At 41.9% G+C, this 123,806-nt stretch overlaps 3 protein-coding genes across 5 annotated transcripts in view; 2 read left to right on the top strand and 1 right to left on the bottom strand.

Annotated features, from left to right (window-relative positions):
- Nucleotides 1-2,225: 2,225 nt before the first annotated feature.
- Nucleotides 2,226-71,271, top strand: LOC137654633 (uncharacterized protein F21D5.5-like). The gene is made up of 11 exons (XM_068388435.1): nt 2,226-2,428; nt 31,448-31,578; nt 31,695-31,943; nt 32,308-32,476; nt 38,116-38,264; nt 48,256-48,418; nt 55,889-55,998; nt 56,509-56,652; nt 65,308-65,451; nt 66,274-66,335; nt 70,947-71,271. Exons 1-11 carry the CDS (start codon nt 2,296-2,298, stop codon nt 71,068-71,070), a joined length of 1,578 nt encoding a protein of 525 aa, XP_068244536.1. The 5' UTR covers nt 2,226-2,295; the 3' UTR covers nt 71,071-71,271.
- LOC137654635 (longitudinals lacking protein, isoforms H/M/V-like) lies at nt 71,039-96,289 on the bottom strand. Of its 2 annotated transcripts, none has more exons than XM_068388437.1 (5): nt 96,231-96,289; nt 92,803-92,900; nt 80,733-81,689; nt 77,202-77,381; nt 71,039-76,515 (listed from the first exon to the last, which is right to left on the bottom strand). In XM_068388437.1, exons 2-5 carry the CDS (start codon nt 92,881-92,883, stop codon nt 76,204-76,206), a joined length of 1,530 nt encoding a protein of 509 aa, XP_068244538.1. In that variant the 5' UTR covers nt 92,884-92,900; nt 96,231-96,289; the 3' UTR covers nt 71,039-76,203. The 2 variants fall into 2 exon arrangements, with proteins under 2 accessions (XP_068244538.1, XP_068244537.1); XM_068388436.1 differs by lacking the exon at nt 96,231-96,289 and adding an exon at nt 96,011-96,177.
- A 9,703-nt stretch (nt 96,290-105,992) lies between these two features.
- LOC137654632 (uncharacterized) overlaps nt 105,993-123,806 on the top strand; it is a 137,929-nt gene continuing 120,115 nt past the window's right edge. For both annotated transcript variants that reach the window (XM_068388433.1, XM_068388432.1), the window contains exons 1-3: nt 105,993-106,105; nt 117,152-117,290; nt 117,475-117,607. In XM_068388433.1, coding sequence (XP_068244534.1) covers nt 117,210-117,290; nt 117,475-117,607 — 214 coding nt within the window. In that variant the 5' untranslated portion in view covers nt 105,993-106,105; nt 117,152-117,209. The remainder of the gene's footprint in view (nt 106,106-117,151; nt 117,291-117,474; nt 117,608-123,806) is intronic.

Genomic DNA, 123,806 nt, shown 5'->3' with positions numbered 1-123,806 from the left:
AATTTGCATACTTGTTTCCGCCTTTCGCTACCAGCCTTGAAACTCGGGTGGAATTCTTCTTGCTAATTAAGGTTCAAGCTGGTCAGAAGCCTAAGGTAATTAGATTTGGGAAATTTGGGAGGGTAACCTCATTAAAATGCCGGTTGCATTACGAAAAACTTTTATCAAGACTGTGTATTACAAAAACTTATCAGGTAGTCAACTTTCTGTAGAAATATAAAGTTCTACTAAATGTGTTAGTCTGAACATTTCATGGTTCACAAAAAAAAAAAAAAAAAAAAAAAAAAAAATGAAACGGTTTTCTGATTCGTATATTTGATAGAGTAGGTTATTTTATTGATAAGGAGACATTTTGATGATTTTTTTCTCGTATACATTCCAGGACCAGTGTCTATGGATACTGAAATACAAAATATGTACTCTAAATCTTTCACACACACATATACACACACCATAACACGCACGCACACACACACACCATACCATGCACGCGCGCACGCGCACACACACACTCATACAAATACTGTATATATATATATATATATATATATATATATATATATATATATATATATATATATATATATATATATATATATATATATATATATATATATATATATATATATATATATATATATATATAGGTGTATATGAGCGTGTATTTTGGAAGAATAATCTGACGTTCCATAAAACTTTCAATCAGTGAATTCTCACAATTTATTGAATTTTAAATAGTTTACTTTTGAATGTTAATACTGTCAGACCGTCATTGCAAACGGGTGTCCATAAAGTCTGGGCAGATGTGTAAAAAATAGGTAAAACATAAAACGGTCAATTTCTAATCTTCATTTTTATTTAAATAACATCTTCTATGTGTTTTCTATCAATTACACCAGATATATTAATGAATTTTACAAAATTTTCATGAACTTCATGCAATATAATTTCCTTACCCTCAATTTTGACACATTTTTTCCTAATTCACAGAGTCAAGTTCTTTAACTTATTTTTACTGAGTACACTTCCTCCTATAGCATAACCCAGAGAAGGAATTAAAAGGACTAACATCAGGTGGACGAGGAGACCACTCCATATGAACACGTCTTCCAATTCAATATGGGAAATTTATATTAGTTCACTGTAAATAAAACATATATCTAATTATCCTATGTGTCCAGACTTTATGGACACCCTGTATAATAATATTTGCAAGGGGAGTGAATATTAAAAGTTGTCATTCCATTCATATCCATTTGCGTATGATTTTCAATTTATTTTTATTGAGGCTCGTTTGACCACGGATAATCTCTTGTTCGCATTTTTCTTTTGTTGAGATTAGCTACTTTTATTTTGAGTTTTGCTGTGTCGATTACCAGCAGCATTACGGACTACATTTTGTGGTTTTGCTTATATCGAATATGAATGTGGCTAACATGAAACTGCATTATCGACTCTGACTGTTCGCTCGAGAGCACACATGTTTTTACAGCTCGGTGACATCCCAAGTATGTGACGGCTTAAAAAGGTAAGTCTATGCTGATATTTATCTGATTTTGGAAACGTATAAACATATCGCAAGGCACATTGCTCCTCGACTGGTTGTTTGGTTAGATATGTCCTTGAAGCAGCACTCACTAGTCATGGAAATGAGAAGTTTGGCGTCGACACTTGAATTCTGATACGTTTATTCAAGTTATTTCTAATTAATTTAAGTGAAATTTTAGTAGGACTTTATTTCATAAGCTTTCTTATATATGTTTCCTATAGATGCTATTACTCATCTCGCAAAACACCATTACAGACAATAGATATAAGTGGATATTGAATTATTTCTGAGACAAACATCAATCGCAATGAAAACTCTAAGTTTTAGTTTTATTGCTCTCTACTTTGAAATACGTTAGAATTACCATGTCATCAGCTTTAGCAATCTAAAGTAGTCTTTTAAATTTCTCTTTCTAATCACGGTACGTCATATCTAACAAGTTATATTTTTTTCAACATATCCAGGTAGTTTCGTTTACTTCATAAGATTTTAGTAGATATCAATATTTAGGCCAATATGAAATAATATAAGTAAAATAAAATCTAAATTACTTATCATATTGTTATCTATAAAAAAGTTTTTCAAATATATACAATAAAGGCTTCTTTCATCAATACCAACATTTTAATCAATACTGAACTACACCTCCTGTTTGTTTACATATTCTATAATTCGTATCACAGGTTACAAGTTGTCCCGTGGCAATTTAACGTAGCTTATCGTAAATATTTTGTTGAAAGGTTGTCATGGCTCAAAAATGCGTTCTACGATGTTTAAAAAATCTTCATCCACCCATTGTACTATCAAGTGGGCGAAACTGTATCATTGGTCGCTCAAGAGAAACTAAAATAAAAGATAAGCGATGTTCCAAGAGTCAAGGTATGGGTATGATGTAAATGAAACAAGGCCAAAATGAATTATTATTCTTTGTTTTAAAAGCTAGTGCCCTTTTATTTTAGTAGATCCTGTCATACTTTAACAAAATCAAGTACAAACATTTTGTATTTACGAGAATATTGTCAACCAAGCCCTTTGGCCGGAAACGGCCTGTCACCACAACAGATTGCACCACCTTTGCCCAGATACAAACAAGTCATCGCTTGGTTATACAGAATGTCAATACATGACACATAAAACAGAATTACTTTTCCTCCCCTTTCAACTCTGTAGTGGCATGTATTTTTAAGTTTAGTTTCAAGGGGAGTATTTCCAGGTAGGTCAGGCCGTTGCTTTAGTTGTAGTTTGGTCCTTCGAATTTTGGTATTGGTGCGTAAGAGTACAGTAGTAGGAGATTGCAACTTGCACATTTAAGTAGAGCTCTTCAAACCCCTTTTTGGTATGTATGCAGATTGTTGGGTCACCAGGCTAACACTTGCATAGAAAAGCGGAAACCTTCCTGCTGTATCCGTCGTCACCCACTCTTAATTAAGTGTATTTTCTAGTATGTTGGTTTGTCAAACAAATGCTAATTATTCACTTTCTGCTCTTCCCTCTGCTGTGGTTTGCTTTGCTCTCAATTTAACATTATCTCATAGGTACTCTCTTCTGGAAATCAGTACATGTTGCGCTACTTGTGTTAGCCTTGAGGGCAAGGGTACGTATGTAGATCATTAGATTACCAAGCCTACCGCTCTTATAGAAAATTTGAATACTTCCTATTCGTATCCGGTTTTATAATAGTTATGGACGGAAATATCTTTTCTACAAAAAACAGCTATTTCTTATAGAAAAACATGTTTTCTTAAAAAATAAAACTTATTTTCACTGCAAATAAAAACTTATATATCTAAAAACTAATAATTCAGTCAAGGCACATTGTTTACTACAGGAAAAACAATTTTTTTTTTTTCAAAAGGTTGTTCCGTCCTTAACTATAATTTTACCCTGTATCCATCGTCACACAGACTAATATGTGTATGCAAGTATATGGTGGTCTATGGACTAACACTAATTATTCACTTACTGATCTTTGCTCCACTGTGGCACATCGCTCAAAAATAAACATTATCTCATTGCTCCTTTGTACTGGCAAGTGGTCCATGTTGCATTATGTGCATTTGATAGTTACGGTAACCATTTAGACCATTATTTTGTTGATATTTTTATCTTTCAGATGAGTAAAAAACACCTATATACAGTATATTTATACTTGTATATTGACTGGAGATTGTTATAAATATGGTCACTTGCTGAAATCAATAATTTTCAATATTAAACTTACCCGATAATCATGTAGCTGTCAACTCCGTTGCCCGACAGAATTCTATGGAGGGATACGCCAGCTATCACAATACTAGAAGGGGGTGTATTTACCAGCGCCACCTGTGGCCAGGTACTCAAGTACTTCTTGTTGACACCTCCTCAATTATTCCTCTGTCGTGCTTCCGGCAAGACGTTCTGGGATACGCTTATGTTCTTGGAGTATTTTCACGACTTTGGTGAAGTATTTCTCTTTGATTTCGGCTGTCGCTTTACTGGAAACTTCTATATTAGCTTAGTTAGCTTTTGGAATTAATTTGATTAATTATGGTGACGAAGAGAGTATGAACTCTCGTTCACCTTTTAATGGCCGACCCTTCCCTTAGACGGAAGTGTTGGTGTCTAAGAGAGTATAGACTCTCTTTCTTAATTTTGCTTAACAAAAGTTATAGATTTATTTTATATCTCTCCGCCTCTTATAGGCCTCTTCGATTAACTTCCTTTTATTATAAACTTATTAAAATTAATTTTTATATTTGTTTATATTCGACCTTCCTAATAGTAGGCGGTCTTTTCTTGGTACCGAAGTTAATTAACATTGAGCCCGTCATTTCGGTTTTACCTGTTAACATATTATGCTATTTCCGCCACAGAGTTTGAAAGAATTTCTTTGATAGTCTCGTACTGTTTTCAAAGTTGAACTAACGTTTTGTTTTGTCTCTGCAGTTGTTGACGTTCAGAACGTTCAACTTGCACTCTATCGTTACGATAGAGAAAGAATGTTCACGGTTTCACGTTGCAGTAAGAGTAACCGTGTCTAGCGTTTTGTTCATTCTTTCTTAACTTAATGGTTTTGATCCTAATAAAGGAACTTTTCAGTTTTTTCCTTTAACAATAATATGTTTTAACGATATATATGATTGGGCTCTTCTCTCAGGTTCTAAGTCAAGAGAGAGAGAGAGAGAGAGAGATAGAGACGGAGGGAGAAAGAGGATAAACGTTTCATTCAAGCCTGCCAGGCGTACGAGTAACGTCGTTATCGTTTTTGCTCTTCTCCCTAGTCTCTTTAGGGGAAGAAACTAAACGTTTCTAGAGTGATCTAGTGTTTAGTCTCTTTCCAGCCACTGAATTATCTTTCATTAGATTTTTCTGTTACATTGTAATTCTGTTTTCGCAATTACTAACTTTTGAGAAAGGATAGAATTGCGTGTTTCAGGTACAAACCACTTAAAGTTTCGAGTTCAGTGAAATAAGTGCAAACAGAAATCAAAGTGATAAGTGATTAGCGCAAAGTATGTCAGTGTTGTGCTTGAGGGTACTTTTGTGCGCGCCAGTCGTCCTCCCAGTCCGGGACCTCTTGCAAGCTCCCAAGCCCAGGGGAGAAGCAATGTCGAAGGGCAGAAGGGTTCAGCAGGCCTTGATCGGCGCACAGAAGTATCCTCGGTGGTTGTGGGCGTGTCTTACCGAGACCGTCACTCCCACCCGCAGACGATTGAGCCCTTATTTTACTCGTCTGCAGAAGAAATTTAGGGGAGAAAACGCTGGTCTCGGGTCTCATGACCTTTTAAACGTAAAGTCCAGACCTATGCCAGACGTTCGAAGTTAGAGTTCACAGTCATTGGGTTAGCTCTGACTCTCCTCAGTCATCAGTTGAATGCACTCCGCCTAAGAGGAGTAAGGTTCTGCCACAACAGAGCTCGACTGTTAAGGCTTTACCTCAGCCTACTGTAGTTTCTGCCGACCCCAAGTGGACTCTACTACAGTCCATGCAAGCACTGCTTTCGGACTTGATGCGTGAGTGTCGGGCTGAGAGTGTTGCGCCTCCGCCTCCGCCTACACTCCCTCCGCCTATGCTCGCTCCGCCTGATCGCAGTACCACCTGCCAGGCGTACGATGTTGTGGACTCTACTACTGTCCATGCAAGCACAGCTTTCGGACTTGATGCGTGAGTGTCGGGCTGAGAGTGTTGCTCCTCCGCCTCCGCCTACACTCCCTCCGCCTACACTCGCTCCGCCTGATCGCAGTACCACCTGCCAGGCGTACGATGTTGTGGACTCTACTACAGTCCATGCAAGCACAGCTTTCGGACTTGATGCGTGAGTGTCGGGCTGAGAGTGTTGCTCCTCCGCCTCCGCCTACACTCCCTCCGCCTACGCTCGCTCCGCCTGATCGCAGTACCACCTGCCAGGCGTACGATGTTGAGCCACGTGCTGAGTTTGCTGTTCCCAGTGGTGTTCAGCCTCCGCCTTCCTTAAGGCAACCTTTACAATGGGATCAGGAGGATTATACCTCTCTTCCTCCGCCTCCACTTGCTGCTCCACCACTGATGCAACACTCGGTTGAGGTACAACAACCTCTCCCGTCCATGAGTCAGTCTCCTCAGCTCTCGCTGCAGCGAGCTCAACCCTCCACAAGGCAAGCACCACAACACCTTAGCCTTGCGCCTCAGGAGCCTCAGCTTGCGAGACATTTACCTTGTTCTGCGCAGCCTCTTCCTCATCGCGCTCCGCTCACACCACAGGAACTGGAACTTGCTACTCCACTTCCGCCAACCGCTCAGCAAGCGCAACCCTTGGGTTCAACCACTCATGCTAGGAGTCAGCCTCCTCCACCCATGCGCCTTCCTTCTGCTTGTCTTTTATTCAGCCTTTGCTGACTGAGCCTCAGGTGTTCCCTCAACAGAGTCTTGAAGAGGAAACCACAACTATTGTTGTTCCAGCTCGTTCTGACTCTGCTGTTCAGCATACCTTACCTCCATTTTCAAACCATGGCAAAAATATGAATCATGAGTTATGAATGTAAGGTAAACATTATGTTGATTTTTTCAACCCCATGCAAGCATGCATAAAGCACTCTAGCACTGGTCATGGAATTTCTGAGAAATGTTAAACGCCATGCACACGCTCTGCTTTCCTTACAGCAGGCTCTGCTTACAGCAGGCTCTGCTTACTACATGCTCAGCATACAGCATGCTCTGCATTCAGCATGCTCTACATACATGCTCTGCATACAGCATGCTCTGCATTCAGCATGCTCTGCATACAACATGCTCTACATACAGCATGCTCTGCATACAGCATACTCTGCATACATCATGCTCTGCATACCTTACCGCATGCTTCTCAGTCACACATCTTGGGTTGTTGCCAACTCACTAGACTGTCAAGCAGTTTCATAACGTTGCCTTCTAGTCTGCTGCTTTTGCACCAGTGAACCCTCACTCAGAGAACTTAGCTTTTCTAGGATAAGGTCCCTGTAGATGAGAAAGTTCTTTTCTCCCTCCTTCTGATATTCCCTTGAGGACTCTGTCATTTGGAGGGAGCCTTTAGCTGCATAACCTCTTATGGACTTTTATTTAAGCATAACATGCTTCCAGGGAAGGTTATGGTTCCACTTCAGTCGCTAATCCCGTCTGTTACCACACCTGCTCCCTTAGACCTTGAGCTGTGTTGCATGACATGCAGTCCAAGCTTAGTCCTTGTTAGAGGATTTTTTGTTTACGGAGTCAATGTGTCACGGGGAAGACGTTCAACAACCAACAGAAGTGACTTGTTGTGACGCAGTGCAGCAACCTCAGCAACCCGTTAAGGAGTTGTCTGTACGACCCAGACAGTCTAGACAGATTCGGGTTGTCACTGTACTTCCTCGCTTGCCCATGATTGACAGTTCACAGACTGTGCAGCAGTATCATGATCTTGTGTCCGGCTCCGTCAGACGACTGGCTTTTAAGAGCTCCCACAAGTCGTCGCTGTCTGGAGATTTTCAAATGGACTATGGATCTGACCAAGGAACTGAGCCTCCTGGTCAATTTTGAGGAGTCTCAGCTCGTTCCATCCCAGACCATTGTCTCCTTGGGTATGGATCTTCAGAGTCGAGCTTTTCGGACTTTTCCGTCGGCCCCAAGGATCTTCCAAGCCCTAGAATGCATCCAGAGCATGCTGAGAAGGAACCGATGCTCAGTCAGGTAGTGGATGAGTCTAACAGGGACACTTTCATCGCTGGCCCTGTTCATCGTGTTAGGGAGACTCCACCTCCCCTCCCTTCAGTATCATCTAGCTGCTCACTGGATAAAGGACATGACGCTAGAGACGGTCTCAGTTCCTGTTTCCGAAGAGAGGAGGTCTTCTCTCGCGTGGTGTAAGAACAGCTTTCTTCTCAAGGAAGGCTACCTTTGGCTGTTCAGAAACACGACCGCCGTCTCCTCTCGGACGCATCAGACACGGGCTGGGGTGCGACTTTGGACGGACAAGAATGCTCGGGAACATGGAATCAGGAGCAAAGGACACTTCACATCATTTGCAAGAAGTTGTTGGCGGTTATTCTGGCCTTGATAAACTTCAAGTCCCTCCAGCTTAACAAAGTGGTGGAGGTGGACTCTGACAACACCACAGCCCTGGCTTACATCTTCAAGCAGGGAGGGACTCTTTCGTGGAAGTTGTTCTAGATCGCAAGGGACCTACTCATCTGGTCTAAAGATCGAAAGCTAACTGGTAACGAGGTTCATTCAGGGCGGTATGAATGTCATGGCAGATCACCTCAGACGGAAGGGTCAGGTCATCCCCACAGAGTGGACCCTTCTCAAGAATGTTTGCAACAGACTTTGGGCCCTGTGGGGTCAGCCAACCATAGATCTGTTCACTACCTCGATAACCTAGAGACTCCTGTTGTATTGTTCTCCGATTCCAGACCCAGCAGCAGTTCACGTGGATGCTTTTCTGCTGGATTGGTTCCATCTCGACCTGTATGCATTCCCGCCGTTCAAGATTGTCAACAGAGTACTTCAGAAGTTCTCCTCTCACTAAGGGACACGGCTGACGTTGGTTGGCTCCGCTCTGGTCCGCGAGAGAATGGTTCTTAGAGGTACTGCAATGGCTGGTCGACTTTCCCAGGACTCTTCCTCTAGGAGTGAACCTTCTAAGTCTACCTCACGTAAAGAAGGTACACCCAATCCTCCACGCTCTTCGTCTGACTGCCTTCAGACTTTCGAAAGACTCTCAAGAGCTAGGGGCTTTTCGAAGGAGGCAGCCAGAGCGATTGCCAAAGCAAGGAGAACATCCACTCTCAGAATCTATCAGTCTCAAGGGGAAGTCTTCCGTAGCTGGTACAAGACCAATGCAGTTTCCTCAACCAGTACCACTGTAACCCAGATTGCTGACTTCCTGTTATATCTAAGGAAAGTAAGATCCCTTTCAGCTCCTACGATCAAGGGTTACAGAAGTATGTTGGCAGCGGTTTTCCGCCACAGAGGCTTGGATCTTTCCACCAACAAAGATCTACAGGACCTCCCTAGGTCTTTTGAGACCTCAAAGGAACGTCGGTTGTCCACTCCAGGCTGGAATCTAGACGTGGTCCTAAGGTTCCTTATGTCATCAAGATTTGAACCTCTCCAATCAGCCTCTTTTTAGGACCTCACATTAAAAACTCTTTTCCTCGTGTGCTTGACAACAGCTAAAAGAGTAAGTGAGATCCACGCCTTCAGCAGGATCATTGTTTTCACATCTGAAACGGCTACATGTTCCTTGCAGCTCGGTTTTTGCTAAACGAGCTTCCTTCACGTCCTTGGCCTAAGTCGTTCGAGATCCCAAGCCTGTCCAACTTGGTGGGGAATGATCTGAAAAGAGTACTTTGCCCAGTTAGAGCTCTTAGGTACTATCTACAAAGGTCTTAACCTTTACAAGGACAATCAGAAGCCTTATAGTGTGCTATCAAGAAACCTTCTTTTCCAAGTTCTAAGAACTCAGTTTCTTACTATTCAGGCTTCTGATTAGAGAAACACATTCTCGTCTGAAGGAAGAAGACCTTGCTTTGCTGAAGGTAAGGACACATGAAGTGGGAGCTGTGGCTACTTCAGTGGCCTTCAAACAGAACCATTCTCTGCAGAGTGTTATGGATGCAACCTATTGGAGAAGCAAGTCAGTGTTCGCATCATTCTATCTCAAAGATGTCCAGTCTCTTTACGAGTACTGCTACACCCTGGGACCATTCGTAGCAACGAATGCAGTAGTAGGCGAGGGCTCAGCCACTACATTCCCATAATCCCATAACCTTTTAACCTTTCTCTTGAATACTTTTTATGGGTTGTACGGTCGGCTAAGAAGCCTTCCACATCCTTGTTGATTTGGCGGGTGGTCAATTCTTTCTTGAGAAGCGCCGAGGTTAAAGGTTGTGATGAGGTCCTTTAGTATGGGTTGCAGCCCTGTATACTTTAGCACCTTTGAGTTGATTCAGCCTCCCAAGAGGAACGCTGCGCTCAGTAAGGAAGACGATCTTATTAAAGGCAGAGTAACGGTTCAAGTCGACTTCCTTACCAGGTACTTATTATTTCATTGTTATTGTGGATAACTGATTATATGAAATACGGGATACTTAGCTATCCTTTAGTCTTGTACACTGGTTTTTCACCCACCCCCCTGGGTGTGAATCAGCTACATGATTATCGGGTAAGTTTAATATTGAAAAATGTTATTTTTATTAGTAAAATAAATTTTTGAATATACTTACCCGATAATCATGATTTAATCGACCCTCCCTTCCTCCCCATAGAGAACCAGTGGACCGAGGAATAATTGAGGAGGTGTCAACAAGAAGTACTTGAGTACCTGGCCACAGGTGGCGCTGGTAAATACACCCCCTTCTAGTATTGTGATAGCTGGCGTATCCCTCCATAGAATTCTGTCGGGCAACGGAGTTGACAGCTACATGATTATCGGGTAAGTATATTCAAAAATTTATTTTACTAATAAAAATAACATTTTTCAATATTTAACTTAGCCGGTGATTATAATAGCTGCAACTCTGTTGCTCGACAGAAAACTCTAAGGTAAAATTCGCCAGCGATCGCTACACAGGTTGCGGGTGTGCCCAACAGCGCCATCTGTCGTCCAGATACCCAGTACTCAATGTAAACAAAGAACTCAATTTTCTCTCTGTCGTGCTCCCGACAAGACGTGCTTATTCGCTGTTGCTAAACTGGATTTGTTTTCACAACTAATTGGTGAAGTACACTATTCTAGTTTTGAGCTTTCGCTATGCAGGTGTTTTATCTTCATCTTAAATCTTGAACTCATTTTGGATAGATTTAATTATGGTGACAAAGAGAGTATGGACTTTCTTTCACTTTTAAATGGCCGACCCTTCCCTTAGCGGAAGTGTGTTTAGGCTTTTAGTAATTATATCACGTTATAGATTTTCCTCTATATATTTTATATCTCTCCGCCTTTATTAGGCCTCTTCGATTAACTTTCCATTTATTATAAACATATAAAAATAAATTTAATGTTTTGTTTATTTAGACCTTTCCTGAGAGTAGGCGGTCCTAACTTGGAAACCGAAGTTAATCAACGTTGAACCCTTTATATCGTAATTAGCTTTTAAAGAGCTAAGGATTTAAAACTTTTTTAATGTAATATTTTATGAAAGAATTTCTTTGATAGTCTTCGTACTGTTTTCAAAGATGAACTAACGTTTAGTTTATTTATGCTACGCAGTTGTTGACGTTCAGGACGTTCAACATGCGCTCTATCGTTACGATAGAGAGAGAGTGTATCACGGTTTCACTTTGCAGTAAGAGTAAATCGATTCTGACGTTTTGTTCATTCTTTCTTAGCTTAAATGTTTTAAATTCTATTTTAAAGGAACTTTTTATTTGAAAAACCTTTCAGTTTTTTCCTTTAGTCAAATAACATGTTTTTTTGACGAAATATAATTGGGCTCTTCTCTTAGGTGCGAAATCAAGAGAGAAAGAGAGAGAGAGAGATAGAGACGGAGGGAGAGAGAGGAGAGAAAACGTTCCGTTCAAGCGGGTAACGTTGTTCTCGTGTTACTCTCGTCCCTAGTCGCTGTACGGGGAGGAAGGATAAAACGTTTTAGGTTTTTTATTCTCGTCCCCAGGCTATGTGCGGTGAGAGATTGAAAACGTAGTTATATGAACTAGTGTTTAGTCTCTTTCCCAGCCACTGATTTTTTTTATCTTTAAATATGTTTTCTGTTTTTTGCTGGTATTAATGAGCTTGCATTATACGACTGATTTCGCAATTACTACCTTTTATTGAAGGGTAGAATTGCGTGTTTCAGGTAGAAATCAGTAAAAATTTCAGTGAAATAAGTGCAAAACAGAAAATCGAAGTGATAAAGTGATATGCGCAAAGTGTTACAGTGTTGCGTCCGAGGGTTCGTCTGTTCGTGCCTGTCGTTCACCTAGTCCGGGACCTCTTACATGCTCCCAAGCCCAGGGGAGAAGCAATGTCAAACGACTTATGGGTTCGAGAGGCCTTGACCAACGAACAGACGTTTTTCCCTCTATGGTATCGGGTGTATCTTACCAAGATCTCCCCTACCATAAGACGAGAGAGACGTTGTTTCTCCTCGTCATCCGAAGGCTTTTCGCATAAGAAACCTGTCACAAGGTTTCGAAGCCCTTAAGCGAAAGTCAGTCCTTTCAGGACAGGTCCAGCGTCCTGGTTACAACCATTAGGACAGCTCTGACCCTATGCAGTCATCGGATAACTGCTCGCCGCCTAACAAAAGCGTAACACAGACTCCGAGAGTCTTTTTTTGTAGGCAAAGTGTTGCGGTCACAGACGTTACCCTCGTCTCTTACCACAACCATTTCCGTTGATCCTTAATGGGTTGTATGGCAAGACATGCAGTATATGCTTGCCTCCCTTATGGAAGACTATTCTGCCGATTAGTCCGTTGAGTCTAGCCGTTTATCTCATCGATATCCTGGCTTTCAGCCAACCTAACGTTCCTTTGTGCTTACTGTTGACGTTGGCGTAGCTTAGTCACGTCAGTCAGGTTGTTTAGAACCACACTCGATGCGGTCTCGTGTGGTTTTTCAGCCGCATTTGGACGTTAGGCCACTTGCTGAGGCTCCTGTTGACGTTCTAGACGTTCACTAACAATCGGAGTTGACTTGTTTTGACGCTGTGCGTCAACCTCCGCATTCTAGAGTTGTTTTGACTGCTCAGTCTAGGCAGTCAAAGCAGTCTCGAGTGGACGCTGTGCGTCCTCACGCACCTGTTGTGGTTGACAGTTCAGTTGTTGACAGTTCACAGACTGTCAAGCAGTTACATGACGTTGCGTTCTGGTCCGCTACTAATGCACCAGTGAGTGTGGACTCTGCTTGTAAAGCATTGCCACCACGGTAGGTCTCTCCCTTGCTTGAGACTCAGCTTTTATCGGACAAGGTTCCGGTAGATGAGGAAGTTGCTGTTCCCCCTCCTACTGATATTCCCTTGAGGACTCTGTCAGATGGAGAGGAGCCTAAAGCTGCTTAGCCTCCTATGGACTTTAATTAAATCATGATGATTTTTTTAAGGATCTTTGTCCGGATCTTTTTGTAACTGCTGCTCCTCGTTCGCCTAAACGTCAGAGCTTACACTAGGCCTAGCTACTTCGAAGCCGTTGTTTTTAAGCTAGTGCTCTCTCGCTCTCCTGGAGAGCTTTACGTTGGCTAGGCGACTGGTTTATCACCAGGAGGAGTTTGGGGGATACAGCCTTTGCTTTCCCTTCTTTTAAACTGGTTTATAGAGCGAGAGTCTGATATGACACGAGAGAAGTTCTCGGCTTGGGAGTTCATGCCTCTGCCCAGATAGACTTCTCAATTCTCGTAGACTCTCCCTGGCGCCTGGCCAGGAGACGCTCCAAGTTGTTTACAGGTCAACTTCACAGCTGTTTTCGAGCCTTTGAAGTTTTGCTGTACAATTATGTCACGCATAACAAGGTTTTCAGGGATGGTAAACGGTACCGCCTCAGTCGCTAACCCTGTCTGTTGCCACACCTGCTCCCGTAGACCCTAAATGGGCTTTGCTGCAAGACATGCAATCCAAGCTTGCGTCCTTGATAGAGGACTTTAATGCGGAGAAGGTTGCTACCGAACCTTCTGGCCAACAACCTTCCAACCGGTCGGTTGTGCGCCCTGTTGACGCTGAGGTAACCTACTCGCGTCTGCCAGTTGAGGTGGTTCCTCCACCAATGCGACCCAGTGTGGGTTGCCAGCCTCACGTTGACGTTAAGCGACGCTCGGAGGTGGTTGTTGACGTTCAGGATGTTCAACAACCAGCAGAGGTGACTTGTTTTGACGCAGTGCGTCAACCTCAGCAACCCGGTAGGGTGTTGACTGCACAACCCAGACGGTCTAGACAGTCTCGGGTTGACGCTGTGCTTCCTCGCACACCCATGGTTGTTGACAGTTCACAGACTGTGCAGCAGTTCCATGATATTGCGTCCGGCTCCGTCACGCATCCACCAGTGCGACCGGACTCAGCGAGCCAGACGTTGCCCACTCCGTTGCCGTTTCCTCATCAGTTTTCGGATGAGGAACCCTCTGATGAGGACGTTGCTGAACAACAAGACGATCAGCCCCCAGAATAGATCAAGCCCTGCTATCCATCCAGAAGATGCTGAAGAAGGAACGCTGCTCAGTCAGGCTGTGGATGAGTCTGGTAGGGACGCTGTCATCCGTGGAACAATTTGTGTCACTAGGAAGACTACACCTCCGTCCTCTTCAATACCATCTAGCTTTTCACTGGAAAAAGGACAAGACGCTAGAAGCGGTCTCGATCCCGGTTTCCGAAAAGATAAAGTCTTGTCTGACTTGGTGGAAGGACAATATCAACCTAAGAGAGGGTCTTCCCCTGGCTGTTCAGACTCCCAACCACGTTCTCTTCTCGGACGCATCGGACGTGGGCTGGGGCGCGACACTAGACGGTCGGGAATGCTCAGGACTGTGGAACTCGAGTCAGAGGAGCATGCATATCAACTGCAAGGAGCTGTTGGCAGTACATCTGGCCTTGAAAAGCTTCAAGTCTCTCCTTCGAGGCAAAGTGGTGGAAGTTAACTCGGACATCACCACGGCCTTGGCGTACATCTCCAAACAAGGAGGTACCCACTCACTGACGTTGTACGAGATCACAAGGGACCTGCTCATCTGGTCAAAAGGTCAAGACATCTCCCTAGTAACGAGGTTCATCCAAGGCGACTTGAACGTCATAGCAGATTGTCTCAGTCGGAAAGGGCAAGTAATTCCAACCGAATGGACCCTCCACAAGGATGTGTGCAAGAGACTTTGGGCCACTTGGGGTAAAACCATCCATAGATCTCTTTGCAACCTCGCTGACCAAGAGGCTTCCAATCTATTGCTCTCCAGTCCCGGACCCAGCAGCAATACATATAGATGCTTTCCTCCTAGATTGGTCACATCTGGATCTCTACGCATTCCCACCGTTCAAGATTGTCAACAAGGTACTACAGAAGTTCGCCTCTCACGAAGGGACAAGGTTGACGTTAGTTGCTTCCCTCTGGCCCGCGAGAGAATGGTTCACCGAGATACTTCGATGGTTAGAAGACGTTCCCAGTAGTCTTCCTCTAAGGGTAGACCTTCTACGTCAGCCACACGTAAAGAAGGTACTCCAAAGCCTCCACGCTCTTCGTCTGACTGCCTTCAGACTATCGAAAGACTCTCGAGAGCTAGAGGCTTTTCGAAGGAAGCAGCCAGTGCGATTGCTAGAGCAAGGAGAGCTTCTTCCATTAGAGTCTACCAATCGAAGTGGGAAGTCTTCCGAGACTGGTGCAAGTCAGTTTCTGTATCCTCGACCAGTACCTCTGTAGCTCAAATAGCTGTTTTTCTCTTATACCTGAGAAAAGGACGATCCCTTTCAGCTCCCACTATCAAGGGCTACAGAAGCATGTTGGCATCGGTCTTCAGGCATAGAGGCTTAGATCTTTCCAAACATAAAGATCTGCAAGACCTCCTTAAGTCTTTTGAGACCACCAAGGAGCGTCGTTTGGCTACCCCTGGATGGAATTTAGACGTGGTACTAAGATTCTTCATATCAGACAGGTTGGAGCTGTACAATCAGCCTCCCTGAAAGATCTCACTCTTAAGACTCTTTTCCTGGTATGCTTAGCCTCGGCTAAAAGAGTCGGTGAGATTCATGCCTTCAGCAAGAACATAGGATTTTCGTCAGAAAAAGCCACTTGTTCGCTACAACTTGGTTTTCTAGCCAAAAATGAGCTGCCTTCTCGGCCTTGGCCTAAATCTTTCGATATCCCCAGCTTATCGGAGATCGTAGGCAATGAACTAGAAAGAGTCTTATGCCCTGTTAGAGCTCTTAAGTTCTATTTAAAGCGTACTAAACCTTTACAAGGCCAATCTGAAGCTTTATGGTGTTCAGTTAAGAAACCATCCTTGCCTTTGTCAAAGAATGCTTGGTCAGACTTTATCAGATTGTTAATACGAGAAGCTCATTCACATCTGAGTGAGGAAGACCGAACTTTGCTTAAGGTGAAGACGCACGAAGTTAGAGCTGTAACAACTTCCGTGGCCTTTAAGCAAAATATATCTCTGCAAAGTATATGGACGCAACCTATTGGAGAAGCAAGTCAGTGTTCGCGTCATTTTACTTGAAAGATGTCCAGTCTCTTTACAAGAACTGCTACACACTGGGACCATTCGTAGCAGCGAGTGCAGTAGTGGGTGAGGGCTCAACCACTACAATTCCCTAATTCCATAACCTTTTTAATCTTTCTCTTGAAATGTTTTTATTGTTGTTTTTGGGTTGTCCGGAAGGCTAAGAAGCCTTTCGCATCCTGGTTGATTTGGCGGGTGGTCAAAGTCATTTCTTGAGAAGCGCCTAGATTAGGGGTTTTGATGAGGTCCTGTTGTATGGGTTGCAACCCTTGATACTTCAGATCCTAGGGGTCGATCAGCATCCTAAGAGGATCGCGAGGCTCCGTAAGGAAGACGTACTTAAAAAGGCAGAGTAATTGTTCAAGTCGACTTCCTTACCAGGTACCTATTTATTTTGTTTTTGTTATTTTGATAACTTCTAAAATGAAATAAAAATTCTTAGCTCATAATAATGTAAACATATTTTGCTGGTCTCTACCCACCCCCCTGGGTGTGAATCAGCTATTATAATCACCGGCTAAGTTAAATATTGAAAAATGTTATTTTTATAATAAAATAAATTTTTGAATATACTTACCCGGTGATTATAAATTAAAGGACCCTCCCTTCCTCCCCAATAGAGACGCAGTGGGACGAGGAGAAAATTGAGTTCTTTGTTTACTGTACATTGAGTACTGGGTATCTGGACGACAGATGGCGCTGTTGGGCACACCCGCAACCTGTGTAGCGATCGCTGGCGAATTTTACCTTAGAGTTTTCTGTCGAGCAACAGAGTTGCAGCTATTATAATCACCGGGTAAGTATATTCAAAAATTTATTTTATTATAAAAATAACATAATTACACTAAATTTCAAAAGAAATTAAACTACCACTGGGAGACTTCCTCTTGTAACGGCAGTCGTGCTACAAATGAGGAGAGAAAAAAAGGGCTGTTATAAAACAACATCCAGGAATTTATGCATAAATACATGGAAGCTCTTTGGTTCAAAAAGCCAGCTATTGATTATGTCTTACAAAAAACAGAAAATCTCCCATTAGCGATCACGAACAACACGTTCCCAGTAATCCGCCATTAATCTCCTAAAAGTAAACAATGGACTTAGACAGTGGCTTGACATTTTAGCTGATCAATGTATGAATTGGTATGCATTGGCACCCATTACTCACACAGAGAAATATGCCAAAACGCCAGCACTTGTCCACTTATCATAGTGAATTCCTGTCTTGCCAGAAATAAAAGTATATATGGTATTTACCACTAATGATATCCTATATACTTAATGTAGTAAAGTATTCCCATTTCCAACAACGGTGCATATTGATATTTCTTTTTCTGTGCCACTAGAACCTGATCACCATTTGAAATAATTTCTAAGTGAACATTCAGAACCGTTTTCACTATCATGTGACGTTTTTGCTCAATTATCTATCTTCACTTTTAAAGAGATGCTAGTTTTGTCTTCCCTTTTGGAGAAAAAAAAAAGACGAGTTTCAAGTGTGTTTATAGGAGGTTTAAATTATTTTAATGTCAATAACTGTTGGATACCCATATTTTTCAATATTAATCTTACCCGATGATCACGTAGCTGTCAACTCTGTTGCCCGACAGAAATCTAAGGTCGGGATACGCCAGCGATCGCTATACAGGTGGGGGTGTACACAACAGCGCCATCTGTGAGCAGGTACTCAAGTACTTCTTGTCAACAAGAACTCAATTTTTCCTCTGTCGTGCCACCGGCAAGACCTACTAATACGCCGTCCCTAACTGGATTTGTTTTCACAACTTTTTGGTGAAGTACACTATTCCAGTTTTGAGCTTTCGCTATGCAGGGGTTTTATCTTCATTTCAAAACTTGAACTCGTTTTGGATAGATTTAATTATGGTGACGAAGAGAGTATGGACTCTCTTTCATTTTTAAATGGCCGACCCTTCCCTTAGACGGAAGTGTTGGTGACGAAGAGAGTATAGACTCTCTTTCACTTTTTATGACCGACCCTTCCCTTAGACGGAAGTGTGTTTAGGTTTTTGGTAATTTTGCTTAACAAAGTTATAGATTTATTTTATTTCTCTCCGCCATTTATAGGCCTCTTCGATTAACTTTCCATTTATTATAAACTTATAAAAATTAATTTTTATGTTTGTTTATATGCGACCTTTCCTAATAGTAGGCGGTCCTTACTTGGAACCGAAGTTAATTAACATTGAGCCCGTCATATCGTATTTCCTTTTAAGAATTTATGCTATTTTAATTTTAATGTTTTTGAAAGAATTTTTTTGATAGTCTCGTACTGTTTTCAAAGATGAACTAACGTTTAGTTTAGTCTCCGCAGTTGTTGACGTTCAGAACGTTCAACATGCGCTCTATCGTTACGATAGAGAGAGAGTATTTCACGGTTTCACGTTGCAGTAAGAGTAAACCGATTCTAGCGTTTCGTTCATTCTTTCTTAGCTTAAATGGTTTTAATTCTAATAAAGGAACTTTTTATTTGGGAAACCTTTCAGTTTTCCTTTAACAAATAATATGTTTTCAATATTAATCTTACCCGATGATCATGTAGCTGTCAACTCTGTTGCCCGACAGAAATCTAAGGTCGGGATACGCCAGCGATCGCTATACAGGTGGGGGTGTACACAACAGCGCCATCTGTGAGCAGGTACTCAAGTACTTCTTGTCAACAAGAACTCAATTTTTCCTCTGTCGTGCCACCGGCAAGACCTACTAATACGCCGTCCCTAACTGGATTTGTTTTCACAACTTTTTGGTGAAGTACACTATTCAAGTTTTGAGCTTTCGCTATGCAGGGGTTTTATCTTCATTTCAAAACTTGAACTCGTTTTGGATAGATTTAATTATGGTGACGAAGAGAGTATGGACTTTCTTTCATTTTTAAATGGCCGACCCTTCCCTTAGACGGAAGTGTTGGTGACGAAGAGAGTATAGACTCTCTTTCACTTTTTATGACCGACCCTTCCCTTAGACGGAAGTGTGTTTAGGTTTTTGGTAATTTTGCTTAACAAAGTTATAGATTTATTTTATTTCTCTCCGCCATTTATAGGCCTCTTCGATTAACTTTCCATTTATTATAAACTTATAAAAATTAATTTTTATGTTTGTTTATATGCGACCTTTCCTAATAGTAGGCGGTCCTTACTTGGAACCGAAGTTAATTAACATTGAGCCCGTCATATCGTATTTCCTTTTAAGAATTTATGCTATTTTAATTTTAATGTTTTTGAAAGAATTTCTTTGATAGTCTCGTACTGTTTTCAAAGATGAACTAACGTTTAGTTTAGTCTCCGCAGTTGTTGACGTTCAGAACGTTCAACATGCGCTCTATCGTTACGATAGAGAGAGAGTATTTCACGGTTTCACGTTGCAGTAAGAGTAAACCGATTCTAGCGTTTCGTTCATTCTTTCTTAGCTTAAATGGTTTTAATTATAATAAAAGAACTTTTTATTTGGGAAACCTTTCAGTTTTCCTTTAACAAATAATATGTTTTAACGATATATAATTGGGCTCATCTCTCAGGTTCTAAGTCAAGAGAGAGAGAGAGAGAGATAGAGACGGAGGGAGAGAGAGGAGAATAAACGTTTCGTTCAAGCGGGAAACGTTGTTCTCGTTTTTTACTCTTCTCCCTAGTCGCTATAGATGGGAAGAAGGTAAAACGTTTCTAGAGTTTTATTCTTGTTCCCAGGCTTTATACGGTGAGAGATTTTAAACGTAGTTTATTTAATCTAGTGTTTAGTCTCTTTTCCAGCCACTGAATTCTTTATCTTTCATTATGTTTTTCTGTTACATTGTAAAACTGTTTTCGCAATTACTACCTTTTAATGAAGGATAGGATTGCGTGTTTCAGGTACAAATCACTTAAAGTTTCGAGTTCAGTGAAATAAGTGCAAACAGAAAATCAAAAGTGATAAAGTGATATGCGCAAAGTGTTACAGTGTTGCGTTCGAGGGTTCGTCTGTTCGTGCCAGTTGTTCACCTAGTCCGATACCTCTTACAAGCTCCCAAGCCCAGGGGAGAAGTAATGTCGAAGGACTTATGGGTTCCACAGGTCTTGATCGACGGACAGACGTTTCCCTCCGTGGTTTCGGGTGTATCTACACACGTTGCCGACGTGATCACCCCACCCACACAAAGACGAGAGAGCCCATTTATTCCTCGTCTGCGGAAGAGGTTTCTCGCAGAAACCATGGACCAAATCTTGCAGCTTTTAAGTGCAAGTCGGTCCCTTCCGCGCAAGTCCAACGGCCTAGGTGTAGCCACTAGGTCAGTTCGGACTCGCTCCAGTCATCCGACGACTGCACACCTCCCAAGAGAGGCAAGGTGGTACCGCAACAGGCAGTAACTCCGTCTGTTGCCGCACCAGCTGTTTTAGACCCTCAGTCACAACGGACAGTAGCTCCGTTTGTTGCCGTCTTTCATAGACCCTAGTGGTCCATGCTGCAGACTATACAGTCTCAGCTTGCTCCTTCATGCAGGAGTATCGTGCTGGAAGGTTGACAATGCACCTGTTAATCTACAACCTGCCACGGTTGTGCGCTCAGCAGATACTGCGGCTGCCTGCTCCCACACTCCACCTGTGAGAGCTCCACCTCCGATGCGCAGTCGACCCTGCCAGACGCATGTTCATGCTGCACCCTCCATTGACATGCGTGAGCTACCGCATCAGCAGTGGGAAGGTGCTGTAGAGCTGCCGTGTTTTGACACAATGCGGCATGCTCCGCAACCCATGCGGCATGCTCCGCATCCCATACGGCATGCTCCGCAACCCACAGCAGCCCCTCCCACGCACCAACACTCCGCTTTTGTTGTTGCCAGCTCCCACACTCCGACTGCGGAGAAGGTTGACGATGCACCCGTGGGCCTACACCTACCACGGTTGTGCGCCCGGCATGGCTTCCTGCTCCCACACTCTTGTTGTGAGAGCTCCTCCACCCATGCACAGTCATCCCTGCCAGATGTATGATGACTCCCACACACGGAGCACTCCGTTGCCGTGCGTGAGCTACCACAAGCTGCCGTGTTTTGACACGGTGTGTCATCCTCCGCAACACACTGTGGTTACCGCCACTCGCCCGCAGCAAACTAGTCAGTCAGGAGTTGAGGCTTCCCCACACAACTTTGGTTGTTGCCAACTCACAGACTGTCAAACAGTTACATGACGTTGCCTTCTGGTCTGCTACTAATACACCAGTGCTGTATGTCCTCACGCTCCGGTTGTGGTTGACAGTTCAGTTTTTGACAGTTCACAGACTGTCAAGCAGTTTCATAACGTTGCCTTCTGGTCTGCTGCTTTTGCACCAGTGAAACCCTCACTGAGATAACCTAGCTTTTCTCGGACATGGTTCCTGTAGATGAGAAAGTGCTGTTCTCCCTCCTTCTGATATTCCCTTGAGGACTCTGTCATTTGGAGAGGAGCCTTAAGCTGCTTAGCCTCCTATGGACTTTAATTAAAGCATAACATGCTTCCAGGGAGGGTAAATGGTTCCGCTTCAGTCGCTAACCCCGTCTGTTGCCACACCTGCTCCCATAGACCTTGGGCTTTGTTGCAAGACATGCAGTCCAAGCTTAGTCCTTGATAGAGGATTTTTTACGGAGAAGAACCTTCTTGCCAACGACCTTCCTACCGGTTGGTTGTACGCCCTGTTGACGCTGAGGTATCCTACTCACGTCCGCCAGTTGAGATGGTTCCTCCACCGGTGCGACCCAGTGTGGGTTGCCAGTCGCACGTTGACGTTAAGCTACTCTCGGAGGTGGTTGTGGACGTTCAGTGTGTCACTGGGAAGACGTTCAACAACCAGCAGAGGTGACTTGTTGTGACGCAGTGCGGCAACCTCAGCAACCCGATAAGGGGTTGTCTGCACTACCCAGACAGTCTAGACAGTTTCGGGTTGTCGCTGTACTTCCTCGCATCCCCATGGTTGACAGTTCACAGACTGTGCAGCAGTACCATGATCTTGTGTCCGGCTCCGTCACGCATCCACCAGTGCGACCGGATTCCGCGAGTCAGACGTTGCCCACTCCGTTGCCGTTTCCTCATCAGTTTCGGATGAGGAACCCTCTGATGAGGACATGGCTGAACAAGACGATCAACCCCCAGCCCTGCTATCCATCCAGAAGATGCTGAAGAAGGAATACGGCCCTGTCAGGCTGTGGATGAGTCTGGTTAGGACACTGTCATCCGTGGTTCAATTGGTGTCACTTGGAAGACTACACCTCCGTCCTCTTCGGTTTCATCTAGCTCTTCACTGGAAAAGGACAAAGACGCTAGAAGCGGTCTCGATCCCGGTTTCCGGAAGATAAGTCTGGTCTAACCTGATGAAAGGACTTTCTCAACCTTTTATAGGGTCTTCCCCTGACTGTTCAGTCTCCCAACCACGTTCTCTTCTCAGACGCATCGGACGTAAGCTGGGGTGCGACCTTAGGCGGTAGGGAATGCTCGGGATTATGGAACTCGAGTCAAAGGACAATGCATTTTAACTGCAAGAAGCTTCTGGCAGTACGTCTGACCTGGAAAAGCTTCAGGTCTCTCCTTCAAGACAAAGTAGTGGAGGTCAACACGGACAACTCCCTGCTTTGATGTTCATCTCCTAGCAAGGAGGAACCTACTCTCTGACATGGTGCGAGTTCGCTAGTGACCTCCTCTCCTGTTCAACAGGTCTAGACTTTTCACTAGTAACAAGTTTCTTCCAAGGCAACTTGAATGTCTTAGCAGATTGTCTCAGTAGGAAGGGACAATAATTCCAACATATTGGACCCTCCACAGAGATGTATGCAAGAGACTTTGGGTCACCTGGGGCCAGCCAACCATAGATCTCTTCGCAACCTCGATGTCCAAGAGGCTCTCAATACTTTGCTCACCTATCCCGGACCCAGCAGTGGTTCTTTTAGATGCTTTTCTACTAGATTAGTCTCATCTAGATCTATATGCATTCCCTCCATTCTAGATTGTCAACAAGGTACTGCAGAAGTTCGCCTCTCACGATGGGACAAAGTTGACACTAGTTGCTTCCCTCTGGCCCGCGAGAGAATAACTTACCGAGGTACTTCGATGGCTAGTAGACGTTCCCAGAACTCTTCCCCTAAGGGTGGACCTGCTACGTCTGCCACGCGTAAGAAGGTTCTCCAAGGCCTCCACGCTCTTCGTCTCACTGCCTTCAGAGTATCGAAAGACTCTCGAGAACTAGAGGTTTTCGAAGGAGGCAACCAGAGCGATTGTTAGAGCAAGGAGAACATCCACCCTTAGAGTCTACCAATCGAAGTGGGAAATCTTCCTAAACTGGTGCAAGTCAGTATCCGTATCCTCGACCAGTACCTCTGTAACTCAAATAGCTGACTTCCTCTTATATCTGAGGAAAGAGCGATCTCTTTCAGCTCCCACTTTCAAGGGTTACAGAAGCATGTTGGCATCAGTCTTCCGTCACAGAGGCTTAGATCTTTCCAACAATAAAGATCTACAGGACCTCCTTAAGTCTTTTGAGACCACGAAGGAGCGTCGTTTGGTTACACCTGGTTGGAATTTAGACGTGGTTCTAAGATTCCTTATGTTAGACAGGTTCGAACCACTTCAATCAGCCTCCCTGAAAGATCTCACCTTTAAGACTCTTTTCCTGATATGCTTAACCACAGCTAAAAGAGTCAGTGAGATTCATGCCTTCAGCAAGAACATCGGATTTTCATCCGAAACGGCTACATGTTCTACATCTTGGTTTTCTAGCCAAACACGAGCTGCCTTCTCGGCCTTGACCAATATCGTTCGTTATTCCAAACTTATCGTATGGTTGGAAATGAACTAGAAGAGTATTATGTCCTGTAAGAGCTCTTAAGTTCAATTTTAAAAACCTTTACGAGGCCCGTCTGAAGCTTTATGGTGTTCAGTTAAGAATTCATCTTTGCCTATGTCAGAGAATTCTTTATCCTATTATTTTCAGACTGTTAATACGAGAAGCTCATTCCCTTCTGAATGAGGAAGACCAAGCTTGGCTGAAGGTAAGGACACACGAAGTTAGAGCTGTCACAACTTCCGTGACCTTTAAACAAAATAGATGTCTGCAAAATATATTCGACGCAACCTATTGGAAAAGCTAATCAGTGTTCGCGTCTTTTATCTTAAGAATGTCCAGTCTCTTTACGAGAACTGCTACACTCTGGGACCATTCGTAGCAACGAGTGCAGTAGTGGTGGGGGCTCCACCACTACAATTCCCTAATTCCAGAACCTTTTTAATCTTTCTCTTGAAATATTTCTGGGTTGTCCGGAAGGCTAAGAAGCCTTCCGCATCCTGGTTGATTTGGCGGGTGGTCAAATTCTTTCTTGAGAAGCGCCTAGATTAGAGGTTGTGATGAGGTCCTTTAGTATGGGTTGCAGCCCTTCATACTTCAGCACCTAGGAGTCGCTCAGCATCCTAAGAGGATCGCTAGGCTCAGTAAGGAAGACGTACTTAAAAAGGCAGAGTAATGGTTCAAGTCGACTTCCTTACCAGGTACTTATTTATTTTATGTTTGTTATTTTGAATAACTGCTAAAATAAGATATGGGATACTTAGCTTCTAATGTTAACATGTATGCTGGTCTCCACCCACCACCCTGGGTGTGAATCAGCTACATGATCATCGGGTAAGATTAATATTGAAAAATGTTATTTTCCTTAGTAAAATAAATTTTTGAATATACTTACCCGATGATCATGAATTTAAGGACCCTCCCTTCCTCCCCATAGAGAACCAGTGGACCGAGGAGAAAATTGAGTTCTTGTTGACAAGAAGTACTTGAGTACCTGCTCACAGATGGCGCTGTTGTGTACACCCCCACCTGTATAGCGATCGCTGGCGTATCCCGACCTTAGATTTCTGTCGGGCAACAGAGTTGACAGCTACATGATCATCGGGTAAGTATATTCAAAAATTTATTTTACTAAGGAAAATAACATTTTTAACGATATATAATTGGGCTCATCTCTCAGGTTCTAAGTCAAGAGAGAGAGAGAGAGAGATAGAGACGGAGGGAGAGAGAGGAGAATAAACGTTTCGTTCAAGCGGGAAACGTTGTTCTCGTTCTTTACTCTTCTCCCTAGTCGCTATAGGGGAAGAAGGTAAAACGTTTCTAGAGTTTTATTCTTGTTCCCAGGCTTTATGCGGTGAGAGATTTTAAACGTAGTTTATTTGATCTAGTGTTTAGTCTCTTTTCCAGCCACTGAATTCTTTATCTTTCATTATGTTTTTCTGTTACATTGTAAAACTGTTTTCGCAATTACTACCTTTTAATGAAGGATAGGATTGCGTGTTTCAGGTACAAATCACTTAAAGTTTCGAGTTCAGTGAAATAAGTGCAAACAGAAAATCAAAAGTGATAAAGTGATATGCGCAAAGTGTTACAGTGTTGCGTTCGAGGGTTCGTCTGTTCGTGCCAGTTGTTCACCTAGTCCGATACCTCTTACAAGCTCCCAAGCCCAGGGGAGAAGTAATGTCGAAGGACTTATGGGTTCCACAGGTCTTGATCGACGGACAGACGTTTCCCTCCGTGGTTTCGGGTGTATCTACACACGTTGCCGACGTGATCACCCCACCCACACAAAGACGAGAGAGCCCATTTATTCCTCGTCTGCGGAAGAGGTTTCTCGCAGAAACCATGGACCAAATCTTGCAGCTTTTAAGTGCAAGTCGGTCCCTTCCGCGCAAGTCCAACGGCCTAGGTGTAGCCACTAGGTCAGTTCGGACTCGCTCCAGTCATCCGACGACTGCACACCTCCCAAGAGAGGCAAGGTGGTACCGCAACAGGCAGTAACTCCGTCTGTTGCCGCACCAGCTGTTTTAGACCCTCAGTCACAACGGACAGTAGCTCCGTTTGTTGCCGTCTTTCATAGACCCTAGTGGTCCATGCTGCAGACTATACAGTCTCAGCTTGCTCCTTCATGCAGGAGTATCGTGCTGGAAGGTTGACAATGCACCTGTTAATCTACAACCTGCCACGGTTGTGCGCTCAGCAGATACTGCGGCTGCCTGCTCCCACACTCCACCTGTGAGAGCTCCACCTCCGATGCGCAGTCGACCCTGCCAGACGCATGTTCATGCTGCACCCTCCATTGACATGCGTGAGCTACCGCATCAGCAGTGGGAAGGTGCTGTAGAGCTGCCGTGTTTTGACACAATGCGGCATGCTCCGCAACCCATGCGGCATGCTCCGCAACCCATGCGGCATGCTCCGCAACCCACGGCAGCCCCTCCCACGCACCAACACTCCGCTTTTGTTGTTGCCAGCTCCCACACTCCGACTGCGGAGAAGGTTGACGATGCACCCGTGGGCCTACACCTACCACGGTTGTGCGCCCGGCATGGCTTCCTGCTCCCACACTCTTGTTGTGAGAGCTCCTCCACCCATGCACAGTCATCCCTGCCAGATGTATGATGACTCCCACACACGGAGCACTCCGTTGCCGTGCGTGAGCTACCACAAGCTGCCGTGTTTTGACACGGTGTGTCATCCTCCGCAACACACTGTGGTTACCGCCACTCGCCCGCAGCAAACTAGTCAGTCAGGAGTTGAGGCTTCCCCACACAACTTTGGTTGTTGCCAACTCACAGACTGTCAAACAGTTACATGACGTTGCCTTCTGGTCTGCTACTAATACACCAGTGCTGTATGTCCTCACGCTCCGGTTGTGGTTGACAGTTCAGTTTTTGACAGTTCACAGACTGTCAAGCAGTTTCATAACGTTGCCTTCTGGTCTGCTGCTTTTGCACCAGTGAAACCCTCACTGAGATAACCTAGCTTTTCTCGGACATGGTTCCTGTAGATGAGAAAGTGCTGTTCTCCCTCCTTCTGATATTCCCTTGAGGACTCTGTCATTTGGAGAGGAGCCTTAAGCTGCTTAGCCTCCTATGGACTTTAATTAAAGCATAACATGCTTCCAGGGAGGGTAAATGGTTCCGCTTCAGTCGCTAACCCCGTCTGTTGCCACACCTGCTCCCATAGACCTTGGGCTTTGTTGCAAGACATGCAGTCCAAGCTTAGTCCTTGATAGAGGATTTTTTACGGAGAAGAACCTTCTTGCCAACGACCTTCCTACCGGTTGGTTGTACGCCCTGTTGACGCTGAGGTATCCTACTCACGTCCGCCAGTTGAGATGGTTCCTCCACCGGTGCGACCCAGTGTGGGTTGCCAGTCGCACGTTGACGTTAAGCTACTCTCGGAGGTGGTTGTGGACGTTCAGTGTGTCACTGGGAAGACGTTCAACAACCAGCAGAGGTGACTTGTTGTGACGCAGTGCGGCAACCTCAGCAACCCGGTAAGGGGTTGTCTGCACTACCCAGACAGTCTAGACAGTTTCGGGTTGTCGCTGTACTTCCTCGCATCCCCATGGTTGACAGTTCACAGACTGTGCAGCAGTACCATGATCTTGTGTCCGGCTCCATCACGCATCCACCAGTGCGACCGGATTCCGCGAGTCAGACGTTGCCCACTCCGTTGCCGTTTCCTCATCAGTTTCGGATGAGGAACCCTCTGATGAGGACATGGCTGAACAAGACGATCAACCCCCAGCCCTGCTATCCATCCAGAAGATGCTGAAGAAGGAATACGGCCCTGTCAGGCTGTGGATGAGTCTGGTTAGGACACTGTCATCCGTGGTTCAATTGGTGTCACTTGGAAGACTACACCTCCGTCCTCTTCGGTTTCATCTAGCTCTTCACTGGAAAAGGACAAAGACGCTAGAAGCGGTCTCGATCCCGGTTTCCGGAAGATAAGTCTGGTCTAACCTGAGGAAAGGACTTTCTCAACCTTTTATAGGGTCTTCCCCTGACTGTTCAGTCTCCCAACCACGTTCTCTTCTCAGACGCATCGGACGTAAGCTGGGGTGCGACCTTAGGCGGTAGGGAATGCTCGGGATTATGGAACTCGAGTCAAAGGACAATGCATTTTAACTGCAAGAAGCTTCTGGCAGTACGTCTGACCTGGAAAAGCTTCAGGTCTCTCCTTCAAGACAAAGTAGTGGAGGTCAACACGGACAACTCCCTGCTTTGATGTTCATCTCCTAGCAAGGAGGGACCTACTCTCTGACATGGTGCGAGTTCGCTAGTGACCTCCTCTCCTGTTCAACAGGTCTAGACTTTTCACTAGTAACAAGTTTCTTCCAAGGCAACTTGAATGTCTTAGCAGATTGTCTCAGTAGGAAGGGACAATAATTCCAACATATTGGACCCTCCACAGAGATGTATGCAAGAGACTTTGGGTCACCTGGGGCCAGCCAACCATAGATCTCTTCGCAACCTCGATGTCCAAGAGGCTCTCAATACTTTGCTCACCTATCCCGGACCCAGCAGTGGTTCTTTTAGATGCTTTTCTACTAGATTAATCTCATCTAGATCTATATGCATTCCCTCCATTCTAGATTGTCAACAAGGTACTGCAGAAGTTCGCCTCTCACGATGGGACAAAGTTGACACTAGTTGCTTCCCTCTGGCCCGCGAGAGAATAACTTACCGAGGTACTTCGATGGCTAGTAGACGTTCCCAGAACTCTTCCCCTAAGGGTGGACCTGCTACGTCTGCCACGCGTAAGAAGGTTCTCCAAGGCCTCCACGCTCTTCGTCTCACTGCCTTCAGAGTATCGAAAGACTCTCGAGAACTAGAGGTTTTCGAAGGAGGCAACCAGAGCGATTGTTAGAGCAAGGAGAACATCCACCCTTAGAGTCTACCAATCGAAGTGGGAAATCTTCCTAAACTGGTGCAAGTCAGTATCCGTATCCTCGACCAGTACCTCTGTAACTCAAATAGCTGACTTCCTCTTATATCTGAGGAAAGAGCGATCTCTTTCAGCTCCCACTTTCAAGGGTTACAGAAGCATGTTGGCATCAGTCTTCCGTCACAGAGGCTTAGATCTTTCCAACAATAAAGATCTACAGGACCTCCTTAAGTCTTTTGAGACCACGAAGGAGCGTCGTTTGGTTACACCTGGTTGGAATTTAGACGTGGTTCTAAGATTCCTTATGTTAGACAGGTTCGAACCACTTCAATCAGCCTCCCTGAAAGATCTCACCTTTAAGACACTTTTCCTGATATGCTTAACCACAGCTAAAAGAGTCAGTGAGATTCATGCCTTCAGCAAGAACATCGGATTTTCATCCGAAACGGCTACATGTTCTACATCTTGGTTTTCTAGCCAAACACGAGCTGCCTTCTCGGCCTTGACCAATATCGTTCGTTATTCCAAACTTATCGTATGGTTGGAAATGAACTAGAAGAGTATTATGTCCTGTAAGAGCTCTTAAGTTCAATTTTAAAAACCTTTACGAGGCCCGTCTGAAGCTTTATGGTGTTCAGTTAAGAATTCATCTTTGCCTATGTCAGAGAATTCTTTATCCTATTATTTTCAGACTGTTAATACGAGAAGCTCATTCCCTTCTGAATGAGGAAGACCAAGCTTGGCTGAAGGTAAGGACACACGAAGTTAGAGCTGTCACAACTTCCGTGACCTTTAAACAAAATAGATCTCTGCAAAATATATTCGACGCAACCTTTTGGAAAAGCTAATCAGTGTTCGCGTCTTTTATCTTAAGAATGTCCAGTCTCTTTACGAGAACTGCTACACTCTGGGACCATTCGTAGCAACGAGTGCAGTAGTGGTGGGGGCTCCACCACTACAATTCCCTAATTCCAGAACCTTTTTAATCTTTCTCTTGAAATATTTCTGGGTTGTCCGGAAGGCTAAGAAGCCTTCCGCATCCTGGTTGATTTGGCGGGTGGTCAAATTCTTTCTTGAGAAGCGCCTAGATTAGAGGTTGTGATGAGGTCCTTTAGTATGGGTTGCAGCCCTTCATACTTCAGCACCTAGGAGTCGCTCAGCATCCTAAGAGGATCGCTAGGCTCAGTAAGGAAGACGTACTTAAAAAGGCAGAGTAATGGTTCAAGTCGACTTCCTTACCAGGTACTTATTTATTTTATGTTTGTTATTTTGAATAACTGCTAAAATAAGATACGGGATACTTAGCTTCTAATGTTAACATGTATGCTGGTCTCCACCCACCACCCTGGGTGTGAATCAGCTACATGATCATCGGGTAAGATTAATATTGAAAAATGTTATTTTCCTTAGTAAAATAAATTTTTGAATATACTTACCCGATGATCATGAATTTAAGGACCCTCCCTTCCTCCCCATAGAGAACCAGTGGACCGAGGAGAAAATTGAGTTCTTGTTGACAAGAAGTACTTGAGTACCTGCTCACAGATGGCGCTGTTGTGTACACCCCCACCTGTATAGCGATCGCTGGCGTATCCCGACCTTAGATTTCTGTCGGGCAACAGAGTTGACAGCTACATGATCATCGGGTAAGTATATTCAAAAATTTATTTTACTAAGGAAAATAACATTTTTCAAGTTATAAGGACTAGTGAAACAAGAAGACATGCGTGAAAAATGATATTTCATAAGGGAAGCCGACATAGGATGACCTTACTTAAAAGACACTTAGTTTAAGGTAAGGACTCAGTAATCCTATTGAAGGGACTTTGCAGGTGGGTTGTAGGCCCCCCCATCAGTAACAGAAGACAAGGCGTCCTATGTTAGGTTAGGTCGTATTCCAGTTTGTTTTCCATGTGAAATATGGGTTGACTTAATGCCAAAATGATAGAAAGTAGTTAATATGTGTATTGTTTCAACTAAAATTATCAATCTGGAGTAATCATGGTTATAAAAATGATTTAACTCCTTGAGGTACTTTGCCTCTTTATCTACCTTGTAAAGTAACGGTGTTTACTATACAGGCTAGTCTTCTAGACATAAAGTAGACTACTTTACATCAAAACACATTTTCTTCATGATTGAACCACAGTCTTGTACCGGTGCAGTACTCAGAAACAATCTTTGTTGTTTATAGTAGGATTATAATGTATTTTGTAAAATCTTATGGATTATTTTGTCCCCTTTTTGGTGAAGGAATTTGTAGAAATGAAACATTAAAAGAAAAAAAAATTAAAGAGCTTGCATTTATGGTATCCTCTTGTAAAAGTTGACAAATAGATATGATGTTATTTGAGATTTGTGAAAGCACTTTGGTTTTTCCAGTTCAACATAATTTTCCAGTTAAGCTCTAGTTTTTGTTTCAGCATAATGTAACTCCATTGAAATTATCTTGTTTTTATTATTACTCGATATTACCAAACAAGAGAGTTATTTCACCTCCATGCATCAAGACTCACTTGATTTTGAGGTCAATTACTTAGACAATAATGGACTACCAAACGCACTAAGCATTATTCTATTGGTTTTTTTTTTTTTTTCAGTTGAACTGCTAGCAGATTACAGTGCTTTTACAGTTACTGTAAGACAAATTGGGGCCAATACCTCTGGTGTGAATGGTAAACCACTTAATTTTGGCAATACCTCAGTTCTCAAGCACGGAGCCATCCTTGAAGTAAGTACTGGCTTGTGTGAAATGCTTTGTATCCAGATTAGTCTTTTTTATTCTCATGGATTTTAGACACTCAGCAGGTTATTTCGTTTCTAAATATTTTGTAATATTCCCTACAGGTTCTTTTAGGACAGCATCAGCACATCATAGAGTTTGAACCTCCTCCCATAAATTCAGTTCTTAAAAGTGAGAGGCTTTCTGGAGAGGACATGCCACGTTCTACCGGAACCAAACGCTATAGTGAAGATACCATGGATAGTTCATCAAAGAAACCTCGGGGAAATGGCACTGTAGGAGCTGATGGTTGGGAATCATACTATGATGGTGCCTTATTAGTTCTAAACAAAGACATGGCAGGTAGTTCAAAGGTATGTAGATTATACTTTCTTGATACAAAATATGAGAGTGAATAGTAGCAAGTGGAATGAACCCCCTATGTTATCTGCATAGAAGTGGCTAAGATTTGGTATTCAGTTTGATATGTAAATACTAGTGGGATAGATTTTCAAGAGGGATAAGTAATGAATTTTTTTTTGGTCATATAGGCAGAATTAAAACTCCACAAATGTAATTTTACCCCATCGTTTATATTATGTATTGGTCTTATAGCCTGAATTAAAACTCCACAGATGTAACTTTACCTCATCAGTTATATTATTTACAATACTGATTTACTTAATATTCTTAGTATTTAAGCTTTTACATCTTTTATGCAGGAATCATTCCTTCCAGGTTGCTGGATATGACATGGATGGCACTTTGATAGCAACAAAATCTGGCAAGGTTTTTGCTGTAAATATAGATGATTGGAAAATCCTTTATCCAGAGGTACCAGTAAAATTGAAGCAGCTTCACAAAGAGGGATATAAATTGATCATCTTTACAAATCAAGCTGGCATTGGTTAGTTCAGCTTGTAGATTTTTAGAGTGGCTCTGAAATTTCAGTTGTTTCTACATGTGTACAAACCTTTCATCTTTTGAAATAGGGAGATGTCTTCATCAGAGCTGGAACGGTAGTTGAATTTGTTAACAAGCCTTTTAACGACAGCCGGTGAGCACGAATGAGTAGCCACACCCCTACCTTTCTGAAGCTTTTCACTTTTATCTTGAGCCTCAATGAGTACAGACATACTTGTTGTGTCCTAACCAAAGGATTTGATCTATTTCTTTTTCTTTGTAGAACGTGAATGTTGACTGTTGCTGTTTGTGATTAAGAATATGAAGCAAAAGATTCATACTTGGCAGGGAAAGAGTGGATACTACAACTGGTTTATGATGAAGTTGGCTGTAGATCCACGCACTCTTTGTGCATCTTGTAGGGGGCATGATTGCTCGCAATCATCCCCACTTGCAGCTTTTGGCCTCCTGTGTAGTGGCAGTGACAGGATATGTTTTGAAGATGGGGAAGAAGAGAGCTGAGCCTTCTTTGGGGTCTGTTTTGGCAACGTTCAAAAGGACACCAAGGTAAGCTTTTACCTCTTTCTACCCTCATCTAGTGTGACTGCTACGAGACTTCTGTGCATATTTCTATGGCTCGGTTCCTGAGGAGTGTGCAGCAGGAGCGATGAGTCTTTGGATCTATGATGGCGGGTTTTTCAGGTTCTGGTGGTGTGTGGGGTTCCACCAGTGATTGTTATACCTCGTCAGAGGTTGGACACACTTCTGTTGTTGTGCAGATTGCTGATGAGTTTGAGCTAACCTTAGGAAGTCTTGTGTCTACCTTGTTCTGGCAGGTAGGCCCTCTATAACTTTGTTAAGGGAACTAGTACCTAAGGGTACCTCACCCCTGGTGTCCCTAGTGCCATAGTGTCTTCCATGATGATGCCAGTAATTAAGGGCATTGTGGAAGTGACCTCCATGCCAGTAACCGCAATTTTGGGCTATCTTTAATCCCCAGTCCCAAAAAGACTGTGAAGGCATCCCCTTTGTTGCCAGTGTTAAGGGAAAAGGCTCCGGCATGCATTGTTGCTATTCCTAAGGTTGGGCGTAATTCAACTTCAGGGTCTATATCATCAGTGTGTGTTGCTCCAGTGCCTGGTGTCATTCCCTCTATCATCCTTGTGCATTCCACCCCAACCCTGTACTAGTCTTCCCAACCTTTGTACCCGTCACCCCAACCTTTGTAACCATTACCCCAACCCTTGTGCCCGTCATCCCAACCTTTGGTGGTGGGGTCCATAGCCCTGTCCCTGTGTGTGTGTGACTCCAGTCCTTTGGTCTGTGTCGCAAGCCCCAGTTAGTCTACTTACCCCATCCTCCGTGACAGTATTCCACAATATTGGAGTTTGTGTTGGAACATCCAGTGTGGTTTTTCCCCTCTGTGGATCATCGCAGTTGATGGTCCTTCAGACCTTAACTCATCCTTCTCCAAATCTTCCTCTTCCTCTTCTTTGTCTTCCTGGTTCAGTAAGGTCAGTTATAGTTGTAAGGAAAGGGCTCCTGATGACATCCACGGCCCCACATTTCATCTTCCCCGGGTTAGTGCACAGGGAAGGGGCTGGGACCCCATGATACCACCCTGCCTCGCCCCACAACCCCCCCTAGGCCGTAACCCTGATTTACCTGGCTACCCTGGTAGCTAGGCAGGCCAGAGGTGTATGGGCCCATACACTTTTTTTGACTCAGGTAATGGAGCTTCAGTGCCATCCCTCACCCTTCCTACTTGGACTCTGGACTCCTGCTCCCTTCTCGAGGCGCAATACTTTTATAGACCGGCTTGTGAAGATGGCACCACTCGCAGCTGTAATCGTGTGCTTATGCGCAATGGAAGACCACGAGTTGGTGGCGGAGTGGCCGGCACCCTGTGCCTATTGGCGCGGAGCTGTCTCCTGGCATCCATCAGCAGAGGAAAGAGTATGAACTACTTCTTTCATCTCTGTTGTGAGCTATGCCAGGGATTCTTCTGCTGTTGTTGGCTGTCCTGGCCCATCATCATCCTCCGATTACAATGTCCTGGTGGCATAGCACTCAAATTCATGGGAGGGGAATGAATCCCCAGAGCAGCCTGCTGCACCCTCTACCCTCGGTAGGTATGAGGGTACTCATGGTTCCTCTGCCACTAAGGTAACATACCTTGCCCCGGTACTGATGGAGACGGACAATCCGGAGTCAGCGTGTTCCTTTATGAATATCTTTGCTCTCATTTGTGAGTGCAACTGATTGGGTGAAGCAACCTCAGCTCCTCCTTCAGGGAGAACTTCAATCATTGATGGGTACTGGATCTTGTTGATAATCAGATTTGTGTATTTGAGAACTTTCTTGCTTCCAGTTGGTCAAAACAAGATCTTGCCTCCCTCCCCCACTCTTGTGGTATGGAAAGTTCTATGCAACAGAACAAGCTGTATCTTCACCTATTTAGGTGTCAGTGTACGCACTTGTGCTAATTGGTGGGAAGGCAGTGACCATGGCACACAAGTCAGCAAACCAGCGGATTGACTTGGTTTGAAGAAAGGGATGCAACGTGTCCCGATTCTCAAAGCAAGTTGGCTCAGAAGTAGCTCTGGCACTTGGATCGCATTGGTGCAGGCGACCACTTATCTCCTTACAAGGAGTCATGAGCAGACAGGTGTGGAGAAGTGGAGATCTGCTTCGTAGGACTCCCTGATCCAGCGGGCAGTTTCCTTCAAAGGATCTGTGGCTAAACCCTTGGGTTCAGCTATGCTTGTGAGATGAGTGGAAAGTACAGTAAGGCCTCTCAAAGATCCCGATCAGGACTGCTAGCCATTTCAACCCAAAAGGAGCCTGTGCATGCACAACCCTTTTGAGCCACTCAACCTGGTCATTTCAGGAAAGTAGCCGGTGGGAATTAGGAGGGAGAGGGAAACGTTGATGCCAGCGTTCCCTCTCTCCTGCTGCCAAGAATAGGGGAATGCTTGTCTTGCCATTGGTCAACCTGGCAGAGACACGGAGCTGAACCTTGGGAATTGAGTGTCCTGGACTGTCAGCCTCTCCTATCTCACCGATATTGTTCTCGTCTGATCCTCGAACATCACTGAAAGCTTTGGCCTTACAGACAGAGGTAGAAGGAATGTTGAAGAAGTATGCTCTCAAAGTCATTCGAGACTAGTCTCTGGGCGTCTACAGTCGATTCCTCTTGGTGAAGTTAACTTGGGCTGGAGACTGGTCAATTATCTCTCTCCACTGAACAAGTTTATTTATTAAACAAAGTTCATGATGGAAACAGTACATTCTGTGTTAAGTTTTGTCAGAGAGGGGTACAGCTATTTCCAAGTACCCATTCATGAGTCCTTTCTGAAGTGCTGTACCTCTGTTTATCTCTCTATACTATGGTGCACCAGTTTAAGGCTGTGCTTTTTTAACTGTGTACTGCTCTTCAGGTGTTCACCTTGGTAGCAGCTTGAGCCCATTCACAAGGGATATGTATATTGAAGTATCTCATCAATTGGCTGATCTTAGCGTCTTCCATGAAGCCATTGCTTCAAGTTTGAGAACTGGTTGCTCACATTTTGTCATGATCTGGGGATTGTGATAAACTGGGAGAAGTTGAATCTTATACCAAAGCAGAGGTTGAAGTACTTGGCCATGCTGATAGGCACGGCAGCAATAAGAGTCTTTTCTTCAGACAATTGCATCAGCAAGCTCAGGAGGTAGCGTGACTGTTCCTGTCCAAGACAGTACTCCTAACTCAGTGCTGGCAGTCTTATATCGGTCACCTTTCCTTGCTGGAGAAGCTCGTTCCACGTGGTCGTCTTCATCAGAGAACTCTTCTTTGATGTTTGAAAGATCACAAGTCCGCCTACAGAGATCACCCAAACCGTCCTATTCTAGTAGGGCAAGAAGTACAGCGTGATCTTGCTTCATGGTTGAATAAGATAAATCTCTGGACATGAAGCTGTTCTCAGATCCATCAAAGGAGGGGTTGGGTACACACTTGGTTAACCTGGTTGTCTCAGGAAGTGGTTAGAAGAGAAGTATCTTCTCAACAATGTCCTAGGAATGCAAGTATTTCAAGAGTATTTGAGGTGGCACTTGGTAGTGTTGGTAAGTGACAACACCACTGTAGTAGCCTATGTCAACAAGCTAGGGGACATGGTTTTTTTCCCCTTTTGCAAGCTGACAAAGTAGATGCATGGCTGGGCAATGTTCCATACTAAAGTTGTCAGCCAGGGACATTCCTGACAAGAGGAATGTACTAGCAAACAAACTCAGTCACCAGGGTCAGGTTGTACGGTTGTAATGGTTCCTGCATCCTTGCATAGCGAAAAGGCTTCTTGCTTCCTGGAGATCCCCGGGGATCAAAATGTTCGCCATGCGGCTAAATAAGAAGCTGTTCTGTTTTTGGGTCTTGTGGTGGCTGCTCAAATAGTTTTGTAGCCAGCCCAGCTCCCACACAGGACAGGAAGTATCTTGTCTATAGTAATTTGTAAGTGTAAGTATAGAATGAAAGGTAGAATGACTAGCTCAATTTACTTTTTCCCTTCTTTTGGGAGTAAAGTGGTTGAACCGTTATTTGCATGATCCGGCTATGCTGGTGAGCTACAGTTCTGAACTCAATTCTTTAGAGAGGTAGGGATTCCTCAATTAACCACTTACTAATCCTCTTAGTACAGGCCAGGCCTTATCAGCCTAATCATCTCTTATGATGAGAGATAGGGGGTTGCTAGAATCATCTCCTTTGCTCCCGTATGGGACCAGGCAGACTAGAATTTCCAGGAAAGAAATAGAACCAACCAATTTCGTTTTATGGAAACTTCCAATTCCCCAATTAATGAGGCTCTCTATTTTGAAGGAAGAAGGTTTGTATACACATAGGAGCAAATAAATTTTAAAATTAATTTGTATTTTTCCTAGCTATACAAACCTTAGGCCTTTAAAGTTAAACTTCCCACCTCAACCATCCTCTTAATCTTGACCCAAAGGTCAAAAGTGAAGAGCCTCTGACAAGCAGTGAGTATGGCTACTTGCCCATGAGGAATTTAATGTCTGTTCCAGCTCTGCTGAAGGCATTCCATGTTTTAAAGACTTGGGTTTGTATAGCTAGGAAAAATTCAAAATACTTTTAAAATTTATTTTTATTTTTTTTACTTGTCAGGAATATATTATGTAAATTAACTTCCCTTAATTCTTTTGCAAGCAAGTTTCTGTATTTATTTGGATTTGGTACCATATTTTGTGTTGTTAATTTAATGTTTGCATTTTGGCCTTTGATAGTCTGCATATACTACTGTACCACTTACTGATTACCTACTTGGTTATTTCATATCTTGTATGAGCTCAGGTTAATTTATATTTGCAATTTGTTCTTCTCTGTACATCCTTAGTAGGCAGATCTCTTTTCACCAAAATGGTTTAATACGACGAGACCTCTTATTTGTTCTCATTCAATAGCGTGCATGATTTTGCACAATATCATGTGAGTTTTTATTATTACAATACAGTACTGTAATTGCAAAACTTCTAGAAATGACAGGCTATGAAATTGTGGTATTTAGTATTTTATATATATTTTCATGTTCATGCTGTCAAGCTATACAAAATAAACATATCATGAAATCTAAGAATATTATTATTTTCCTGTAGCTGCAGGAAAACAGAAACCGTCGGATATCCAGAAGAAAATCAGCAACATTATATCCACGTTAGGCGTTCCAATGCAGGCGATTGTGTCCACAGGAAAAGGTCCATATAGGAAACCCTCCCTTGGAATGTGGGAATTTCTGAAAAAAGAGGTAAATTAAATGTATTTTTGTGAGTAGATCATGGTATGCTACTATGATTATTGTGTAGAGTTAGTTTATTTTACTGTACTGTACATATACCTTAGTTACATAGCTGTAGTAACGAGTTTGGTTTTTTATTAGTTTCCTTTTTGTTACTATTATTTTCCTCACATTTCCTCTCGTAATGTATACTTTATTACAAGTAAACTGTAACTAATATTTAATTTATTTTTGTAGTGTTGTTTTTTTTTCATCGCTTGTTCATTTTTCTTTTGCGTCAGAAGTAATTCTGAATGTATTGCTGTGGCTGTTGAATTTCTTAATAGAGATCTTGCTAAAATTAGTGCCTGGTGCAAATCATGTGACTGAAGTTAAACCCTAACAAGACTTAAGTATAATTGTAAGTACAGTAGTTGAAAGACAGATCCTTGCATTAAAAATGTCTCTTTTGCAATATACAACTCATTAAAATTATAGTGTGCTTTTTTAATGCAAATTTACTTTTAAAAAACTCATCTGGTCTGTTTCTTCTTTAATTGCAAAAAAAATGTCATATAGAGAAAGTCCTAAGATTTTTTGGTAATCAATTTATTCCGAGAAAATATTTTAATCCTTTCATTGTAGTACCATGTTTAGAATATTGTTCTCCTGTTTTCTTCAGGTACTGACTCTCATTTAAATTCGCTGGACAAAAATTTAAATTCCTTATCCCTGATTCAGATATTAATATCTGGCACCATCTTTCAGTTATTTCTTTGTGCATGTTGTGTAAGATTTTTCATAAATCTGACCATCCTTTGCACTCAGATCTCATATTTTTTTTATTTCGCTTTGTCCATCACTCTGCACATTGTTCAAGAAATTTTGTTTCATATATGATCAGATTGTGGAATGATCTTCCTAATCTGGTGGTTGAATCGGTGGAATTTCCGAAGTTCAAACTTGGTGCAAAGGCTTCTCAGTTGAACAGGCTGATTTAATTCCTGTTTCATACTTTATGATTTAGCTACAGTATCTTTATATTGTTACTGACTTCAATGTATTTTATAAATTTTTATGTTATATCTCATATATAGTTTATTTGTTTATTCTTATTTCCTTTCCACATTAGTCTGCTTTCCTTTTTGGACTCCTTGGTCTTGTAGCATCCTGTTTTTCAACTAATGTTGTAGCTTAGCCAGTGATGATAATAATAATAATAATAATAATAATAATAATAATAATAATAATAATAACAACAACAGCAATACTGATAGTAGTAATGAGTAATTGATGCTTGTTTTTTATATGAATTCAATATACTGCATATTTTCTGGAACTTAGTAAAATTATATACAGGTATCATCATCATCGATTCTTATGCCTATTGACACAAAGTGCCTCGATTACATTTTGCCATTGTTTTGTTAAAGTTTTTGTAATCTTTATAGGATATATTTATTTTTGAATATTTAACTTAGCCGGTGAATATATAGCTGCAACTCTGTTGCTCGACAGACAAACTCTACGGAAAAAACTCGCCAGCGATCGCTACACAGGTTGCGGGTGTGCCCAACAGCGCCATCTGTTTACCAGATACCCAGCTCTTATGTAAACAAAGACTCAATTTTCTCTCTGTCGACGTGTCGACAAGACGTACTTTACTCGCTGTTGCTAAACTGGAGTTTTTCACATCATATTGGTGAAGTACTATATTCTGGTTTTGAGCTTTCGCAATGCAGGTGTTTTATCTTCATCTTAAATCTTGAACTCGTTTTGGATAGATTTAATTATGGTGACAAAGAGAGTATGGACTTTCTTTCACTTTTAAATGGCCGACCCTTCCCTTAGATGGGAAGTGTGTTTAGGCTTTTTGTAATTATCTTATCACGTTATAAATTATTTATAGATTTTCCTCTATATATTTTATATCTCTCCGCCTTTATTAGGCCTCTTCGATTAACTTTCCATTTTTTATAAACATATAAAAATAAATTTTAATGTTTTGTTTATATGCGACCTTTCCTGAGAGTAGGCGGTCCTAACTTGGAAACCGAAGTTAATCAACGTTGAGCCCTTTATATCGTAAATAGCTTTTAAAGAGCTAAGGATTTAAAACTTTTTAAATGTAATATTTTATGAAAGAATTTCTTTGATAGTCTTCGTACTGTTTTCAAAGATGAACTAACGTTTAGTTTATTTATGCTACGCAGTTGTTGACGTTCAGGACGTTCAACATGCGCTCTATCGTTACGATAGAGAGAGAGTGTATCACGGTTTCACTTTGCAGTAAGAGTAAATCGATTCTGACGTTTTGTTCATTCTTTCTTAGCTTAAATGTTTTAAATTCTATTTTAAAGGAACTTTTTATTTGAAAAACCTTTCAGTTTTTTCCTTTAGTCAAATAACATGTTTTTTTGACGAAATATAATTGGGCTCTTCTCTTAGGTGCGAAATCAAGAGAGAAAGAGAGAGAGAGATAGAGACGGAGGGAGAGAGAGGAGAGAAAACGTTCCGTTCAAGCGGGTAACGTTGTTCTCGAGTTACTCTCGTCCCTAGTCTCTGTACGGGGAGGAAGGATAAAACGTTTTTAGTTTTTTATTCTCGTCCCCAGGCTATGTGCGGTGAGAGATTGAAAACGTAGTTTATATGAACTAGTGTTTAGTCTCTTTCCCAGCCACTGAATTTTTTATCTTAAAATATGTTTTCTGTTTTTTGCTAGCATTATACGACTGATTTCGCAATTACTACCTTTTAATGAAGGGTAGAATTGCGTGTTTCAGGTAGAAATCAGTAAAAGTTTCGATTTCAGTGAAATAAGTGCAAAACAGAGAATCGAAGTGATAAAGTGATATGCGCAAAGTGTTACAGTGTTGCGTCCGAGGGTTCGTCTGTTCGTGCCTGTCGTTCACCTAGTCCGGGACCTCTTGCAAGCTCCCAAGCCCAGGGGAGAAGTAATGTCGAACGACTTATGGGTTCGAGAGGCCTTGATCAACGAACAGACGTTTCCCTCTATGGTATCGGGTGTATCTTACCAAGATCTCCCCTACCATAAGACGAGAGAGACGTTGTTTCTCCTCGTCATCCGAAGGCTTTTCGCATAAGAAACCTGTCACAAGGTTTCGAAGCCCTTAAGCGAAAGTCAGTCCTTTCAGGACAGGTCCAGCGTCCTGGTTACAGCCATTAGGACAGCTCTGACCCTATGCAGTCATCGGATAACTGCTCGCCGCCTAACAAAAGCGTAACACAGACTCCGAGAGTCTCTTTTGTTGGCAAAGTGTTGCGGTCACAGACGTTACCCTCGTCTCTTACCACAACCATTTCCGTTGATCCTTAATGGGTTGTATGGCAAGACATGCAGAATATGCTTGCCTCCCTTATGGAAGACTATTCTGCCGATTAGTCCGTTGAGTCTAGCCATTTATCTCATCGATATCCTGGCTTTCAGCCAACCTAACGTTCCTTTGTGCTTCCTGTTGACGTTGGCGTAGCTAAGTCACGTCAGTAAGGTTGTTTAGAACCACACTCGATGCGGTCTCGTGTGGATTTTCAGCCGCATTTGGACGTTAGGCCACTTGCTGAGGCTCCTGTTGACGTTCAAGACGTTCGCTAACAATCGGAGTTGACTTGTTTTGACGCTGTGCGTCAACCTCCGCATTCTAGAGTTGTTTTGACTGCTCAGTCTAGGCAGTCAAAGCAGTCTCGAGTGGACGCTGTGCGTCCTCACGCACCTGTTGTGGTTGACAGTTCAGTTGTTGACAGTTCACAGACTGTCAAGCAGTTACATGACGTTGCGTTCTGGTCCGCTACTAATGCACCAGTGAGTGTGGACTCTGCTTGTAAAGCATTGCCACCACGGTAGGTCTCTCCCTTGCTTGAGACTCAGCTTTTATCGGACAAGGTTCCTGTAGATGAGGAAGTTGCTGTTCCCCCTCCTACTGATATTCCCTTGAGGACTCTGTCAGATGGAGAGGAGCCTAAAGCTGCTTAGCCCCCTATGGACTTTAATTAAATCATGATGATTTTTTTTTAAGGATCTTTGTCCGGATCTTTTTGTAACTGCTGCTCCTCGTTCGCCTAAACGTCAGAGCTTACACTAGGCCTAGCTACTTCGAAGCCGTTGTTTTTAAGCTAGTGCTCTCTCGCTCTCCTAGAGAGCTTTACGTTGGCTAGGCGACTGGTTTATCACCAGGAGGAGTTTGGGGGATACAGCCTTTGCTTTCCCTTCTTTTAAACTGGCTTATAGAGCGAGAGTCTGATATGACACGAGAGAAGTTCTCGGCTTGGGAGTTCATGCCTCTGCCCAGATAGACTTCTCAAATCTCGTAGACTCTCCCTGGCGCCTGGCCAGGAGACGCTCCAAGTTTTTTTACAGGTCAACTTCACAGCTGTTTTTGAGCCTTTGAAGTTTTGCTGTACAATTATGTCATGCATAAACAAGGCTTTCAGGGATGGAAAGCGGTACCGCCTCAGTCGCTAACCCCGTCTGTTGCCGCACCTGCTCCCGTAGACCCTAAATGGGCTTTGCTGCAAACCATGCAGTCCAAGCTTGCGTCCTTGATAGAGGACTTTAATGCGGAGAAGGTTGCTGCCGAACCTTCTGGCCAACAACCTTCCAACCGGTCGGTTGTGCGCCCTGTTGACGCTGAGGTAACCTTCTCGCGTCTGCCAGTTGAGGTGGTTCCTCCACCGATGCGACCCAGTGTGGGTTGCCAGCCGCACGTTGACGTTAAGCGACGCTCGGAGGTGGTTGTTGACGTTCAGGACGTTCAACAACCAGCAGAGGTGACTTGTTTTGACGCAGTGCGTCAACCTCAGCAACCCGGTAGGGTGTTGACTGCACAACCCAGACGGTCTAGACAGTCTCGGGTTGATGCTGTGCTTCCTCGCGCACCCATGGTTGTTGACAGTTCACAGACTGTGCAGCAGTTCCATGATGTTGCGTCCGGCTCCGTCACGCATGCACCAGTGCGACCGGACTCAGCGAGCCAGACGTTGCTCACTCCGTTGCCGTTTCCTCATCAGTTTTCGGATGAGGAACCCTCTGATGAGGACGTTGCTGAACAACAAGACGATCAGCCCCCAGAATAGATCAAGCCCTGCTATCCATCCAGAAGATGCTGAAGAAGGAACGCTGCTCAGTCAGGCTGTGGATGAGTCTGGTAGGGACGCTGTCATCCGTGGAACAATTTGTGTCACTAGGAAGACTACACCTCCGTCCTCTTCAATACCATCTAGCTTTTCACTGGAAAAAGGACAAGACGCTAGAAGCGGTCTCGATCCCGGTTTCCGAAAAGATAAAGTCTTGTCTGACTTGGTGGAAGGACAATATCAACCTAAGAGAGGGTCTTCCCCTGGCTGTTCAGACTCCCAACCACGTTCTCTTCTCGGACGCATCGGACGTGGGCTGGGGCGCGACACTAGACGGTCGGGAATGCTCAGGACTGTGGAACTCGAGTCAGAGGAGCATGCATATCAACTGCAAGGAGCTGTTGGCAGTACATCTGGCCTTGGAAAGCTTCAAGTCTCTCCTTCGAGGCAAAGTGGTGGAAGTTAACTCGGACAACACCACGGCCTTGGCGTACATCTCCAAACAAGGAGGTACCCACTCACTGACGTTGTACGAGATCGCAAGGGACCTGCTCATCTGGTCAAAAGGTCAAGACATCTCCCTAGTAACGAGGTTCATCCAAGGCGACTTGAACGTCATAGCAGATTGTCTCAGTCGGAAAGGGCAAGTAATTCCAACCGAATGGACCCTCCACAAGGATGTGTGCAAGAGACTTTGGGCCACTTGGGGTAAACCATCCATAGATCTCTTTGCAACCTCGCTGACCAAGAGGCTTCCAATCTATTGCTCTCCAGTCCCGGACCCAGCAGCAATACATATAGATGCTTTCCTCCTAGATTGGTCACATCTGGATCTCTACGCATTCCCACCGTTCAAGATTGTCAACAAGGTACTGCAGAAGTTCGCCTCTCACGAAGGGACAAGGTTGACGTTAGTTGCTTCCCTCTGGCCCGCGAGAGAATGGTTCACCGAGATACTTCGATGGTTAGTAGACGTTCCCAGAAGTCTTCCTCTAAGGGTAGACCTTCTACGTCAGCCACACGTAAAGAAGGTACTCCAAAGCCTCCACGCTCTTCGTCTGACTGCCTTCAGACTATCGAAAGACTCTCGAGAGCTAGAGGCTTTTCGAAGGAAGCAGCCAGTGCGATTGCTAGAGCAAGGAGAGCGTCTTCCATTAGAGTCTACCAATCGAAGTGGGAAGTCTTCCGAGACTGGTGCAAGTCAGTTTCTGTATCCTCAACCAGTACCTCTGTAGCTCAAATAGCTGATTTTCTCTTATACCTGAGAAAAGGACGATCCCTTTCAGCTCCCACTATCAAGGGCTACAGAAGCATGTTGGCATCGGTCTTCCGGCATAGAGGCTTAGATCTTTCCAAACATAAAGATCTGCAAGACCTCCTTAAGTCTTTTGAGACCACCAAGGAGCGTCGTTTGGCTACCCCTGGATGGAATTTAGACGTGGTACTAAGATTCCTCATGTCAGACAGGTTGGAGCCGTTACAATCAGCCTCCCTGAAAGATCTCACTCTTAAGACTCTTTTCCTGGTATGCTTAGCCTCGGCTAAAAGAGTCAGTGAGATTCATGCCTTCAGCAAGAACATCGGATTTTCGTCGGAAAAAGCCACTTGTTCGCTGCAACTTGGTTTTCTAGCCAAAAATGAGCTGCCTTCTCGGCCTTGGCCTAAATCTTTCGATATTCCCAGCTTATCGGAGATCGTAGGCAATGAACTAGAAAGAGTCTTATGCCCTGTTAGAGCTCTTAAGTTCTATTTAAAGCGTACTAAACCTTTACGAGGCCAATCTGAAGCTTTATGGTGTTCAGTTAAGAAACCATCCTTGCCTATGTCAAAGAATGCTTGGTCAGACTTTATCAGATTGTTAATACGAGAAGCTCATTCACATCTGAGTGAGGAAGACCGAACTTTGCTTAAGGTGAAGACGCACGAAGTTAGAGCTGTAACAACTTCCGTGGCCTTTAAGCAAAATATATCTCTGCAAAGTATAATGGACGCAACCTATTGGAGAAGCAAGTCAGTGTTCGCGTCATTTTACTTGAAAGATGTCGAGTCTCTTTACGAGAACTGCTACACACTGGGACCATTCGTAGCAGCGAGTGCAGTAGTGGGTGAGGGCTCAACCACTACAATTCCCTAATTCCTTATCCTTTTAATCTGTCTCTTGAATTGTTGTTTTTTTTATGGGTTGTCCGGAAGGCTAAGAAGCCTTTCGCATCCTGGTTGATTTGGCGGGTGGTCAAAGTCATTTCTTGAGAGCGCCTAGATTAGGGGTTTGATGAGGTCCTGTTGTATGGGTTGCAACCCTTGATACTTCAGCTCCTAGGGGTCGATCAGCATCCTAAGAGGATCGCGAGGCTCCGTAAGGAAGACGTACTTAAAAGGCAGAGTAATTGTTCAAGTCGACTTCCTTACCAGGTACCTATTTATTTTGTTTTTGTTATTTTGATAACTTCTAAAATGAAATAAAAAACTCTTAGCTCATAAAATGTAAACATATATTACTGGTCTCTACCCACCATCCTGTGTGTGAATCAGCTATATATTCACCGGCTAAGTTAAATATTTAAAAATGATATTTTAATTATGAAATAAATTTTTGAATATACTTACCCGGTGAATATATAAATTAAATGACCCTCCCTTCCTCCCCAATAGAGACGCAGTGGGACGAGGAGAAAATTAAGTCTTTGTTTACATAAGAGCTGGGTATCTGGTCGACAGATGGCGCTTTTGGGCACACCCGCAACCTGTGTAGCGATTGCTGGCGAGTTTTTTCCGTAGAGTTTGTCTGTCGAGCAACAGAGTTGCAGCTATATATTCACCGGGTAAGTATATTCAAAAATTTATTTTATAATTAAAATATCATTTTAATGTTACTGTTCTTAAAATATTTTATTTTTCCTTGTATCCTTTCCTCACTGGGCTATTTTCCCTGTTGAAGCCCCTGGGCTTATAGCATTCTACTTTTCCAACTATGGTTGTAGCTTGATAATAATAATAATAATAATGATAATAATAATAATAATAATAATAATAATAATAATACTTCACAATTCATAGTCCTCAGCCATGTAGGCCTGGGTCTTCCAACTCTTCTAGTCCCTTGTGGAACCCAGTTAAAAGGTTGGTGACTCTACCTCTCACCATTATCTCATCCACTTATGGCACTCAAGTAATCACTCTTATAATTTCATTTCTAATCCTGTCCTTCCATTTAACTCCCAATATTCTTCTGAGGGTTTTGTTCTCAAGTCTACAAAATCTGTTGGATATTGTTTCATTGTCATACCATGACTCGTGTCCATACTGTAACACAGATCTCACTAAACTGATGTGTAGCCTGATTTTTATATGTAATATAAGTCTGATTTGTTTTTTTCAATCTTTCATTAAACTCCAATTCTAAAGACCCTGTGTTAGAGATCACAGTTCCTTAATACTTAAATGATTCTACCTTTTTAATTTTTTCTCCTTCCTATGATATTTCATCTTCTATTGTATATTCCGTTCTCATCATCTCTGTGTTCCTTCTATTTATCTTGAGCCCAACCTTTTATGATATTTCATGCAGTCTGTTAAGCATGCATAGCAAATCCTGTGGTGTTCTGCAATATGGACAGCATCATCAGCATACTCTAGGTCAGCTGATTTCATATTACCAATCCAGTCCAATCCTTCTCCACCATCTCGGAGAATAAATAACATAGGTGACAACACATTCCCTTGGAGTACTTCGCTGTTCACAGGAAATTCATTTGATAGGACTCCACTAACATTAACTTTGCACTTTCTGCTCATGAAAAGAAAGTAATATATACCTAATGTGAATTTATTTGTAGTATGAATTAGTTAGATGGTAAACCATAGAATGCTGTTACTCATTTCCCAATGAAGTACAGTACCAGATTCTTGAAAGCAGTTTTGTGTAAATTTCATGAAGTTGATAAAACCCTTTAAAAATCTTTTATACTGTATTTTGTGTTTGTTTAACTTAGTTAATTGTGATTTATATTTTTGATGTGCACATTTTATGACATCCTTGAATGTCTTGCTGAGAAATCTGGTATGTATATTTTCTTTGGAAATTTGAATGCTTAACTTGGTGCAGTTTGGTGGCAAAATACTAATTTTGAATTGTAAGGAATATTTTCTCTTGTGACTTCCATTGTTATAAGGTAATATAATCAGACCATTGAGCCAAGAATGGTGTCATTGCAATTTGTTCATCTGAATATCTAATAAGTAAAGACACTGAAACTTAGGTTTTGTATAAGGGATTGCCAGTGAAATTGTACCCATATTTTAGTTATTTTGGGGCCGTTTAGTACCGTATACAGCATATGATAGTCTTCTTTGTTGTCTTTTTTTTATCATACTAAAGTTTACATAGAGAAAATGTTTTCATTCAAAGAAACAGGAGCTGATTTTTGGAACATAAGCTTAATTTAAAAAAAAAAATCATAATGGAAATTATTTCAAAATGGCTGTGCAATGATATAAAGTATTTGCCTCAATGTGGCTGTAGTAACAGAAAATGTGAAATGTTACTTTTTCTAAAAAAAATATGGAAACAATGAAACTAAAGACTTAATTGTTTAAAATTTTTTACTGTACTGAAATTTCCCAATATTCTCTTGCACAAAGAAGTAATAATATAAAGGTTTTTTTTTGCCAAATTTAGAAGTTTTTTTTTTTTTATTAAAAGTGTATGAGATGTTTCACTAAGTTTCTTCTTTAGATGGGATATTTGTATTGAATGGATATTTTCTCACAATTAATTTAGGACTTTGGGGATGAGATAATATGTGGATTTGAACTATAGTTCTATGTTTTCTAAATACTTTATTAAATTCTCTTGGTAAGGATTTGTAAAGTACAGTACTGCGTTTAACATTTATTTCCATCATCTGTATTTCTGCTACAATTTCATCAGGCAAATGGTGGAGTTGATATCGACATTCAAAATAGCATATATGTGGGTGATGCAGCAGGAAGACCTGCTGAAGGGAAGAAGAAGAAAGATTTTTCCAGCAGTGATCGTTTATTTGCTTTGAACATTGGTATTTCCTTTTTTACACCTGAAGAGCATTTCCTAGGTAAATATTTTTGTAATTGCAAACTTTGTTGTTTTATGCTTCTTATTGGTGTTGAGTTTGGTTTCTAATGGTAGTGTTCATGGCCCATTACTTTTCATATAATATACTTGTGAGGTTTGGCTTGTAAAAGAAGCTTGTTGCATATGCAGATAATGTAACTCTCTGCATCAATTCCCTCTCCTGAATGTAGAACTATGACTGCTGAATCTCTTGATAAAGGTCTAGCTAAAATTGATGCATGATGCTGATTATGGGGATAAAGGTGAACCCTAACAAAACTGTATGATTGTAAGTAGGTTGAGGACAGTGGCTCCTCAACATCCATATTTTTTTATTGACTGTCTCTTTAATTATATACAAAATATTTAAAATTCTAGGTGTGATTCTTGATTGTAAATATACTTTTTAGAAACATGTTTTGTTTCTTCTGAAATTGCACAAAAAAATAACATTTTCAATATTAAACTTACCCGATGATCATATAGCTGCAACTCTGTTGCCCGACAGAAAAAACCTACGGTCGGGATACGCCAGCGATCGCTATACAGGTGGGGGTGTACATCAACAGCGCCATCTGTCAAGTAGGTACTCAAGTACTCGATGTCAACAAAGAACCAATTTTTCCTCTGTCGTGCCACCGGCAAGACCTACTAAATACGCCGTCCCTAACTGGATTTGTTTTCACAACGATTTGGTGAAGTACACTATTCCAGTTTTGAGCTTTCGCTATGCAGGGGTTTTTTCTTCATTTCAAAACTCGTTTTGGATAGATTTAATTATGGTGACGAAGAGAGTATGGACTCTCTTTCACTTTTAAATGGCCGACCCTTCCCTTAGACGGAAGTGTGTTTAGGTTTTTGGTAATTTTGCTTAACACGTTATAGATCCATTTATTTTATATCTCTCCGCCTTTTTAGGCCTCTTCGGTTAACTTTCCAATTATTATAAACTTATAAAAAATAAATTTTTATGTTTGTTTATATGCGACCTTTCCTAATAGTAGGCGGTCCTACCTTGGAACCGTAGTTAATTAACTTTGAGCCCGTTATATCGTATTTAACCTTTAAAGAATTTAATACTTTTTTAATTTTAATGTTTTATGGAAGATTTTCTTTGATAGTCTCGTACTGTTTTCAAAGATGAACTAACGTTTAGTTTTTAGTCTCCGCAGTTGTTGACGTTCAGAACGTTCAACTTGCGCTCTATCGTTACGATAGAGAGAGAGTGTATCACGGTTTCACTTTGCAGTAAGAGTAAACCGATTCTAGCGTTTCGTTCATTCTTTCTTAGCTTAAATGGTTTAAATTCTAAATAAAGGAACTTTTTATTTGGGAAACCGTTCAGTTTTTTCCTTTAGCAAATAACATGTTTTAACGATATATAATTGGGCTCTTCTCTCAGGTGCTAATTCAAGAGAGAAGAGAGAGAGAGATAGAGACGGAGGGAGAGAGAGGAGAATAAACGTTTCGTTCAAGCGGGTAACGTTGTTCTCGTTTTTTCTCTCTTCTCCCTAGTCGCTGTAGGGGAAGATGGTAAAACGTTTCTAGGGTTTTATTCTTGTTCCCAGGCCTTATGCGGTGAGAGATTGTCAATGTAGTTTATTTGATCTAGTGTTTAGTCTCTTTTCCAGCCACTGAATTCTTTATCTTTATTTATGTTTTTCTGTTGCATTGTAAAACTGTTTTCGCAATTACTACCTTTTAATGAAGGATAGGATTGCGTGTTTCAGGTAGAAATCAGTTAAAGTTTCGATTTCAGTGAAATAAGTGCAAACAGAAAATCAAAAGTGATAAAGTGATATGAGCAAAGTGTTACAGTGTTGCGTCCGAGGGTTCGTCTGTTCGTGCCAGTTGTTCACCTAGTCCGGGACCTCTTACAAGCTCCCAAGCCCAGGGGAGAAGTAATGTCGAACGACTTATGGGTTCCACAGGCCTTGATCGACGAACAGACGTTTTTCCCTCCGTGGTTTCGGGCGTATCTACACACGTTTGCCGACGTGAGATCGCCCCACCCACACAAAGACGAGAGAGCCCATTTATTCCTCGTCTGCGGAAGAGGTTTCTCGTAAGAAACCATGGACCAAATCTTGCAGCTTTTAAGTGCAAGTCGGTCCCTTCCGCGCAAGTCCAACGGCCTAGGTGTAGCCACTGGGTCAGTTCGGACTCGCTGCAGTCATCCGACGACTGCACACCTCCCAAGAGAGGCAAGGTGGTACCGCAACAGGCAGTAACTCCGTCTGTTGCCGCACCAGCTGTTTTAGACCCTCAGTCACAACGGACAGTAGCTCCGTCTGTTGCCGTTTTTTGTAGACCCTAAGTGGTCTTTACTGCAGTCTATGCAGACTCAGTTAGCTGCGGTTATGCAGGAGTTTCGTGCGGAGAAGGTTGACACTGCTCTCGTTAGCCTACAACCTGCCACTGTTGTGCGCCCAGCTCACGCTGAGGCTGCCTGCTCCCACACTCCGGCTGCGGAGAGCTCCACCTCCGATGCGCAATCGACCCTGCCAGACGCATGTTAACGTTAGCCGACGTGCGGCTCCCTCCGTTAACATGCGTGAGCTACCGCATCAGCAGTGGGAAGGTGGAGTCAAGCTGCCGTGTTTTGACGCGATGCGTTAGTTTCCGCAACCCACGGCAGTCCCCACCACGCACCACCACTCCGCTTTGGTTGTTGCCTGCTCCCACACTCCGACTGCGGAGAAGGTTGACGATGCACCCGTTTGCCTACAACCTGCCACGGTTGTGCGCCCAGCATGGCTGCCTGCTCCCACACTCTTGTTGTGAGAGCTCCTCCACCCATGCGCTGTCGACCCTGCCAGACGCATGCTGACTCCCACAGACACACGGAGCACTCCGTTGCCGTGCGTGAGCTACCACAAGCTGCCGTGTTTTGACACGGTGTGTCAGCCTCCGCAACCCACTGTGGTTACCGCCACTCGCCCGCAGCAGACTAGTCAGTCAGGAGTTGAGGCTTCCCCACCAAGCTTTGGTTGTTGCCAGCTCACAGACTGTCAAGCAGTTACATGACATTGCCTTCTGGTCTGCTACTAATGCACCAGTGCTGTATGTCCTCACGCACCTGTTGTGGTTGACAGTTCAGTTTTTGACAGTTCACAGACTGTCAAGCAGTTACATAACGTTGCCTTCTGGTCTGCTGCTTTTGCACCAGTGAGACCCTCACTGAGATAACCTAGCTTTTCTCGGACATGGTTCCTGTAGATGAGAAAGTGCTGTTCTCCCTCCTTCTGATATTCCTTTGAGGACTCTGTCATTTGGAGAGGAGCCTTAAGCTGCTTAGCCTCCTATGGACTGTAATTAAAGCATAACAAGGCTTCCAGGGATGGTAAATGGTTCCGCTTCAGTCGCTAATCCCGTCTGTTGCCACACCTGCTCCCATAGACCCTAATGGGCTTTGTTGCAAGACATGCAGTCCAAGCTTGTGTCCTTGTTAGAGGATTTTTTACGGAGAAGAACCTTCTAGCCAACAACCTTCCTACCGGTTGGTTGTACGCCCTGTTGACGCTGAGGTATCCTACTCACGTCCGCCAGTTGAGATGGTTCCTCCACCGGTGCGACCCAGTGTGGGTTGCCAGTCGCACGTTGACGTTAAGCGACTCTCGGAGGTGGTTGTGGACGTTCAGTGTGTCACTAGGAAGACGTTCAACAACCAGCAGAGGTGACTTGTTGTGACGCAGTGCGGCAACCTCAGCAACCCTGTAGGGGGTTGACTGCACAACCCAGACAGTCTAGACAGTTTCGGGTTGACGCTGTACTTCCTCGCGTCCCCATGGTTGACAGTTCACAGACTGTGCAGCAGTACCATGATCTTGTGTCCGGTTCCGTCACGCATCCACCAGTGCGACCGGATTCAGCGAGTCAGACGTTGCCCACTCCGTTGCCGTTTCCTCATCAGTTTCGGATGAGGAACCCTCTGATGAGGACATTGCTGAACAAGACGATCAACCCCCAGCCCTGCTATCCATCCAGGAGATGCTGAAGAAGGAACACTGCCCTGTCAGGCTGTGGATGAGTCTGGTTAGGACACTGTCATCCGTGGTTCAATTTGTGTCACTTGGAAGACTACACCTCCGTCCTCTTCTGTATCATCTAGCTTTTCACTGGAAAAGGACAAGACGCTAGAAGCGGTCTCGATCCCGGTTTCCGGAAAGATAAAGTCTGGTCTGACTTGGTGAAAGGACTTTATCAACCTTTGAAAGGGTCTTCCCCTGACTGTTCAGACTCCCAACCACGTTCTCTTCTCGGACGCATCGGACGTAGGCTGAGGTGCGACATTAGGCGGTAGGGAATGCTCGGGATTATGGAACTCGAGTCAAAGGACAATGCATTTCAACTGCAAGAAGCTTCTAGCAGTACGTCTGACCTGGAAAAGCTTCAGGTCTCTCCTTCAAGGCAAAGTGGTGGAGGTGAACACGGTCAACACCCTGCTTTGACGTACATCTCCAAGCAAGGAGGGACCTACTCTCTGACATGGTACGAGTTCGCAAGAGACCTCCTCTCCTGTTCAACAGGTCTAGACTTTTCACTAGTAACGAGGTTCATCCAAGGCAACTTGAATGTCATAGCAGATTGTCTCAGTAGGAAGGGACAAATAATTCCAACATATTGGACCCTCCACAAGGAGGTATGCAAGAGACTTTGGGCCACCTGGGGCCAGCCAACCATAGATCTCTTCGCAACCTCGATGACCAAGAGGCTCCCAATACTTTGCTCACCTATCCCGGACCCAGCAGTAGTTCATATAGATGCCTTTCTACTAGATTGGTCACATCTAGATCTATATGCATTCCCTCCGTTCAAGATTGTCAACAAGGTACTGCAGAAGTTCGCCTCTCACGAAGGGACAAAGTTGACGCTAGTTGCTTCCTCTGGCCCGCGAGAGAATAACTCACCGAGGTACTTCGATGGCTAGTAGACGTTCCCAGAACACTTCCCCTAAGGGTGGACCTGCTACGTCTGCCACGCGTAAAGAAGGTACTCCAAGGCCTCCACGCTCTTCGTCTGACTGCCTTCAGAATATCGAAAGACTCTCGAGAACTAGAGGTTTTTCGAAGGAGGCAACCAGAGCGATTGCTAGAGCAAGGAGAACATCCACCCTTAGAGTCTACCAATCGAAGTGGGAAATCTTCCGAAACTAGTGCAAGTCAGTATCCGTATCCTCGACCAGTACCTCTGTAACTCAAATAGCTGACTTCCTCTTATATCTGAGGAAAGAACGATCTCTTTCAGCTCCCACTATCAAGGGTTACAGAAGCATGTTGGCATCAGTCTTCCGTCACAGAGGCTTAGATCTTTCCAACAATAAAGATCTACAGGACCTCCTTAAGTCTTTTGAGACCACGAAGGAGCGTCGTTTGGTTACACCTGGTTGGAATTTAGACGTGGTTCTAAGATTCCTTATGTCAGACAGGTTCGAACCACTTCAATCAGCCTCCCTGAAAGATCTCACCTTTAAGACTCTTTTCCTGATATGCTTAACCACAGCTAAAAGAGTCAGTGAGATTCATGCCTTCAGCAAGAACATCGGATTCTCATCCGAAACGGCTACATGTTCTACAACTTGGTTTTCTAGCCAAACACGAGCTGCCTTCTCGGCCTTGACCAATATCGTTTGATATTCCAAACTTATCGTATGGTTGGAAATGAACTAGAAAGAGTATTATGTCCTGTAAGAGCTCTTAAGTTCTATTTTAAAAACCTTTACGAGGCCCGTCTGAAGATTTATGGTGTTCAGTTAAGAATCCATCTTTGCCTATGGCAGAGAATTCTTTATCCTATTTTATCAGACTGTTAATACGAGAAGCTCATTCCCTTCTGAATGAGGAAGACCAAGCTTGGCTGAATGTAAGGACACACGAAGTTAGAGCTGTCACAACTTCCGTAGCCTTTAAACAAAATAGATCTCTGCAAAGTATATTCGACGCAACCTATTGGAAAAGCAAATCAGTGTTCGCGTCTTTTATCTTAAGAATGTCCAGTCTCTTTACGAGAACTGCTACACTCTGGGACCATTCGTAGCAACGAGTGCAGTAGTGGTGGGGGCTCCACCACTACAATTCCCTAATTCCAGAACCTTTTTAATCTTTCTCTTGAAATATTTCTGGGTTGTCCGGAAGGCTAAGAAGCCTTTCGCATCCTACTTGATTTGGCGGGTGGTCAAAATCATTTCTTGAGAAGCGCCTAGATTAGAGGTTTTGATGAGGACCTTTAGTATGGGTTGCAACCCTTCATACTTCAGCTCCTAGGAGTCGCTCAGCATCCTATGAGGATCGCGAGGCTCAGTAAGGAAGACGTACTTAAAAAGGCAGAGTAATTGTTCAAGTCGTCTTCCTTACCAGGTACTTATTTATTTTATGCTTGTTATTTTGAATAACTGCTAAAATGAAATACGGAATACTTAGCTCATAATAATGTCAACATGTAATGCTGGTCTCTACCCACCCCCCTGGGTGTGAATCAGCTATATGATCATCGGGTAAGTTTAATATTGAAAAATGTTATTTTCCTTACTAAAATAAATTTTTGAATATACTTACCCGATGATCATAAATTAAAGGACCCACCCTTCCTCCCCAATAGAGACCCAGTGGACAGAGGAGAAAATTGGTTCTTTGTTGACATCGAGTACTTGAGTACCTACTTGACAGATGGCGCTGTTGATGTACACCCCCACCTGTATAGCGATCGCTGGCGTATCCCGACCGTAGGTTTTTTCTGTCGGGCAACAGAGTTGCAGCTATATGATCATCGGGTAAGTATATTCAAAAATTTATTTTACTAAGGAAAATAACATGTCGAGAAAATCTATTAAGACTTTTGGTGATCAGTCTATCCTGAGGCAATGTTTTACTTCTTTTATTCTACCATGTTTTCAGTATTTTTCTCCTGTCTAGTCTTCAGCTGCTGGTTCTCACCATAATTTGTTGGACAAAAATTTGCTGTCTATTAAATTTATTATTCATTCAATATCTAGATATTAATCTCTGCCACTGTTGTTCAGTTAGTTCTTCATACGTGTTGCATGATATTTTTCATAATTCTGCCCATCCTTTGCATTAAGATCCTTCCAAACTGTACCATCATGCATGCAGTACTAGTTATGCACTTAATTGTAACAGTCTTGCCTTTTCAATCATAAAGCTCAATACTGCACATTATTCTACCAGTTCTATTCCAATTGTGACTAGATTTTGGAATTATTTTCTTACTTAGAATAATTTTTTTTATATTCTTGTATATACTAGTTTATTTCTCTGCAGTTTTTTATGTACAGCACTGTGCTGCTTTCCCTGTTAGAACTCTTGGCACAGTTATAATTATAATGATAATAATAATGCTTTGTAAATTTAAATTTCTGGCATATAATCAATAATATAATATAATCAATTAGATTATGAAAAATAGTTTTTTTTTTTTTTGTGCATCAAATTATATAATCTTCCCTTTAATTCAGGCGTGAAAACACAGAAGTTCAACATGCCCGAGTTTGATCCTCGTACTGTGAATGATTCAGTGCCCTTGTTTGATCCTCCTTCCACCAAAGTGCCAAAACATAAAGTGGAGGTAAGATTTCAATTACTTTTCTTTTTAAAATTCTGATTTGTTGAGTGATTTGAGGATACAGTAAATCTATACTATGAAGAAACAATCAATAACTTATTGAGAGAGTGATTACTGTGCATGGTATATATTTGGTACATTACTAAGAATTTTAGGATGTTTTTTATTAGAAGTTAGAGGAGGCAAATCTCTTAAACATCTTTTGTCAGGTCCATCTACTTGCTTTTTTAAATTTTTTTTATCAGGTTTAGCATGTCCGCTGAGGAAAATAAATTATATTTTATAGCCTTAAGAAAAAGGTGACAGTTTACCCAAAAGAATATGATCCATATTGACTGCAATGAAGTGTGTTCTTTACGTCAGTAATTGCATTGGTAGTGAATGATATCAAGTACATTTAGTGTGTAAAAGTTTTAACAAGAAACAAGATTGCTTTTTTTAATAACCATTTGAAGTTTGGCTATAGCATCAGGAAAAGAACTAAAATATATTTTTAATTATTTTTTTCATCAGGTTATAGTATTTGTTGGGTATCCTGGGAGTGGCAAGAGCTTTTTAGCATCAACACACTTTGCTGGTTTAGGATATGTTCAAGCTAATCGTGATACTATTGGCTCATGGCAGAAATGCATCAGCATCATGGAAAAGTCTGTACAGGTAATATTTTTCTTTGGTCTCTAGATCAGTATTCATGTTTTTCTTGTAATATGATACTTTACTGTAGTGGTACTGTATTAGTACAGTACCATGTTGGTGATGACTTTCATTACACCGCCAGCTATATATGTTGTCTTATACGACAATAACACTGTACTGTATGTAAAAATGTCAAGGTTATTGATTTACATCAGTACTAAAGTTATGGTGGTTAATTCAACGGCAATTCTGTTGTAGAGGTAAAGTAGTTGATTTGAATTAATATAATTAAATTAAGATTATTTATTTAATATATTTATTAAATTATTTTTATTTATTGATGTAACAACAATCCTGTATAACACAAAACACAAAAGAGTAACAAACTGTTTGATTTTAACTGGGCTTTTAAATATTGTGTTGTATTATTTCTATGAAACTCTACTGATGTTCATATTGCTTCTTCTCCAGAAACCTGGTTTAATTGACACTTACCTGTAAAAAATCTTAAATTTTTCCATTTTCTTTTGCTTCAACATATTCATCCCATTGACATAGGAATAGAGCCATCTAGCAATAATTGGTAGCAAGCCAGGTTGCAGCGTTAGGTTGAATAGTTTTCAGTTTACTCAGTCTACTGGTGACAATCGTTACATGCTGCATGTGGAGATGTCTTTCCCTGGTTTAGTTTACAATTATTTTCTGGAATGTACTCAGGAATTATTTTTGGGAGATCATGTTCCACATTTCGTTGTTATATTGTGTTGGGGGCAATTTTATGATTTAAATAATCCTTATGAAGAGTGCGTTTCACTCTTGGTACCATTAATGCTATGATGATGATATTGACACAATTCCACCTTAAGATACTAAAGTAAGCATGTTTAAACAATATCGTTTTAATCTGGGAAATAGCATTTCGTATCATTAACACTTTTAACATTTTATGTTATTGTAGATGTTTCAGCCTAGTCCTTAGGTTGTATCACGTGATCACTCTGGATGACAATGTGTTTTTGTTGGCTTACAAGCTTGGTCACTAGTTTTTCATGGGTTTACTTTACTATGATAATTTCTTACTCATGTTTTTATTACCTTTACAAATCTAGTTGTAAATAAGACATAAACATTATATTAGATTCTCTGTATTTGCATTTCCATAAATATAGTCAGTGTATATGCCATCTATATTATGAGGCAAAAGACCAAGTTTAGTAGCTGGATCCTTATATCCCAACTCTTGGTAAAGTAAGTGTTTTTAAATATGTTTTAAATTTAGGAAATGGCATTTCTTATTGTAGATGCTCTGAGAGTTTTGTCAGTGGTGTGGTATTAGCTCAGCTGGTAGGTTATATCAGTTGTTCACTGGATAAACGGGCATTTTGGATCACCTACAAGTTTGGCCTCTAGTTCATCACGGGTTTACTTTAGTGTGATAATTTCTTTCATTCAGGTTTTTATTACCATGTGAGTCTGGTTGTTAAAGACTTAAAACATTATATTGGGTTTTTTGTATTTAGTTAAGAATTAAAGTTATTTTTCTAATTAATTTCATGAATAATCCTTGGCCGTTACATGTGCACAACACTAATTTTTCAGTTTTAAACAAGCTCAATTGTTAGGACTTAGCGCGTTAGAAAGCATACGATAAATTAACTTATCACGATATTTTGGTACGTTCTGATTCAATATTTTCATCAAAATTTTCAGAGACAGCTATTTCTCAACTATACAGAATATTCCTCTCAATTCCTTAATTTTGTGGTGTATGAGACCAATAACTTTTTTTGGGCTAGCTCAGAAATCAACTTAGCTTTAGATTAAGAGTAATATTTCAGGTATCATTTTACTGTATTTTCAGATTGATATTGCAGGCCAAATCAACTCAGTTACACTCCTATCCTTCAAGATTCAGAGTAACATTTCAGACCCAGTTTCACTCCTATCCTAAATGCTCAAGTGATAACTAGGGAGTAATCTACACAATTCAGTAATGGCCAGAGCTCTGTTAGCTTTAGAGTTGGCTAAACACATAAGCGAATTACAAGCATTATCGATCTAGTAGACTAGGGAACACAATATGATCTAGTCTCTTTGACCTTCCTTCAAGGCCAAAAAGGACTTTAAGATTAAGTCTGCCTCAGTTATTTTTCACATCCCTTCACTAACACTGGATGAAGAAAGTTCAGTAGAAAATAGTTCTCTTTGTCCAGTAAGAGCTGCACAATTGTATTTCAACAAACTAAAGGTAGTAGAGGTAGTGGGCTGAGCATCCCTAATTACCCTCGAAACAAAATGTTCTGGCATTCTTTGTTAAAAACTCAGTCACAGGCACACAAGGAATTTTTTGTAGATTCCTGTCTGAAAATTTTTTAGCAGTATCTCAATGGTGTACCAAGTCGTTCTCAAAAAGTTATCTTGAAAAGGCAATCTACAGTACAGGACTGTAGTTTTGATAACAACAATCTGGAACTACCAAAGTAACCTAGACCAGGGCATTAACCCTTAACTTCATTGCATTACTTTTACTGAAATTTATCCCTCTTTCTTTTAATTATGCCCCACCTCCATTAGTGTATGGGAGTCAGCAATCTGAACATCAGGGGAGATTTTATAATGAATAGAATTTTGATAATACAATTTCTTTTTCTATATTCACCTGCTGTTCATATACATGCCCACCTCCCCCTCTATCAAGAGGAGCGATAATGTCAACTTCAAAATTGAAGCCTAGTCTACCTAACACTGCAACCTAGGCTACCTATAACTTATCACAAGAGGTTACTTTCCTTGTTTAAAGACATGTATTTGTTGAAGCGAAAAAAAAAAAAATGGGAAAATTTTACTGGTAAGCATTAATTGAACCGGGCTTCTGAAGAAGAAATAGGAACATCAGGTGAGTATGAGAATAATTCAAATTCCATGTTAATAGATAGAAACAAACAAAGTCTGCCTTTCAGTTTTGTTGAGAAAGATGTCCATCACTGTTATGAAAACTAAGTTTCAACCTAAAAATTTGGTGTCCGGATTAAATTGCTTATCTGGTCCACTTATTATAATAGGATATTTTGTGTTGAAATTATATTGTCCAATAAATTACATTTATATGTTTTTAATGATTTTATGTACTAAACATTAAATTTAATTTTAGTAAACATATTGCTAAAGGATTTATCAATGAACATTATATACTTTGCCATTTACTGTTTCTTGGGGTCGAAGAAGAAGAGTCGATGACGATTCATTGTTTATTAATCAGATACCCAGATTACAAGTGCCTGCAACAGGCTCCGCACGTCTTTATAAATGCGCGGGAAAACATATCGTACACACGGATCCCACATGCCCCTCCAAGATTGACATGTAATAATTACAACAATTACACTGCAATCTGATAATTATCAAATGGGGTAAATCAGTAACAAAACAGATAGGATGCACAATGTAGCATCTAGCTACACAAAAATAATCAGAGTAAATAAATCAATAATCGCTTAATAAAAATGGGTCAAATTGGCATAATAGAAATGGATCAACTGCATACTGCAAACATAGCCATACAAGAAAAAATTAAAACATTCACAGAACAAAGCAATGTGAGCAACACTATCAGATGTATAGTATAGCATGAATTTTCAATAATTCTTTAAAAAAAAAAAAAAAAAAAAAATCCATAATAACACGTGGACAAGGAAATCATCTATTTATAGGCTAGCAGTACACAAAAGCAATGACAATTACATATTATTTAACAAATTCAGTGAGCCAGCCAGGTTCTTTCCTGGAGCGTTGCGGTCTCGTAGCACGGGGTAGACTGGGTGTGGGGGAGCTAGACCTGGGCGGGCTCTCACTGCTGCTGTCAGCTGGTGTGGTGCTAGGGGTTGGGTCAGACGGTGGGCTGGGCGTGGGACAAGCTATCTGTCCCTTTAAATGTTTTCTGTTGCGCAATGATAACCTTCCACTCCCGTCAAGCCTTACTGTGTACTGCCGGTATGGGTGATGGGAGATGATGACACCTGATCTGTCCCACCTTTTAGTCCCGGGATCTTGAATCCTAACCTGGGTGCCCTCATGCAATGGAGTCATGTTGCAAGAGCGTTGTCTTGGTGATTGGGGAAATCTGTCACTAGATGATGCCATCAATATTTCCCGCTGTCGAAGGGTTCTTCTCCAGTGGCGATCTACCTTATACTGCTGTCTTGCTGTAGGAACACCATCACGAAGTGCTCTTCCTGTTGCTAGTTGAGCTGGTGACTTGCCTATCTCTCTAAAGGGCGTATTCAGGTATTGCAGCATTGCCTGTGTGCACCTGTCGTTGTCCAAACTACCGTTGGCCCCCGTGTTCGAGCGGATGATTCTTTTGGCGGATTTCACAGCAGCCTCTGCCCTCCCATTTGACTGCGGATAATGAGCAGATGAAAGGCGGACAGTAACCCTCCATTTCTTAAGAAAGTCCATCATCTCCTCTCTAGCCAAGTTAGTGCCTCCATCAGTGGAGAGTTGCTCGGGAGCCCCCCACCTGGAAAAGTAGCCACGTAGTTTCGCTATAATTTTGTTGGAACCAGTTCCCTTGGGGAAATGCGCTATTTCTAGCCAACCCGTCAGTCTGTCAGCGTAGGCCAAATAAACTTGTCCTTCGAGTTGAAAGAGATCAGCCACCGTCTGCTGGAAGGGGTACTCAGGGAGAGGGGTAACAATCATGACTTCTGGCGGTGAAGAGGGCGTGTGCAGGTTGCAGACATCACAGGAAGCTCGGCATTGTTCCAGGTCGCCTGCTATTCCAGGCCAATACACGGTTGCTCTTGCACGACGTAACATCGAATCTAGCCCTTGATGGCTGGCATGCAGGTTCCTTGCTACTTTATTACGTAATGAGTCAGGTACCACTAATCTCACTGCCCCCTCCTCATGGGTATATGTCACCATACTTTGTGCAGCAGCCAACCTGTCCCTTACGCTGTAGAAGGGTCGAAGACACTGTAGTTCTTGGGATTTTTGCTTAGGCCAGTCCCCAGCACGGACTCTTGCAAGCAACAGCTGGTATACGGGATCATTATTTGCTGCGTCCATGACCATCTCTTCGTCCATTGTAATACCGTCATCTTGGCTTAATACAGCTACTGTTGCTGCTGCTACCGCCGCGGAGATATCTTCTTCTTGTATGGTGTCCTCCTTATCTGGGACTGCCATTAGGGAGGGGTACCGAGATAGAAAATCGGCTGCTGAATTCCACTTTCCTGGCAGGTACTTTATTGTGAACTTATATTGCAGTCTTTTCTTTAAGGCGGAATAACCTTGGGTTCACCACATCTGTGAGGGCCCTATCCCCCAAAAGCTTCACTAGTGGGCGGTGGTCTGTTACGATAATGAGGGAGGGGCATCCCAACAGAAACAATCTTGCTTTCTGTAGACACCAGGCCACTGCCAAAGCTTCTCCTTCCACTGCTGCGTATCCGGATTCGGCAGCAGACAGGTGACGACTCCCACACAGAGCCAGCCGCCAACCCCCTTTGCAACAAAAAGGGGTCTCTAGGGAGGTACAACCACAGTACTGTTGCAGGACAACGAAACCTATACCTTCCCTACTCCAATCTGTGATTACTGCTGTAGGCCTAGTCTTGTCGTAATACCGTAGTCCATCCTTTGCCAGCCAACAAATAATATCTTGAGCCTGTCGGAACTTGTGTTGCAGTTGTTCGTCCCAATATACCTTCTTTCCTGTAGATTTCTTCAGTAGTTCCCGGAAGGGCTCCATGAGGGGCGCGGTGACCAAAAAGGGTGCCAGCTGGTTGACGAAACCATACCAGGATCTGATATCCGTAACTGATGGTTGGGCTGGCATGGGAAAGTCTCTTATGGCAGCCAACCTTTCACTTGTAGGCTCATACGAGTCCCACCCCAGGTGAAAACCAACAAAGGTAGCCTCTCTCCTGCAAAATGAGAACTTTTCTGGTTTTAGGGTAATGCCTTTCTTCGCGCAGGTAGCCAGAAAATCAAAGGTGTGCCAAAAGGCTCCCTCAACACTTATGTCATGCAGAAGGGTGTCGTCTACACACTTGTACTTGCGAGGAATATCCATAATTGCGTCATCAAACTGTCGAGTGTAGGCATCGGAAGCTGCACAGTGGCCCATCGGGGTGCGACGATACTGGTACCTGCCCCATGGGGTTATGAAAGTTGTCAGTCTTCGGCTGTCCTCATCCAACTCCACCTGGTGGAAACCCCAGAACGCATCTGCAAGTCTTATAGCTTCGAACAGGTACACCAGATACTATATCAAAGGGTGCTGGTGTATGGTGCGTTTCCCTCTTGCAACATGCATTTAAGCGCTGATAATCCACTGTCCTCCTCGGGTGGCCATCCTTTTTGGCCACTACTACCATTCTGGCGCACCACTCTGTGGCCTCCCCCGGTGGTACTGGCTGGATGATGCCCCTACGTACGTCCTCCTCCAGCTGAGCCTTGACTTCATCTTCCCAGTGCTTTGGGACCGCTGCAGGTGTGTGGCAAGCATAGGGTATGGCCCCGGTGACGAGGTGGATGCGGTGGGGTGGGCCCTCCATAACTGGGAGGGGTGACTTGGAGGTGTTGAAGGTTGTCGCCGAAAAACGTTGGAGTAGCCAATCTTGAAGTAAGGGAACGTTTTCTTCCAGCGGGGGGAATGGTAACACTGTCGGACGTGAGAGATCCACCTCCTCTACTGTATCAACGGTGGCAACACTGGCGAGATGATAGGGGAACGTAGCTGGGACTAGACCCAACTCTTTACACATTGACAATGACAAGTATAAATTTGTTGCAGAATTCACGAAGAAAATCTCCTGCATAGAGGATCGACCATTTAATGATACACAACACTTAGTTGCCCCTAAACACTTCAAACGAATGCCTGCAACATCTCTCAGCGTCTGCTGCTTTTCAACTTTCGCGGGGTCGAGGTGCAGCAGCTGCAACAGCTCGCTGCCAGCGACGCAAACCTGGGCCCCCGTATCGGCAACGGCGGTGGTGGGTACACACTCCCTCCCCCCCGGCACTGACACTGATACATTTAATAACGGTTGTCCCGCAACGGCGGTAGATGCAATCACTACAGCACTAGATACTTCTGGCAGGACCTTACGTTTGCCCCTACAGCATTTCTTCAAATGCCCCACTTTCTGGCAATTATAACAAGTAACACCTTTGGCCAAACACGAATTCTTATCAGAGTGCGAACTGCCACAGTTGCCGCACCTCGTTGGCGGCGTACGATGCACAGCACGGTGGATAGTGGCGGCTGCACACTCCCCCTCCTCCGTGACATTGGCTGCCTCGACTGGCGGATAACTTGCAATTTGGCGGGAAATTTTCCCGCTCTCACCTACATCCCTAACCGCAGCTTCAAATGCTATGCACTGTGCCCTGAGGGCGTCTACGCTATCATACCTATGATAACTTTGAAAAATTTCTCTTTTAAGCACTAAATTATTCAACCCTACCATCACTTTACGCAATAGCATATATTCAGACAGATCGGAATTACACTGTGGGCACTCGAACTTGCAATCTAGAGCTAACTGAGAACACCTTTGAAAATACACATTGATAGGCTCATCCGTGGCCTGAACATCATTAAAGAATTCGCTCCATAGCACTGCTTGGTTGGATGACCGTAGTACTAGCTTTTCAACGCTATCTAATGCCTCCTTGGGGCTCACACATGACCATTGGGCCGCTGAGAACTTTGCATCTAAAGCTCTCTGTAGAGCTGGCACACACAGAAGACGGATGTGCATGACGGCCTCCAAACTAGGCCACCTGTTCAGGTGAATCCAGCACTCCATAGACCGCCTCCATGTCCTGAACGCCGCTGAAGACATTTCCACATCACACTTCTCAGGAGCTGAAGCATTGGACACCCGTGGCACTCCGGCTACCGGCAGGTTAGCCACCTGGGTTTGCAGTGCAGTGATAGCTCGTTGCTGGGACATAATGGTGTCGCGGGCCTGACGAAGTGACGGAGTTGCGATGGCCCTCCTGGAGGGCGTTGCAAGACGAGGTCTAATAGGTGGTGCCATCCTGATCTACGCTCCACAGGCGTAGGTTCATATCTCACTGCGCCATCTTGGGGTCGAAGAAGAAGAGTCGATGACGATTCATTGTTTATTAATCAGATACCCAGATTACAAGTGCCTGCAACAGGCTCCGCACGTCTTTATAAATGCGCGGGAAAACATATCGTACACACGGATCCCACACTGTTTAATATTATTGTTAGGTTAATTAGGCCACTGAGCTGAAACCCTTTTCTTTTTTAATTAGGCAATTACTGTACATGAAATATTTTTTTAACAGTACAGGATTGTGTTGTATTTAAAACATTTGGAGATTGGAATTTATGATTTGATTATCAAAATGCAGTTTTATTATTTTCACTGTGCCCCAAATTTTTATCCAAAGTTTTCTTCTTGTACTTAATTTCTTGTAAGGGAGAAGGAATGTTTAAAATTTAGGATGATGCAAGAACTGGTTAATTTTCAGTTATTCAAAGTTAGCAGTAAGTTATCAGTATTGCAATCATTGCTAAGTACAATACTTATTTCAGTTCTTTATGTGAAATTTCAGACCCTTTACTCCAGCTGTAGAATTTATTTTGGCTGCATGTTGGTTGAATAACCTTGTTCTCTTGTTGAGCAGGAAGGAAAAAGTGTGGTTATAGACAACACAAATCCAGACGTGGACAGTAGGCAGCGATACATCGCAGCCGCAAAGAAACTTAATGTTCCTATCAGATGTTTTCTCTTTAATGTGTCTAAAGATCAGTGTAGACATAATAATAAGGTATGGTTCACCTTTCATGTTTTTTTTAATGAACAAGCATAGTAATTAAGCTGAAAAGAGTTATAAAAACAAATTTTTTTTCCACCTTAGAACAGTGCTTTTCACACACTGATTTTGTGTTAACAATTATTAAGTAACATTTTAAACAAATAAATAATTATCAGATGCTTTTAATAAGAGAAAATCTGACTTGTCATAGTACTTATAAGTATTATGTGGCCTTAAACTTCAAGCTGAGGCATTTTGTTTCTGTTTACACTTACAGAGATTAAAAAAAGGGACTGAGAGCCAAATAACTTTTGTACTTTTTAAAGATTAACATAAACCATTGCTCTGAATGTAAATTAATTACAACTTGTTCCCAAAATGATGACTTTTGAAACCTAGACTATTTGTTTCTTACAAATAGATGTGCATCAGAATTACTTGAGGAAAAAAAATTATTGAAACTAGTTTAACTAATACAGTACACCCATACTTGTTGCATTTAAGCCAAACACTACTACTGGCACCTCCTTCAGATGTACGCTACAAGCTGAAGATCATTCTTTGTAGTTGTATAGTTGTGATGGCCATGACTTAGATATTTTTGGAAGATAAAGCAAGTTCTTTTTGTGTTGACCTTGTCACCGTAATGATAGAATAAGTTGTTGTGACATGTTGCCAATTTATTTAAAGCCAAGTTTTATTTACAAAAAAAAGGGAGAAAATTGAATAATGCTTCACACAGAGTAAACAGTAAATTAGTGTGTATACAAAAAACTTTGAACCAGAATCTTATGTAAGAGAGGTCAGATAATAATCTTCTCTCTCTGCTTTCAGTATCGGACCTTCAGCGGTGCAAACCATGAGAACATCAGTGATATGGTCTACAATATGTATAAGTAAGTTCTTGCTGGTTTGGCTTGGAATATTTACTACCACTAAAGAAGAAAAAAGATGTTTGTCTATTAACAGAAACAGAATTTTAATAATTTTTTTACAGTATTTCTATACTCATATGATGCTCACAGTGCATCTCTCTTGAAGCTTGGTTATACAGTATGGACATTAACCCCTAAAACTAAAAGTTTTCCATTAGCTATTCTTCTAATAGACTTGGGGCTCTAGTAAAGCAATGAGACAATCTAGTGGCTAATGGCAATAATAATGACTTGGGCAAGCTGTAACATCATTGTTTTTCAATCTTGAAGTCAAAACTATTCTCTTGTCCTCTTGATGCCACTAGTCAGTGGAGAGGAGGATGGCCATATATAAGCGAGTATAGATAATGAATTTTATAAAAAAAATTTTATTTCTATGAAACTCTCCTAATGTTCATACAGTATTACTGATGCCCACACACCAATGGAGGTGGGTCACCATTAAAGGAAATAGATAGGTCATTTGCAGCTTTCAAGTAATAAATTAATTAATACCCTTTACTCTCTTAGTAACAACTGTTTCGAATTAAAGTTTAAAACTCAAAAAACTCTAGATTGTTTTCCATAAATATTACTTTATCACCTTATTACTTATTTATATAAACCCCACAACACTAAAGTTTAGAATAAAAAGAAAAAATTGAATTAAACCCAAAAATTATATTAGATCACATCACCACCTAAAGTCCAGCATTGTTGACTAGTTAACCAGGAGTGTTAAGCAAATGCTGACTAGGTATGCCATTGAGCTACTGCTAAAACTCTTTCTAAAGATTTCTGCTAAAAATAAGAGCTGCAGCTGCAATTCCAATATGAACCTTAACCTTCAAGTCTTTCATTAGACTTCGATCCAGTTGTTTGTGAGCATTCATGACCAAACTTTTAATAAGAAAGAATAATGTATGTTTTAATAGAGGACGTTTTGGAATTCTAATTTCCCGAAAAGAAAATAGGAAACATTACTTCTAATGCTTGTAGTCTTGAATTAGGCAAATAGGAATGTAAAAATATGCCCAATCTCCTTTTTTTTATTGCCCCCAGAACTGTGGCGTGGGTTTCTATCAAAAACTTTGCGAGAACTGTAAACTTGGTTCCAGACATCAAGAAGTGGTAACCAATCCCCTGACACTTTGCAGGGAAGGACCGTCATAAAATTCCATGATAACATCTACGAGTCCAGTAGACAACTCTCCCGTAACGTCTACTAAGCGGAATCCTGATATCCTACCACTGGTACAAAAAGAATTCCTTAAGGAGACAATTTTAAAGTCGTAGAAGCTATTGGCATAAAGGGGAAAACATGGGTACCCCTAAATATTGACCTAAAAGTGTTACTTTGTGTCCCAGTACCCACTTGAGCAATCAACTTATCAATCCTACAGTATTTATATCTATTACATCACTCAAAGTAAGGGAAGAAATCATGTAATGTTTCTGCACATCAAACACTGTCCCAGCCAAAGAGGCACATACCTTTTCTTTTCACTTAGATTACAAAACACACAATAGCTGCTACAGCCACAGAAACCCTATTCAAAACAGTTTTATTTAAGTCGGATAACTATTCGAAAGTAAGATCCTAATCCTGATGTCCTGCAACTTCTCTTCTATAACATCTAATATCTAATCTAGAAGTATTTAAAAAATGCTTCCCACTAGTTGTCCACATACATCATCTCCAGTAAACCATGTCCATTTCTGTCATATTCTTGGAGTACATCCAGACCCTGATATGTACATCAAAGGTCAACGGATCCTATGTTTAAGTGAAGCTAGATTTAGGAATATTTGATTGCAGGCTCACATGGGTTCCGGGTTCCTCACTTGAAAGCCGTAAAAGTAAAATGTCTTGATTCTCTTAATCTTTTAAAAGTTTTGTCCCATACATCATGAGGGCAGACTGCAAAACTATTTTAAAGTTATACAAGGCCTTAATTGTTTTTAAAATTAGTTATGGGTATGGAATATGCTCCTCAGCCACCTCAAGCCAGTTAAATATTTTAGATTCTATACACCATACTGTTATCAGATTGGCCTCGGGAGCCTATAGAACTTCGCCTATCCCAAGCCTCCCTGTAGACGCTGGAGAATTACCTTTTGACCTTTACCAAAAGACTTCTGTTTTTTGCTACTGCTTTGCATTGCAAAGACTTCCTAATTCTTTAGCTTATTAGACTGTAAACCTTGTAAGGCATTGTAAATATTTTGAGTTGCACCCAAAATCTCCTCAACCTTATGGTTTTTGAGTTAAACTACTGTATTATTAAACAATCTTGATATACCTAAAAGGTGCTCCCATTTAAGATGTCATCAACCCCTCCATGGAAATTACAAGAGATATCTTTCTGCAAATACTTTGTTGGTATAAAAAAGAACGTGACTGATTTAGAAACCAGGATTCTTTTTATGGAACATGTTGAAGAACATGGGGAATTGACTATATATACTGATGGTTCCAAACCTGATGCTGGCGTTGGATTTGGAGTACATAGTGCTTTTAACTGTTGAGGTGCACTTGCTCTATTATCTTCTATAATTTCTGCCAAACAGTGTGGCATACTAACCGCCATTGGAAAAAATAGCATTGGAGGAGGAAGGCAATTTTACCACTTTTAGTGATGCATGGAGAGTCCTAAAGCTTTAGAAGTTTTTAATTCTAATAACGCTTTAGTTTCAAAGATTTTATAGTGGTTGCATATTATTGGACTAAGGTATAACTTCAATTTTGCTCGTTTCTGGTACACGTAGATGTATCTGGAAATGAGAAGGCAGATTTATTGGCAAAGAATGATGTAGCGGAGTTTCTACCGAGAAGGTATCCTATTCTATGTAATGATTTTTTACCTAGTATTAAGAATTTGTTTTGTAATAATTGGCAACAGCTTTGGTATAGTTTAGTTGGGAACAAAATGAGAGAAATAAATGTTATATCTCCTAAGAGGTATAGCATGATGCTCCAAAAGTGGGAGACTACTCTTTGTCGTCTCTGCATTGGTCACACAAGTTTCCGATGACTGGCTACCACCAGCCATATTGCGATGACTGTGTGGTACCCTTGACAGTGAGGCATGTGTTGACCAAATGCCACCCTTTTAGCACCATAAGAAATAGATATCTGTTTGAGGCTTGAGATGAGGATAGCAAGTTCATCCTGCCAAGATTCTTGAGCAGGATGTGTCTTACTGTGCTTATGGTATTTTTAGATTTATTCGCTATTTAAATCTTATAAGGACATCTTCGCATACATGGTTTTTAATTGAGTATACTTTTATTTTTTATTTATAACAAACTATATCGGTGTTATTGACCTTCAATGTCAGGATGCGAGAGAAATATAAATCAATCTATCTGTGTCTAGTAAACCAACTCGCAAATCACGCATTTAAAGATTTACTTTTATTAGTATCTATGGTGGAATCAAAGGAGATTACATTGTAATCTAAAATGGGATTAGATAATTGATTAGTCTTATATAAGTCAAAAGGGCAGGGTAGTTCAGAATTAGTGCATTTAAACAAAGACTTATCAGCCTTCCTTAAAGAAGCTGAAGAATGTTAAGAACTTTTGAAGCTCATCACTATCAAAACTAGACTCATTAGGGGCTGCCCTGCTTTAATCAACTAGCCTTGTCTTCTCTGGATTTTCTCGAGAATTAAAAGAAAGCTTTTTTTTTTTTACGAGTTGTACGTTTTATATAGTTGAGCAACCATATAAATATACTTTTCTATGAGAGGACAATGAGACCTTTGCACTCCCCAATGCTTTTTTTAAAATCACTATACTGACCCTAACACGAGACAGAATTTGAATGGTGATTGCCCAGAAACAATTTTCGTAGTAATTATTAAGAAATCCAGAAGACATTTCTAAAAGCACAAAAACCCCAAATAACCAAACAATCTAGAGTAAGTGGCCTACCAATCAAGCTGAGAACTATGCAAAAACTCAGAAGACAAAGACAGTATGACTTGCTCAAGCCAAGGTTATTGGCATTAGCCACTATGTCTCATTGCTTTACTAGAAACTCAGTCTATTGGAAAGAAATTTTTTTTTTCTAGTTTTAGGGGTAACTTCCAGAGAAAAGCAATAGGAACATCATGGGAGATTCATAGAATATTCTGAAAACAGGTGAACACAGTATGATGGAACTTTGATCATATATTCATCAGGCAACTTTCTCGGGGATATAAGTAAGGGAGAAATTAGCTGGTGGAAGTTTTGTTGCCTTTCTCCAAAAGTTAATCACCAGGAGGTTACACATGAATAATATCTACCTTGTTTCATGGAAATCTGTTAACCTTTCTTGAGATTCGCAACCTGCTAAAACAGAAATAGGGAGATTTTGTTTTTTAATATACTTCATAAATAACTGCATATTGGTGAAACAGTTGAAGGTAAGGTCTATTTTATTTTAATACAGAAAGACTGAAGGATTTTAGTTTATCATAGGCAGTATTCAATTTGCCATAATGAGATAATTCCATGTAATGTCAAATTCATTTTAACCAGTAAAAATAATTGTATAAAACTAGAAAAGGCAGGATTTCTAATGTTCACTTTTTTAATTTTCAGATCAAAATATGTTGAACCAACACTAAAAGAAGGCTTTGATGATATTGTAAAGGTTAATTTTGTTCCTAAATTCAGGTCAACCAAAGATGAAAACTTGTACAAGATGTTTTTATTGGAAAAATAACTACAAGATCTACTGTCTGGAAAAGTCAAATGGCTCAGACATATATTTACATTTTACCCATAAATAGTAATTTCTTAAAAACAAACATTTCCTAAGAAATAGGGCAAGAAGCCATCTAGACAGCAACAACTAGTGCCTCATCAAAAAAAATGCACTCGTGTGAAACACTTCAAGTCTTGAATAAATACATTATGAAAATACTGATGTGCTTTTATAAACCCTTGAGCAAATACGTATTCCTTCTTATTATTATCACTGGGTGAAAACCTTGTTTGAACATCTACATGAAAGAAAATTCATGAGGCAACTTACTCCTATTAATGCAGCATATGGAAGCCTGTCAACAGGGTTCATGAGATCATTCAGTGCAAGCAATTTTTAAATAAAAAAAAATGAAAAGATATCTACATATACAGTATTTACAAAACCTGAACTTCTAAAGAACCAGCAAAATGAAAATTATAATACTTAACAGATGATTTGAGCAAAGTTGAAAAAAAAGTAAGGAAAAGAAAAAAATTAATTCTGTTAAAATAAAACTTCAATTGTGAACTCTTTAAATTGATAATTCAATTTTAAATAGTCTTTCATTTTAAAAATGAATTAAATATTAATGCACTGTTCAAATTTACAAACCATGAAAATACTACAAATTTAAGAAAAAACCTGACGACTTAATGTATGCATTAAAGTAATATCTTTGAAATTTATTCTGTAGAATAACACAAATACATTACTGTATTACTACATACAATTTTCCTTTCAACAGACTGGTCTTCAAGATGAAGTGGATCTATAACTGGTCTTCAATTACTTTTCATAGCTTAGCTTCAGGTTTGCCTTTTTCATCTCTATGGATCCCACATTTATTACAGTCTGGTTATTTCTATCCTTTATAGCCTTGGGGCTATTTACAATTTGATAACTAAAGTACTGTACTTTAGACATAAAACAACAAAACTGGAAATTATGAAACAGTACATCATAATTTTCTACATAATAAAAAAAAAAATAATTCAGTCCACTAAAACAATTATAAAAACTAATCACATCTACAGTTACAGACTCAAAATGCTATGAAAAATTAAAGTCAATTCACGGTATCTAAATTCATGTTTTCATAAATTAATGCACAGTAATTGTAGATTTCAATCAATAAAAAAAAGGTATTGCTATATTCATACATTTTAAGTAATAAATAAATAATAATGACAAACTATCAACTACTAAAGGCATTTAACTGAAAATGGGCCTGCTAGGCAGTTAACAAATTGCACTCTTGGCACTAATCAACCATCCTGAACAGGTACAACACGAGGAAGAAATGGTCAAATTTTGCTATTCACATCAACTGGCTACACCTTGCATTTCATTCTTCATGGACTGAAGACTTATTTAAAACTGATTTTGTACATAATCTTATGGGTGGGATAAACAAACATTGAAGGGGATAACACTGTCATACTAGGCAGTGGCGGCTCGTGGCTAAAATTAGTGGGAGTGCTGCTCCAGAAAATTTTTAGCCTTTGTATTAATATTGTGTAAAAGGAAACTAATTGGTATAAGAAAATATATTCAGAAACTTGATAGAAGCTTAAAAACCAAATTCAAACATTCTTACTGTTCAAACTTGATTTATTAATTTAAAAGTGGAACCAAAATAGTTTTAATTTGCATGAAAAGATCAATTATTTTCTCTTGATCTCTGGATGACAGACGAGGAAAATTTTCACCATTGAAAGCGCTGTAAGTGAATTTAGCCTTAACAAATCTTATCATAGTACTTCTTAGTAAAGTTTTTATTGTTTCCAATGCTGAAAAGCAGCGTTCTGCTTCATATGTACTGTTGTCAAGAGAACCAAAAAAAAGGTAAAAGAACCGAAAAAATTAATAAAAAATAATAGCGGGCAATAACCTAATTCTACACTTTATCACATTCAAGAATGGTACACTGTTGTCTAGCGCAACACATGTCAAGTAAAAGAATACATCTACCTTTCACCAACACTCCAATGTAGGCAGTCTTGTCACTGAAGGAGCCACAGTACTCTCTCTACCTCTCAGCCTTACATGCGGTTGCGTGTGTGCACATGCGCACAACAGCAAAACGCCATGCAGCTGGAACTGTGAAGTGCGCAGTTCCATAAAGGGATTTTTGTCTTTTCATTAACGGAAGGATGGCTACCGACATTAAGCTTAAGGATTATATATTGTACAAGCATTAAAGAAAAAATAATATTAAATGTTATGAATAACAAAGGAAAATATGGAGTGTTGCAGATTCACAGAGCTTATAAATGAGCCGCCACATACTAAGACCAATACATTACTTAAAAATGGGATTTTGAATATCGTATAGATTAAGATTCCAAGAACAGTACCCCTAGGGGTGAAATTGACTAATACTGCAACAGAAAACCAAACCTAAAACAAAGTTTAATTGAAAACAATAATGTACAACATTAGTTGACTGATGAATCAGGAATGCTTGGCTTAGACTACAATCATTACCAATGCAACAGTTTTCAAAATGGAAGTCTTAAAACCACTGCATCTTCAAACCCTTACAACTAAGTCACACAAAAAACAAACCTATTATATCAATCCAGTATGACATTTATTTTCAGGTCACATTAAATCACAAAACTTAAGACCATATGGAACATTTCTTAAAGGTATATTTCATAACTGATTAGCATAGCCTTCACGATTACAAGAGCATGAAATTGGTACGAGTTTATCAAATGGATTAGTGTGGATAAAAAGGTGAATATTTTGGAGGGTGCATGGCTAATTAATCTGAAACTAGAACATTTCAAATCCTGTAATGTGATTTAACTCAAAAGAAGCTATTCAAGATTACAGGATATTCATTATCCCTTTACTTTTATTTTTGATACAGCATAAATTTAATTTTGTAAGAATAAATGCGAAAATAAATACTTGACCTTAATTTACTGATTTATCATTCTCAATAATTGCATTCCAATCTTCCAAAAATATACTATCCAATAATGAGTTTTAAGATCTGCAATTAATGCTAACAGTCTTGCCTTTTATCCTTTTATTTTATACGGCTCAATACTACAGTATTCTAAAATTCTCATTCTGGCTGCGGCTAAAGAGTGGAATGGTATTCCCGATAAAATCGTTGAATGCGCGGAACTTCAAAATTTCCTATTTGATGGTAAAACTTTTCTGTTGGACAGTCTGACAGAAGTCTTTTTTCAAAGTTTATATGTTATTTATAATAGAAATACTAATAAATTTTCTTATGAATTTCCAGTCTAAAGTAACAATTTGATTAGTACTGTACAGTCCTGTACAATGGACAACAAAAATAAGACTTAATAAAGCAGGGCTCTCATATTGGAGGGACTTTAAAAGTGAAATGCAAAATTTATTGGTAAACGTGACTGCACTTAATAACCACCATCTAAAGACCTATGCAAATCTGCATAAAGCACAAAATGATACTGGTCCCAGTACCTGCCCTTCGTCGTAAATTCCATAATCCCTTCCCACTATGAATCTGTGTAAATCATTGCTTTTGAAATAAATTAAGCCATTTCAACTATAATAAATTTATGTAACATCCAACCATTGTTGCTCTTGTTCTAAAATTAAGACTCAAGAGCTTGGTATCAACCTTTAAAAAGTTAATTAGGGCACCACAGAAGTAAAAGATTTGTTATTTGATATTTACAGGAATAGTTACTACTAATATTTCAGTAAGGACAAAAAGACTTTCTGTCTTTGCTATAAAATGGAACCTTTTCACAGCAATTTCAATAAAAAATACACTAGCTACTCTAGGGTTTAAGTTGGTTTCTTATACATAGTGGACATGGGTAGCTATTGTTCTAAAGACATCAATATAGTAATAAGTATATGCAGATAAAAAATGTTATTTCTGGCACCAAATACAGGAAATGGGATACATTTCCTCTAACTTACCACCTTATAATGTTATAATATTTTCTAAGGTATTTATACTAGGGCTTATATTTATTGCCTAGTATCTTAATTTAATAAAAGTTTGAGATCCATTCTACTGAAAATGTGGTCTCTTAAAAGACAAATCTGAAGCACAGTATTTACTTAAGAAAATCCCAATAAACTTTTCTAGCAACAAACGGCCTTAATCTGTCTTTGAACAGACATTTACTTAAACTTCAATGAAGAAGATACTTGAAGGCACATTTAAAAAGGTATTTTCATAAAGATTTACAAAAGATAATTCTTTAATAAAATTGCTCAATTAATGCCAATCTAACTTGTCCTCAAAGTTCATCAGAGACCAATTAACTCTTGAATGGTGCCAAGTAAACAACTCTTAAAATATGGAGGGAAACTTTTATAATTCAACAATGAATCTGGTTTGCATAAACGCTTTCTTCTTTTAAATACAGTATGCAATAGCATTCTCAAAGCCATTCAAATAATTACCCGATGTCTTAAAATATTCAACTGCAGACTTAATTCGTGTGAGATTGTCAAGCTTTGTCCAAATGCAGTTTTAACTTTTAAAAAGTAAAAGTAATAACATGCAAATGAATCATGATCCCCTTGGGTCCCTTTCAATATAAAAAAATAATTAGAAGAATTTTTCAATGCTAAAAAAAATCCCTTGAGATATCATATCAATAATCCCTTTTCATTTTAACTAAAGTTAAAATTCCTTTTGTCCAGTGACTAGACTAGACACCTAAAATATAAGAGCTAGAATAACACTAAGAAATAAAATTAAAAATAAATTACAAAATTAGCAAATTTTAAAAGTAATTTGTATTGTTCCTAGCTATAAAAACCTAAGTCCTTTAAATAGATAACTTCAGCGCCGGACCGGATGTTGAATCAGGAAAAAAGTAGCTATAGTATTTATTGACATGTAGGAGAGGGGGAGCCAAAGGACTCAGAGAAGTCTAAAGGGCCTTGAATCAGGCAAGTAGTTGGCTCCACTCACCTACTTGCTGTTATGTACCGTAACTACCTTGTTTACGATTCAGCGGCTGTAGCTTGCGCTGAAGTAGTCACCTATTTAAAGGACGATAGGTTTGTATTCACATAGGATCAAATATTCCACACATAGGTATAAGTACACAAACCATTTACAGGCATAAAATTGACCACTCAGCAGAGAGACTCCCTACTAGCTATTTTCTGCTTGTAATAATCTGGATGTTTTACCTTTATGTGGGCCTGGAGATTACGTTTTCGTTTTATGGTCATATTGCACACGGGACAGGGTAGCCTCAAATCCGCACCATTGTGCTCCAAGAGATGCTCAGCTAAAACTTCACGTCTGGTGAAAGCTCTAGAGCAAATATGGCAAACATATGGACGGAAGTGGGCAAGATGGTGTCGTTTTAATATGGCAGCTTTTGCAAAGCACTTATGACATATAGGACATGAAAATGGTCGGCCATCATTGGATCCCATTTCCTGTAAAAGGAAATAGGTTTTGAATGAAAGTCAGTAAGGGTCTGTCAAAGTTATCTAATACTGTACTCATATTACTCTCTAATGATGACAACAAAACTTCAATTATTTTAAATCAATTACTACCCTTAAAACTTTGAATGATGACAGTATAACAAATCATATTGGAATATGATTCACCAAAGAAAAACCATGAAAATTCATTTAAGAGAGTTTAAGAAATCAAATTAATTATGCAAGTGTCATAAAACTGGAAATTCAATTCGTAAGCATAACTTAAAATGCATTTTAAGAAGGATTATTATTTCCCATATTAAGAGCTCGATCATCAAATGCTAACACTGTGAGGGTCATTGGACGTATCCTATGTCTGGATATTTCTACTCTTTGGCACCGTTAGATGACTTACAGTTTAAATGCACATTACAAAAATGTTAACTATCAATCAATGGAGAAGAAATTTATTCAGACACTGTATACGATAAAAATATATTTCTAGTCTTATTTTCCAATAAAATGTCCACCCAAAAAAGGAACTGGGTTTTGGGAACCAAATCTTTTGGTGATGGGTTGGTGCTCTAAGGGTAAAGATATATTTCCCAACCCCCAAAAAATATCAATCTGAATTTGGTGAAAATCTGATGTAACAAATAGCAATGAATACAAAGAAAAGTTATAATGTCACATACCTGTGGCTCCTCAAGAGGAAAAGGTTTATTCAAATTGGCACTTCTGGTAAAGGCATCCAGATATATTCGTGTCTCTTCCTCAATGCTGTTGGTACTGAGCGGAACGTTTTCTCCAGGCAAGCTTTCCGACAAAGCAGTATTTGTGAAATCTAAAGCTTCTTCTTTAACTTCAGCTTTCATCTAAAAAAATATGTATGGTATTCTTTAAGCAACAAAAAAATTATTTTTTTTATAATTATTCTAAATCATTCTCATAAAAATTTGCACAAGTTCTAATATTGCAGCCTTTCATAAGATACTTTTCCCAAATCAGTGAGCTAAACATTGTAACTCTAACAGTGCTGACCCAATAAGTTTGTTATTAGAAAATGAAATAAAATAGTTTTTATCAGCCATACTTGTTCATTACACTTGTACTATAGTACTTGTATATTACATTATGTCCATGCTACAGAGCCCAATTGCATACACTTATGTTGATCAAGATCCAAATACCTTTAAGCCCTCATTTAACACCCAAGATACACATTAAATTTCTGCTAGACTTTAGAGGAAAACATAATTTTGCATTGCTCTTCCAGATTTTAGAATCACATTGTGCCCCTTTTCATCATTCATTTCAATTTGCGTACATTTTTTTTCTTTCTTTTAATCATGAATTTTTTTTTCACTAATTTGGACAATAATTAATTGGTGTTTTATGCTTTGATGAGCGTGCACTTCTTTTGTTCTCAAAATTACTGTGAGAGTTAGTCTTCAGAGCTTTAGTTCATCACAGCATATGCAGTAATTTACGATTGTGTGTGGGATTTTTGCTCCAACCATGCAGTTTGTTTTGCAACAATCTCTTGACTTCGGCTCACTGCTTACAAGTGAAGTTTTTTGCCAAAAAGTCTACTACCAAAGAGTAAAGCAAGCATGTGTTATTTATTTAATTAATATCTATATAAATACATAAAATAGCAATTCAGGGGAAGAAGCAGCTCATACACCGGGAAAATTAAATTTCTTGATGATGCAAATATATGGACAAGAAAAACATAAGAGTGAGGGAGAGAACATTAATATATTTTCTGCCAGTATTGAAACTTAACCTACCATGACTAATGGTCACAATGATGAAACAACGCAAAGGTAGCCCAACATACCCACATTCCTGAATTAATGATTACTACAATTCTCATTTCATGCATTTTCAGTCACCGAGCCACAGTAACTTCTCACTCTTATGATACATCTGATCAAGAACACAGGATGACCTTCTGCTGTCAGTAAGATGCAGTGTAGTGTATTTGTAAAATCTCTCCCCTCGAATGCCCAGTCCTTCCAAGGCAGGTTTGAAGAGCTTGTACATAAACGATAAAGTTTCACGCATTGTGAGGTGCAGTCATGCAGGCCTGAGTAACAACAGTCTGGTCTTTGCAATAAAGTCTACGATGAATAAAAGCCCCTATCCAGATCAATCTTAACTCTGTGTGACCTTGGCAAATTAGGTATGCAATTCCCTTTTGTTGAGGAAGCAAAAGCTTCAAGAAATGCTGTCTTCCCAGTATTTAGTAAGACAAGGATTCTTTCTCTTAGGGTTTTTGGATGGGACTCTGAAGTGGCTGCTAAGAATCAAGCTCATTAATTAAGCTTTCAATAGTCAAATCTTCCAAACACCCTGTTCAGAGTGCCAAAAGTCCTTCCAGATTCCCGGAAGTTGAAGTTTTCATTCCAATAAGCTCTATGACATGAGAAAGACCCATCTTATAGACCTTGATATGACACAAGACAGCTTCTTCTGGAGGCAGAGGTGAACACCAATGCTTAAATCACAAGATTAAAGGTGTTGGTGAGACACCTTTCCCATTACATTACACTAACACATGAATTTGCCTTGTAGAGCCAAGTGGTCAATGGTTTAAGACCTAAGAAAGACCCATCTTGTCGACCTTGATTTGACAAAAGACAGCTTCTTTTGGAGGCAGAGGTTAGCAGCAAAGCTTAAATCACAGGATTAGAGGTGTTGGAGATTGGCATCTTTTCCATCACACTGACACACGAATATGCCATGTAGAGCTAAGTGGTGAATGGTCGGCAGAAATAGAGAATTGAAACAACAGCAACTTCGAAAAGTGCTCATCTTCTAAGACCTTACTCGACAAGTTTTGCGCTTAAAAGTGTAGAGTTCGAATAAACCTGGTTGGTCAATCAGCAATTGCTGATAGATAACTGAAGAACCAGTCCTGGATTAAAAGTGGAGAAATACATGTCATCATGGAGAGCCTGAATTTTGCTCAGACTGGCATCAAGAGGGATGGGCTTTAAATTAAAGAGAAGACACTTGTTTATAACGTCTCAATTACGAAGCATCATATTGTTTCCATTTGGACTAAGCCCAGCAATAAACTGTAAAATGAAATAGAGGTTAAGGCTTGTTGTGAAGTTCAAATGGGCTACGAACCATACTGCATGTGCCTTGCCAAGTTTCATTCGGCAATCATTTCAGATTGTAAAATCAGCTCCTCTTTATTGAAGTAGTCTTCATGGACATTCTGCTTCCCTGGTACAAATCTTTGGGGGAAAAGTTTGACTTTTTCCCTCTGCTCAACCAAAAATCTACACTGGTAGATAACAGTGGTTTATATTAATGAATTTGGGGTACAAGGCACCATTATGGGACTAGGGAGACTATTCAGTTCTATGGTGTAACTGGGGGGGGGGAACTCCTCGAGTTGCACAATGAAGTAAAACTTAGAGAATAGACAGATGAGAGAAAAAAGAAATCTGGAATGAAGATAAAGAAGGCTAATAAAGGGTGAGTCTTGGGGTCAAATGGATGCTACAAAAAACCATTAAGTATTGCCAACAGTGCACTGCGTGAATTTCACTGACAGCACTTGGCCTTCTACAGGAACACACAATGGTTATAGTGGTTTGGGGGTTCTTTTCTCCCCGGTTCAAAATATAGGTAACTTTGGAGTTGAATAGTGATTAATAGTCACAGCTCATGACCTAGAACTCCAGAGGTACCTGCCTCTCTTGACGTATCTGAAAATAACCACATGTCAGCCAAACCCAGACTCAAAAAACCAACAGTTTTAATGAAGATATGAGCTCCACTCACAAACTACACAACCAATAGGTTGTCAGAAATCTTACAGAAGTCTGAAAGAATGTAAAAATACTGTACTAGATAATTTACACCATAAACACTAGTACCAGTACTATGAGGATGGGAACAGCTACTCTTGAAATATTGTCCATAGGACCACTGTACTGCATAAGTTGTAAAAAATAATAAAACTACTATTGTCTTTCTTCTCTTCTGAAAATTAAATATGTACAAATGAAAATACCATATGTGAAAGAGGAAATTTCTTACAAACTGAATGTAGATGAGGCATCAATAACTTTCAATAAATAATAATAACAGCACTATGCAGTTTAGTACAGTACTGTAGTGTACTGTACTAAGATCCTACCACTATTCCAAATTCCTATTCACACTTTTAAACATTATAAAGCAGAATGCAATATCGGACTTACCAAATTTTCTGGTGTATCCGCAAGACCAGCATTAGATTCTTCTAATATATTAGCTAAAGATCCAGCACTATAATCTTCTTTGATTCCTCCCAGACCAGCTAATGTATAATTTAATGCCCGAGGTGATGCAGTCTTTGTCTCAGGCCTTGGGTCATGTAGAGGCTCTTGACTTGAAGTACTTCGTTTACTAATATCTACATGCGACTGATGGACTGGACTGTGACTGTAAGTAGAATAGGTTGATGTTGCAACAGACAAAGAGGAGGAAAATGATGATTTGTTAGTTTCAGACTCTCTTGCAGGGTATAGATCACCAACTTCTGTTCGAGAGACAGCATTATTTTCCCCATTCTCTTTTACATTCATTGGTGAGGACGGCTCTACTGACTGGGTTTTGTCAAATATAGATGAAGAAAGGGAAGGGGATACGTAGTCAGGACTTTTAAGCATCTGTCTTTCTTCGGGTTTCCTTCTTTTAGGTGAAGACATTAATGCATAATGATGGCTATAAAGATTTTCTAAAAAGTGGTTATCCAAACCTGCATTTTTAGAATTGGCACTGGTAGAATCATCTTTCAAGCCACTATGTAACATAGGTTCTGACCGTCTTTTCCTGGAGATTCCAGAACTTTTTTCTTTCCTTGGCTCACTGTGGTTTTTCTCTGGATCAGAACCTTCACCAGAGCTAAAAACTCCTAAACCTTTAATCTGTAGAGCTTCAGCCGTTGACAGTAACAAAGGTACTTCTTTCTGAGGAATGTCTGTCTGTCCCGTGTACATGAAGTCTATCAATGCCTGCATTTCTTTGGCTGCTATTCCTCGCAAATATACAATAGGATGTTGACATGGCACATCCCCTAGAATGTGACGGAAGTAATCGCTGCATGTTACCAACACTAGTTTATGTGCGGCAAAAGTCTTGCCATCGCACGCAAGCGTAACATCAGTTAAGGTATTCTGAAACCAAAACAAATTAAATTAGTCAAAGGAATATACTATGGAAATCAAAGTAGCTACACAGAACATTAGCAGTTTAAGTAAACATAAACAAAGCAACAAACTTTCATAAAATCTTTATACAATGATGAATGAAGAAAAATACATTTTGTCACTGAAATTTATGCTATCTGTAAACAATATTAAGACAGCAACTTCCGAGTGCTGTATAGACTATAGAACAAAATCACTAACTAGTAAACATATCACTGAAAAAGTAATTTCTAAAAAAGCTTGAATTATTTACCCTAACCTTTGATTTAACTAAAGTAAGACATAGCTTAAACCTGAGAACAATTACAATATTGCTGTATTTTCACAATGAAATTAATTAAAATATTTAAATACAATTTCCACGCAAGTTCGTTGCTGATCCGATTCTGGGAGGGACAACTTCCACCCCTAAATCTATAACATAGATTTCAACAGTTCTCCTTATTGGTATATTATTATTATAATTACTATGCTATACGCTCAGGGGCTCCAACAGGGTAAATAGCTCAATGAGGAAAGGAAACCAGGAAATAAGAAAATTAATTAACAATTGAAATGAAGTATTTAAGAACAGTAACAACAATGAAAATAAATATTTCATATATAAATTAGGTAGTAGGTTAGCCAAGGCACCAGCCACCCATTGAGATACTACCACTAGAGTGTTATTGGGTTTTTGGACTGGCCAGGCAGTACTACATTGGATCCTTCTCTGGTTACAGTTCATTTTCCCTTTGCTCACATACACCAAATAGTCTGGCCTATTCTTTACATATTCTCCACAATCCTCATACATCTGACAACACTGAGATTACCTAACAATTCTTCTTCGCTCAAGGGGTTAACTACTGCACTGTAGTTGTTCAGTGGCTACTTTCTTCTTCAGGGTAGAAGACTCTTTAGCTATGGTAAGCAGCTCTTCTAGGAGAAGGACACCCCAAATTAAAACCATTGTTCTCTAGTCTTTGGTAGTGCTATAGCCTCTGTACCATGGCTTTCCAGTCTTTGATTAGAGTTCTCTTGCTTGAGGGTACACTCGGGCACACTATTCTATCTCATTTCTCTTCCTCTTGTTTTTTATAGTTTATATATGAATTTATTTTATTGTTACTGTTTTATTTAATTGTTAATTACTTCTTTTGTAGTTTATCTATTTCCTTTCCTCACTGGGCTATTTTCAATATTGGAGCCCTTGGGTTTGTAGCATCTTTCTTTTCCAACTAGAGTTGTAGCTTAGTAAGCAATAATAATAATAAGCTGCCCTGTGGAGCAGCTTCTCCGTCATGTGTGGCTACCCATATTCTTCTTGGTCAATCTCACTTTGGTACCTACCACACAATTGAAAGAACTTTTCTACCAATAGGTGTGAGATGGTTAAGAGATGTTATTGAACTGTTAAATATTTAAATAATTAACTTTAACCTACAAATGGTGTCTATTTCTATGAAGCTTCTCTGATATTCATATTGCTTCTTCTCCAAAAGGCCAGTTTAATAGACACTTATCAATAAAAAGAAAATATGTTTTTTTGTTTGAAGCTAAAGAAAATGGGAATTTTTTTTTACATTTCATGGGTAAGTGTAGATTAAACCGGGCTCCTGGAGAAGATGCAATATAAACATCAAGAAAGTACAGAAATCAAAACTTTCATTATACAGACTAAATTCTAATTGTTTTCTGAAAAATCTTCCCATAGCTCTTTGGCTTGGCTAGTAGTAATAATAATAATGATATTTTGATTATAAAATAAATTTTTGAATATACTTACCCGGTGAATATATAATAGCTGACGTCTCGGACGGCTCGACAGAAAAACACAAAAACTCGCGAGCGATCGCCATGAAGGTTGCGGGTGTGCCCACCAGCGCCAACTATCGGCCAGATACCGCATATACATGTAAACAGCTCCAGTTCTTCTCATCCCGCTGGGTCTCTATCGGGGAGGAAGGGGGGGGGGCTTTAATTTATATATTCACCGGGTAAGTATATTCAAAAATTTATTTTATAATCAAAATATCATTTTTAAATATTAAACTTAGCCGGTGAATATATAATAGCTGATTCACACCCATGGTGGTGGGTAGAGAACAGTATTAATACAGTTTACGGCGTATATGCTTAGAGTTTTTGACAGTTAAATCATAACAAAACCCAAATAAATATAGGTACCTGGTAAGGAAGCTGACATTGACGATTACTCTGCCTTGTTAGTCTGTCTTCCTCACGAAGCCCAGCCATCCTCTTAGGATGCTGAAAGACTCCCAGGAGCTGAAGTATCAAGGGCGGCAACCCATACAACAGGACCTCATCAAACCCCTAATCTGGGCGCTCTCAAGAAATGACATTTGACCACCCGCCAAATCAAAAAGGATGCGAAAGGCTTCTTAGCCTTCCGTACAACCCAAAAACAAGATTAAAAACATTTCAAGAGACAGATTAAAAGGATATTGGAATTAAGGGAATGTAGTGGTAGAACCCTCACCCACTACTGCACTCGCTGCAACGAATGGACCCAGTGTGTAGCAGTCCTCATAAAGAGTCTGGACATCTTTTAAGTAAAATGACGCGAATACCGACTTGCTTCTCCAAAAGGTCACGTCCATAATACTTCGCAGAGATCTATTTTGCTTAAAGGCCACGGAAGTTGCTATAGCTCTTACTTCGTGTGTCTTAACCTTAAGCAAGCAACGGTCTTTTTCACTCAAGTGAGAATGAGCCTCACGGATTAAAAATCTGATAAAATATGACAAAGCATTCTTTGACATAGGTAATGAGGGCTTCTTAACTGAGCACCATAAGGCCTCAGATCCACCTCATAAGGACTTAGTACGAGCTAAGTAGAACTTAAGAGCTCTAACTGGACACAGTACTCTTTCAAGTTCGTTGCCTACGATCTCTGACAGGCAAGGTATATCAAATGACTTAGGCCAAGGACGAGAAGGCAGTTCATTTTTGGCCAGGAAACCAAGCTGAAGTGAACATGTGGCTTTATCTGTGGAAAAGCCGATGTTCTTACTGAAGGCATGAATCTCACTGACCCTTTTAGCCGAAGCCAAGCACATTAGGAAAAGTGTCTTGAGGGTGAGATCCTTCAGGGAGGCTGAATGTAATGGCTCAAACCTGTCTGACATCAGGAACCTTAGGACCACGTCTAAGTTCCATCCAGGAGTTGCCATACGACGTTCCTTAGAGGTCTCGAAAGACTTAAGGAGATCTTGGAGATCTTTATTATTGGAAAGATCTAAGCCTCTATGTCGAAAGACCGAAGCCAACATGCTCCTGTAGCCCTTAATAGTAGGTGCTGAGAGGGAGCGAACATTTCTCCGATGTAAGAGAAAGTCTGCGATTTGGGCTACAGAGGTACTGGAAGAGGACACAGATGCTGACTTGCACCAGTCTCGAAAGACTTCCCACTTCGACTGGTATACTTTGATGGTAGAAGCTCTCCTAGCTCTCGCAATCGCTCTGGCTGCCTCCTTCGAAAAGCCTCGAGCTCTTGAGAGTCTTTCGATAGTCTGAAGGCAGTCAGACGAAGCGCGGGGAGGCTTTGATGAACATCCTTTACGTGGGGCTGACGTAAGAGATCTACCCTTAGAGGAAGACTCCTTGGAATGTCTACCAGCCATTGAAGTACCTCTGTGAACCACTCTCTCGCGGGCCAGAGGGGAGCAACCAACGTCAACCTTGTCCCTTCGTGAGAGGCGAACTTCTGCAGTACCTTGTTGTCTATCTTGAATGGTGGGAATGCATACAAGTCCAGGTGAGACCAGTCCAGTAGAAACGCGTCTATGTGGATCGCCTCTGGATCTGGGACTGGTGAGCAATAGATTGGGAGCCTTTTGGTCAACGAGGTGGCAAAGAGGTCTATGGTGGGTTGACCCCAAGTCGCCCAAAGACTCTTGCACACGTCCTTGTGGAGGGTCCATTCCGTGGGGATCACCTGACCTCTCCGACTGAGACAGTCTGCCAAGACGTTCAAGTCCCCCTGGATGAATCTTGTCAACTGGGAGATGCCTCGATTTTTTTACCATATGAGGAGGTCCCTTGCGATCACGTACAGCGTGTGGGAGTGAGTGCCTCCTTGCTTGGAGATGTACGCCAAAGCTGTGGTGTTGTCTGAATTGACCTCTACCACTTTGTTTCGAAGAATGCTCTCGAAATTCATCAGGGCCAAGTGGACTGCTAATAGCTCCTTGCCGTTGATGTGCATGCTCTTCTGAACTGAGGTCCAAAAACCCGAGCATTCCCCACCGTCCAGAGTCGCACCCCAACCCAAATCCGACGCGTCTGAGAACAACACATGGTTTGGGTTCTTGACTGCTAGGGACAGACCCTCTCTCAGACTGATGTTGCTGTCCCACCAGTTCAGGCATGCTTTTACTGGTTCGGAGACCGGGATTGATACAGCCTCTAAAGTCTTGCTCTTGTTCCAGTGAGAGTCTAAATGGAACTGGAGAGGGCGAAGGTGAAGTCTCCCTAGCGAGACAAACTGCTCCAGGGATGACAGAGTCCCTACGAGACTCATCCAACTCCTTACTGAACAACGTTCTCTTTTCAGCATGAGTCGGACTTTGAGCAGGGCTTGTTCTATTCGGGTGGCAGACGGAAAAGCCCGAAAAACTAGACTGCGAATCTCCATCCCCAAATATAGAATCGTCTGGGATGGAATCAGTTGGGACTTTTCTAAGTTGACCAAAAGTCCCAACTCCTTTGCCAGACCCAACGTCCAATGTAGATCCTGCAGACAGCGATGACTGGACGATGCTCTGAGAAGCCAGTCGTCCAAGTACAGGGAGGCTCGAATTCCCGATAGATGAAGGAATTTTGCCACATTCCTCATGAGCCTCGTAAACACGAGAGGAGCAGGACTGAGGCCGAAGCACAGTGCTCGAAACTGGTACACCACATTCATGTAAACAAACCTCAGAAACGGTTGGGAATCCGGGTGTATAGGAATGTGGAAGTATGCATCTCGCAGGTCGAGAGAGACCATCCAGTCTCCCTCTCTGACCGCTGCTAAGACGGACTTCGTGGTGTCCATCGTAAATTTTGTTTTCGTAACAAAAACGTTGAGCGCACTGACGTCTAGCACTGGCCTCCAACCTCCTGTATGCTTTGGGACTAGGAAGAGACGGTTGTAAAACCCCGGTGATTGAAGGTCCGAGACTTTCACCACCGCTCCCTTCTCTAGCAACAGAGACACTTCGTGATGTAGAGCTTGTCTCTTTGACTCCTCTCGATACCTGGGAGAGAGGTCTATGGGAACTGTTACTAGAGGAGGTCTGCGTACAAAAGGTATTTTGTACCCCTCCTTGAGCAACCGAACAGACTCTTGGTCTGCACCCCTCTTCTCCCAGGCCTGCCAGAAGTTGTTCAGTCTGGCCCCTACCGCTGTCTGAGGACGTGGGCAGTCAGACTCTGCCACGGGAGGACTTGGCTCCTCTCCTCTTACCTCTCTTTCCCTCGGCACGAGAGCCTCCCCTGCTGGGAGCTCTGCCACGAAAGGGCGGGATAAACCTAGACGCAGGAGTCTCGATTCTGGGTCTCACAACAAAGGATGAAGAAGGAGCTCCCTTGCGAGCAGAAGAAGCCATCAGGTCATGTGTGTCCTTCTGCACAAGCGAAGCAGCAATGTCCTTAATCAGCTGTTGTGGAAACAAGGCAGCCGATAAGGGAGCAAAGAGCAGTTCCGATCTTTGACAGGGAGTAACTCCTGCTGAAAGGAAAGAGCAAAGGGTTTCTCTCTTCTTCAAGACTCCAGACCTAAAGGTGGCGGCGAGCTCATTGGAGCCATCGCGAATGGCTTTGTCCATACAGGACATAATAAGTAAGGATACATCTTGGTCAGCAGACGAGATCTTCCTACTTAATGCTCCTAAAGACCAATCTAGAAAGTTAAAAACTTCAAAGGCCCTGTATACGCCTTTAAGGAGATGTCAAGTTCCGAGGAGGACCAACAAATCTTCGAGCGTCTCATGGCCAGGCGACGGGGAGAGTCTACGAGGCTTGAGAAGTCACCCTGGGCAGAGGCAGGGACTCCCAAGCCGAGAACTTCTCCCGTGTCATACCAGACGCTCGATCTAGAAGCTAGCTTAAAAGGTGGGAAGGCAAAGGCCGTCTTCCCCAAACTCCTCCTGGTAACCAACCAGTCGCCTAGAAGACGTAAAGCCCTCTTAGAAGAGCGAGAAAGCACTAGCTTAGTAAAGGCAGGCTTGGTAGCAGCTAAGCCTAGCGCAAACTCAGACGGAGGCGAACGAGGAGCAACAGTAACAAAATGATCTGGGAAAAGATCCTTGAAAATCATCATGATTTTCTTAAAATCCATCGAAGGTTGTACAGCCTTAGGTTCTTCTACATCAGATAAAACGTCCAAAGGATTATCATTAGGAGGAGGATCAGCAACGTCCTCATCTGAAGGAACCTCGTCCGACAACTGATGAGTCTCAAGCAAGGGAGAGACCTGCCTTGGTGGCAATGCTTGACAAGCAGAGTCCACACGCAAAGGAGCATCAGTAGCAGTCCAGGACGCTACGTCATGTAACTGCTTAACTGACTGACTAGCAACAACAACAGGAGCGGGAGGACGCTCGACGTCAACTCGAGACTGCCTTGACTGCCTAGATTGAGCAGTTAAAACAACTCTTGACTGCGGTGCTTGACGCTCAACGTCAAAACAAGTCAACTTAGCTGGTTGGCGAAAGTCCTGAACGTCAACACGAGCATGCGGCAGCAGCTGAACGTCCACAAGCGGCTGAAAGTCAACACGGGACTGCATCGAGTGAGGCTCTAAGTCACGTGACTGACGTGACTTTGTAACGTCAACGTCAACAGGACGAGCAAAGGCTCGTTTGGGCGGCTGACGGCCAGGATCTCGATCAACGTAACGGCGAGGATCATCGTGAACCTGCTCAGCAGTATACTCCTCCATAAGAGAGGCAAGCTTATTCTGCATATCCTGCAGTACAACCCATTTAGGATCAACGGGAGTGGGTGCGGGTCAAGACGATGGTAACATCTGTGACTGCAAAACATTGCCTAAACTAAGACTCTCGGAGCCCGTGTTACGCTTCTGTTTAGGCGGCGAGCAGTCTTCCGATGACTGCACAGGGTCAGAGCTGTCCTAATGGCTACAACCAGGACGCTGGACCTGTCCTGAAGGGACTGACTTCCGCTTTAAGGGTCTCGAAACCTTGCTCCACGGTTTCTTACGCGAGAAGCCTTCAGATGACGAGGAGAAAACCGCCTCGCTCGTCTTATGGTAGGGGCGGTCGTGACGAGACACGCCCGAAACCATAGAGGGAACGTCTGTTCGTTGGTTAAAGCCTCTCGTCCCCATAAGTCCTACGACATTACTTCTCCCTGGTGCATGGGAGCTTGCAAGAGGTCTCGGACTAGGCGAACGACAAGCACGAACAGACGAACCCTCGGTCGCAACACTGATAACACTTTGCGCACTAATCACTTTATCCCCACGATTTTCTAATGTGGCACTCTGACACTTTAACTCTTTTACATCCGCCATGAGTTGATTACGGTCCGTAGCCAAAGATTCAACTCTCTCGCCCAACGCTTGAATGGCACGCAACATATCCCGCATTGATGGTTCATGAGTGCTAGTAGAGGGTTCAGGCACAACTACTACTGGGGAAGGATTAGGTTCAGGAGCATGGGAGGAGGAAAATTCTAATGATCTAGAGGAACTTCTCCTCACCCTATCTCTCTCTAGCTTACGAGAATATTTATCAAACTCTAGCCAGTCGAATTCCAAAAGTACCACGCACTCATCACACCGATCTCCTAATTGACAGGTTTTACCCCGGCAATTAGAACACACGGTATGTGGGTCGAGAGAGGCCTTTGGAAGACGTTTGTTACAATCCCTAGCATTACATTTACGAAATTTAGGAATTGGAGAAGGGTCAGCCATTTTGAAAAGTCAAAGAAAATCCAAAAACAATCCAAAGTCATCAACAATAAAATCTATCCAAAAAAAAAGAGTTCAAGAGTTTAAATTGAAGATAAAAACACCTGCACTGCGAAAGCTCAAAACCAAAAAGAAGTACTTCACCAAGAATGACGAAAAACTCCAGGTCAACAGCGAGTAATGGAATCAACTTGTCGACAAGACCGACAGAGAAGAACTGGAGCTGTTTACATGTATATGCGGTATCTGGCCGATAGTTGGCGCTGGTGGGCACACCCGCAACCTTCATGGCGATCGCTCGCGAGTTTTTGTGTTTTTCTGTCGAGCCGTCCGAGACGTCAGCTATTATATATTCACCGGCTAAGTTTAATATTTAAAAATAACAATAATAGTACAGGTACAATATGCTCTTAATCCTTAGAAGATCTAACTACCAAGTTAGTGGTGACACAACTCATGAAGACCTGAAGGGCTGTCTTAAAGTCGAAGTTGAAACACCTTGCCTCCACAAACAAATCTTAGATGCTACCTCAAATCTGAAAGCAGCGCAAGGTGAAAATCAGCATCTTACAGGTGTAATGAGAACATTCAATGACTTTTCCAAATTACTGCAATGACCAATGATGATGATGTCTCCAAAGAGAGCTACATCATTAACAGACTGTCTTGTTTAGCTTTGAAAGATCTAGTATGGTACTGGCCTCCAACCCTTCAAAAACTTTGGAACCAAGAACACTGTCTTCCCCTCTACCTCCTGCTTTAGTGACTGGGACTTCTCTCCATGGGCCGTTTAAAATTGAAGGTGATGGGCGGAAGTGTCAAAGTGGAGTGAACCCTAAAAGTAGTTGGTACCCCTCTCAAAAGTCTTATGACCCACAAATCTGGTTGAAGACAGGACAAGTTAGTCAAGAAATGCAAGTTCCCCCTACTAGTAGTTATTACCCTGGACCATCACATGGAATTTAGCCCCTCTGCACCTGCTAGTTTTACCAGAACTTGCCTAATAGCCCTGTATCATACCTGATCTGGCCCAAAACTCTAACAAAGTGTGAAGCTCCTCATATTGAGCTACCCATTCTTCAAATGTCTGGAGCACTTACTCCAAGAACTGAATCTGCAATATAGTTCCTTTCCAAGGGCCTTAGCCATACTACTGATTAGTTTCTTGAACTCTTTGACACATTTGGGATACTCTTCCTTTAGATACAAATTTCCATCCAGAAGGATTAATTTGGAAGGCCAGGTAAGTGTTCTGAGCTAAACCAAGACGTAGGGCAGAAGGCTCGCCAGTATTGTAAACTGCCGTCCTTCTCCACCTAACCAAGATCATGTCTACGAGGGCAGAGGATAACCCCGACCTGATGATCACTCTTCCTTTATTTTTCTCTCTTTTCCACACCCCATTTTCTTTCTCTCTTTTCAACAACCCTTTTGGTTTCTCTCTAAGTGTTTGATAAAGTAAGGGTTTGAAGTCAGTTCTGGGTACCACTATTCTGTCGGTGACTACCAAACCTGCATGTCTCAACAGCACCTTCTTGAGGTAGGGTAATTTCTCTACTATCAAGTTATGGAGAACTTTAAATAGAGAAACCCATTCCTTACTTTTAGTCTGAGGTATGCAGCAAATTTCCTTGGGTCAACTCTTGGAGTGCATCCTCTCTCAGGCTAGTATCCTGTGGGTTTTCTTGGGCGTTAAAAAATTTGTAAAGTTTTTCATCAAGTGGCAAGGCCAGACCTGGAGATATACGTCAAACTATAAAGTGTGCTTTATGATCACTAAACAAACAACCAATTGATGATGACCCCGTTAGTTGGTGTTCCTCTCTTCTTGCGGCTGCAATAACCAATTCACAAGACTGTCTATTACTATAAACGAGGAACCATTTTTCTAGGTTACTTTCACCTAGCTGCCTGCTTGAGGCCCTCAACCGCAATTCTTACGGGTGATTACCACTTGGAGGTCCCTTGTGGGACCCTCAGGACCTGGCGCTAATGCTTCTCATGGAACATCCACTTCTGAAAGCGGGGCTAATGCAGTTGAAGGATTAGGGCATAACCCATATAACATTCTAGGCCCTGATCCAAGATGAAGGGTGAGCAAGACATAGGTCCTAACTAAAGTGGAGAAAGAGCCAGAGTATCATTAATACTGCCAAGTCAAACATTAGCATCTGCAGATGAGGGTAAAGTCCTGAAATCAATTGGCTAGCAATACTGGTGCTGTAGAAGGAAAACATACAAGAACAGTTTGAACTCCTGAAGCTTATAGGGTGTCAGGAACTATAAAATCCTCATCTGAATGGTCTTGCCCCTGAACCCCTTTGTCAACCTTATTCCAACCTTTGGTACCCAAGCCCTTAAACTTTTCTTCTAACCTCAGCATAAATGTCCCAATTGAGTCCAGTATGATGAGAAATTCTTCCCCTTTCATCTGTTTAGACCTTTCTACTACAAATTACTAAACTACAAAAGCAATTACTCCAAACAGGATGTAGGCATGCTTCCGTATATTCCTCATACTACACCAGTGGGCCCTAACTGCTCCTAATGAGTCACATGATCTTTCACCATTAAAGGAAGCACTCCTAACTCTCTTTATATTCTTAGCTTTTCTATCATTGTCCTGATTCCACATAATTCAAATAAACCTGCATTGTAAGGTCTGAACCACCTCTATGCTCTGCATATCTACCCTTCAGAGTACACCTTATCTTTGCAAAAAGTATACTTGGTGTGAAGGTCAAAGATCTTGAGAAGTTCCCTCACTTTGCAAAAAGAGCAAACAAACATTAATAAACTTGGGAGATATACCTTACTATCTTGAATATTTTACTGATAACTTGAACGAACTACTAAGACTGACAAAATACAAAATTGGAAGAGCTGCTTAAGAGTGTGTTGAAGCTGCCAACGACCAAGTGAATATGGATAGCCATTTGTTCAACAAGGCGGCACCTGGTAAAGGGGGAGTATTGCATGACAGGAGAGAGCTACTGTACACAAGGTAACATATATTACCAATAAGATTTCTAGAAGTTTTTATTTTACAGACTGGAGCTATCCTTCCATAGGAGAAAGCAATAAATTTCAGGAAAAGTCATTGAAATCATTTTGATCAAACTACAAACAACGTTTAGTTTCTGTTAAAACACTTACTTCTTCTCTTAGGACACTCAAGGTACTTCTGTATGTAGCTCCATGATTATTCCAGGTAAGAGATAAACATTCATCATCCATAATGGAATCCCTCACTTCTGTGAAAAAAGATTTGATAATCAAAAACACTTGTGACTCACTTTAAATACAGGTGGACAAAACCAGAAATTTCCCAAAATACTTTAGCATGTGACCTCCATAAACGATTAATGCTGTATTGACTTTGCTACGTTATTATCCAATATATAATTTTACCAAAACAGAAATACTGTAATGGTCTAGAAAATGCACAGGTGTTTAGAAATTACAGTCTGTGGTCTAAAATTATTCATACAATACAAAAAAAATTATTTGCTTCATGGAGAAAAATCAGTTAAATCAATACAACTCAACACTAACACTACAGGTAGGTTATTAAATAATGAGCAAGACATATACTTTTCATTCACAATAAATAAAAACTGCTTATGTTTATACTGTCCTACCAATTCATACATACATTCCCTATGCAGGTAATGTAATGTGGGAAATTCCTATTGTTTATGTATAGGCAATTTTCCATTACTGTATTTAAAATATAACAAATTTCAAGAGTAATTTGTATTTTTCCTCGTTATACAAACCTGAGTCCCTTAAAGCAAAGAATATGTTTTCAGCGGAGCTTGATTGGCCATTGAATTTGTTAACGAGGTAATTAACGACAGGTGGTGATCAAGGCCGAGGAGCACCACCTCCAACCTGTTGAAAGCTCTTCACTTTAGACCTTTGGCTTAGAACTGAGAAGGATGGTTGAGGTAGGAAGTTTAGCTTTAAATGAATCTGGTTTGTATAGTTAGAAAAATATAAAAAAATAAAAAATTTATTTGTCCTTACGTATATACAAACTTTTTGTCCTTTTAAATAGGAAGATTTACTGATTTGTGGGTCGGAAGTTGCCCTGAATTGAAACTGGATGGTTCTTTTTCTTCCCTAGAAGTGTCAATCTGTCTGATACCATTTACCTTTGGGATGAACAGGCTGATAGGGTCTGGCCTGTACAAGAAGATTGGTACTACCGTCCAAGTACTATATGTGGTCAAAAGAGGGATCCCTTCCCCGTAATGGGGATAGTTGCCCGAATAGTATACCTGGCATATGATGCCCAACAGGTTGGTATATGTTTCACCATCCTCCCCCTCCTAAAGAATAGATGTTTGCAAACAATCATGCCCCTAGTCGGAAATATAGAGAGAGTAGATCTACAGACTGTTTAACAAAAACTGAATGTAAAGTCTACTCTTGCACATATGAGTGTCTTGTTTTACATTCATAGCAATCAACAAGTAGAATTTACTTCCTGAAAGAAAAGAACAGTGAAAAGTTTGATTAAAGGCATAACAGTATGTCTTTACTTGTTGCAGCCAAAACCATAAGTGAAGAGCTATTGACTGGTCATGGGGCCAAGCTCCTTGCCCTCTCTCCCACCTGTTATTTAGCGGCTTGTTTAACAATCAATGCAGCTCGCGCTGAAAATAAATTCCCTACCTAAAAGGACGTTAGTTTGTATTTTGACCAAGAACAAATAGAAATTATGTTATTAATAATGGGTGCCACAAAAAATCATAAATTCCACGATATTTTAATTTCAAGAGAAACTGGAAATTGCTATAAGAAATGGACCAATTGCTGGCTATTTTATCATTTTCCCCCTAATGACTAATGAGGGCAGTGACATTATAACCTCCTTATCGATCAATTGAAATGTGAACACCATTTAATTGTTTAAGTCCATTGTTTACTTTTGAGAGACTGATGGTGGATTACTGCACATGCGTCATTTGCCATCAGTTTAGGCTAAGTAGCTTTTACTATTTTGTGCAATCATTAGCTAGTTTTTTTTTTTTTTTAACAAATTAAGAGCTTAAAGTACCTATGCATATGGTTTCAAATGTTTTGCAACAAACATTATTTCCAACCCATTCTCATGAGTTCCAGCATGACAGTCGTCACATGATGACGTCACCCAGAGGGGAGTTCAGTCTATTTTGAAATTTCAGTAATTAAGCATATATAAAACACTTTCCACTAAAGCATAGCTGTTTTAGCTCATCAAAAAGTAAAAAGTATCACCGAAATGATGACCAACAGGCTGGCGTGTGCAGCACATCCATTTAGCACTTGCAAAACAAAGGAGCAAGATAATGCTTATTTGCAAGCAACGCAAGCCATAGTGGAGTGAAGACCATTTGAGAGACATGATATAAATTTCAGGTAATTAAGATACTGTACTTTAATTTCGCGCCAACTACATGAACCATATATTTTTCCAACTGGATATCCTTTGTCTTTTATGCATTTCTAACTACTACTGCAAATTGCTTGTTCTTGGTGTTTCCCTATCCCAAAACCCTGGTTTCCCATTTGGGTTCAAACAGCCTAATTAGTTTTATATGGAGAGGTACAGAACCTTCAAAGTGGGTGGCTTGTCCCATTATTCATGGTCACAAATGGATAAAACAAAAGATAGTAAGTAGGAAAATTATATGGTTAATGTATTTTGCTAGAAATGAAAGTGTCATATATCTCAAATTTAGCAGCCAAAGACAACAGATTTCTTAATGCAATATCAAATAGCTCTAACCACCAATGGTTAAAAAAAAAAAAAAAAAAAAATACTGCAAATAAACATTAATTCATTGCTCCTCTATTCTGACAAGCAGTACATTGATGTGTTAAGCATGCCATCAGCATAAGTCACTGTGAAAGCAACAAAATCACCTATAATTTAAATGTGTTCCTCAAATGGGCTTCTCACAATTACTTGCATTTGAAAAGTTCAATGTACCTATAAACACATTAGGAATACTTATTTTTTCCATTATGAGTATTATGCATTAATAGATTATCTACCCACATTTTGGGCCAGGACCGTTCCAACCAAATACAAAGGCTCCGAAAACTTACCACTGTCAAAAGCATAAGCACACAACACATGTGCAGTAACTCACAACCAGTTTCCCAGAAATAAACAATGGACTTGGAAAAGGAAATGGGGTTCACATTTAAGTTTCACTAGAAAATAAAGTATCATATATCAACCAAAACGGCCTTTGCATGGACGTCTACCATGCAAAATCTTAAGCAACTGGACCAGCCTGGCCTCATGACTACGCCAACACTGTGCTTGGATAACGTGCTTGTATTTTACCAACCACGACTTGCAACGTACCGATGCTTTAAGAAATCACTATTCGACGTCGACTAGCATCAGTAACGCTTCACGTTCGTACCCGACAAGCGTTACCACCTGCCTGTTGCTGAGTGACAGCTGGACGCGTCAAACTATCCCAGATGACCCATGACGCGGCAACCTGACTCAACATACTTCAAGATTAAACACATATTTCACGTTCTGTTTAAAAAAATAACGCCGAATTCCATATATGTACCTTTGGTACTCCAGATAGGAGGGAAAACAATCGAAACATAAACCAGCAGAAAGTTGAGAAACGGCCGGAAGTAGTTGCGTCCTTTGTGGCGGCCGCTCTTGAGGTTCCACTCCACACACCTGCGCCAGATGTCAACAAACAAAGATGCATCTGATAGATATTTTAGAGTGTTGTTACAGCGAAGGTATTCAACTACTTTCATATTTTGAAAGGTTAAACCAATGTATTCTTAATTTCTGTTAGATATCTTTTACATTTTAATTGAACTGATTCTGTATTTGATTAAATTAGTTCGCAATTATGACTGTGATGTCGTTTCGGAAATTGAAAAAAGAACTCTTAAAAGATTTATTTATGGGTGTATAAAAATAATATTTTATTCGGAATACATGAATTTTTATTGAACCAGTTTTCTAGTACTGAATTCCAAAGGAACTATTTCATATCTAAATATCTTCCAGATGCGTTAAATGTTTTCTTGTGTTCTTAAATTTTCAGCGTTAAAGAACCCAAACAAAAGCCTTTCGATATGAGTTGAAGGTAGTGATGTTGGAGTACTGATTCTCATAAACTGTACAGATTAAACTACACCGGCTGCCTAATGAAGCTACAGTAATTTTTAAGATATCTTTAATGATTCGTCGTTATCAGAACTGGGCGTCAAAAATATTCAAGAGAATTGCCACATATCGTATCAACGCGAAAATATTTACAGACGGTTTCAAGACATTTGAATAGCCTACTAGTGTTCTTAATTCTTATGGAGAAACGTAATGGAAATAAAACATCATAGCGGAATGTTGCCTCTCGTGTGGATCTGGAAAGGGAAAGAGCAAATAAGGAATAGGATGCGAACTTTGTACTGGTAGTACCGTAGGTAAGGTTGGCAAAGGCACCAGCCACCCGTTGAGATGCTGTCGCTAGAGTTATTTGGGTCCTTTTACTTGCCAGACAACACTACATTGAATTCTTCTGTAGTTACGGCTCATTTCCCCTTTACCTACCTACACATACGCCAAATAGGCTGGCCTATTTTTTTTACATATTTTATCTTTCCTCATACATTTGACAACACTAAGTTGACTGAAAAATCAACACAAGGCTCAATTAAAATCACCGATGGGAAAAACGAGGTTGAAGAAGCACTCAGAGATGTGCCAATTCTTACTACGAGATCTACCTTAAATGGAAATGTTGCAAATTTAGCTGATGGCAGAATTAGAGAAGCAGTGAATAAGACTCAAAGCATGGTTGCTGATATCCAAAAAATATTTCGTACTGGGGCATCCTTGCAGAAACAGGAATATGGCCAGTGTCTTGCTCAATAGACTATAAAAATAATACCTTTCCACAGCATCATGAATTCTGATGAAAAGAGACTAATCAGAAGAGACAATTGAAGATCAACTGAAGAACCCTTCTGGAAGGTGCTGGCGTGGTAGAATTGAAGAAATTTGATGTTAATATGGAATGAAAATGGAAGAAAAAAGAAATTGTGAGAAAGGGGTCTTGGAAAAATATTTAAAAGATATGTGAAACTATTAATGAGAAGAAGAAATGGATGAAAAAAAATGATATTCATAGAAGGAAATGACCCACAGCCTCATATCAGAGAAATGGATAAGGCAATCCTAATAATGAAGGCAAGGTTAAACAAGTTCAAACTAAAAGCACATTTCTGGGGAAAACGCACAGATGACATGTGCGACCTATTCATATAAATAAAAGAATATGATACAGAACATGTGTTTTTCTGCTCAAAATTAGGAAAATTGAAAAAAAAATAGAAACGTATGTATGTTGCAAAATCCTAGCATGGAGCTGGTGGTACATATAAGTAGGGCCAGGAATTTGAAAGAAAAGATTAGAATGACCAAATTTATCACAATAGGTTGCCAAAACTGATAACAAGTTATCAAGTTATTATCCCAATTGATTTCAAGTTATTATCCCAATTGATTTAAAGTCATTATCCCAATTGATTTCAAGTCATTATCCCAACTGATTTCAATGTTGAATAGGATGAAATTAAAGTTTAAAACTTTCATTAAGACTGTTGATTATGGTAACAGGAAAAAGCTTAGATGCTTTGCATCTATTAAGTGACAGTGACCGAAAACTTATTTTGCGGAATGAATATTTAGGAACCAGTGATGAAGACGGTGTATTTAATGCTTTGGATCCGATTCAGAATGTAGAGAATATAAATTTGTTATTCAAGAAAAGCGTGGTGGGTGGGACTACCCACTTCATGCTGAAATACCATATGATCCTGACATTCGAAGGGCTATTCATGATCATGGCGTCAAAGTTATGTTGAAATGAGACACCCGTAGCATAATTGATAGGTACCGCGCGATCACCTGCTTCCACCGTTGAAAGGTGTAGTGTGAATTGGTAACTGTGACTGCTGGTGTTTATGTATGCTTGCTTGGCATCATTGAGTCACTAACACTGTACCGGCTTGGCCAACACCTTGCCACAACTTTAAGCTGAATAAAGCCAACGTTCCAGCAACTGTGTTTGGTATTCCACAATTTATTCAGCTTAATATTCAACATGGACAAGTTTCTGAGGCCCAGCCCGATTGATGTGGACCCAGAATCAGCCGATGCAGAGGACAAATGGATTATGTGGCATGATAACTTTGAGGCGTTCTGTGCGGCCATCAACCCGGACTTAAATCCAGATAAGTTGGCCTTGCTTCGTGCTCACGTATCTTGTAAACTGTTTAAGATAATCAAAAGTGCCACCACATATGCCACTGCCATAAGCCTGTTGAAGGCTAGATTTGTGAAACAGAAAAGTGAAGTGTTTGCCAGATACAAATTAGCCACCTGCAAGCAACAGAGTGGTGAGACTCTAGACGCTTTTTTGGATAACCTCAAAGGTCTGGCCTCGGAATGTAGCTTCACTGATTGTACAGCCGCTCAGGCTGAAGAACTGGCCATCAGAGATTCATACATCACGGGTATGGCATCTAATGCAATCCGACAGAGACTGTTAGAGAACTTATCCTTGGACTTATCCACAGCTGTGAAACAAGCCCGTGCACTGGAAATGGCTCAACTGCACTCAGCGTCTTATGCAAGTGAAACCAATACCACAGTGGCAGCGTTGATAGATGATCAGGCAAAACCCGAAATGGATCCCAACAGTTTTCCGATCGAAATGAGTGACTCCCTGAATCCAAGTGAGTGTGCTGCCGCCGTCAGCGGTCAGAGGTGCTTCTTTTGTGGAGGATCCCTACATCCCAGAGCCCACTGCCCAGCCAAGAAAGCCTCGTGTTCCAACTGTCAGAAGGTAGGTCATTATGCTCGTGTCTGCAAATCGCAAAGAAAACGATGGAACAATAATGGTAAATCAATTAACTCTAATCTTGTAGCTGGAGTAGTCCCAGACAATCTCCCACAGTCCATCCCTGCTTCCTTAACAGGGGCCGCTGTGACCGCAGCTTCCCCTGCACTACGAAGTGTTTACAAAACTGTCCTACCTGTAGAACTGAATGGAGGGGAGGCCCTGGACGGGCTGGTTGACACTGGAGCATTTAAAAGCTTTATAGATGCCAAAGTAGCTAGGGCTATGAACTCAGTGACTCGTTCTTCAGCCTGCAGCATAACCATGGCTAATGCCAAACAGATAATGAAACTTAACAAGTGTTGCAATTACGATTTAACTGTAAGTGGAAGAGTATACCCTGAGTTCTGTCTGCACTTGATGGACGATTGCGTGGCTCCAGTTGTTTTGGGACATGACTTCCTACAGTTACACAAGCAAGTCAGCGTAGACTTTGGTGGGATGCTACCACCTTTGGAGCTGAGCATCCAGTCACCTTGTGCTCTGATAGCGGCTCAAATTGAACCGCCAGCCATCTTCGACAATCTGACAGTCGACTGTCACCCGATACAGGTGAAATCCAGAAGGTATTCCAAAGAGGACTCAGAGTTCATCAAGAAAGAAGTAAAAAGGCTGCTAGAGGAGGGCATCATCACACCGAGTCGCAGCTCGTGGAGAGCTCAAGTGGTAGTCGTCGATCAGTGTGATAAGAAAAGATTAGTCATAGATTACTCTCAAACCATAAACAGATTCACCAACCTAATTGCTTATCCTGTTCCAGGGATCACCGAGATGATTGAGAAAATTTCTGCTTACCGCTACTTCAGCTCCATAGACTTGAAGGCAGCATATCATCAAATACCATTGAACATGGCTGATCGAAAATTCACGGCGTTCGAAGCGGATGGAAGGCTGTTCGAATTCACGCGTTTGCCTTTTGGAGTAACCAATGGGGCTACCTGCTTTCAGCAAGTTCTCGACGAAATTATTGGTAAGGAACAACTAGAGGGTACGTTCGCCTACATAGATGACATCATGGTCTGCGGTCACACACGTGAAGAACACGACAGAAATCTGAAACGCTTTCAAGAAACTGCATTGAAGTATGGACTTACCATAAATGACAAGAAAAGTGTTTATGCTCAAACATCAATCTCAATTTTGGGCCATGTAGTGAATGATCACCAAGTCCTACCTGACCCGGAGAGAATGCGTCCATTGCTGGAGATGAACCCTCCGGACAGTACCCCTAGTCTCAAAAGAACGTTAGGACTCTTATCCCACTATGCGAAGTGGGTACCGAACTTCTCCCAGAAAATTCGACCTTTAGTCGGAGTGAAAACTTTCCCGATGGCCAAATCCGCAGAACAAGCACTCGAAGAACTAAAGAATGAAATATCTCGAGCTTCACTTGCTGCTATAGATGACGAAGCAGTCTTTGTAGTTGAAACAGACGCCTCTGCTGACGCCGTTGCAGCCTCATTGACACAAGAAGGAAAACCAGTGGCCTTCTTTTCTCGCTCGCTCTCAGAATCGGAGAAACGACAATCGGCAGTGGAACGCGAAGCATGTGCTATCGTAGAAGCTATCAAGAAATGGCGACACTTTCTGCTAGGACGTAAATTTAGACTCATAACTGATCAGCAATCGGTGCGTTTCATGTTTGACGCCAAGAACCATGGCAAAATCAAGAATGAAAAAATAATGCGGTGGAGGCTGGAACTGAGTTGTTTCAACTTCGACATCACATACAGACCTGGATCAAAGAACCAAGTAGCAGACGCTCTCTCTCGTGCCTCGGGATGTGTGGCTTCACTTACCTGTACTCAAGGAGATGAGCTGACTCAGCTTCATGAGCACCTGTGCCATCCAGGAATCAGAAGGATGACCCACATCATAAGACAGAGAAACTTACCCTTTACCATTGAAGAAGCTCGGACTGTCATACGTAAATGTCAAACCTGTGCTAAGATCAAACCTAAGTTCTCCAAAGAAACAGGAACATTGATAAAAGCTACCAGGCCATTCGAGCGTCTGGCTATCGACTTCAAAGGTCCAATGCCGTCCACCTCAAAGAACAAATACATTCTCAACATAATCGACGAGTACAGCAGATTTCCGTTCGCCTTTGCAACAGAAGACACCTCAGCGAGTACCACCATTAAATGTTTATCTACTCTCTTTTCAGTTTGGGGCCTGCCCGATTACATTCATTCAGACAGGGGACCTGCTTTCGTGTCGTCAGAGTACCAAAAGTTCCTTCATGACCGTGGAGTGGCTACAAGCTACTTGTCTGCTTATAACCCCCGTGGCAATGGCCAGATCGAGAGAGCCAATGGAACTTTGTGGCGCACCGTAAGGTTAGCTCTCGCTTCTCTCTCCCTCCCTATAGAAATGTGGGAGGCTGTCCTGGATCAAGCATTACACAGCATGAGGTCCCTTCTGTGCGTCGCTACGAACCAAACACCGCATGAACGCATGTTCCTGCACCCCAGGAAAGCAACATACGGGCAGGCGGCTCCATCGTGGATGACAGAAAATGAACAAGCTCTCCTAAAGAAAACGGTTAGGAAATCCAAGTACGAACCTGAGGTCGAGGAAGTTAGACTCCTGCATGTCAACCCACAATGGGTTCGTGTTGCACACCAAGACGGCAAGGAATCCACTGTGTCGACTCGTCACCTGGCTCCTGCAGCTAAAGTATTCAGTCCAAACACCTGTCACGATAAAGGAAGCCGTCGTATCTTCAACATGCGAGAGAATGGTAAGACTCCCATTAATCAAGGACCCACCCTCCCACCTGGAGACCCCAGCCATAGAACGGAAAGAAGTCAAGTGGATACAAAACAAGACCAGGGGAGGGAGCCCGCAACCGAACCGCAACAAACCACAGAACCACCCACCCCGGGAAAGGTACCGTCGAAAGGAACACCTACAGAAACGCTAACCTCAGAGGCGCCTCAACGCTCAAGTCGCACTAGGCGCCCTCCAGGCTATCTCTCAGATTTTGTCCTAGATGAGTGGGAGTAGTATGGGTGGTAAGTGTCCTTATGTCAATGTGTTCATTATGAATTAGTAGTTATAGGGCCCATTGCTACCAATGTGTTTTTTTTATGTGAGATGAGCCCAGTTATCAAATAAAATAAGTACTCATGAGTTTTGTAATATGATATGAAATTTGTAGTGCCAATAAGGTGAGCCTTGTAATGCAAATGCGATGTAAGAATAATTACAGTTGGTGTGAAATCATTTAATTCATGTTTTGTTATGATGCAGATGTGTACTGTACTGTATGTTCTTCTTCTCAGTGGGGGTGAATGTAGTGTGAATTGGTAACTGTGACTGCTGGTGTTTATGTATGCTTGCTTGGCATCATTGAGTCACTAACACTGTACCGGCTTGGCCAACACCTTGCCACAACTTTAAGCTGAATAAAGCCAACGTTCCAGCAACTGTGTTTGGTATTCCACAAAAGGTATGGGCCTTTTGGAAAGACTGTATGTTCAAGACTGATGATAAAGAGTATGGGAAATGTATAGGGAATCATAGCACCAGGGAATGTAATTCCAAGAAGTCAAATGTTTAAATTAAACTAAGCTGAAAAACAAAATGATCATATAGAGAATTCAAGAAATTACAAAGCTTTGTACATGGAATTGGTGAAACTTAAGCATTTAGTGAGTTATTGGAATCATACTTATTGATTAATAAAGTTGAATGGGTAACAACTTTAACTGGACATACGCTGGACTTTGATTTTAGTAATGGAATGAATAATGTTGTATCAGATATTAAATGGAAGACAAATGCACTATTTCTTCAGTGCACAAGTTCATAACTTTCAGATTACCTGAGCAGAAACATGCAGTGCTAAATAAAATAAGCTTTACTGCTGCTCTCGAAATAAATTAGATTTCTCTCCTTGTGTATTTATTAATGAAGTTACGAAGAAAATAAATGATCTTGTCAATATTCTCTGCAGTCATGGCAACCATGGTTTATTATGCTCTATATAGGTTGATTGCCTTATAACTATATATGATAGGGTGAATAGAAATTAATATTATAACATGTGCCCATCGATGAAAATTACTATAGCTGTTAAGGACAGATCTCGTTGGTCTGATGGGGAGACGATCTACCAAGAAGGGGAAAATAATTAATACTAAAAGAAACAAGAAGCATCACCAAAAATGAATAAGTTATATATCGCCTCCTAAATAGTGTAATGTAAAATGTAAAAAAGAAAAAATTCCTGGATGAGTAGGCTTATAACGGAACTGACTAATAAATTTCTTTAATTATTTAAAAGCAAATTAGAACATATAGTCGGGTCTTTTATAGATATTCCATATCAGATTGCTACTGCGCCAGATGCATATAAAAAGATTAACGAGATTTATTAATGCAACAACAGATGAAGTCACCAGGATTATTAAGGGGATAAAGAAAACAAATTGTGTGATTGGTTCGATGCCAATATCAGAAATAACTGGAGTAGAAAACGTTTATAGTCTTGCCGTCATAATTTAACTAATAGTAAATACAGTAGTAAATGAACTGCTACTTGATTATATATGATTCAATTGGTATTGAACATGAATCTTGTGAGTATATAAAATATTACTTGGTTGACAGAAACTATTTTGTACGAACTAAAAACTCTCACGCATCATATGAAGCAGTAGAGAGGTAGCCTGCCCCAGGAAAGTGTGCAAGGGAAAATCTTATTTTGTATCTATACTTTAAGTCTATAAAAATATTACTACAGAGACATAGAGTAATGTTCAAAATATTTGCAGATGATACGTACATCATTGGAATTCTCCATACATGACGTTGACGATACCGCCAAAACTTTAAACTACGTTTTTACTATTGATAGGGAATGGGTGACGATTAAATAAATGAACATAAAATAACACTAAGTTTCTGGTGGGTTGAAAGAAAAACAACTTGAGGAACCTAGATGACATTCAAATATATGTTAATAACAACCTGGTCTCGATATCTATGGGAGTTCGTGGCCTAGGTGTATCACTTGACTGTAATTTATCTCTCAGTGATCAAATAAATAATGTAGTAAGGATAGCTGGATATCACTTTGGAAATGTTGCTTTTGTAAAGAAGTATCTGGATGAATATTCTGTGAAGAAACTTGTAATTAAGTATGTTATTACCAGGACTGATTACTGTGACTATATCTATTACAATCTACCCAAAGTCCAACCTAAGAAATTACAAAACTAATAAACAGGGGAGCAAGACTGATAAAAGAGAATTAATGACTCCATGGTGTGGGCGAAATGACCTGTGGGCGAAATGACTCCACAGTGTGGCGAAATGGCATGTGGGCGAAATGACCGGATACCGATAAAAGATTTTCCACTCTGAGAAAGGATTACTCATATAGCCTACTAACTGAATTACACTGACTGTCTAACAAGTTAGAATATAGTTTAAGATATGTGCAATGATTCATCAGGTTATCAGGAATGGTTTCCAAAATATCTAAGAGAATTGATACACATCGTGCAGCCAATGAATCGTGTCGACACGAGAATAGTTACAGATGAGTTCGAGTTATGGGCCAAGCTGTTCATCTACTGTAGGTTCTTGAGCTTTCAATTATGTGACCCCAAGACTATATAACACGTTCCCACTAGTCGTACGAAAGAATGAAGATATTAATGCTTTCAAGAAGAAAATGAAGACTCTTGTTTTCCAAGTGTTTTGATTATATGGATTTGGTTATTAACACGACATACCCTGTGATACTCTAAACACCCAAAAAGAAGGTATACAACAAACACATCCTCCAGGTCCTGTTGGCCATAGGGTTTCTATCTGTGATATGATCCAGAATACAGCAAAGTAAGGAGCACCTGTCCTGTATGTTCTAGAGCTTTCAAATATACGGCCCCAAGATTGGTTGATAAGCTTCCCACTATTCGAAGGACTCATGAAAACACATTTATTCCTGAAAAGTTATGATACCATGGACTTTACAATTGACACAAAGCACAAGACTTTTCCATGTTATACAAGACCAGGAAAACAGACCTCAAAGTAATGCAAGGTAAAGTCACAGTATTGATTAGGAGCTATATAGTAGTTTGTACATATGTAGGCCTATAAATAAATATATGTAGTTTTCCATGTCAAAAGATAATAAATGTGTTATGTGGTCTTTGGTATGTTATAATAGTGAAGGATAATTTTGTTATGCTGCATTTTAGATATTTATTTTTTCTAGTGGTCAATTATTGACAGTAGTCATAAAAATAAAAGTGTAAATTAAAGAAGTTTCCAAGATATCAGTCCAAAATTGTTGGGTCTAAAACATTTTAGTTAGCTGAATGACATGAGACTCACTACCCAAAATTAACAATAAGAAAACGCTTCATGCAGTTGTACTTATCATCAGTCGGATAAGGCAAGTGAGAAATTACAAAGTGTCAAATTTCGGCGAAACTTCAAATGTCATTTCGTGATTGATTTGGTCGTGTCGTATACGAAGTGTAATTTTATAGTACTTGGTATGTATTATAATGGTATAATATGCAAATGTGACTGCGGTATCACATCAATATTATCAATATTTTATGTATAATCAAACGTACACAGCCTGAGATAAGTATCCCTACTTATTTCGGGTGGGGAGGGAGATCTATGTTTATTACAAGTAACCCTATCCTCTGAGTTTAGAGTTAACTAATACACACTGGTCTTGCAGACAGCAGATGCATTTGTAGTCTGTCTGAAAAACAGTAAATCATTCAGTAAAAAAGTATTCCTACCAGCAAAGACTGTACCTGGTGAAGAGAAAATGAACAGTCAACATTACCGTTTAGAATTACAGAACTTGCAGGCTAATGTAACCGCGATACATGTCAGAATGAGATTAAAGTCAGGATAGTTTTGCCCAAATTTATTTGAGTAGCTGGGGTGTATGTATGATACGGCCACCTGCATGTATGATTACGGCTAACGTAGAATACTGCAGTGTAAGGGGGGTTGCAGGAGAGCGTTAGGCCCCCCGTAGGTAAGGATATAGCTTGTAGGTTAGGTGGGAAAGTTGAGTTTATTTGATGTCCATTTTTAATCCACAAGGGAGTAACTGGCCGCTGACATACAAAGGCTCCGACTAGCCTTTTAGCTTATTGCTTATGGTGCATATATAACTTAGATGTAGCCTGTTTTGTGTTGCCCTTGGCCATAGTTTACATGCATAAGTTGATACCATTTGTTTTTCAGATCCAGATTGCATGGCTTGTGCCTTTTGGTTATTGTTTCTCTTTCAGTCGACTGGCAAATGTAAATCCGAATGAGGATAGCATAAATCTATGTAATGTTATTTTTTTTCAATATTAAACTTACCCGATAATCATGTAGCTGTCAACTCCGTTGCCCGACAGAATTCTATGGAGGGATACGCCAGCTATCACAATACTAGAAGGGGGTGTATTTACCAGCGCCACCTGTGGCCAGGTACTCAAGTACTTCTTGTTGACACCTCCTCAATTATTCCTCTGTCGTGCTTCCGGCAAGACGTTCTGGGATACGCTTATGTTCTTGGAGTATTTTCACGACTTTGGTGAAGTATTTCTCTTTGATTTCGGCTGTCGCTTTACTGGAAACTTCTATATTAGCTTAGTTAGCTTTTGGAATTAATTTGATTAATTATGGTGACGAGAGAGTATGAACTCTCGTTCACCTTTCAATGGCCGACCCTTCCCTTAGACGGAAGTGTTGGTGTCTAAGAGAGTATAGACTCTCTTTCTTAATTTTGCTTAACAAAAGTTATAGATTTATTTTATATCTCTCCGCCTCTTATAGGCCTCTTCGATTAACTTCCTTTTATTATAAACTCATTAAAATTAATTTTTATATTTGTTTATATTCGACCTTCCTAATAGTAGGCGGTCTTTTACCGAAGTTAATAAACTTTGAGCCCGTCATTTCGGTTTTACCTGTTAACATATTATGCTATTTCCGCCACAGAGTTTGAAAGATTTTCTTTGACAGTCTCGTACTGTTTTCAAAGTTGAACTAACGTTTTGTTTTGTCTCTGCAGTTGTTGACGTTCAGAACGTTCAACTTGCACTCTATCGTTACGATAGAGAAAGAATGTTCACGGTTTCACGTTGCAGTAAGAGTAACCGTGTCTAGCGTTTTGTTCATTCTTTCTTAACTTAATGGTTTTGATCCTAATAAAGGAACTTTTCAGTTTTTTCCTTTAACAATAATATGTTTTAACGATATATATGATTGGGCTCTTCTCTCAGGTTCTAAGTCAAGAGAGAGAGAGAGAGAGAGAGATAGAGACGGAGGGAGAAAGAGGATAAACGTTTCATTCAAGCCTGCCAGGCGTACGAGTAACGTCGTTATCGTTTTTGCTCTTCTCCCTAGTCTCTTTAGGGGAAGAAACTAAACGTTTCTAGAGTGATCTAGTGTTTAGTCTCTTTCCAACCACTGAATTATCTTTCATTAGATTTTTCTGTTACATTGTAATTCTGTTTTCGCAATTACTAACTTTGAGAAAGGATAGAATTGCGTATTTCAGGTACAAACCACTTAAAGTTTCGAGTTCAGTGAAATAAGTGCAAACAGAAATCAAAGTGATAAGTGATTAGTGCGTGAGGGTACTTTTGTGCGCGCCAGTCGTCCTCCCAGTCCGGGACCTCTTGCAAGCTCCCAAGCCCAGGGGAGAAGCAATGTCGAAGGGCATAAGGGTTCAGCAGGCCTTGATCGGCGCACAGAAGTATTCTCGGTGGTTGTGGGCGTGTCTTACCGAGACCGTCACTCCCACCCGCAGACGATTGAGCCCTTATTTTGCTCGTCTGCAGAAGAGATTAGGGGAGAAAATAAAGGCAGAGTAACGCTGGTCTCAGGTCTCAAGACCTCTTAAACGTTAAGTCCAGACCTATGCCAGACGTACGAAGTTAAAGTTCACAACCCGAATGCAGTCATTGGGTTAGCTCTGACTCTCCTCAGTCATCAGTTGATTACACTCCGCCTAAGAGGAATAAGGTTCTGCCACAACAGATCTCTGCTGTTAAGGCTTTACCTCAGCAGAACTTAGTGTCTGCCGACCCCAAGTTAACTCTACTGCAGTCCATACAGTCACAACTTTCGGTCTTGATGCGTGAGTGTCGGGCTGAGAGTGTTGCGCCTCCGCCTCCGCCTACACTCCCCCCCGCCTATGATCGCTCCGCCTGATCACAGTACCACCTGCCAGGCGTACGATGTTGTGAACTCTACTACAGTCCATGCAAGCACAGCTTTCGGACTTGATGCGTGAGTGTCGGGCTGAGAGTGTTGCTCCTCCGCCTCCGCCTACACTCCCTCCACCTACACTCGCTCCGCCTGATCGCAGTACCATCTGCCAGGCGTACGATGTTGTGGACTCTACTACAGTCCATGCAAGCACAGCTTTCGGACTTGATGCGTGAGTGTCGGGCTGAGAGTGTTGCTCCTCCGCCTCCGCCTACACTCCCTCCACCTACACTCGCTCCGCCTGATCGCAGTACCACCTGCCAGCAGTTCCACCTGCCAGGCGTACGATGTTGAGCCACGTGCTGAGTTTGCTGTTCCCTGTGGTTTTCAGCCTCCGCCTTCCTTAAGGCAACCTTTACATTGGGATCAGGAGGATTATACCTCTCTTCCTCCGCCTCCACTTGCTGCTCCACCAGTGATGCAACACTCGGTTGAGGTACAACAACCTCTCCCGTCCATGAGTCAGTCTCCTCAGCTCTCGCTGCAGCGAGCTCAACCCTCCACAAGGCAAGCACCACAACACCTTAGCCTTGCGCCTCAGGAGCCTCAGCTTGCGAGACATTTACCTTGTTCTGCGCAGCCTCTTCCTCATCGCGCTCCGCTCACACCACAGGAACTGGAACTTGCTACTCCGCTTCCGCCAACCGCTCAGCAAGCGCAACCCTTGGGTTCAACCACTCATGCTAGGAGTCAGCCTCCTCCACCCATGCGCCTTCCTTCTGCTTGTCTTTTATTCAGCCTTTGCAGACTGAGCCTCAGGTGTTCCCTCATCGGAGTCTTGAAGAGGAAACCACAACTATTGTTGTTCCAGCTCGTTCTGACTCTGCTGTTCAGCATACCTTACCTCCATTTTCATACCATGGTTTAAACCCCATGCAAGCATGCATAAAGCACTCTAGCACTGGTCATGGAATTTCTGAGAAATGTTAAACGCCATGCACACGCTCTGCTTTCCTTACAGCAGGCTCTGCTTACAGCAGGCTCTGCTTACAGCAGGCTCTGCTTACTACATGCTCAGCATACAGTATGCTCTGCATTCAGCATGCTCTGCATACAACATGCTCTGCATACAGCATGCTCTGCATTCAGCATGCTCTGCATACAACATGCTCTACATACAGCATGCTCTGCATACAGCATACTCTGCATACATCATGCTCTGCATACCTTACCGCATGCTTCTCTCACATCTTGGGTTGTTGCCAACTCACTAGACTGTCAAGCAGTTTCATAACGTTGCCTTCTAGTCTGCTGCTTTTGCACCAGTGAACCCTCACTCAGAGAACTTAGCTTTTCTAGGATAAGGTCCCTGTAGATGAGAAAGTTCTTTTCTCCCTCCTTCTGATATTCCCTTGAGGACTCTGTCATTTGGAGGGAGCCTTTAGCTGCATAACCTCTTATGGACTTTTATTTAAGCATAACATGCTTACAGGGAAGGTAATGGTTCCACTTCAGCCGCTAATCCCGTCTGTTACCACACCTGCTCCCATAGACCTTGAGCTGTGTTGCATGACATGCAGTCCAAGCTTAGTCCTTGTTAGAGGATTTTTTGTTTACGGAGTCAATGTGTCACGGGGAAGACGTTCAACAACCAACAGAAGGGACTTGTTGTGACGCAGTGCGGCAACCTCAGCAACCCGTTAAGGAGTTGTCTGTACGACCCAGACAGTCTAGACAGATTCGGGTTGTCACTGTACTTCCTCGCTTGCCCATGATTGACAGTTTACAGACTGTGCAGCAGTATCATGATCTTGTGTCCGGCTCCGTCAGACGACTGGCTTTTAAGAGCTCCCACAAGTCGTCGCTGTCTGGAGATTTTCAAATGGACTATGGATCTGACCAAGGAACTGGGCCTCCTGGTCAATTTTGAGGAGTCTCAGCTCGTTCCATCCCAGACCATTGTCTCCTTGGGTATGGATCTTCAGAGTCGAGCTTTTCGGACTTGTCCGTCGGCCCCAAGGATCTTCCAAGCCCTAGAATGCATCCAGAGCATGCTGAGAAGGAACCGATGCTTAGTCAGGCAGTGGATGAGTCTAACAGGGACACTTTCATCGCTGGCCCTGTTCATCGAGTTAGGGAGACTCCACCTCCGCCCCCTTCAGTATCATCTAGCTGCTCACTGGATAAAGGACATGACGCTAGAGACGGGCTCAGTTCCTGTTTCCGAAGAGATGAGGTCTACTCTAACGTGGTGGAAGAACAGCATTCTTCTCAAGGAAGGTCTACCATTGGCTGTTCAGACCCCCGACCACCGTCTCTTCTCGGACGCATCGGACACGGGCTGGGGTGCGACACTGGACGGACAGGAATGCTCGGGAACATGGAATCAGGAGCAAAGGACACTTCACATCTATTGCAAGGAGTTGTTGGCAGTTCATCTGGCCTTGATAAACTTCAAGTCCCTCCAGCTTAACAAGGTGGTGGAGGTGAACTCCGACTACACCACAGCCTTGGCTTACATCTCCAAGCAGGGAGGGACTCATTCGAGGAAGTTGTTTGAGATCGCAAGGGACCTCCTCATTTGGTCAAAAGATCGAAAGCTCACGCTGGTAACGAGGCTCATTCAGGGCGATATGAATGTCATGGCAGATCGCCTCAGCCGGAAGGGTCAGGTCTTCCCCACAGAGTGGACCCTTCACAAGAATGTTTGCAGCAGACTTTGGGCCCTGTGGGGTCAGCCAACCATAGATCTATTCGCTACCTCGATGACCAAGAGGCTCCTCTTGTATTGTTCTCCGATTCCAGACCCAGCAGCAGTTCGCGTGGATGCCTTTCTGCTGGATTGGTCCCATCTCGACCTGTATGCATTCCCGCCGTTCAAGATTGTCAACAGAGTACTTCAGAAGTTCGCCTCTCACAAAGGGACACGGCTGACGTTGGTTGCTCCCCTCTGGCCCGCGAGAGAATGGTTCACCGAGGTACTGCAATGGCTGGTCGACGTTCCCAGGACTCTTCCTCCTAGAGTGGACCTTCTGCGTCAACCTCACGTAAAGAAGGTACACCCAAACCTCCACGCTCTTCGTCTGACTGCCTTCAGACTATCGAAAGACTCTCAAGAGCTAGAGGCTTTTCGAAGGAGGCAGCCAGAGCGATTGCCAGAGCAAGGACGACATCCACTCTCAGAGTCTATCAGTCTTAATGGGAAGTCTTCCGAAGCTGGTGCAAGGCCAATGCAGTTTCCTCAACCAGTACCACTGTAACCCAGATTGCTGACTTCCTGTTACATCTAAGGAACGTAAGATCCCTATCAGCTCCTACGATCAAGGGTTACAGAAGTATGTTGGCAGCGGTTTTCCGCCACAGAGGCTTGGATCTTTCCTCCAACAAAGATCTACAGGACCTCCTTAGGTCTTTTGAGACCTCAAAGGAACGTCGGTTGTCCACTCCAGGCTGGAATCTAGACGTGGTCCTAAGGTTCCTAATGTCATCAGGATTTGAACCGCTCCAATCAGCCTCTTTTAAGGACCTCACATTAAAAACTCTTTTCCTCGTGTGCTTAGCAACAGGTAAAAGAGTAAGTGAGATCCACGCCTTCAGCAGGAACATAGGTTTCACATCTGAAACGGCTACATGTTCCTTGCAGCTCGGTTTTTTGGCTAAAAACGAGCTTCCTTCCCGTCCTTGGCCTAAGTCGTTCGAGATCCCAAGCCTGTCCAACATGGTGGGGAACGAACTGGAGAGAGTACTTTGCCCAGTTAGAGCTCTTAAGTACTATCTAAGAAGGTCAAAACCATTACGAGGACAATCAGAAGCCTTATGGTGTGCTATCAAGAAGCCTTCTCTACCAATGTCTAAGAACTCAGTTTCTTACTACATCAGGCTTCTGATTAGAGAAGCAAATTCTCATCTGAAGGAAGAAGACCTTGCTTTGCTGAAGGTAAGGACACATGAAGTGAGAGCTGTGGCTACTTCAGTGGCCTTCAAACAGAACCGTTCTCTGCAGAGTGTTATGGATGCAACCTATTGGAGAAGCAAGTCAGTGTTCGCATCATTCTATCTCAAAGATGTCCAGTCTCTTTACGAGTACTGCTACACCCTGGGTCCATTCGTAGCAACGAATGCAGTAGTAGGCGAGGGCTCAGCCACTACATTCCCATAATCCCATAACTTTTTAACCTTTCTCTTGAATACTTTTTATGGGTTGTACGGTCGGCTAAGAAGCCTTCCACATCCTTGTTGATTTGGCGGGTGGTCAATTCTTTCTTGAGAAGCGCCAAGGTTAAAGGTTGTGATGAGGTCCTTTAGTATGGGTTGCAGCCCTGTATACTTTAGCACCTTTGAGTTGATTCAGCCTCCCAAGAGGAACGCTGCGCTCAGTAAGGAAGACGATCTTATTAAAGGCAGAGTAACGGTTCAAGTCGACTTCCTTACCAGGTACTTATTATTTCATTGTTATTGTGGATAACTGATTATATGAAATACGGGATACTTAGCTATCCTTTAGTCTTGTACACTGGTTTTTCACCCACCCCCCTGGGTGTGAATCAGCTACATGATTATCGGGTAAGTTTAATATTGAAAAATGTTATTTTTATTAATAAAATAAATTTTTGAATATACTTACCCGATAATCATGATTTAATCGACCCTCCCTTCCTCCCCATAGAGAACCAGTGGACCGAGGAATAATTGAGGAGGTGTCAACAAGAAGTACTTGAGTACCTGGCCACAGGTGGCGCTGGTAAATACACCCCCTTCTAGTATTGTGATAGCTGGCGTATCCCTCCATAGAATTCTGTCGGGCAACGGAGTTGACAGCTACATGATTATCGGGTAAGTATATTCAAAAATTTATTTTATTAATAAAAATAACATATTCATAAATAAATAAACAGTGCTTTTTGGCTGGAAGGCCATTGGTTTAATTATGGCTCACCAGAGGTTGACTACCTGAGTCATTCAGAACTTTATTGCTGGTATAGTTTTAGAATCTATTTGTTCCTATACTTATTATAAGCCTTCCACTTTCAATAGGAGTATGACTTCAGGAAAGCTGTAAAGACCTTTTAAACTTTTAACGAGGTAATAATAATACCATTAGGTCCCAGTGCTTGGTTCTCATTAGAACAAGCACTAGCTCCCGGTACTCGGGTTCAAGTTCTCACAAACACACGCTGCTTGTGGTTGGTTTTTGCGAGAACTTGCACAGGCTCTACCAGTAGGAGTAAAGAACACCAGCCTTCTTTCCCTTCCTGGACATTCAACTCTCACAGGTGGACTTCGGTCTAGAACCCAAAGTCCCCCCCAGTGAACTGCTTCCAGATTCAGCCGAGCAGCTTCTTGTAGACCTTTGGATGGATATAGTTATATATTTCGGCTTAGACCCTAAGCTTGACATTACCATTCAGATGGAAGGCAAGGACCTTTCAGCCTCGGCATCCCTTACCAATGGGCCTTCAGATCTTGAAGGAATAAGAGGAATTCACTTAAAGTCTCCCTAATGGTTCTTCAAGTTTTTTCAGTCAACTCCTCCGTGGAAGGTTGACTAGATACCAGTAACTAACCTCACCGTTTCAAAGGTTACGATTTGCCATCAAAAGAAGGACCTGTGCTTTATTGTTGTTTAGCAGGAAAGACTTGTCGCGCTCAGTGGTTCTGAATGATACTTGCTCCTTTATATTTATCCATCAGATATTTTTCTTGTCCTCTATGCTTTGGTTTCCAATTCAAAACCAGAGCTTCCTTCTCCTGAGTGTTCTTACCCACCTGTCTGATATTTCCCCATTTGTAACTCTCTTCTGGAGGTTTTTCTCAACTATTACTCATCCTGGCTCTCTCCTGGAGGCAATGCTCCAGGACACAGTTATCCACCTTTTACCACGATCAGAGATTTGTGTTTTTTTTGTAAGGAGCTTTTATGCTGATAACACTTTCATGTCAGCAAATATACTGTGTAGTATGTATTACTAATTCAGGCTCAGGGCACTCCAAACACCTGCCATAAATCAATTTCAAAGTGGTTAATGATTCTTCAGAAAGGAAATTCACTGGATGTGATTTTTCAAAATTATCCATTTCTGTATGAACACTATCTCCCTTTCACAGTATCTGAAAAAGAAGATCTGAGCAAAGCTCCACTTCAATTCAGAAAGCTCTTCCAGACCCTGTTCTGTCCCACTATATCTTAACAATTACTGTTGATCACACAACCCTCAACAACTTCCTTCACATTAAGGGGATTGTCCTCTGTAACATTAGGTATCACCTTGAAACTGATGGTCATTGAATACCGACTTATAATAAAATGTTCACCTGAGTCTGTACGTGACTTACAGCAGTAACAATAGTGGTGATTGGATGATAAAAACCTCACCAGGGTCTCGACTCCCCTTTTCCGGAGACACTGCTATTCACAGACACAGGGCAGGAGGTGTGGGGAACACACGTGAGAGACGGCACCACCTCAGGACTGTGGTCTGAAAAAGAGAAAGGTGTGCACTTCAACCTGCTGGAAATATGAGCTGTGATTTTAGTCTTGCAAGCTTTCCAACAGGGTTTGATGTGGCACCTGGTAGCGTTGATGAGTGACAACACGATCATAGTGGCCCACGTCAACAAGCAGGGAGGGACTGTTTCACAGGACCTGTGAGAGTTGGCAAGGCAGACACACACTAGGGCATTCAACAGTGCAGTGGAGCTGTGAGCAAAATACGTTCCAGGTTCCTCATGAGGAGCTTCAAACAGTCTTGTCCTCCAAAGGAACTTTGACCTCCTGAATGGAACCACGAAAATCCTTAGATCTCTCAAGGAGGCGACATATTGCAATCTGACACTGAAGACTGTTCTTTCTTGCCATGCTCTCGAGGAAGAAAGTCTGAGAGTTACACGACATTTCTTATGCCAGTGGTCATACTGAGGGATGGAAGAAGGTATCGTTTTTGTTCGTTCTGCAGTTTGGGGCAAAAACAAAGAACACAGTGATTCAGGATCCTAGGTTTGAGATCTCCATCTGCTCCCTTAAAGAAGCAACTAAGGATTGAGGCAATCTGCTGCTTTTTTCTGTGAGGGCATTGAGCTGCTATACCTCAAAAGAACTTTGCTCTTCAGACTTAAGTGCCAGAGACTTTTACTAAGCTCTGGGAAGGTTGAGAAACCCATCTCCAAGAACACCATCTCCTTCTGGCTTCAGGAAACCATCAAAAGCTACTAAACCCTAGATGAAGCACAAGGAGGTGGACCCTCGAGAGTAAGGGCAAACGAAATCAGGAGTATCGGCACAACCTTAGCCATTAGGAAGAATCTGTCTATAGCGTAGAACATGAAGGCCACGGTCTGGAAACATCTGACGACCTTCACTTCCCACTGCCTTTAGCCACATAATAACAGGTCCCGGGATACTTTTTCCCAGGAATAGGTGGTAGCCACTCAACAGGTGGTGAAGCAATCCCAGTTCCCTCAACAAGGAACATTGTGTATGGATAGCGATTGCAATGTAAGTCTAGAGTGAAAGTTAACAATGTTAGGTAATTTTACCTTTCTTCTTCCCATCTCTTGCAGTGCACCACTTGTGCCAATATGTGGCTGAACTGGATGCTAGATGCAGGTATGATTTTCACCAAAGTGACTTTTATTTACAATTGGTATCATATTTGAAGAAGTTTTCCTTATCCTTTGAGTAAGGCAGACGATGGACCCGTTGCATACAAATTAATTAATCATATAATGCCTATACACTGGACAACATATCCTATGAATATAGATTCTTCATTGAATTATTGTTCCTATTTTGGTAATGGCCTACCCTAACTCTGTTTGCATTCTTATGCTCTGATGTTTGGGGAGGGACAGGAATCATGACTTATGCTCCTCTAATGATTAAAGTTCATTGAATTTTCCCAGGTCAGTTAACCAAACCTGCTTTGGTCATAGGAACTTTCTACCTCCTAAGGATAAGTCTCCTATTAAAGGTTGAGGGTTTCTTTACTTGTAGGAACAAATCACAATTTTTAAAGTTATTTGTATTTTTCATAACTATACAAACCCGAAATCTTTAAACAACCTCGCAATCGTTGAGGCCAAAGGTCAAAATGAGGGTTGCTCCACCTTCCACTAGGCGACCTATTATGTTTACCTAGTTAAAAGTCTAACGACCATTTTGGCTTCGTCAATGTTATACTCCTATTAAAGGTCGAGGATTTGTATGGTCGGAATAAATGAAATTAATTGAAAATTTCAGATATTTTATTGAATATTTCTTTTTCAGTTGAAAAAACCTCTTGCTAGAAGTTTTTTGTTGATTTTGTATGACAAAGTTTAAATCTTAATTACAGCAATAATTTTTGTAATTGGATTTTTTTTACTTCCAGGAATGAAATTTTGTATGAGGATTTAAGTAAAGGCAATCATTAAATTTAGAAATGTATCATGCACATCCCACTGTATTTATCATGCGATGTCCTCAGCAAGACGAAAAGACCATGGTCAAATGTTCGCTGGATTGGGCAGGTAAGCTTTGGTAATTTTGAGGTTATGTTGTAAAATTTTGAGTTACTATTGTTTCCTAAATTATAGAGTTACAATTGTTTCCTTAGTTGTTCTATATATTTTTCAATGCAGATTGATAGAATATAAAATTTTTTCATCAAGGTGATGTAGTTTAGTGCACTCAATCTTTTTTTACTTTTCACAGGAAACGGGCACTGTATATTCCTTTAAGAATGGATATGTGGATCAGATACAGCTACAAACAAGCAGTTCTCACGGAATTTCGAAGTTTAATAAGATTGCCAAGAATGCCTCTGTTATTAACACCACATTTCAGGGTAAGCTAGTTTTGGAGTTGCTTGTTTCGATGGTAATTTTTCCTTCCCCTATACGAAGCATCATCTTTTAAATAGGAGTATGTCATCAGCACAACCTGGAAAGTTATTGAATCTCTAGCAGGGTAGGCACGATAGTTACGTGGTGCGAAGTATGTTGGGGAGAGATATACCTGTCACTTTGTATCACTCGGCAAAGAGTACAACATATTCATTGCTACACTTCTCAACTGTTGTATCTCTCTCCTTGGGATAAGAGTCTCTTTTATTTTGTGTTTATAAGTGTTTTTGCTTAACAACTGAAGTGCATTGAAGGTAAGCATATAATACAGTATAGTGAAATTTACTCCTATGATGATACTTTCCTTCTGTACTATGTGTTGTATACGTTGTGAAAGGTAGGACTGTTCTATGCATTTTCTTCCCTTAAGAGGTTAATGCCATCGTTACTTAAGGGTCTTTGTAGTGTTCCTTCGGCATTTAGCTATACTTTCTTTATATTCTTCTGCTTTACCTCAGTTCTTGCTTCCTTTCTTTTATCTTGCTCTACAACTTCTTCTAAATTGTACCTCGTAGAGTAACTGGGAGTTTACCTTAAATGCACTTGGGCGTTAACTGACCTCACAGGTCCCAGTGTCAAGCTCTATCGAACAATTCCATAAATCTAATCTGATCCCTCCTAAACGACTGGACTTTTTGCAGTTCCCCAACTGAAGAGATCGTGCTGCCGATCAGGGAGGCAAAGAACTTCACTTGAAGCGTTAATTTGCTTCGCTTGAAATTGCTATTCTTATAATTGGAATTTCCCCTTGCAGCCCAAGTGCTTGATCTTTGCTTTTGAGGCCAGTAGTGATCTTTGTCATTTGCTGGGAGAGCAAAAACTCCTTTTGTGCCTCACTCACAGGGCAAGGTATCTACAGTATAGATTAAGAATAGAAATGGGTTATGTGTCTGCTGAACTTGTGAAAGCACTTTTAGTAAAAGACAAGGGGAAAGAAATTTATATGTAATTTCATGCAGTAAATTTGTCTATACTAAAGCTGCAATAAATAAGATTTTTACAGATAATGTAGTGGGAAATAAAAGAAAAGGAATAATGATGAAAAGGAATGAGGAAGGCAAGAAGGGTAAAGTGTGAGGAATAAACAAAGACTAAAATGAACAATAAAGTTACATGAATAGCGGAAATGAAAAGATAAATAGAAAGGAAATATAAAAGAGGGATGAATGATAGAGACCTTTCAGCCTTTGGACAACATTCCACCCAATTGAAACATGTTTAGGATGCATGACTTTACAGCAGCCTACTCAACTGAGTGATGATATAATGGCGAGCAGATTTAAAATTTTTGCCTGCTTCTTTCTAGTTTAGCGGCTGTGTGTAAGTGAATATTCAGCATATGGTTAAGGAGATTTTACTTTACCTTATGTTAAATTTATTCTGATGAAAAGGGGAAATTGTTTAGGATTTGGAAAATCTCATACAGTACATTTAACCTTTGTTTCTACATGAATACAGACTCTTGTCCTTTAACAGGAGAGTAGGAGTATGATTTCAGTGAAACTGTAAGTTGTCCATTAAAATTTTGTTAACTAGGTGTCTGACAGGAAAGCCCTGCCCTTACACTAAGTAGCCACTTTGACTTTGGCTGCTAAGCATTTCGGACATACTCACGTTGCTAACAAATCTTGGCTGCTTTTCTAATTACTGGACAGTAATTCTTTCCTGTTTTCAGAGTGATTGTGTTAGACTGACTATGCAGGCTTGTCCATGTATCCTTGGCTGCAAGTATGGCAGGTTCATGAGGAGGACCATGGTGAATCCCCAATCTTTGTACCCTTTTTACAGTGGGCATGACTATATGCTGTCATCTCCACGTGTATGGAGGTCATCATATACTCACACACACACCTTTAGAAAGGGCATGTCTGTGCTCTCCAGGTTCTAGTTCTTACCAGACAGGGTTCACTAAGTCACATTTAAGTTTCAACTTTCTTTATAATTTTCTTTGAGGAGCTTATGTTATGGAAATATTTGACTAATGAATATTAGGTAAGTAGAGTATGGGAAGAATTTATCTGATAAAGATTTAATTTCTTTAGCATACAGATTGTATTGTTCCTCCTCATTCAGCCTTTTCATCCATTTTCTCTGACTGAGTTGTTGTATGAAAACTGGGTTACCCACAGTAACCTGAAATTTGTATCAAGTAATAGAGATTATACTTGGAGAAGGATATTCATTTGATTAGCAAATTAGATTATTTTCTTAAGAGGCACATTACAATTTAGTTGTTTTGCATGAAGTGTTATATATTACTTTTAAAGTACTGTACTTAATTTTCCCTTGGATTTCATACTACAGGTATGTCAACTGTAATAATTTTAGAAGTATAATATTCTTTTTTAAATCAAATTAACTTTGTTCCGTAACCGAAATACAAACCACGCTATTTACATTGGGTTTACTTTCGGCGTAGCTGAAATGACGAGCCAATAGTTTTTAACGAGGGTTAACTACCCCCGCGCTAGTTAGCGGGGGTAGGGGAAGGGGTAGCTTGCTACCCCTCCCCCCCACACACTGATGATTTGCTTCACTTCACTTTTGGCTCCGGCGATGAACAGACGTGCCTGTCCATCGTCCTCGTTTGACAGCCTTAATCTTTTTTGCTTTTCCTCAGCTTGTGTGTGTTTGAAGTTGGCCTCGCCCTTGGATGTCCACCATGCGCAAGTGCCCTGGTATTGCCGGTCGCCCTTGCGGTACTTTCATGTCTGCGGTGGATACGGATCCTCACACCCTTTGCCCGCAGTGTCGAGGCCGACGGTGTGACAGAGAAAATACTTGTAGTGAGTGTAGGGAGTGGTCTGTCCCCCAGTGGGAGAAGTTTGGCCGCCGGTGTAAGAAGAAGTCCAAGAGAGACCGTTCTCCTTCTGGGGTTGCCTTGAAGGAGGGAGGCTCTCGGGACTCTTCTTCCGCCGCCCAAACCTCCTCCGAAGCTCCCTCTCGTCCGGCTCCTAAGGAGAGACCGCCGAGTGGGAGCGCAGGCCCTAGTTCTGTTTCCCAACCTTCGGTGGGGGGAGAGGGCGTCGCCTCCCATAGTGGGGCGGCTCCCCCTCCTCCTCCGGGGGAGGTTTTTGATAATGATCCTGTGTCTCATGATGATCTTTTTCAGCTTTGGGATTCCTTGGGGCTGAAGGGCCTGTCCTCCAAGGAAGCCCTGTTTGACTTTGTCCAGTTGGGGGCCGCAGTTAAGCAGTCGCCGGTGATAGCAGAGGTAGATCCTCTGTCTATCGTCGACGTCGTGGTGACAGAGGCTTCCGACAGGTCGTGGCAAACCTCTGCGGTTCCTGATGAGGATGACGTTGCTGAAGGCTCTCCTCCCCCTTCTGTACATCCTTCGAAGGGGGAAGGGAGTCCCACGGGCTCTTCTGCTGCCAAGCCTCCCTCTCGGGGGAGCGCTTTGACTGAGACTCCCCTTCGGAGGACTGATAATCCTGACGACCCTCCTCGTGGCCGCCTTCGCCGTAAGGCTCACCGTCCGCTACGTCGCAAGGGCCTCCCGTCTCTATAAGGGTGCTAAGAGGCGCCCTTTTGAATCTTCGCCTCCTTCCTCCGATGGGGATTCTCCTCGCCGTAAGCAGCCTGCAGCTCCTGTCTCCTTAGACCTCTCCGGGGATCGATCTCGTTCTCCAACGCCTTCCAGACCTTCCGCCCCTGGTGCAGATGGACAACAGTCTGACCTCGTCATCCGACGGGCAACGGTCCCTTCGGGGCAAAGGGTTGCCTCCCACGGTGTGGGTGCTTCCCTTGCGCGTCAGGGTTCCCCTGCGCGCCCTTCTGCAGTGTTAGCGCACAGGCGCTCTCCTGCTCGTCAGCGTTCTCCTGATCGCCAGCGCTCTCCTGCTCGTTAGCGCTCTCCTAATGATCGTCGCCCCACTGCTCGCCAGCACACTCCTGAGGACACCGAACATCCTGCTTTTCCTGTTGTGCGCCCAGCGCGCCATCGGTCTCCTGAGCGCTCTAGATCTCCTGCCCGTCAGAGCGCACCTGCGCTCTCAGTTCCTGACACGCGCCCTGTGCGCCCACGTTCGCCCGCGCGACCTAGAACTTCAGTTCAAGTCTTGGACAAGGACTCTTCTTCTCCTTGCCCTCGCGATACTGCTCGTCAGCCTGTTCCAACGCAGCAACGCTCGCGGTCTCCTACGCGTACTTCTAAGGTTACTGTACGCCCTCGCGCCCACGCTCCTCCTGTTCCTGAGCCCGTTCGTGAACGTTCGCCTTTGCGCAACGCGCCGGCAGCTCCCACACAGGATTTCACGCGTCGCCCTCCGGCTCGCCAGCGATCACCAGCTCGCCAGCGATCACCAGCTCGCCAGCGATCACAGACGCGTCAACGTTCGCCTGCTCGTCAGCGATCTCCTGCGCGTCAACGGTCCCCAGCGCGTCAGCGATCTCCTGACCGCCCGCGTGATTTTTTGCCTGCGCGCAAGTGCTCTCCTACGCGTCGGCGCCCAGAGGATCTGGAGAGACATGGGTCTCCTTCTACCAGCTCGCCCACGCGCTGTCGCTCGCCTGCTCGTTCTACACGCCATCGCTCGCCAACGCGCCAGCGTTCACCAACGCGCCATCGATCGCCTGCTCGCCATCGATCTCCCACGCATTACAGGTCCCCTGGACACCATCGACAGCGGTCGTCGGAGCGATCTCGTTCGCACACGCGCCAACGCGTTCCCTCGCCGACGCGCCAACGCGCTCACTCGCCAGCTCGCCCAAGCGCTCACGCGCTTACTCGCCTACGCGCCCGCGCGATCGTTCGCCTGCACGCGACCGCTCCCGCGCTCGATTGTCTTAGTGCGATTGCGCGCCCCGCGCTTCAACAGCCTCTCGCGCGCGATTCTTTAGTTTCGCCTACGCACGAGCGTCAGCACGACCCCCGTTCACGTCGGGTTCCGCAGCTCGCGACAGCAGCAGGGACGCGTGTCGCCAGACCGCAATCAGGATCGCCCCCCGCCCAAGCGCAGGTCTCTTTTTCAGGATAGGGAAGACCCATCGGAGAGGTCAGAGCAACTTTCCTTTTTCCTTACAGGCAGGTCCAGTGGTGTCCACTCCAAAGGATCGCCCGATCCCCTTCCCTCCAGCGGGAATTTCGGACTCTGTGTCTGTGTCTCGGCAGTCTTGATTTGGTCCTCTGATGCGGGCGTTAGTGAAGGCTATGAAGCCGGCACTTGCCGATCAAGGACACAAGCCAACGGCGGCCTCGTCCCCGCTGAAGAGAAGGAGAGGAGTAGACTTCGTGGTGACTTCTCCCAGGGAGAAGCTGGTTCCTAAGAGGTCCGTAAGGAAGGCTCCGTCCCCTTCGCAGGCGCCTTCTCCTTCTCCTGAGGACGAGGCTTTTCCGTCCTCAGGAGAATCCAGTGAGGTAGCGGTCTCCCCCTCGGCACTAAGGGGGGAGTCGTCTCCTCGTGGAGGGGAATCGTCTCGCGTGGAAGGTGCCTTCCCGACCTCTTTGTTGGGGTCGTGTATCCCGCCCGGCAGGGAACCTAAAGACTCCAAGACGATTCCGAAGTCGTCTTCTCGAATTCGTCAGGATCCAGCTTGCACCCCGGGAGAACGTCCACGCATCTCCCGAGGAAGAGATTCCGGGGACTGGAGACTTAGCGGCCAGTCCACAGGGAGGAGACCAGCAAGAGTCTGAGCATGCCTTCTGGCAAGTTCTGAGCCTGATGAGACAGCTCAACGGGTTCATGGACCCCGTGATCGCCCCCGTGAAGGCAAGGACACGGTCCTGGATCAGGTGTACGGAACTCAGAAGCCCCCCAAGGCCAGCGCGGCTTTGCCCTGGTCCCAGGGTCTGAAGAGTGCCAGAGCCAGGGCCAATGCTCAACTCGCGGTTCTCGCTTCCTCCAGTCGTTCCTCTGCCGGGAACAAACTCCTCCCACCTCCTCGTCTCCAGCAGAGGAGGTATTTTGAGATCATGGGGGAGTCTAGCCTCGCTCTTCCCCTCCATCATTCGGTAGAAGAGCTCGCTAGGGGAGTTCCCCTTGAGAAGCTCTCCGCCCGGCAGGTGACGTTCTCGGCGTCGGAGATCCTGAGCCATGAGAAGGTCGCGAAGTGCGCCATGCAGGCCACTTTGTGGCTGGATATCTGGCTAGGTTCTTTGGGCATCCTATTGCGCTCCGAGGATCTGTCTAAGGAGACCAA

Source organism: Palaemon carinicauda, chromosome 15 (genome assembly GCF_036898095.1).
Source record: "Palaemon carinicauda isolate YSFRI2023 chromosome 15, ASM3689809v2, whole genome shotgun sequence".
Classification (NCBI taxonomy): domain Eukaryota; kingdom Metazoa; phylum Arthropoda; class Malacostraca; order Decapoda; family Palaemonidae; genus Palaemon; species Palaemon carinicauda.
Note: the sequence above shows the minus strand (reverse complement) of the source record. Positions and strands in the feature narration are given on the sequence as shown.

What these genes read in the sequence shown, in the direction of transcription:
- LOC137654635 (XM_068388437.1), bottom strand. Translation starts at nt 92,883, where the DNA reads ATGGATGATGAATGTTTATCTCTTACCTGGAATAATCATGGAGCTACA. An exon ending in CGGATACACCAGAAAATTTG is followed by an intron (nt 77,382 to 80,732) that starts GTAAGTCCGATA and finishes ATATTTTTTTAG; the next exon opens with ATGAAAGCTGAAGTTAAAGA. An exon ending in TTCCTCTTGAGGAGCCACAG is followed by an intron (nt 76,516 to 77,201) that starts GTATGTGACATT and finishes TTCCTTTTACAG; the next exon opens with GAAATGGGATCCAATGATGG.
- LOC137654633 (XM_068388435.1), top strand. Translation starts at nt 2,296, where the DNA reads ATGGCTCAAAAATGCGTTCTACGATGTTTAAAAAATCTTCATCCACCC. An exon ending in GCGATGTTCCAAGAGTCAAG is followed by an intron (nt 2,429 to 31,447) that starts GTATGGGTATGA and finishes TTTTTTTTTCAG; the next exon opens with TTGAACTGCTAGCAGATTAC. An exon ending in TCATGGAAAAGTCTGTACAG is followed by an intron (nt 56,653 to 65,307) that starts GTAATATTTTTC and finishes CTTGTTGAGCAG; the next exon opens with GAAGGAAAAAGTGTGGTTAT.